General features: G+C 34.1%; 13 protein-coding genes and 1 pseudogene across 18 annotated transcripts; 2 read left to right on the top strand and 12 right to left on the bottom strand.

The window, feature by feature from the left end:
• Nucleotides 1–1,117: 1,117 nt before the first annotated feature.
• Nucleotides 1,118–7,157, bottom strand: LOC132604603 (large ribosomal subunit protein uL6c). The gene is made up of 3 exons (XM_060318177.1): nt 6,999–7,157; nt 4,359–4,667; nt 1,118–1,612 (listed from the first exon to the last, which is right to left on the bottom strand). Exons 1-3 carry the CDS (start codon nt 7,034–7,036, stop codon nt 1,276–1,278), a joined length of 684 nt encoding a protein of 227 aa, XP_060174160.1. The 5' UTR covers nt 7,037–7,157; the 3' UTR covers nt 1,118–1,275.
• Nucleotides 7,158–22,150: 14,993 nt separating this feature from the next.
• On the bottom strand, nt 22,151–23,310 carry LOC132604602 (LOB domain-containing protein 4-like). The gene is made up of 2 exons (XM_060318176.1): nt 22,810–23,310; nt 22,151–22,612 (listed from the first exon to the last, which is right to left on the bottom strand). The coding sequence occupies exons 1-2, from the start codon at nt 22,981–22,983 to the stop codon at nt 22,271–22,273; spliced, it is 516 nt and encodes a 171-aa protein (XP_060174159.1). The 5' UTR covers nt 22,984–23,310; the 3' UTR covers nt 22,151–22,270.
• Nucleotides 23,311–43,209: 19,899 nt separating this feature from the next.
• LOC132604601 (transcription factor bHLH80-like) lies at nt 43,210–47,698 on the bottom strand. Of its 3 annotated transcripts, none has more exons than XM_060318173.1 (7): nt 47,546–47,698; nt 45,879–46,640; nt 44,760–45,064; nt 44,254–44,418; nt 43,981–44,133; nt 43,802–43,870; nt 43,210–43,695 (listed from the first exon to the last, which is right to left on the bottom strand). In XM_060318173.1, the coding sequence occupies exons 2-7, from the start codon at nt 46,501–46,503 to the stop codon at nt 43,651–43,653; spliced, it is 1,362 nt and encodes a 453-aa protein (XP_060174156.1). In that variant the 5' UTR covers nt 46,504–46,640; nt 47,546–47,698; the 3' UTR covers nt 43,210–43,650. The 3 variants fall into 3 exon arrangements, with proteins under 3 accessions (XP_060174156.1, XP_060174155.1, XP_060174157.1); XM_060318172.1 differs by lacking the exon at nt 47,546–47,698 and adding an exon at nt 46,809–47,514; XM_060318174.1 differs by lacking the exon at nt 47,546–47,698 and adding an exon at nt 46,809–47,499 and having other exon boundaries at nt 44,068–44,133.
• Nucleotides 47,699–53,839: 6,141 nt separating this feature from the next.
• On the bottom strand, nt 53,840–58,066 carry LOC132604600 (probable anion transporter 5). Its single transcript, XM_060318171.1, has 2 exons — nt 57,882–58,066; nt 53,840–55,548 (listed from the first exon to the last, which is right to left on the bottom strand). The coding sequence occupies exon 2, from the start codon at nt 55,457–55,459 to the stop codon at nt 54,149–54,151; it is 1,311 nt and encodes a 436-aa protein (XP_060174154.1). The 5' UTR covers nt 55,460–55,548; nt 57,882–58,066; the 3' UTR covers nt 53,840–54,148.
• Nucleotides 58,067–60,915: 2,849 nt separating this feature from the next.
• On the bottom strand, nt 60,916–66,735 carry LOC132604599 (uncharacterized). The gene is made up of 12 exons (XM_060318170.1): nt 65,632–66,735; nt 64,596–64,798; nt 64,312–64,509; nt 63,882–63,953; nt 63,671–63,766; nt 63,513–63,592; nt 63,293–63,368; nt 62,556–62,766; nt 62,261–62,457; nt 62,068–62,176; nt 61,844–61,933; nt 60,916–61,741 (listed from the first exon to the last, which is right to left on the bottom strand). Exons 1-12 carry the CDS (start codon nt 66,149–66,151, stop codon nt 60,996–60,998), a joined length of 2,598 nt encoding a protein of 865 aa, XP_060174153.1. The 5' UTR covers nt 66,152–66,735; the 3' UTR covers nt 60,916–60,995.
• A 6,092-nt stretch (nt 66,736–72,827) lies between these two features.
• On the bottom strand, nt 72,828–74,192 carry LOC132602705 (protein PELPK1-like). The gene has a single exon (XM_060315490.1). It carries the CDS (start codon nt 74,190–74,192, stop codon nt 73,113–73,115), a length of 1,080 nt encoding a protein of 359 aa, XP_060171473.1. The 3' UTR covers nt 72,828–73,112.
• Nucleotides 74,193–81,700: 7,508 nt separating this feature from the next.
• Nucleotides 81,701–82,862, bottom strand: LOC132602704 (protein PELPK1-like). Its single transcript, XM_060315489.1, has 2 exons — nt 82,638–82,862; nt 81,701–82,604 (listed from the first exon to the last, which is right to left on the bottom strand). Exons 1-2 carry the CDS (start codon nt 82,860–82,862, stop codon nt 81,744–81,746), a joined length of 1,086 nt encoding a protein of 361 aa, XP_060171472.1. The 3' UTR covers nt 81,701–81,743.
• A 6,088-nt stretch (nt 82,863–88,950) lies between these two features.
• LOC132602002 (protein PELPK1-like) lies at nt 88,951–93,990 on the bottom strand. The gene is made up of 4 exons (XM_060315035.1): nt 93,977–93,990; nt 92,317–92,482; nt 91,861–92,088; nt 88,951–89,169 (listed from the first exon to the last, which is right to left on the bottom strand). Exons 1-4 carry the CDS (start codon nt 93,988–93,990, stop codon nt 88,951–88,953), a joined length of 627 nt encoding a protein of 208 aa, XP_060171018.1.
• Nucleotides 93,841–97,110, bottom strand: LOC132604598 (protein PELPK1-like). Its single transcript, XM_060318169.1, has one exon. It carries the CDS (start codon nt 95,227–95,229, stop codon nt 94,093–94,095), a length of 1,137 nt encoding a protein of 378 aa, XP_060174152.1. The 5' UTR covers nt 95,230–97,110; the 3' UTR covers nt 93,841–94,092.
• Nucleotides 97,111–111,495: 14,385 nt separating this feature from the next.
• LOC132602001 (extensin-2-like) lies at nt 111,496–111,888 on the bottom strand. Its single transcript, XM_060315034.1, has one exon. The coding sequence runs from the start codon at nt 111,886–111,888 to the stop codon at nt 111,496–111,498; it is 393 nt and encodes a 130-aa protein (XP_060171017.1).
• Nucleotides 111,889–123,691: 11,803 nt separating this feature from the next.
• LOC132601999 (protein PELPK1-like) lies at nt 123,692–124,916 on the bottom strand (annotated as a pseudogene).
• A 7,395-nt stretch (nt 124,917–132,311) lies between these two features.
• LOC132601998 (protein PELPK1-like) lies at nt 132,312–133,433 on the bottom strand. The gene has a single exon (XM_060315033.1). The coding sequence runs from the start codon at nt 133,419–133,421 to the stop codon at nt 132,312–132,314; it is 1,110 nt and encodes a 369-aa protein (XP_060171016.1). The 5' UTR covers nt 133,422–133,433.
• A 1,040-nt stretch (nt 133,434–134,473) lies between these two features.
• Nucleotides 134,474–137,872, top strand: LOC132604597 (uncharacterized). Of its 4 annotated transcripts, XM_060318165.1 has the most exons (4): nt 134,474–134,710; nt 135,915–136,022; nt 136,575–137,394; nt 137,524–137,872. In XM_060318165.1, exon 3 carries the CDS (start codon nt 136,587–136,589, stop codon nt 137,286–137,288), a length of 702 nt encoding a protein of 233 aa, XP_060174148.1. In that variant the 5' UTR covers nt 134,474–134,710; nt 135,915–136,022; nt 136,575–136,586; the 3' UTR covers nt 137,289–137,394; nt 137,524–137,872. The 4 variants fall into 4 exon arrangements, with proteins under 4 accessions (XP_060174148.1, XP_060174151.1, XP_060174147.1 ...); XM_060318168.1 differs by lacking the exon at nt 135,915–136,022 and having other exon boundaries at nt 134,475–134,710; nt 136,575–137,399; XM_060318164.1 differs by lacking the exon at nt 135,915–136,022 and having other exon boundaries at nt 134,476–134,710.
• Nucleotides 137,873–141,530: 3,658 nt separating this feature from the next.
• LOC132604596 (zinc finger A20 and AN1 domain-containing stress-associated protein 3-like) lies at nt 141,531–142,613 on the top strand. Its single transcript, XM_060318163.1, has one exon. The coding sequence runs from the start codon at nt 141,646–141,648 to the stop codon at nt 142,309–142,311; it is 666 nt and encodes a 221-aa protein (XP_060174146.1). The 5' UTR covers nt 141,531–141,645; the 3' UTR covers nt 142,312–142,613.
• Nucleotides 142,614–144,179: the final 1,566 nt, after the last annotated feature.

The following is a 144,179-nucleotide window of genomic DNA, read 5'->3' as shown; positions in this document are numbered from 1 at the left end:
CATATGAAATTTAGCCAATAGTTTCACAACAAACGTGCTAACATACATGACAGAACAAAATGGTTCCATAAGAACAAAATCTGATACTATAACAAGACTGCCTATTAGAATAAAAAAGTAGATAAATTTTCATCTAAACTTGTCCGAGAACGGGTTTCGTATTGACACGTTCACATTCATCAATCCACTCATGGTATATGTCGATAGGATCCGTCAAATATGTGACTTTTGTACTAAAATTTGCTTTGCAAATATAGCATATGGCGCTTCCAATCAAATTCTTCATATCAATGAGACATTCGACACCTCCGTCATGACAACAAAATGGACAAGTGAAAACTGTTTCAAGTTTGGGCATTTTCTTCTTTGGTGCTGGCCTTGCTCTTGACTTCCTCTTCCCCATTCCTTTTTTTTTTGGGTCAACAGAAAACTTTGGGATATAAAATTTTAGAGAAAAGAGTCCCTCTATTTATAATTGTTTTTTGTTTCATAAATTGAGTGGGATTCGGATATATACGAATAACCTTTTCTCTTTTTTATTGGGTTTGTTTTCCTTATTAGATTTGGTTTAGGAAAAGAGTTATTTATGGAAATAAATAGTTTGTGAAGCACTAAACACGTTTCCCAAATTGAGTTAAGTTAGGAGATCGACAGGTTCTTGATCTTTATTTGTTTTTCAGGAAACTCCTAGTGCTTTAATTTGTTGGGGTTATAGTAGTTTTCAAAATTCTATTTTTATTCCTTATATGTGACTAAGCAAATTTAAAAGTTTATAATTTTTAGATATATAACATTTCAATCTTTTGGGACGAACAAAAGGGGAACAATGCCAAACAAATTCTGATAAATAAGTAAAAGAAAGAGCAAACTGAATGTACAATGATATTAGCAATAAATGGGAAGAAAATTATTTTATACCTCCAACTTTGTCCTAAAAATTAAATTCCCTTTCTAACTTTAAACTATTGACATTTTGATCCTTTAGTGTATTAACCACACACGTAAAAGTTCTCTATATTTTCTACATATAAAACTTTATATGGAAAGCTCGTCGCCTTCTTTGCTAAAACTATGTTCAATTTTCATGAATTTGTCAATATTCTTGAATGCAACCACCTCCATGAAGATTACATACAATTTCAAACTGTGTGACTCATTTTCAAAGGGATACAAAATTAACAAATTGTCAAGTCACTTGCAAAATGAACCTAACTTCAAAATGCCTCTATAAAATACAATAAAAACAAGGGAAAAAATAACAAAATGTACCATTGATTACTTCTTCTTGCCTGCTTTACCTTCCTTTCTTCTAACAATCTCATCAGCATATTTCACTCCTTTACCTTTGTATGGCTCTGGAGGCCTCCATTTTCTAATTGAAGCAGCAAATTGACCGATGTCCGACTTATCGTAACCACTTACAGTGATTCTTGTATTTTCTTCAACCTTAACTTGTAGTCCATCTGGTATTGCCATTCTAACTGGATGAGAAAATCCGAGATTGAGAACGATGTCTTTTCCTTCAATCGTTGCACGATATCCAACACCTACCAGTTGAAGTTTCTTCTCGAACCCTTTGGAGACACCGACTACCATGTTATCGGTAAGGGTCCTGGCAAGTTCAATGCAGAAAACAGAACATTTTCAGAGGAAACACTAAAAATATGCATCAACACCTTGACTGCATTTACATTGTCACTAGAAATTGACCAACAAAAATGGCAATGATGAGAAGACTGTTAAAAAAATATATGAAATTGGGGAACAAGAAAAGACCGGCTTATAAGCTATTGAGGTATAAGTGGGTATTTTTAATACCTTGGAGTTTGATAAGTCATTTCTGTACCAAACATACTTAACCATTCTGAAAAGGCACTTCCAACAGTCGCTTTTAATTTAAACTTACTTCCTCTTTCATCTGCTACTATTTGTTGTTTCTTGTACTTCAATTATCATATTACTTTGTGGTAGGTACTGCTCCTTTTATACTTTATCATGCTTTTATAGTATTGACATAACTTGTATAGTATTACTTTTATATTGTTTTGGGTTACTTCTACCGGAAACAGCCTTTCTACCTCCCAAGGTAGGGGTAAGGTCTGCGCACACTCTACCCTCCCCAGACCCCACTTTGTGGGATTTCACTATGTGTGTTGTTGTTTGTAATTTACCCTAACAATGACTCTTATGAATATTTTCATACACAGCTGTTTTATGTCTTTGTAATGGCAAGAATGTTCAAGATGCATCAAGAAGTTGAAACTAGAGCTGATGGCGGAAGATGCAAATTAAGGCTTTCGAAGTTGATTGGAAATCATTTGGAGTGTAGAACCATACCTTTGTAATCAGAAAATTCTGTAAAACTGACAACGACCATCAGAGAGTCGTGTAAAATGAACATTCAAAGTGATAAGCTCAATGCATACAAGCGTCTAATTGTTGGGAGTCACAGAAATCTTCTAGCTTGAGGCATGTCTATGACACTGTCCTTAAGGATATTTACTCGTACAGGTGTATCCCAGAAAATTTAACAAGTTCTTCTAGCATAAAACCAGAAACCACATGCTTCATTGGCTAGTATAACCTAATTAATTATTTCATATTAAAGCTCCTTCAACTCTACAACGGCTAGTTTGACTATTTCAAGTTAAGGGAAATTAATAAATAATATGTACATAAAAACAAGGGTCACTTTTTTTTTGAGATACTAATTTCCAACAATCTCCCCACATATCTCAAAAGGAATATCTGTAAAATGAAGAAGCAAAATACATTGGTTTTGAGTATAATGGATTCAACTGGTGTCTTTTTGATTATGAACCAGAGTTAGACAAAATAAGATTTAACTCACATAATAATTGGCAAAGTTGATAACTTCCATGAACCAAAAATTCTAGTTGTAAGCCAAGTTTCTTATTCATCATATTATACCCCACAATTTCTGTTATTTATCTCGATTTTATGCTAATAGACCATACACATGTCTGGTTGTTCATGAGTGCTCTAGAAACTTTTGCCATAAATTTCAAACGAGTGGCCCCACCACAAACTTATATAGGTCCAATCATCAAGTATATTCTGTAGAGTAATACATCACCTATAAAGGATATGAATTGTATTAAGAGTGTAACTCAACCTGACTATGTGAGTATCTCAAAAGAAAGTGTCCCTTATTTTTATCTTATTATTTATTATTTTGCTCAAGTTAAACTAGTCGTTAACTAGCCGTTATAGAGTTTAGGAGCTTTAATATGAAAAAATTAGTTTAGCTGTACTAGCCATTGAAGCATGTGCCTATAACTCAAAAACATTGATTTTCTAATTCTCTTTCTATTTTCTCTTCCTTCTTTTAAAGTTCAGTTTTTCCTCTTAAAATCAATTGTTTATGTTCCCATAAACTGGAAGAGCTTGTTGAATCTTGGGTGGAATAACCTTAAGGACAGTGTTCCCGACATGCCTCGGGCTAATTCCTATTCTCCATATTTTTCTAATACTAATAAGATAGCTCAATCAGCTTATACAGTTTACACTCAGATGAACTTTGAAGTTTAAACCATACCCATTTTTCCATTTTTCCCCTCGACCAAAGTGCAGTATATGCACTTGTGGTGTTTGAAACTTGCAAATGGCCTATGAGCCTCCTGATATTATAGATCTTTCTAACCGCCTAGTTCTTGTTGCTACAGTTCAAGGGTCTTAACTTTTATGAAGTTGAGTGAAGACAAGTTCACTGGATGACAATCTTCAACCGTAATGATTAACAAAAATCATCCAGCTAGAATATGATATGTACTTAATAAAAATGATTTCCATTATTATAGTACAATTATATTCCCTCTTCAGCCGAATTTTAATCTCATGACCTTAGAATCATTACTGCTCAATTTATGAAGTAACCATTGACATAAGGCTATAGCATGTAAGATACATCAATAGCTAAGGGTGAATCAATAATGTTTAAAACCACAAAGTGGTTAATTATTTTGAAACTTATAAGTAATGAGGAATTTTAAAAAACTTCAAGGTGGCAAAATTAGATCAAAGAAAAGATTATCCTTTCCTCTTCGTTGCTAATTCGGATAAAATAGGATTTGGACTAGAAGACATCTCAAATTGAGTTTTAAATATGATATCATATAATTGGAAAAAATCCACTAGACCCTTTAAATCTCGATATATCTTGAGTTACTGGATTTTAAGAACTAAAGTCTCCCTAGTCCACATCAAAACCTGTCGTGAATTTCAAAGTAGTTACACCAGTAAGTAGATTATAGCTTCTTGATCAAAAATAACAATAGTGAGTTAACTTAGTGAAAGCGAAAAAAAATCAAGAAAACAGAGTGATTAAACTGCAAGACCTGAATAAACCATGCATTTGATTTGCCCGTCTGGTCTCCACGGCTTTTCTGACCCTTAGAATACCTCCATCTTCCTTCTCAAGCTTTACTTCTCGTGGATAAGTTATGGCCAACTCTCCTAGAGGTCCCTTAACTTTGAAATTTTGGCCTTCCATTGTGAGTGTCACATTGGAAGGTACTGCTATTGGTTGCTTACCAATTCTTGATTCTTTACATTCGATCGTCTTTCTCACGAAAGCAACACGACGAACAGCAACACTCGATACACGAAATTCATTCAAACTCCCGACAAAAGGAGACCTTAAAGTGCTGACATGGAATAAAACAAGATCAAATATATGTTTTTTACAAGAAAGCCAACACCAATAACAGCCACACTCAAGATACGAATCCCATTGAAACCCCCCAATAAGCGGAGACCTTAAACTGATAAAACAAGATCAACATTTTGTTTTTACATGAAAACTTGCTAACCTCCAACACCCCCATAAATAAAGTAGTTTAAAGCCAAAATTTTGAAAAGTGGGTGACAATAGATAGCATCACAATAAGTATGACAAACATCAACTTACAAATATTAGAATTAACCACTTTTTTATAAGTAAATATTTGGGATAAACAGCCTTAAAGTTCATCGCAAAGATTTATAATCAAATACAGAGAAAAAAAAAGAGAGAGAGAGAGAATGTAATCCACCTCAGTTTGTGAATAATGCTCCTCCTGAAGTTAAACTAACTAAACAGTGTAAACATGATGTCAATAATTCTTTTTTCAGTAGATAAGAAACCATTAGGTAGTTTTACAGCCAGAATTGTGAAAGAGGGGCACTGCAACAACATAGACAATAATTGACCAAGAAGATAGAAGTCTCTTGCCAATTTCAACATTTCAAGAAACTAAATGAAATGTTAAAAAAAAAAAAAAAAACCAGTTTAAACAGCTGAATCAAGAATCTAACTTGTCATAAACATTTGGGACTAGCTATCTATAAAGAAGCTGCCACAACTCGAGAAAATTATAATAAAAGCTGGGACAGAAAGGGAGCATAGTAATTAATTTTCTTTTTTTTTTTTGTTTTTCCTCAACACACAAAAGCTACAAGCTTTATTGTATTATAAGTAAAACCCAGAAGCTAAAAGACATAAAATTGCATAAATAGACACAAAATAGCATAAATAGACACAAATTTATGCACTATACCCAATTTTGATAATTCAAGAATCAACATGAAAATGTAAACATCAACAAGCTTTTTATAATTAGCACACAAAAGCTACAAGCTTTATTGTATTATAAAGAAAACACAGAAGCTAAAAGACACAAAATAACATAAAGTGAAACAAATTGACCAAGAAACCAGAAATGTGCTATGCCCAATTTCAACAATTCAAGAACCAACATGAAAATGCAAACATCAACAAGCTTTCTTTTATCAACACACAAAAGCTAATAAGTAAGTCCCTTTTTACTAAACACACAAAAGCTACAAGCTTTATTTATCAAAAGGATAACAGCAAAAGCTAAAAGACACAAAATTGCATAAATTGACCAAGAAACTAGAAATGTGCTACACTCAATTTAAACAATTCAAGAAACAACATGAAAATGTAAAAATCAACAAGCTTTCTATTATCAACACACAAAAGTCAAGAAACTAGAAATGCACTATACCTAATTTAAACAATTCAAGAATCAACATGAAAATGTAAAAATCAACAAACTTTCTATTATCAACACACAAAAGCCAAGAAACTAGAAATGCACTATACCTAATTTAAACAATTCAAGAAACAACATGAAAATGTAAAAATCAACAAGCTTTCTATTATCAACACACAAAAGTCAAGAAACTAGAAATGCACCATACCTAATTTAAACAATTCAAGAATCAACATGAAAATGTAAAAATCAACAAACTTTCTATTATCAACACACAAAAGCCAAGAAACTAGAAATGCACTATACCTAATTTAAACAATTCAAGAATCAACATGAAAATGTAAAAAGCAACAAGCTTTCTATTATCAACACACAAAAGCTAGTAATTAAGGTTTCTTTTTCTTCTCAGCACACAAAAGCTAGCAATTAAGGTTTCTTTTTTACCTCAAGACATAAAAGCTGCAAGCTTTATCTTGTTATAAGCAAAACACAGAAGCTAAAAGACACAAAACTGCATAAATCACACAAATTAACCAAGAAACTAGAAATTTACTCTACCCAATTTCAACAATTCAAGAATCAACATGACAATGTAAAATTCAACTAGCTTTCTATTTATCAACACACAAAAGCTAAGAATTAAGGTTTTCTTTTCTCAACACACAAAAGTTAAAAGATTTAATCTTTTATAAGGAACACCCACAAGCTAAATTACATAAATTGACCAAGAAACCAGAAATGTGATATACCCAATTTCAACAATTCAAGAATCAACATGACAATGTAAAAAAGCAACAAACTTTCTATTATCAACACACAAAAGCTACAAGCTTTACTATATGTTAAGGAAAACCCAAATTCACCAAGAAAATACAAATGTGCTACACCCAATTTAAACAATTCAAGAATCAACAAGAAAACTATAAACCAAAAAAAAAAAAAAACAAGCTTTATATAATCAACAACTGAATAAATATTTACCTTGTATGTAAAGAAGCTGTAAGTGAAGTGCTACCCATTATTTTATTTTTTTGAATTTGCCTGCAAGCTTTAAGATTTGAGCCTCCAAAGAGCTGAAGAATTATCTAGTTTAATGGCTATAGCTCTTTATCCTGCACACTAATGGCTATTGACAATTTTGCCCCTTATCCTATTTTAGCTAATTGACAAATTTCCCCCTCTTTGTTTTCTCTTTTGCTCTATTGATATTCGTTCTTTTTTCTTTTGGTCAAAATGGTACTGAAGTTTGTCGGATTCAAAATTTGAACATTACAAAGTTATGTTCTAGCATAACATATACTACTTCCTTTGTCCCAATTTATTGAAAGGGTTCGGAGTACTAGGGTCAAAGTAGTTAATCTTTGACTCAATTTAGACCATAGATTTTTAAGTATTTTATAATAAAACTTATATATTTGAAAACTATATAAAAAATACTATAAGTATGCATAATTAGTAGTAATTCACAATGTATGGAAAGAGTTGGAGAATTATATGCATGGTTTAATGGCTAGAGCTATTTATCCTGCACATAATGTCTATTGGCGATTTTACCCCTTATCCAACTTTAGCTAATTGACAAATTCCCCCCTCTTTGTTTTCTCTTTTGCTATATTGATCTTCATTCTTTTTCTTTTGGTCAAAATGGTATTGAAGTTTGTCGAATTCAGAATTTGACTATTACAAGTTATGTTCTGACATAACATATACTACTATTTTCTCCGTCCCAATTTGTTGAAAGGGTTCGGAGTACGAGGGTCAAAGCAGTTAGTCTTTGGCTCAATTTAAATCTTAGATTTTTTGAGTATTTTATAATAAAACTTATATATTTGAAAATTATATAAAAAGTAAGATAAGTTGGCATCATATAGTTAACTAGGGACGGAGTTTAAGAAAGAAGGAAGGACTTTTGACACTTGTGATCTAAAACAAGAAATAGATATTTATGTGACAGTAAATCATTTCAGTAAGTATAAAAGTGGGAGTTTTAAGTTAAAGTACCTTTAGATATAAAAATATATCATTTTTTTTTTTACAGATAAAATTAAAAAGTGTATGACATAAATTGGGACGGGGGAGTATAATTTATTGAATTTTAAATCTATAATATGAGTTATTTATTGAACTTTTTAATACATGTACAGGATTCTAGTCAAAATAGTAAATTTAAATGAAGCCATAAGATGCATGTTAGATCTGCATGTAGATTTTAGTCCATTCCATCTCATATTTAAGTTGAAGACGTTTTTGATTGTTTAGAGTTTAAAATGTATTGATCAGACTTATGTATTATATTAATGAAAAAAGAATATTTGAACGGTTGAAAAGTAGCATTACTGTGGTAAAAATAGCATATCGTAATCTTAAAAATTTAATGCTTTAAGAATTTGAATTCTTGGAAGTTAGTAAAACTTGTGCAGAGGCACGATTATGTATGTATTGTGGTTAGAGTTGGTAATTTGGATCAATGATGTAATCATTTTTCGTTACTTACAGATGAGATCTAATAATTTGTCATTTCAGTTTGGGTAAGTGAGGTTGTAATACATCTTATGTAACTTTTACAATACTAAATCATCTTTTCTTTAATAATTAAATGGTGTTCCGAGGCCTAGTTAAATGGTAATAGAACAATACGAACAGAGGCGGATTCAGGATTTAAACTCTATGGGTTCAATTTTAAGAGTTTGAATCTTATTGTAAATAAAATTTGACAGTGAAGTGAAGAATAATAAAAAGATATTTAAGTGAAGAAGAATATATAGCTAGCGGCGGTGCGGGATGTGTGAATACGTTGCATGTCACGAGATATATGCATTTTGAATCATATTTTGCAAAAAAAAATTTAAAAAAACATTGAATGTTACTATATACACTACAAGAACCATTAAAAAAATTATTGACAAGTAGCCAACTTAGCAACATAATTACATATTTGTTAGATTTTTGAGTTTTCCCTTCCTATGTGGAATTAGATTAATAAAACTCAATCCAATTTGGATCAGGCCACTTTTTCCCCAAAAAAATCTTCTATATATAGGATCAATTTAGGTCTTATTTTCAGAACACAAGAGTGAATTCATAGCAGCCATATAGAGAGAAAAACGTGAGAGAGAAAGCAGATTTTCGTCCAGAAATTTTCTGCTACAGCAGTCCGCTTTAAATTGTGTTTCCTGATTCGTTAACCGTTGGATCGTGCTGAAATTAGAACTGAGGGTTCTCAACATCTGGTTCTTCTATTTTAACGGTGAAGACCAGATTTTGTGGGCTATATCTTCAGTTTTGGTGTACGAACCGTAGCTCGATTTTGGGGGTGATTTCTCTCATTTTCTTCACTAGTTTTGGTGCTATCTTTTATGTATTGTTGGTCCGTGCTTGGCTTTGTTGTTGTAGCTATTTGGAGAATATTGTTGTAACTCTTGTTGATTTTCGTGGAGCTTTTGTGGGCCGGAGGTCCCGTGGATGTTTCCTCTTCACCTTGAAGGAGTTTTACCAAGTAAATTTGGTGTCTCTTGCATTCGACTTATTTTTGCTTGCTTTGCTATTTTATTGTTGGTATAGATGCTGCCCGGATTTCCATTTGTGCTAGTGTTTATTGTCTTCTCTTGGTTCAAATAGTGTGGAAAGTTTTGACTTGGGTATTTCTTCCGTCGTTATCTCGTCGTGCAATTTGGTTATTGTTTGTTTCTTCCCAACAAAGTGGTATAAGAGCTTGTGGTTGTATTTGGTTGTGTTGATTGTCTATTAGAATGATGAAGGCAAATATGAGTAAGATAGTTTGCTTAAATGACAATAATTACCATATTTGGAAAGCAAGATGAAAAATCTTCTATTTGTCAAGAAATTGTATTTACCTGTGTTCGCTTCTAAGAAACCCGAGTCTATTGAAGATGAGGATTGGGAATTTGAGCACTTACACGTTTGTGGCTATATTAGGCAATGGGTTGAAGATAATGTTTGAAATCATATTGTAAATGAGACAAATGCTAAAAGCTTATGGGAAAAGCTCGAGACACTTTATGCTTCGAAGACTGGCAATAATAAGTTGTTCCTACTGAAACAGTTGATGAATATTAGATACAAAGAGGGCAGTCCTATTTCTGATCATATAAATGATTTTCAGGGTGTCCTTGATCGGCTATCTGGAATGGGTGTCAAATTTGATGAAGAAATACAGGGACTTTGACTTCTTAATACTTTGCCAGACTCTTGGAAACCCTTAGAGTTTCTTTGACTAATTCTGCTCCCAGTGATGGTGCAACTATGGAATATGCTAAGAGTGGTATTTTGAATGAAGAGATGAGAAGAAGATCTCAAGCTTCATCTTCTTCAACTTCACACTCCGATGTTTTAGTTACTGAAAACAGGAGAGAAGTAACTTCAGAGGTCAGAATGACAGAGGCAAAAGTAGAAGCAAGTTAAGATCCTCCAGGTACAAGAATCTTACATGTGACTATTGTCACTTGAAAGGGCACATCAAGAAACATTGCTACAAGTTTAAGAGAGACCAGAAAAGGTAAATGAAAGAAAGCGATAATGAAAATCGTGTTGTTGTTGTTGCTGAAAATGATCTTCTTGTTGCATGTGCTAAAAATGATATCAATCTTGTTTGTGATGAGTCTACCTGGTTTGTGGATTCAGGTGCCACTTCTCATGTCAGTAATTTTTCTTCTACTATAGTTTAAGATATCGCCCCACAGAGATTGGAAAATCTATGCTACAGACTTGTAGTATTTTTGTTGCTATTTGAGAGAATCAGATTGATGAAAGGAGGGTAGTGACTTAAATTTGTAAATTACTTTAACAAAAGAAACAACTTTCAAAAGATTATTTTAAAAGAAAGAGTTGGGAGTAATTGAATCCATTTAGTATATATTGACAATAAAACCTTCTTTTAGTAAATTCCACTAAACAGTAGAAATAATTCCTAGACTTGATTTGTGTTATGAGGAATAAAGACCTCTTGCGATTAGTCCTTAAATCAATAAACTTATTTGAAATAATCCCTCCGCGAGAATTAGAATTGAAAGAAATAAGATAGAGATCCCTCAAATCAATAAACTTATTTGAGATTGTCCCTCCGTGAGAATTAGGACGGAAAGAAATAAAATAAAAATTTAAACCTAAGAACTAACTTGAAATAACCCCTCCGTGAGAATTAGGATTAAAAGAAGCAAGTTCAAAGATTTGGAATAATAGATGACTAAAAATTATTATTACATATATATTTTATGTGATTATTATAGTATATTAATTTCCTCCTTGTTAGAAGTACAAATTAATATAACTAAAATCATAACGCAAAATATACTGAGTAACGATAATGACTAGTAGAACATATCATTCCAACACAAAGTATGACACTTAAATAATATCAAGACGAGGAATAACTAAAATAAGATAATATAACATTACACCAAGTTTCTTCAATTATCCCAACAAAAAGAGATTACTCCATTATGGAGTTAGAAACGAGAAAATATGAATTTAAGAAGCTAGAAATATTGAAAGACTTGGAGAAATATTTTTACTACAAAGGAAAGAAAAGAGAATAGAACAAGATTAACACTTTTTCTGTCACACCCCAACCTTGGTAAGGCGCGATTGGCACCCGGCACCTTACGGGAACCGAGCGAACTAACTGATAACTCGCATCCTTCATGTCTCACATGGTAAAAATAAGACTAAGCGCTAAATACAAAGATAATATCATGCATAAATATATGTACAATGGGCCACGCTGCCAACACTGTCTGCAAAGCCTCTATAAACATGACTGAAGTATACAAGTCGGGACAGGGCCCCCGACGTACCCTTAACACAATTCATATACATATGTAGACTTAGACTTGGCCATACTCCAGAAAGAAGTGGAGCCCACCAATTGTAACTGGTACATGAAGGCAGTCTACGGTGAAAGATACTCGTCTCGTCTATTTACACCTGCGGCATGAACGCAGCGTCCACAAGAAAGGGCATCAGTACGAATAATGTACTGAGTATGTAAGGCATGAATAGTAACATAATACACGAATGAAGATAGCATAAGATAAAGCGAGTAGTCTATACTTCATATACTTTTTAAGACTTCATCATGTAAATCTAACCTTTCTCTAAAGGGAACTTTGCATACATATATATATATATATATATATATATATATATATATATATATATATATATATATACACGATACCATACTATACTATACTGCATTATACTATACCATACTATATTATACTATACTACACCATACTATATCGTAATATGTCGTGCTTGATCATTTAGGTTCGGTTCGATATCACCGTATTCGACCATGTAGGTTCGGTTCGATATCACCGTAGTTGACCATGTAGGTTCGATTCCACACGTGGCTATATATATATATATATATATAAGTGCATAAGTAAAAGCAACATTTTCATCATTATTATCCTTATTGAATACATTTATCCTTAGCATTGTAAGATTTTAGGAATCATAAACTTCTAGAATTTCTTTTGGAAGCAAGGATGTTATGGAAAACATGCATGTATGAGTTCATAGGAAGAGAATCATGCTTTTAGCAAGAAAGGGAATAGCCTTAACATACCTTTCGGTCGCCTTAATCGTTCAATGTTTATTCTTCCAAGCTCGCAACTCTTAAGAAGCAGCTAGGACTCATAATCCAACCATGGTTCAATTCACAACAATCCTTAATTGCATAACGACATCATAGACTTGTTGTTCTTTGGGGTTTCCAACACTTTGATGAATGATTGGATTGTTTCCCCTTTGATTTATCTTAGGAACTTTGGAGACAGGTTAGGAAAGGGTTTGGAGAGGTTTATAGAGAATTTAGGGAGAGAAGGTGCTAGAAAAAATGAGTGAAAAAAAATCAAATTTTTGTTTTTAAATTTTCTGATTTTTACTGTTCACACAAGAGTACTGTTCATCCGCGTACTGTTCACTGCCTTACTGTTCACCGTGTACTGTTCATCCGCGGAAATTATTTCGAGACCTCAAACTTTTATACACCGATCTGTTTATTTGCATACTTGGATATGACCAAAACTCCATACAGTCTGTATAACTTGTTCAACATCCCAAACTTGACAAAACTTATTTTATTTTTTTCCGATTCGTTTAACCTCCAACCTTCACGACACTTACTTATAACTTGTTGAACATAACATAAACACTTATAACTTCAAACATAATCCTGTCCTTTGAGCTTATGTGACTAACCTACGATGTAACTTAACGCACGAAAATACGGGACGTAACATTTTCTTCTAAATTATTGGATGATTTGTAAGCAAAGTGATGCTTCTATTTATAGGAAAATGTAGTGTTTCCCCCCTACGAATGCATTCCTTGAAATAGTGCTCACATCTTTGACCTTACTTGACGGGTGAGCGTATAACAATGGTAGTCGCACCCGTGAATTTTGGAACTTCTTTCTTGATGCCCATAGTTGACGGGTGTGAGTATGAAAGTGGCGGTGATACCCGAGGATTTCAACACTTGACTGGTGTGGGATTATGCAACTTCTTTCTTGATGCTCATAGTTGACGGGTGTGAGTATGAAAGTGGCGGTGACACCCGTGGATTTCAACACTTGACGGGTGTGAGATTATGCAACTTCTCCCAATGTTATCTTTTATGCAACTTCTCCCAATGTTATCTTTTGTAATTCTCATATGTATAACTCCATGGTTATGACTTAAGAATTCGTGGTTGCACCTATTGAATTCTTTGCTTACTTTTTTGACAATTTGTTTCTTCTCTATTCTTCTGCAGCACTCTTCTTCCTGTAGAATTTGCCAGAAAATATGCGAGAATAGGATATATTTATTCATGTTTTATTTATAAACTTATTTTTATATACAAAATATCATGAATAATTTATATCCATCAGCCAGGAAACAGAAAAGAGTTTCCTTTCAGAGTCATTCGCCTTTAAGAAAGCTTGATTTGCTGGAGTTGGTACATTCTGATTTGTGTGGTCCTTTTAAAGTAAGCTCTCGTGGTGGTGCACTTTACTTTGTGACTTTTATTTATGATCATTCTCGCAAACTCTAGGTATTTCCTTTGAAGTCCAAGAATCAGGTACTTGATGTTTTCAAGACTTTTCAGGCCTTGATTGAGAGACAGATTAGGGAAGAAACTAAAATGCATCCGCTCAAACAATGGTGGTGAATACATTGGTCCCTTTGATAATTATTGTAGACAGCAGGGTATTCAGCATCAGAAAACTCCTCCAAAGACTCCTCAGTTAAATGGTTTGGCAGAGAGGATGGACAAAACTCCAGTTGAGAGGGTTAGATGTTTGCTTTCAGATGCTAAGCTGCCAAATTCATTTTGGGCAGAAGCACTTAATACTGCTGCTTATGTTATTAATTTATCTCCTATTGTTGCTTTGGATGGTGATGTCTCTGACAGAGTTTGGTTTGGTAAGGATGTCTCTTATGCTCATCTGAGAGTCTTCGGGTGTAAGGCCTTTGTGCATGTTCCTAAGGATGAGAGGTCAAAGTTGGAAATTAAAACTAGGCAGTGTATCTTCATTGGTTATGGTCAAGACGAATTTGGCTATCGTTTCTACGATCCAGTTGAGAAGAAACTTGTTAGAAGCTGTGATGTTGTGTTCTTTGAATACCAGACAATTGAAGATTTTGACAAAGCTAAGAATGTTGATTCTCAGAGCAATGAGAGCTTAGTTGATGTTGATCCAGTTCCTGTGACTATTGCACCTGAAGAAAATCTTCAAAATAATGAAGATCAAGTTGATAATAAAGATAGTGATCATGTTCAGAATGACCAGCATGATGTTGTTGATGCTCCAGTGGAAGATGACGTGGTTGGCCAGCAACCAGTGGCTATTGATGCTCCAGAGAGTTCTCTCAGAAGATCTATTAGAGAGAACGTACCTACATCTCGTTATTCTGCCGCCCAATGAGTTTGTACTCTTGACTGATGGGGGAGAACCTGAAAGTTTTGATGAGGCCATGGATAGTGAAGAAAAAGAAAGGTGGTTTGATGCTATGCAAGATGAGGTTAAATCCTTGCATGATAATCATACATTTTATGTAACACCCCGTACCTTTAACGAAAGTTTTGACCACGATCCTAGACTTAGAACATCAGATAAAGAATGTGGGAATTGAAATTTTTCCGTTCAGTTGTGATATGGTGGTTTACGCCCATGAACAGTGGTCGTATTCCAATTTACGACCATGAACAGTGCCTGTAAACTGAAACCAAGAATTTCTGAACATTCTGGAATTTGACATTTTGAGGTCATATGGTTAAATACTGACCGTATTTTACTTTACGGCCCGTATTTCAAAACGTGTTTGGAACTTGGGAAAACTTCCTTGATGAAAGTTGTAGAGCATTGAAATACCTTTCCAACTGTATCTTACAGGGGTCAAACGGACATCTGTGCAAAGAGTTATGGTCATTTTACTGAAGAGACGCAGTGCAGTCCGTATTGCAAAATACGGCTCGTATTGCAGTTTACGACCCGTAAACTGAATTTACGACCAGCACTGTTCAGAACGTAAATTGCAATTTCACAGGACAGTATATATTCATCCATATCAGTTCAACTCATTATTTTTCATTCCTTCAAACCCTAGAACGACCTCCTACTCTCCTCCAACATCAAGAACACCAAGGTAAGTCCATTCTAATTATTCCAACTCAATTCTAACATATATCCTTGTAATCTAAACAAGAAATCATCAATCCTAATCTAGGGTTTTCAAGAAAACCCATCTCAAGATTCAAGAATCAAGATTTAGGAAATCTTCTCCAAAATCCAAGTCTTTAATTCAAGTTTTGGAGCAATTAAGGTATGTAGAACTTCCATCCATATGTGCGAATCTCTATGTTCTTCCCCATGCTTCGTTTCCTTGATATTCATGAAGTTCAAATCTTAGGGCATTAAACCCAACATATTGGTAGCCCGTATTTATGTATTTATGTACATAAATTTTGTATCTATATTCGTTGTTGTATTCCTAATCTTCTATTACGGTTATTAGGAATCCTAGCTTAATCCATGAATCATGAATTCTTCCTCATGTGTTCTCATTATGTTTATATGAAACTTTATGATTTCATCCAGCAAGTTACAAGCATGTTTTCAAGTCAAGTATATATATATGATTATGAACTATTGTTATTACTCATGCATCAAAAACATGTTTTGCAAGACTATGACAAGTTATCTTATGAAACTATATTTACAAGTTATGATTTATGAAAACCATGTACAAGCAAGTTATGATTTATGAAAATCATGTACAAGCAAGTTATGATTCATGAAAACCATGTACAAGCAAGTTATGATCATGAATACTATGTACAAGCAAGTTACGATTCATGATATACCATGGGCAGCAAGTGCCACTATTTTACATGTTCATGTTTTGGGAGTTGCATTAATTACCGAGGAGGGCTTCAAATAGCCTGAAACTACGTAGCCACCGTAGGATGAGGATCGCTCCACCCATGTCCCGGACGATCTCTCATAATGACTGGATCCTTTCATATTTTATTAAATCTCATGTTCCCTGGCAAGGACTGAGTGTTCTGCTGGCGGGACGCAAGCACCAGACCATTGATCGGTTATAAGTTATTGCTCTCCATACTTATGATATTTTTACCATGTTTTATATATATATATATATATATATATATGTATGCACTCATGTTTATGTCCAGGTTTTCAGTTTCAGTTCTTATCATGTTATTCCATATCCCATGTTATTTCTTTCAGTTGTTTTACATACCAGTACATTCAATGTGCTGACGTCCCCTTTTTATTGCCCGGGGGCCTGCATTTCACGATACAGGTACTGATATACAGGACGACACATCTGCTCAGTAAGACAGCATTCGTATCAGCTTATTGGTGAGCCCCATCTCATTCGGGGTTTAGTCAACTTTTGTTTTATGCTTAGTTATGCATCTAAAGGTATGCTGGGGGCCTTGTCCCAGTAAGTATGTTTTCCAGTCAGACTCATGATAGAGGTTTCATAGACTAGACAAGTCAGTTATGTCAGGCCAGACATTCGGAGTCGTATAGCCATTTTGGCTCATTCATGTTAATTCCGCACTCATGTTTAAACAAGTATTTATATTTAATATTATGACTTACTATGTTTTTATAAAGGCTCATCATGCACTTCACGTTATATTTCCGCTCATGTATGCCTCATGACAGTTCAACAAGCCATGTGGTTCGCTCGGTCACATGCAGTCAGGCACCGAGTGCCGTGTTACGTCCAGGCCATGGTTCGGGGCGTGACATTTTATCTGGTTAAACTTTCTAGAGATAGAAAAGCTTTGAAAAATAAGTGGGTTTTTAGGGTGAAACATGAAGATGGTAACCCAGTTCTACGGTACAAGGCTAGATTGGTTGTCAAGGGATTTAATCAGAAAAAGGGAGTTGATTTTGATGAAATCTTTTCTCCAGTTGTGAAGATATCATCCATTCGGGTTGTTCTGGGCTTGGCTGCAAGTATAGATTTAGAGTGTTGCTTGATCGCGGGGATGGCGGTTTCCTCTACATTGTCGAGAGGGGGAGAATTGTTAGGTTTTTGGGTTTTCCCTCCTATGTGGAATTGGATTAATAAAACCAAATCCAATTTGGACCAAATCACTTTTGCCCAAAAAAATTTCTCTATATATAGGACCAATTTAGGTCTTATTTTCAGAACACAAGAGTGAATTCATAGCAGCCATATAGAGAGAGAAACGTGAGAGAGAAAGCATATTTTTGTCCAGAAATTTTCTGCTACAGCAGTTCGCTTTAAATTGTGTTTCCCGATTCGTTAACCGTTGGATCGTGCTAAAATTTGAACAGGGGCTTCTCAACATCTGGTTCTTCTATTTCAATGGTGGAGATCGGATTTTATGGTCTGTATCTTTAGTATTTTAGTACAAACAGTAGCTCAGTTTTGGGGGTGATTTCTCTCCTTTTCTTCACTAGTTTTGGTGCTATCTTTTATGTATTGTTGCTCTGTGCTTGGCTTTGTTGTTGTAGCCATTTGGAGAACATTGTTGTAACTCTTGTTGATTTTAGTGGAACTTTTGTGGGCCGGAGGTCCTGTGGATGTTTTTTCTTCACCTTGAAGGGGTTTTGCCACGTAAATTTGGTGTCTCTTGCATTCGACTTATTTTTGTTTGCTTTGTTATTTTATTGTTGGTATAGCTGCTGTCCGGATTTCCATGTGCTAGTGTTTATTGTCTTCTCTTGATTCAAATAGTGTGAAAAGTTTTGATTTGGATATTTCTTCCGTTGTTACCTCATCGTGCAATTTGGTTATTACTTGTTTCTTCCCAACAATATTGTGATAGCTTATCATTATTACATGTTTGGACATTTACAACATGGTTAATATAATGGTCAACATCACCGCTATGATATGCTATAAATAAAGATATATAGAAAAGAAATAAGCAGACAATAAGTAAAGTCCATGATGACAAATATTGAAAAAGACTAGGCAGAGATATGGTATCTAAGTAGCTAAACCACACGCATCAATGATGCAAGGTGAATACATTTACTATTTTTTAACTCAGACTTATATATCAATATTAGTTTCTACGAACGTACATAGCACGTTATTTCCTGTAAATTTGAATTATCGCAGGAAAATATTAGGCAATATTACTTTTAAGTACATTATATTTGTTTTTTGAGGTTCAAAACTATTAGGATTAGTACAATATAAGAGGGTATATCCATATATTTATTATTTCAACATAAAAGATTAGGGCTTAAGTAACATTATATTTGTTATTGTCACTTACAAATATAAATGTGTTAAAAATTCGTTACTAAGCAAAAATAAATTAAAAGAATATCAGAAAGTTTTTAGGCATAAGAATATTTACTTTTGATAAAAATAAAAATAAAAATAAAAAGTTGATCAAAAAGTAGGATATAATATATTTTTAAAGTCATGGCCCCCTGGGCCCTGTCTCCGTTAATTTGTTTTTCTAACTTCATGATAGTTTTACACAGTGAAATTTCTATGTGCATTAAAAATATTCTCAATTGTTTTATTTTATTTCGATATAAAATTTTATATCCGTCAAAATGCAAACCATAATTAATTAACTTTATGATGACTATTTTTGTTCTTTCTCATGCCCTAATTATATCTCTTTTTGGTTTCATAAATGCCAATCTCCTACTTCTCCTACAATTATATATTTGTTGATCACTTAATATCAAAATAAAATGAATAACTCAATTTATTTAATCACTTAATACCAAACCAAGTGAATAACTCTTATAATTAATCACCCTGGTAAGGAATAATTTAGGTTTGAACTCACAATATATGATTATGCTAAGTTTCCCGTTTTTCTATTATTATAGATTGTGAAAAATAGCAGAACGTTCTATAATGAGCCAATCACATACTTTTTATCATTACTAGAGAACTTAACCGCGCTTCGCGCGGTGACTTTGAATTTTTTTCTTTAAATAGTAAAACTCTTGTTTTCCTATTTTTAAATAAAATAGAAATGAATAAAAAGTAAAGAAACTAAAAGTAGAATAGAAAACAAAAGAAATAAATGGCAACATAAGTTACAGTGATGTCCAATGGATTACGTTTCAGTTATGTACTTCTTTTCTTATTCTCTTACCTTGTACAGTATACTTTTTGAATTATATTATATTTTTTTATTTCATGTAGTAAAATTTTCATGTGCTGACTATAATGTTTCGAAATGCCAACACTCCCTTTTGGGGTACAGGGAGTAATAGGAACAGAATGGTCAATAGTTGTAAAGAAATTTGATTTCAAATAAAAAGATGTGGGGAGATATTTAAGGTTTTTGTTACCATTTTAACACTTCAAAAGGAAAAGGAAAAGGAAAGGAGGAAAATGACATTAGGCGTTCACAATTTCAACATTATCCGCGTCCGTTTCTATTTTTTGCTTCATCTCCTTCGAATGTTTAGTGAATCTTCATTCCCCTCTTAAATTTGACAAAATTCACAAGCAGGTAGAGCCATTCATATTAGATCAATAGAGTACTATCTTCAACATTTGAACGGACCTTCAAAAGAATATTACAGCAATTCCGATGTTAAAACGAAAATCAGATATGAAGCACATCAATGAATTACCAAAAAACCAAAAATAATGTTAATATTATCACATCCAAAGTAATTATATTGTAGGCCAAAAAAATAATTAAAATAATTATAAAGATTTTTTTTTTTTTTTAAAAAGGACCAACCTGACTTCAAATTAAAGGAATGACAAAGTCATGAGCAACATAAAGAGAGCTTCCCCCCCCCCCCCCCCCCCCCCAAAAAAAAAAAAGAATTGTCAACCACAAAATAAATGCTTACGATGTTAGAACCAATCTCTTTTGAAGAAGGTAGATTTAAACCATTCGTTAAGATTTGGCTTTTCAACAATATTACCCGTATACCACAGTAGCCTTCTCAGCCAGAGCTCGTCGTATCTAGCTTTCCTAGTGCGCCTTATATCTCCTGTATAGTTTGCGAGTTATTGCACAGGGAACGGGTTATTCAATGTAGCGGCATGTTGAGCTTCCAAAAATAAAGAAAAATTAGCCATAAACCCGTTAGTCCATAACCTCTTACTTATGAGTCAAAACATAAAAGAACAGAAGTAAATAATGTACTCATTACTAATAACAATATTTAAATTCAATACAATCACACATCATAATATAAGAAATAAAATGTCCTACCACAGGTCCTTGAAGAACCGTTTCTCACAATCGCTCACTTTCATTGCTACTGCTGCTATTAAGAAATAATTCGACGATGAAATTCAGTGCTTGCGGCGGCTCCGGCAAGGTATCTTACTCTCTTAGTTTTCAATAAGTGAAGATAGAATGCCTTGTGATTCTATAAAAGTGATTGAGATTTGCGAATCTGGACGTACAAATCACTTAAAGTAAATTATTACTTGTCAATATGTCATTGAATTAAACACAAGAATATTAAGAAGAAAATAGTACTCCCACAAGGGATTATTCATAACCATACAAACCCAAAGAGATGAAATAAAACAGAGTAGACAAATGACACCCCAAAACGACCAAAATAGATAAATGTGAACGTGTTATTGGCTACTGGATGAGCAAAAACTTTTTTGTTGTTGAACAAAACATGTATTATTTGAGATTTTCAATAGATTTAAACAAAAATCAAAGTTTACCTCTCAACCATGTTGCCACTCCCAAACGAAGCAAAAAGTGACAAACGCATTGGATGAGCCCAACAGGTTCTCTTCTTTCTTATTTTCTGGGCGGAGACTTTTGGCTTTCTAGTTGATAACAGAATTTATGAGTCTTTTCAGTTTATATCTAACAGTCCTCTATTTAATAATGACATTTAGGCATTTCCCATTAAATTAGATAGGAAAAAAATAGAAGAAAATGCCAAAAAAAACAAGAAAAAAAATAAATATGAATGGAGGCTATAGAGAGGTGCCACATAGGATTGACTATTCCTAGTTTTATTATATATATTTATTAAGTCCGTTGGTCACGTTAAATTCCTTCTTCAACTTCAATTCACGTTTCTTAGACAAATCCTTCATTAACTCTTCTTCATAATAATTTATATCTATATAATTATTAAGTATATCCCAAAAGAACATTCCTAACGTTTTCTTTTAGATTTTTAGGTTTAAGAAGTATGTTAAAAAAAAAGAAATAAAATTAGTGCTTATTAAGAGTATAAAAGTCGTAAAATATTTAAATAATATTTTAGTCAGCCAACATTTATATTCGTGCTTTTATAATAATAACAAATAAAAAAAGAGACTAAATACTTAAAAGGCTTACCAACAAATAAATTAAATTAGGTTTATCGTTAATTAAGTATCCCAATGTCAATTAGAAATCATGTACAGTACTAATTTTTATTTGATTATGTCATTTTACAGTTTGATATGGACTATATAACTAATGAAGTATTTTACATTTTTATACATTAGTATTATAAAAAAGAAATAGAATTAGAGTTTATTAAGTCTATAAAAGTCGTTCAATATTTGAAGAATATTTTGATCAACCAACATTTATATTCATGCATTTATAATAATATAGATATATAATTAGAACAATCTTAAAAGAGATCCTGCAAACACGTGATGCTTCATGCACCTAGTCGTCTTATATATATAATTGTACCAAGTAATAGTACATTGGCATATTAATCCATGTCGATAAACTAAAAATCTTAAATCCAGCTCTAACTAGCACGACCACAAGGGCGCCCCAATATTGGCTTGGTCCACCACCATGTCCATTGTAAAAAGAGAATTGGTTGTGGAAGATTGTGAGTATCGAGATGACGGCGGCGACACGTTTTCCGGCGAGTTTACGGCTGTGCCACCCCCGGACATGGATGAGAATTGTTGCATCTTCATGTGAACTAGCTCAGCCTGTGAAATTGCTAATTGTGTTTGGAGAAAGTCAACTTGTTGTTGCAAAGATGAAATAGTTCCAACACAACCATAAACTGGATCTTTTATTCTTGCATTTGCCTCGTACACCATTGAACTCACTGCATCACCTCGTTGATACTCTGGCAATTCCTGTGGAAATATCAAAATATCCACTTTAGCAAATATATGTATATAGAACTTTAGCATGTTTTCAGCACCAACTATAAATATAGTTGAATATAACGCTTTTTCTGGTCGAGTATGCAACACCCTTTTTTTTTCCGTCTGTCTCAACAAGAATGATATTTGATCTTTTATATTTAAATTTAGAAATAATTTCATTTTACCTGAAGCATCTTGCTGACATTGCTTGCTCCAAATACTTTATGAACACTGGCAAATTTCTGTGGTTCATCACCTGGAAAATAAGGTGCAAAAACACATTCTTGTGTACATCTTCTCCTTAACAACTTACAAGCTGCACATGGAGAAGTTGATCCTCTACCACCATTCTCCTTCATAACTACAAATCTCTAAAACAAACCACTTCAAATTTAGATAATTTATAAGTCAATCCTAAGACACCTTAACTTTTTTAGAAAAGAGTCACTCGATGTATCTATGCTAGTAGAAAGTAATAGATATATAATTAATAAAATAATCAAAATGTATGCGCGCAAGCTAGTTAAACACCACTGTGATCTAGAAAGGTTCTTTAAAAATTCTATATTCACGTACACAAAAGCTTCAATTAAAGACAACTTAATACACTAAACTCTCGCTATTCTAACTTTGACATGTAAAGCGAATTAAGAAGGAAAAAATGGTTGGAGGGAGTGAGGGAGATGAGAGGCTAGGGTGTTTATAGAGGAAAAAAGTAGGCACCAGAAAATCTTTTGTGGGACCTATTAAGGAGAAGCTTTTAGATTTTGGTTAACAAAAACATCTATTTCAAGTAGATCTTTTGTCCCATTACCACATTATTGGTGGGATTTGCTTACACTTGTATAATCTTTATACTTGTTCATTCTTCTAGTTAATTAGTTTTTTCTTATTTCTTTAATTTTTCTATTTAATTTGAGAAGGATAGCTCAGAATTAGAAGCTTAAATATCTTTAAAACATTGTGTGGAGAGAGTTCTACGAAGTCCAACATATCAAAGTAATTAAAGTAGTGGATTTGATAAAGATTTCTTAACCTTTTACTAAATTATGAATGTGTAAAGTTTTTCTTGTGTTTTGAGCGAAGAGTCTATCGGAAACAGCCTCTCTACCTTCCTAAGGTAATAATAAGATCTGTGTATACTCTACTCTTTTCAGATTCCATTCGTGGAATTTCACTGGTATATTGTTGTTGTTATTGTTCCTTGTGCAATTAAAGGAGACTTTGGCAATATAATTCGGAATGACGTTGACTGCTACCTTCACCAACAAATTAGTAGATTAATGATTCAAGTCGTGTGAAGGTTGAATGAAAATATATCATTGATCTTCCCGAAAATAAGAAAATAAAAAATGAAATACTTTTATGTGTGAGGTAATTGATTAGTATATTAAGTAAATCGTCACGTCTGGTAAGTAGCTTGTGAAATTGATTAAGAGGATGTTCATGAGGTAGAAAAACTTGAAGCACATTGATTAGTCAAGGAATGAACAATATTATCCAATGAATCTTCTCGTAATATTGAAATTAAAACAAAACGCTTGTCTATTTATCTATTTTCCTTGTTGCTTTCACTTACTAAATGAGAATTCTAGACGTTGAAAATATAAACATGTTGCAATTGGCAAATTAATTTGGTAGGTATGGAAATTAGATGATTTTAATTTTTTGGCTTACAAGTGTCTGTTTCATCATGGGGGCCATATTTTAGACATTCAAGCTCTACTAATTAATCTTCTAAGATTTCAAAAATCTTCCTTCGTATTCTAAATGCTGAGACAATTAAAATTTACAGAATTTTTTCGTAACCTACTTAAAATAAATCTCTTTGACAATAAATGAGATTTTACACTGTTCGAGTTAGGGGTGTACATGGACCGGGTTGGTTCGGGTTTTTAAAGACCAAACTAAACCAATTGCATCGGGTTTTTAAATTTATAAACCAAACCAAACCAACAAAAGTCGGGTTTTTCAACCTCGGGTTTTCTCGGTTTTTTCGGGTTGCTCGGGTTTTTCGGGTTTTTTCCGGTAAAGTCTTCATACAAAACATATAACTTATACTTCAAATATTTCTTTAGTCCTAGTAAGATACGACGATCTAATTAAGATATTTATTAAGAAAATAACACAAAACGTGATGAGAGATGACATTGTACTAAAATATTCAACGAAAAAAATTAATGAAATTGCATAAAATAAAATTATCATAATCTAAAAGTACTAAGTCATACTACAATAAATACAACTAATTTATAAGGCATGTAAAAAATGATCATAATCTAAAAGTACTAAGTCATGCTAAAATAAGTACGGCTACTAAGTATTAATTACATGACTAAATATTAAAGAAAAAAAATAAAATTAAGTTATTTATTTTCACTTTCTAAACTAATATAAAACTAAAGAATAGATATCAAAATTATTGTCATTCTAGTGTTAGATATGAATTTCTTTTGTTAGCATTAGTATTGATTTGATTTTTGTTGAGTTTTATTTGAGTTACTAATATCATTGGGCTATAAAACTTATTAAACCATTCAAAAGTCTAATTCCAAGCTTGAAATAATATGTTAAAAGACAAAAAACTATGAAAAAGTTAAAGAAACATTTATAAATTACATTATAAATAAATATTTCTATGTATAAAATGTGTTTGAATTTTATAAATGTAATGTCGGGTTGGTTTGATTCGGTTTGACTTTTTTTAGTTAAAACCAAACCAAACCAATAGTGTTCGGTTTTTCTTTTTAAAACTAAACCAAGTCAAACCAAACCACTAGTCGGGTTTTTTTCTCGATTTGGTTCGGATTATCGGTTTGGTGCGGTTTGTCGGTTTGCTTTGTACACCCCTAATTCGAGTAGTTTAATATGTTACTCCCACTAATCATCATATATTATACTAAAAGTGGGAAGTCCCTTAGTGTAAAGTTGGATTACTAAAATGCCCCTAAAAAATTAAATGACCATTTTGCCCTTACATTTCAATTACCAAAAATAATAAATTTTCATTTTAATTACAATAAATAGGATAATTGAAAAGACATCAGCTTAAACCTTACGTTAACTAATGAATATGATAAGTGAAAAGACAACTAGAAGTAACAAATAATGCGGGTGGCCACCACAAGACGTGGGGGCACAAAAAAAGTCACACTTTTTATCTTATTATTACTATCAGTGTTAAATTCATAGCATAGATTCACGGTATTTAGCCGTTCATCTATATCTAATTTCTTGTATTGTTTTTCAATTTCCACCACTGGAGTTATAAACCAAGATTAATAAATTACATGAATGGTATTTCCTTAGACTTTGGCTTTGTGGTTTGATTGGAGTACCTTACACCTGTTAACCGGTTTAAACCGGATCGGATCGGTAACCGGTTAATAAACTGGTCGGTTTTCGGTTAAAAAATCAGAACCGGCCACCGGTTCCGATTTACCAGTTAAAAACTCGAAACCGGAACCGGTCCGGTTCAAACACGTCCAAAACCTCTTTTTATTTTTATTTTTTGTATAGTATATATATATTATAGTATTTATTAGTATATTGTATGTATATTTACATATGTTATATAAGTTTGTAAAGTTTATATATTTACTGACTAACAGGCTAATAGCAAGTCAGCAATACAGCATATACGAGTATATATATATATATATATATATATATATATATATATAAAGTTATATGCTTAAGTTATAATATACTTAGGTTATATAACTTATATATATATATATATATATATATATATATATATGTTTAAGTTATATGTATACTATATATAGTTATAAGTTATATATATATATATATATGTTTAAGTATATTATATATAGCAGCCCAACGGCTACAATTAAAAAAAAAAAAAAATGACCGGTTTTACCGGTTTAACCTGTTCCAGTTCCAAAAAAATAGAAATCGGAACCGATAGTTAATATACGATTAATCGAAACTGATTAACCGGTTCAACCTGTTCCGATTCCAATTTTACCGGTCTGATTACCGGTTTGAACCGGTTAACCCGAACCGGTTGACGGGTTTAGAGTACCTCCTTCAAATGGTGTCCTACCACAGTTCCCTATGCATACAAAAAGCCTGGCTGTTCTCAAGAGACAGGTAATCAAAACTAGCATATAGATAAACATCCGAGTGAGTAATCACTCTGCAGTTTGTTTCAATGAATAAAGAGATATCATGTTCCATCTTTTAAAATCAATTCACCTAAGAAATGGTAAAGGCATGAAAGATAGCTGCCGTTTTGGTTAATCCTCTGTATTAAGAAGATTGAGAGACTTCTAGACAGTTGTGGATGCAATATGTTATCAGTTAGTAAAGAGCTTTTCATTCGGTTGATTATGTATTTATGCAATATTTGTAAATAACTGATTCCAAATGAGCATTTCATTTAACCGGTTATTCGGTTAATGTTCAATTCTTTCTCATTTCTATATGTTAAGTTATTTTTTTTGCTAGCGGAGTCAGAAATTTCATTAAGAGATTCAACGTATAGTATATATATATATATATCATAGTGTAATTTTTCAACAAGAAGGGGTAAACACTGCTTTAGGTAAGGTGGCTCATCTTTAATTTATGTGTGATTCTTTATTTTCAAGCATTCAGCTAATTATTGAAAGTGAAGACATTAGTTGGAGAAAATATTTTAGTCTTCTATTCTCTGTCTTAGATTTTTCATAGGCATCTCAAAGCCTCTCTTATTATTTCTGCAGTTTGATTTTATATGTATTTTTTCCCCTCAAATTTCATGTACTCATTACACACATTTTGTAATATTATTATGCTCATGTCTTTTTGTTTGTCAAGTTCCTTTTTGATTATTAAAAGTTAAATTTGAAAACTAAACTATATCATTTTTTTATGTTCTAATAGTGTTTTTTTTTTTGGTTAAAATGTTCTAATAGTGTTAAATTTAAGTACTAAAATATCAAACTATGGATAGCTAACACATGATCATGCTATATTTTATAGATACAGTCATATTTATACAATTCAATTATTTTTTATCAAATTCACAAATGAAACGACTCAAAATTTTGAATCAGGCAAAAGGTTAAAGTTATGTGCTATTGACATATAAAGAAGGAACAACTGTCAAGATTGAGCACTTAATATATTAAAAGAATTGCATAATTAAAGTCGTTCAAATATTACTTTTCAAATTCATCTGGTAGCAATTTTTTAATATTTTTGTGCTTGCAATAACCATAAATATCCAGCGAATGGGACCAAATTCATTAGTTTAAACTTGCATTTTCCCCATCCATTTTAGTGCACTTCATTGCACACATAATATAGTATTTTTAACATATATATACTATTTAGCATTGGATACATGTGTTCGAGAACTAGTTTACTTCATATGGAGTAACATATTAAACTACTTAGAATAGTGTAAAATCTCATTTATAAAAGGCTTAATGCATATGCGGCCCCCTAAATTTGTCCCTTTTTTTCATTTTAGCACCTCAACTAAGTGTTATTCCTATTAAGTCCCTGAACTTGGCCTTAAGTGTGTCTATGAAATACAATCCGACTTACATAACATATATGGTGAGTTTCATTTTTTTAGCCTTGCGTGTGAATGTCAATTCGCATCCTATGTGAAAAATTCAACCAATCAAAACACCCCACCCATTTTAATTATACACATCAGCGATTACGTTTTGGTTTTGGTTTTTTAGTTTTCAGTTTTGGTTTCTTATTTTTCAGTTTTTGATTTTTCAATTTTAGTTTCCGGTTTGAGCTTTTATTTTCCAGATTTAGTTTTTAGTTTTTAGTTTTTATTTTCAGTTTTAGTTTCCAATTTTGACTTCTTATTTTCTAGTTTTGTAATTTGATTGGTTAAAGTGGTGGCTGTCACTTGTATAACACTGTAGCATACTCTTCTTATCTAATGTGTATAATTAAAATGGGTGGAATATTTTAATTAGTTGAATTTTTCACATAGAATGCAGTTGACATTCACGAGTAAGGCGAAAAAAAATGAAACTCACCATATATATTTTGTAAATCAAATTGTATTTGATAGACACACTTGACGTCAAATTTAGAGATTCATTAGAAATAACACTGAAACGTCAAAATAGAAAAAGTGGCAAGTTTAGGAACCGCGTGTGCATTAAGCAGCGTAAAGCGTAACTAGTGATTTGATTGGCTACTGTCTCTTTATGTCAAATCATTGGCACTGTTTAAGTACGTGGTTAACAATATGATTATTGTAGTGATTTACATCAATAAGTCCATCTACAATCCTGCAAACATTTACATATAAGTACAAAATGTGTCATATTGATATTGACTTATTGTCCTTTTCTCTTAAAACACTTTCAACTGGTATATAATTGTTTTACTTTCAACAAAAATCAAAACAATGTAGCAGGGGTAGAGGGGCAAATGCTAGTAATTGCATTCCAAAGTTAGTTTATGTACATATTTAATGTTTTTTTTTAAACACATACTCCCTTCATTTTAATTTATATGAACTTATTTAACTGAACACGATATTTAAAAAAAAGGAAAATTTTTTAAAACTTGTGGTTTAAAATAAGTCTTGAAAATTTGTATGGCTGTAAATCATTCATAAAGTGAATTTATTTCTAAATTAGAAAAAATATCATTCATTTTGGTAGAGACTAAAAAAAAATATGTTCAAACAAATTGAAATAGAGGGAGTATATCACATGACTAGATACGGAAGGTCGTGCTCGCACGGCCCAACATTTGACTTTTGATATTCAGAAGTTAATTCATATAAAAAGTTTTAATGTTTTTCTTGTTCAACTTTAACTTTAAATATGAACGAAAAATAAAACTTTTTCTTGTTCAACTTTAACTTTAAATATGAACGAAAAATAATTTCATCTTTTTTATACCTACAAGTGACATCTTGCTATTTTTGGTATTATATAGTATTTGTTAAGGATTACATGTTTGGAAATGATTTTTTGTATAAATTTATTAACAAGTAAAATTAAAAAAGAGGAGTATAAAAATTACCGGAAGTAGTTCAAATCAGAGATTCATATTGATATTTCGTTAATATGAGAAGATTTGTCAACCTATCATGCAAAATTGCATCAAGATGATAGGTTTATTTGTGGTTGGAATTGCAATAAACACGTGTTTTCACTACATTTTTTTTCAGAGAAGGGCCAAAAATATATCTGGACTATTTTAAAAGTCTAAATATACCCTTCATCTATCTATTTTTCTAGAAATGCTCCTCCAATCACTCTTTTGGCTTACTTTTGTCCTTAAAACCAATATACCTCTTTTTTATTTATTTGTTGATCAATTTTTATTATTTTTTACCACTTTTTCTTTTTAAGGTGACAATTAAGGCTTAGATATGTCTTATGCTAAGGTATAAATTAATTTTTAGTTATCAATTATTACATGTTATATTCCTATTGTAGGAAACTAAAACATTTTCCCTTTAATTAACTCTACTCCGACTTACATACCTAATGAGACAATATAGTACCCTCAACAAAGAGACATTAGCAATTATTAGCATGTTATAAACGGTAATTTAATCTGATAATTTACAGATATACCTTTAAAAAAATCTGAGTTAAAAAGTATGCAATCTTCTTTAGTGTTTAAGTGAACGTAAATAAAGTTATGTACCTTTTAAGGAGATTAAAGATATATCTTAAATGTTACTTTTCATTGTAATGTTTAACAGAATTTATTGATTGTTAGAACAATTACCGTGAATGAAGGAAGTATTTATTATAAATATATTAGATTCTCACATCGGTTAAACTTATAAGTTGTATCCTCCTATAATAGGAACAAATCTAAGCGCTTCCCCTTAAATGAGTCTTACGTGACGTGAATCCGAATTAATCGGAGCTTCAATGTGAATACCTGACATCAAATGAGAAAGCAAAAAAGGAACAAATCTCATCATTTTAATTAAATTTTAAGTATTATATATCAAATAGTTAAATAAAAAAAGAATTAAATATTTTGAGGTTTAACAAATCTTACTTCTTAAATTAGATTTATGGAAATGTCAATTTGAAATTTCTTTTCAAAGTGTGTGGATAAATATAAAAACCTTATAAATATTAACACATGTTTTATTATTCTATTACAGTTTTGTACAACCCAATGTGCAAGTAAAAATTTAATTATAAATAAAAGTAAAATGTTTCCCTTAACATTTATGACAGTCATTTGCTTAAACAAATTTGATCCCATAAGAAAAGAATATAAATAAGTTTACACCGAGTGCAGTACTCCATTAACCCTGAACAAGATGCTTTTTGTAGCTCTTGAGAAGAAATGCAGATTGTTCTAGAGTTCCATTATGACCATTGGTGACACAATTACTGATTTGCTCTCCCATGAAGTCAGATTTACCAAAATGCCCTTGGTCGTCCATGGCAAGGCTCTTCTATATAGTAGACTAGACGGCCTAGGCGCACGGGCCCAATACTTTAAATTATAGTGCATCTATGTGTATGTAGTTGTCTTTGAATATATATATATATATATAGATTATATATTATGTTCAAAACACGATTAATATAACATTGTAGTTTGTGCTCCGTATCTAAAATTTTATTATATTAATGTTTGCTACGAATAAAAAATCGGCAAATTTATTAATATTTTTTAAAAGAGAAGACTTGTTTATAAGAAAACTATTTTCCTCTCTTTGAGATAAAACAATAGCAATATTTAAGCATCAGTTGATACTTTCAATTTTAATTCGATTAATTTAAAGGTGTAAAATACTTATTATTTTTTTATCAAATTTTGATTTGGATAATTCTAATTCAAATTATTAAATTAATTTTACATGTTTAAAACGAAACAAAGTAGAAATTGATTTTCTATTTAAACGATGAAATACTATTTTTTAATTTTTGGTAAATATTCTTGGTTTAGCTCATTTTGCTTGTCATGTTGTCTTTTGCATGATTTTTTAAGAAAACGTTGATTAGAATTATAATTTGACTAATTTACCTCATTCATTATTTGATCTCTATTTGATATATTTTTTTTTTACAACATTAATCTCTTTTCACATTATTCTATCTTATTTTAAAATATAAATCTTTTAAGTATATTTATTTTAGTGAACATAACAAATAGATGACATGGCAGAATAACAAATATAACAGTTTAATATCTAGATTAGATCTCAAGCTAATATAAAAAAAAAAAAAAAAAAAAAAACGGTATGGTTTGACTACTTAACTTTTTGAAGAAAAACAGTTTCATTTGCTCCCACTAATGGATTGATACGCACGTGGCAATGAATCTATCATTATTGACTTAATGAGATACTTTGGAAATTAGTGTTTACTACGAATACAAAGTTTTTTTTTTTTTTTTTGACATTATTTTTTTAATATGGGTTTCACTTTTTTTTTTTTTTTTTTTTTATATTGCTTGATTTTGTTAATCTGGGGTACATTTTTTATATTACTTGGTGTTGTTTAGTATGGGGCCCACCCTTTTGGACATTATTAGTTTGCACTATTTTATGCATATATATATATATATATATATATATTATGTTCAAAATACGATTAATATAACATTGTAGTTTGTGCTCCGTATCTAAAACTTTATTATATCAGTGTTTGCTACGAATACAAAGTCTGCACATTTTTTTTTTACATTGTTTATTTTTTTAATATGGGATTCACTTTTTTTTATATTGCTTGATTTTGTTAATCTAGGGTCCACTTTTTTTTTCCCCGTGAGTTTGGAGATAGTGGGTTCCACTTTTTTTACTTTTTTTTTTTAATGTTCAAAACACGATTAATATAACATTGTATTTGTGCTCCGTATCTAAAACCTTATTATATTAGTGTTTGCTACGAATACAAAGTCTGCACGTTTTTTTTTTGATATTATTTGTTTTTTTAATATGAGGTTCACTTTTTTTTTTATATTGCTTGATTTTGTTAATATGAGGTCCACTTTTTTTTTCCCGTGAGTTTGGAGATGGTGGGTTCCAGTTTTTTTACTTTTTTTTTTTTTTAATATTGGTTGGTTTGTGTTTAATATGGGAACCACACTTTTTTTTTAATATTGGTTGGTTTGTGTTTAATATGTGGGCCCACAATTAACATTGTAGTTTGTGCTCCGTATCTAAAACTTTATTATATTAGTGTTTGCTACGAATACAAAGTCTGCACGTTTTTTTTTTGACATTGTTTATTTTTTTAATATGAGATTTACTTTTTTTTATATTGCTTGATTTTGTTAATATGGGGCTCACTTTTTTTCCCCGTGAGTTTGGAGATGGCGGGTTCCACTTTTTTTACTTTTTTTTTAATATTCAAAACACGATTAATATAACATTGTAGTTTGTGCTCCGTATCTAAAACTTTATTATATTAGTGTTTGCTACGAATACAAAGTCTGCACGTTTTTTTTTTTTGACATTGTTTGTTTTTTTAATATGGGATTCACTTTTTTTTTATATTGCTTGATTTTGTTAATATGGGGTCCACTTTGTTTTCTCCGTGAATTTGGAGATGGTGAGTTTCACTTTTTTTACCTTTTTTTTTTTTAATATTGATTGGTTTGTATTTAATATGGTTAAATATTGATTGGTTTGTGTTTAATATGTGGGCCCATAAAAAACGGACGATGAAAGAAGGACGATCAAAGTGCCCAAACTCCCTCTTCTAAATAGTAGTAAAGTAAAGTGAAGTAAAATAAAATAGTAAATGTTCAAAACTTTCTTGTTTCGAACAAATTATTTTGGAGAAACTGAATGAGACAATAAAACTAAAATGATTTTCGTACAGAGGCATTTAAAAGTCGGTGGTTGGTGTAATTAATTAACCTTTATTATAATTTAATGGTTATCCCTCTGCCATTTGTTACTATCTAACAGGTAGAAGACACTTGCTGATGCCAGTTGGAGAATTTGTTGTCACTTTTCTGAGGAGACAGAAGTCCCAAAACGGACGACGAAAGAAGGACGACCAAAAGTGTCCCAAACTCCCTCTTCTAAATAGCAGTGAAATTTGGATTCTGTCAAATCTGTATCTATGGGTGAGAATCACTCTTTTTATTTAATTTTATTAAGCACCTTATCCTTTTTAGTTTGTCCGGCAAGGAATGGCATATTTCTAGATTTATAAACAAATTAACTTTTAAATTCACTTTATTTTTATTGAAACAATTTATATCCGGATAATGATACAAGGGTCATTCGCACAAATGCCCTTATTTGAGGGTGGTCTTTAATTTTTGTCCCTCAAATTGCTGATCTTTAATTTTTGTCTTTCGGCACTTTAAGTGGCCGAAAATACTCCTGAGATTCGGGTTTGAACCCTAGCAGAGGAAAAAAAAATCGCAAGATAGAATTTGTAGCAAATTAGGCTTATTCAGGCAAAATGTTATGCCTTAAGGCATGAGGCATAACTTTTGTAGAATCCCAGCAAAGTAAAAAAAAAAAAAATTTGTAAGGCAATGTTTCATAGCAAACTATGCCTATTCGGGAGTAAAGTTATGTCTTACGACATACTTCTGTAGAAATTAAGCTATCCTAAGAACTATCACTTACGACATAACTTAGAACTACAAGGCATAACTTTTACCTTAAGTCAGAACTCTCGTGAAATCTTGCCTTGCAGTTTTTTTTTGTTTAACTGAGTTGGGGTTTAAACCCAGAATCTCGGGGTATTTTCGGCCACTTTTTTAGGCGAAGATCAAAAATTAAAGACCAGCAATTTGAGGGACAAAAATTAAAGACCAGCTCGACGCAAAAAAATAATGATACAAATGTTTATGACTTATTTTGGATCACAAATTTAAGAAATATTTTTTTCTTTCTAAATTTTATATGCAGTCAAACAACGACACATAAATTGAAACCGAAGAAATATGCGGGAGATATGCGATCTATTCATGGTAAGGAAAAAAAGTTTAAAATGAAAATTTTGTTATAAAATAAAAACTATGAAGTAAATACACAGAAGAAATATGTAGAGAGAATATGTAGAGAGATATCAGATTATATTACTTCTGCTCTTTCAACATTGCATCTGTGCATCCTATTTATAGAAGCAACAGGACATGGGATATTTTGAGATATTTTGGGATATTTTGAGATATTTCTAACTTAATGGATATCCACTAATTTGGGATATTTATAACACTCCCCCTTGGATGTCCATTAATAGATGATGTACCTCGTTAAAACCTTATTAAAAAAAAACCCTGTGGGAAAAAGTCCTAATGAAGGAAAAAGAGTGCACATATCTAGAAATACGCTTTGAGAGCTGCCTCATTAAAAACCTTACCAAGAAAACCCAATGGGACAAAACTTGGTTAAGGAAAAAAGAGTACAACGCGTATTTCACTCCCCCTGACGAAAACCAAGATTCAGATGTCGGAGTCTTCGCATTCCAATCTTGAATATCATCTTCTCAAGAGTTGAAGTTGGCAAAGATTTAGTGAACAAATCTGCAGGATTGTCACTTGAACGGATTTGTTGCACATCAATATCACCATTCTTCTGGAGATCGTGTGTGAAAAATAACTTTGGTGAAATGTGCTTTGTTCTATCTCCTTTTATGAAACCTCCTTTTAATTGAGCTATGCATACAGCATTATCTTCATATAATATTGTGGGTATTTTTGTATCACACTTCAAGCCACATCTTTCTCTGATGAAATGTATCACTGATCTCAACCACACACATTCTCTACTTGCTTTATGAATAGCGATTATCTCAGCATGATTTGAAGAAGTAGCAACAATGGACTGCTTGGTCGATCGCCATGATATAGCAGTACCTCCGCATGTAAACAGATAACCTGTTTGAGATCGAGCTTTATGTGGATCAGGGTAAATAACCTACATCTGCATAACCAACAAGATCTGTACTACCTTTGTTAGTATAAAACAGACCCATATCGCTAGTTCCCTTCAGATATCGCAATATATGCTTAATCCCGTTCCAATGCCTCCGTGTAGGAGAAGAGCTATATCTTGCTAGCAAATTAACAGAAAATGCTATGTCAGGTCTTGTAGCATTAGCAAGATACATAAGTGCACCTATTGCACTAAGATATGGTACTTCAGGACCAAGTAGCTCTTCGTTTTCTTCCTGAGGTCGGAACGGATCTTTGCTCACTTCAAGTGAGCGAACAACCATAGGAGTACTTAAAGGATGCGAATTGTCCATGTAAAACCGATTTAAAACTTTCTCAGTATAGGCAGATTGATGGATAAAGATCCCTTTTGCGAAATGTTCAATTTGCAGACCAAGACAGAGTTTTGTCTTTCCGAGATCTTTCATCTCAAATTCTTTCTTCAAATATTCAATCGCCTTTTGGAGCTCTTCTGGAGTTCCAATGAGGTTTATGTCATCAACATAAACAACAAGTATTATGAACCCTGATTTTGTTTTCTTAATAAAAACACATGGACAAATGGCATCATTTATATATCCTTCATTTATCAAGTACTCACTTAGGCGATTATACCACATACGCCCTGATTGTTTTAAACCATATAATGATCTTTGTAATCTGATTGAATACATTTCCCGAGACTTTAAACCAAATGCTTCAGGCATTTTATATCCTTCAGGAATTTTCATATAAATTTCATCAAGTAAGCCACATAGGCCGTGACAGCATCCATCAGTATAAATAATGTGACATCTTCTGTTGTTTGGACTGCTGGCCCAATAAACATTACGTTTACCAAGATGCATCATTTTACTTGGTAATTATTCTACGTCAACATGCTTTAAGAGACGTAGAAATCAAATCCTCACGACCTTGTACAATATTGCGCGCTATATTGTATATTGTCGACAAGATATCATGTTGTATCGGTTCGAAATTCGACATAACTTACTGAGATCTCATCACTTCATTATTTTCAGGTACCTGAACCTCCCATAAGGTTTATGAAGTGTTATGTCGTAGCTCTTCAAGAGCACATTGCCTCCTTATTATGATCATTCGCTCCTCCCTTTTTCAAGGATTATTATATTTGGAACCGATTGGTCTACCATGCTCCATGCACGCTATAGACTTTGTCCTTCAGGGACATTAAGAGCATTTTGCAGATGAAATATGAAATAGTTGGGTCAGCAAATGCTTCCAGCATTTGATTTGAATTATCTGAGGATCATACTGATGATAATTCACAACATATTTCTTAGCTGCTTATTATCTCCCCCTAATTTTAGTGACACATGTCCCTATTTTCTTTGGGAAAATCCATCTGTGTGCATCATGATATATCCATTAATCATGTACCGCACATCAAATTCTAAAAGATGAAAATATCTAGTTCCTGACCCTGAACCAAATATGAGGGGAGAATTTATCAAAATTTAATGATCTGAAGCATACAAGTGCTGTTGTATGCAATATATCATATCTCAGACCAACATCTGAAACTCTGTTCTCATAAGCAATTGTTTAGCTGTATTATGGAGGCATCCAATGCCAAACCAACTTAGATATAAACCAGCATTATCAAGATGATTGTCTTGATTACATATTCTGAAAATTGTGCTTCCAACTCAATTATTTTGAGCAAGCAACTTTGTAAATGTCAAACTGCCAGTTGACAATAAACATACATGTGAATGTCTTAAATAGATGCATCTATTTAAGACATCACATTGCAGGTGAAGGGGCCCACATTCACCTTTTATATTTTTCAGAATTTTGGGGATTCAGTCCCAACATTAGCTGGTGTAATCAACTTATCATGAGAACAAGCAACACAAACAAATTCTTGAAGAATCTTCTAGTTCTTCAATATGTTTTTAATACTCAATTAGCACATCAGATTTAAATCAGGACGATCAAAATGGTCTTGTCAACTGATAAAATTATCTGTACCCGTAAACTTCAAGTTTACTATGACGAGTGCTATTTCTTTTAATAAACTTCTGGTTTACTATTGCATGAAATTTTATGTCAAAACTTCTGGTTTATTGTGACATGCGATCTCATCATGCTCGGGTAACGCTTTACACACGTGACCCTACCCGTAATAAGTTGGAGATATTCAATCTTCCAATCATCTGTAGTCTCAATATGATGACCATTTTTCTCGCTAGTAAACTTCAGGTTTACTATAATTTATTTTCCAATCGAAATAATTATGATCTCTGATAAATGGTGCTATTACATATAGCCTCTTCGAGAGACTTCAATTTATCTATCATAATCAGATATTATATGGACACTGCTAGTGTCATGATACTTGTAAATAAATAATTAGCTCTTCTGGAGCCTTTGATCATTAATTTCTATTACCAAATATTTCTTAAATACTTTTGGTACCATGAAAGCAAATTTCGACACTACTGGTGTCACGAAATAAACATTGAATTCTAAACTTCAATATTTCAAACATCTCCTTCAGGGAGATTCATCATTAACATCTGAGCATTTTGTATCAAAGAGGCAACCACACAGTTATTAATTCCTTCAGGGGAAAATACATTAATTGTTATTTCCTTCGAGGAAATCAATAACAACTAACCATAATGTATTAATGTGGTTATAGCAGAACCATTCTACTCTGCTCCCTTTTCCTTAGAATGATACTTTAATATGTTTCGACGTACGACAGGTACGTATAGCAATGTCTGAATTTCATACCACAAAAATATAACATCTACATTCCTTGTATTTTATCCCTCCAGGAGATAAGTTGTGGTATTTGTTCATTCACTTCGGGGAATGAAACCTGATTATTTAAATGTGCTTGAAATACGACGCTCATCAATAGCTCGTTATTTTGCTCAAACACAAGAAGACATTGCTTCAGAATATTTCTCAGATATTTTGGTAATTATTTCTGCTTCAGGAGTAAAGTTTCAGAGTTTTACTGCTTCGGGAGTAAAGTTTCAAGTTTTACCACTTCGGGAGTAAAGTTTAAAGGTTGACTAATTCAGGAGTAAATTTCTGAATTCTACTACTTCGGGAGTAGCTTTCAAAGTTGTACTATTTCAGGAGTAGAATTAAAAGCATTACTACTTCAGGAGTAAAATACATAGGCTTACTACTTCTGGAGTAGAATTCAAAGTTTGCTACTCGTGGAGCAAAATTATGAGTTTAGTACTTCGAGAGAAAAGCATATAATATTCAGAATATTTCTTCTCAATTATTCTAGCTCTTTTGGAGATGAATCATGATATTTTCACAATCAAATGCACGTTTATATTTATAGGTGTTACGACATACTATCACATTCATTTCAGAGAATGGATCTGTACTTGCAACATTTATCAAAAGTTTTAATTCTGCAGGAATAAAACATAATTATCTGAACGTGCTTTAAGCATATCAAATCGTGATAGCTTACAGCCTCTTTTAAGATATTGCTACTTCAGGAGCAAATCGAGGCATACATATAATGTGGAGAATTTTTCTCTAACACATCTTCAACCATAAACACAATAAGCCCGTAAAATATTACCACTTCTGGTGTTCACGGATATAAACTCATTTAATCAATTCATATTTGCGAACTAACCTTCCAGTAGAATATTGGCATAAGGCCTTCAGCAACTTCGAGGCTTTCAAAGTATTTGCTCAAGATGGTTGAGACTCGTGCTGATAACGTGTTATAAAATAAAAACTATGAAGTAAATACACAGAAGAAATATGTAGAGAGAATATGTAGAGAGATATCAGATTATATTACTTCTGCTCTTTCAACATTGCATCTGTGCATCCTATTTATAGAAGCAACAGGACATGGGATATTTTGAGATATTTTGGGATATTTTGAGATATTTCTAACTTAATGGATATCCACTAATTTGGGATATTTATAACAAATTTTGAGTTGTTTTAAAAGATGATGGTTCATCAATGTTTTTTGGATTGAAGTCGACAATCTGTGGTCCAATTGAAGTTAGAACCTAAGCCCAATATGGAGTAAGCCCATATTTTAAAATTTTGGCCCATATTCGCAAAGAGGCAGTAATAGAGAAAATAATTCCTTCTGACTTTTCTTATTTCTTCTTTTTCTTTCTTAAAGTCTTCCTTTTGGAAGTGAAACCCACTGCCTGAATGTTTTATTTTCTATAATCAAGGGATATGATAGAATGGTCGGAATTCCTTTATTCTTAATTGGAGGTTTTGGCTTGAGCCCTGAAAATAGAGAACTTTTTGGGAGAGAGCGCTCTACCCCCTTAATGGGCCAATTCGGTGTGCACAGATTAGGCCTGTGCACAAATCGGTTCAATCCGAATTTCCGAACCGATTCGAAACAATTCGAATAATTCAATTTGGATAATACAATTCGATTTCGATTTACAAATGCAATTGTAAAATATTACGGTTTAACCGTTTGGATACGGTTGGCTTTAATTATCAACCGAACCAATCCGAACAAACCAAATTTATATGCCACTAGTGACTAATATGGTATATGTAATGTGGTGTTGGCGGATTTGTATGCTTGCACAAGTTGTCAAACTCTTGTTTTGCTATTTATATGCTATTTTTTTTTCCCTCCCATTTTTAGGAGGATTTATAGTGTTTCCACACTTTCCCTCCAGTGTGACTCGAACCCAGGACCTACCGGTCGTGGGTGGAGGTGCTTAACCACTGAGCCATCCCTCACTTGTCTATTTATATGCTATTATGCTTGCAAGTTTATGGTTTTTTCTTGGTTAATGTCTTGGTTATAAGGCTGCAAGTTTAGGATCTCATTATTTTTTGTTATGTTTACTCTAAAACTGAAATGAAATAGTTACTTGTTTAAATTTCGAATAAACCGAACAAATCGATTTGTGTAACCGAACCGAAATAATAAAAAACGAATCAAATTGAACCTAGAATGGATCGAGTTTGGTTGAGAATTTTAGAAAGTCGAAATTCAAAATTTCAACTCGATGATGGCCAAAACCGATCCGAACCGATTTGTGAACCGTCCTAGCACAGACGGAGTCAGGATTAGAAGTTATTTGCCACTGAACCTATAGTTCGCTATAATACTGGGTCCGAAACGAAATATTTATAAATATTTAGTGGATTTCCAAAACCACTGAGTTTGCTGAACCTGTAACTAATAATGTACCTTCATCTTTAATGGTGCGAATTCGAATTAATCGGATCAGTAGGCTTCAAATAACAGTCGCTTAAACAGAAAAATGTTCTATTTTCGATTTTATGTCCTTTATTTATCATTGTGAAGAGATTTTCTAAAAATCTCAAAATTTTCATAATACATTTGGTAAGAAGTTTTCTATGGTTGAGAAAAGTAGCAGCATCAAGTTCTCTATATCTTTAAAGGAGTAGGACCAATATACTGAAAAGCTAAAGTAGGTCCCCAGATTAAATTTGGGCCCCCTACCCCTAGTCCTACCCCCCCCCCTCCCTCCTCCCCGCCCCACCAAGAAAATGTGTAAAGATAGTAATTCTGGTTATGATAACTAATAAAAAGACCTGAAATAGTAGAAACTATGAAAGTTTTGTCCAGTTCTTTTTAGGGTTAAAAAATAGTTGGGGGATGAGATCATCCATGACATGGTTCTCACTTCTAACTAATTTGGACCACTTTCCACTATATTGGATCCAAGAATGCCCTGTTGCATGCCATAATCCCAATTAATATGTGCATACATATTTTTTCAAGAATTTAAAAACAAAATCGGACATTATTTCAAATAAGTGTTTGCGTATCAAATTAGCTCGTTATTTCAACTTCAAATTTGAAATATGAAAAAACTAATTTTAGGAGTTTTCAAGTTTTCATTCTCAGCTTTTTTCTTTTTGCATAATCATGGTGTCCGAGTTAGCTTGCGAACACTTCGACTAATTTCATGAGTGTCTGCTACTTTTCACCAGCACGGGTACCGCTCATACTAGATAACTTTGCTCAACAAGGCTTGGACAAATGAGAAAAGATCACCTAATGTTTTGCCTCCACAGGAATTTGAAACTAAGGCGTCATAATTTTCAACTACTTCATTAACCACTAGGCTAACCCTTGGGTGATTTTCACTCACAAAATTCCAACTGTGTTTTCATGTCCAAATACAATTTCAATTTTCAAATATTATTATTTTTCAAATATCAACCAATTCATCTTCAAATGCCTATTAAATTTCTGCTTAACTTTTATATGTTCAAGAACTACATCCATTTTTCAAATTTAAAAGGATGATAAGTAACTTGTTAGAATTAATGGATCAATCAGACTACACTGATTGGCAAACTAAACACTTCTCCCTTCTGCAATATCAGATGAATTAATTTGAAAATGGATATTAGGAACATGTCACTTTCTTTGAAAATATAGGAGACATCCCAATTAATACCATATACATTAGCATGCCCCAGGCAATTAAGAACATTAGTTACAGGCAACAACCCCTTCTGATGACAGTCCTCTCATTCTCACAGAGAGTGTCACTCAACACTACTTATGAGTTATGAGCCTACTCATAAATATGACTAATTGAGTTGCCTACTCATAAATATGACTAATTGAGTTGTAGTCATTACAACATCAAAAAAGAGAAGAAATATACTTGCATTATATGTTTATGCCATACCATATTAATTTACCGTGACTCATAGAGTGTTTTGTCAAGCTTCTAAGAAGCCAATAATAATAATTATTATTATTCTCAATATAAAAAAAGTGTTTTTAAATGGTAGGAGAAGCTGAGAAACTGTAGCTTCTCCCATAAGCGCTTTTTAAAAGTTTGGCCAAGTATGAATTATTGATCTAATATTAGCAAAAGTATTTTTTTAAATCGATTAGTCAAATGCAGACGACTACTCTCCAAACCTACTTCTCAAAAGTACTCCTGACAAAAAACAATTTTCAAAATCAGCAAATTTTAAAAGCTTGACCAAACAAGCTATAAGTGATAAACTGGGATTAGGGGTGTTCATGGGTCGGTTTTGGGTTAAAACCAAAACCAAACCAATCTAGTCGGTTTAAAATTATTAAAACCAAACCAAACCAAATATAATACATATCCATAGGTTTGGTTGTAATCGGTTTGGGTCGTTTTTTGATTTTTAAGAAAATTGACGGTGTTTCTCTTTTTCATACTTTTTTCCTACAATTAGGAGAAAATTTTCTATCCTTTTTCAACTTATAATTTATTATTAACCTTTTATTGTGATGACTATAGTTTCTTGCATTATGGAGAAAATGTCTTAAAATTTATGATTTAAATTAAGTTGATAAATTTTATAAGAAATACAAAAAATAAATCTTGATAAATCTCACATAATTGTTTCTTTGAATAAATGAGTTTGAATTCATATTTTTTTTTTTTTAAAATCGACTTAAGGTATAAAGTTTATTAGCCTATAAGAGATAAAATAAACTTTTGCTTAAAAATTATATAAATTATTTAAAAGTATTTATAAAAATTAATATATTACATATATATAATTATAAAAATTATGTATAAAATTAGTCGGTTCAGTTTGATTTTTTCTTCAATTTGTTTTCAATAAAATCAAACCTAACCCAAGTAAATATCAATTTATTCAATCGGTTTGATTTTGATTTTCGATTTGGATCGATTTTTAACCAAACCGTGAACACGCCTAACTGGGATGATGTATTCTATTAACAGAAGGGGGAACTTGATCAATTCATAGTGGTTTACTAGGTTTAAAGATGATATGCTTCCTTTCATCTAAAAAGAGTTGATGAATGGCAACATACATTACACATCATAATAAAAGGACCTAACAACCTCTTACTAAGTAGTTCACAAAAGCAACTGATAAAGTCCTAACATTCTATTCCTTTCACATAATACAACAGGTCAAGAAAAACAGACAATGGAAATTTATGTACAGAGTTAGGTACTCCATTAATTTTTATATCAGATGCATCTATCTTTTTCACACACCAAAAAATGGCAACCCATTCTCATTCTTTTTCAAAGTGCCAAAGAGAATCCACTTATCTGCTAGCTATATTTCCATTGTCAAATCTTTTTCATCCCACTAGAACGTGCACACAATTGCTCGACCTTATCATTTTGAATGTGGCGTTTCTATTTAGGCGAGCACGTACACTTTGAACGTGTTTCCGATAGTGCCTGAAAAAAATTCAAAAGAATGTAGTCATTGTATATTAGTTGAAGCGAGAAATGTGAATGGAAAGAATCCCTTTGTGTTACTCATTGTTCCTTTTTTGGGATATACCTTGACTTGTGTCTCTAGTTCTTTAATGTAGTCAGCTGCAAAGTCCAACATATCAGCTGTGTTTGTTTGCTGCAAAGAAATTGGAAAAATAAGAAGCTAAATTTCAACAATATTCTATGTTGCTCCGACTCTCCAAAAATGTAGCCACAGCCGTGTTGGATCCTCCGAAAATGCACTACCTTTGGAGGATTGGACACGCACCCGTCGACCTTCTTGTAGAACCGAGAAACATTCATATTTTGGGGAAAATTGGTAGTTAAGATTACCTTGTCCATGTTGGGGACAAGCTCTTGCAGCTTCCTCATTCTTTCACTTATTCGCGTTCTTCTTACCTAAGATCAGTAACAATTAAATAAGTACTTGCTTAACCTATCTTTCATACGAGGCTAGGTTAAACATATTTTGAATTTAAGAGAACCAGATTTTTTTTTTCAGCTGTAAGATGTGTGTACCCTTTCGGCGATGCTACGAGGATGAGTGGCACAACCTCTCTTTGCTCTGACTTTACAAGGTACTGAATCTTGCAAGAGTTGCTCCATGGCAGATAACTCTGCGGAGGTTTGAGGTAAACTCATTTGAGACAATAGAGGGGGAGGACGAGCTCGACCTTCACTACTCTGATTACCAAAACCATGTATGCATGAGATTAATCAGGCGCAAAGATTACGTCAAAACAACAACAATTACTACTACAACTAATTAGGCTGACCGTATGAACATGCAATATTTAGGCCTGTTTTGTTTCAATACAGGTGGCAAAAGAACGACGAATGTGATTAAAAATAGTGCAGTCAGACCTCTCTATAACATCCATCCTCTATAAAAACAGTTCACTAGAACGGCCAACTGTTTTTCTGAAACTGACTTTTCATGTTATATGTTATATCATATGTTCTACAACAATATTCAACAAAAAAATATTAGAACAAACGACAATGTTATAGAGGTTTGACTGTACCTGATTATCAGGTGCATTTACATTGGAGAATTGCCCGGCCTCATCATCTTCTGGCACTTGTAGGAAATCATCAGTCAAAATTTGTGAATCATCCCAAGTAGGCATTGGGAAACCTGTCATGTAACTCTCATCGTTTTTATGGCCTTTACCAAAACTTTCATTGCCTTGTCTGCTCTCTTCTATGCTTTTAGCTCCAAATTCGGAGATTGGAGCTAATAGCCCCGAAGAATGAGGTTGTCCCGATGAGAGAGCCACTTGACTACTACCAGCTCCATAATTCCCCATGCCTCTCAATGCACCATATTCTGTCAATTGCTGAAAAAGTTTTAGAAACAAACTCAAAACTCTAATGTCAGATCAAGACAATTGAAATGACCACAAAACTTCTATTTGAGATTCATCACTTACTTTTGTCCCTCTTTGTGTAAAGAATTTTTTACATTTCCTAATTTTGTTCTTTGTTTAAAAGGGCAGCCCGGTGCACTAAGCTCCCGCTATGCGCGGGGTCTGGGGAAGGGCCGGACAACAAGGGTCTATTGTACGTAGCCTTACCTTACATTTCTGCAAGAGGCTGTTTTCACGGCTCGAACCCGTGACCTCCTGGTCACATGGCAGCAACTTTATCAGTTACGCCAAGGCTCCCCTTCAATTTTGTTCTTTGTTTACCAAAGTATAATTAGTTCAAAGAACATCTCAGCAAAATGATAATCTATGCTGTTCTCCTAGCTAATATCTGTAATGTCAACAAGGAAAGGCTTGCTGTCAATTAAATTTTAATATGTACCTAAGCCGGTAAACAGATTATATCGAGTATCTAGTGGCAAAAAAATGGTTGCAGCGCCTCTTTTCTCTTCTAAAACTAATTCAGTTATCTTCAATGAAGTGATTTGCATATGCAAGGATGCTTATTTTCTAGGCAGAGCTGAATTATAATAAAAATAAATTCTTGGCACAGTCCACAAAATGCAAGATTCAAAATGAACATTTAGACAAATAAATGAGCTTAAATAAATCTACACATAAATCTAAAAAAGCATTCCCATCATCTGCATTTAGCTCACTAGTCAAGATAATAAGAAAAAATCAGTAGCAACAATGTTTAACCAAGACAATGCATACCATGTTCAATATTAACTTGTGCAAAGAATCCAGCAGGCGAACTGTTATAACGAGCAAGATTCGAATTACTACTACCAGCACCAAATCCACCATCCATTTTCGTCTGGTTCAAACGATTAGAATCTACTGAACCCAAATATCTGGAAAAACTATCCATTGCTGAAGTAAAGTCTGCTGCATTTTGATTTTGTTGAGCTTGAGCTTGATTTTGATAATTCATCTGTGAAGCCAATGAATAATCACTATTCTGCTGAGTAATTTCTTGTTTCACAGGTGCAATAAACTGTGCATTCTGATTCATCTGTTGTTGCTGAGCTTCAAGTTCTTGTTTCATATTGCTCATTGGATTTTGCTGAGTATCGCCAATTAGGCCATTCGGATTCAAATCTTGAGGACCAATATTAGCTACAAATCTATCAAAAACTTGCTTTATACCAGTATTATTCGAAGCGCGAGGATTGAGCACCTGATCAAAATCATCTCTTGCATAACCACAATTCCCAGCAACAACACCACCTGGATTATCATTACTATTCAATAGGCTGGAAAAATAAGAACTTGGCGCGGATCGATATCGAGTTAAACCAGATGTCATTTGTTGCTGCTGATTACTTCTATGATCCATACTTTAAATACCCAAAAGAATTCTCTTTTATTATGCCTCAACAACTACTACTAATATGCCTCAATCGCAAACAAACTGGTGTCGGCTATCTGAATCCTCACTATCTATGTCGCTCCATTTGCGAATTATCCCTTTAACTACAACAAAATAATGCCTTTTTATTAGGAAAATTAAAGAAAAAGGAACAAAATGATACTGTATGCAGCTCAGATCCACAGGCTAGGATACCAAACATATACAAATAACTTAGAAAAATCTAAAGAACAAAACTGTTTAATAATGTGTATACATAAAGTGGTACCTACCAGCTTTAAATCTTGAATTTGCTTCTTTGTACAACAAACACCAATCCCATTCTCATAAAGAAAATAAAAAATAAAAAATGAAAACCTCAAAATTGAAATGCTCTTTTTCAAACAAAAAGTAGACTTTCCAAAAGGGTAACTCAATCCCCCTTCCAAAAAAAATCACAAGAATTTCATGAACAAAAACCCCAAAAGCTCAAATTTTTCATATGTAAAGTACAAAAGAAAAACTGTGGGGGCTAAATTTCAAGAATCAAGAACATATAGTAACAAAACTGTAGCTAAGAATTGAAAGTGAGCTAAAAGCAAGAGACACCCCAAAAAGCTCAAATTTTTCACATAGGAAAGTACCCCCTCCCCAAAAAAAAAAAAAAAACAAAACAAAAACTACGTGGGCTAAATATCAAGAATCAAGAACATATATATGCATATGCATACAAGTGATAAAACTATAGCTAAGAATTGAAAGTGAGCTTAGAAACCCCAAAAAGCTCAAATCTTTCACATAGGAAAGTATAAAAAAACTAAGTGGGCTAAATTTCAAGAATCAAGAACATATATGAAAGTGAGCTGAAAAAAAAAAAAGAGAAGCAAAAGTTAAGTTTATGAGGAGTAGATAAGATTGAAAATGAAATTAGCCACACTATATATAAACATATTCTTGAAACAAGTAAATACAAATAGCAAAAAAAACACAAGTACACTAAAAGCAATATGCTGATTATTATTTTTTGTACCTAAAAAATGGATATGGCGGTGGCAGTGAGAGGAAGAAGGAATATACCCGTGGTGGTTTTGTGGGGGTGGGGTGGGGGGTGGGTGGCAGTGGGGTTGGGGAGTAGGGGAAAAAGGTGCAGAGCCAATAAGAAGTGTGAAGCAACAGAGAGATCTGGGGTGTTCTATTTTGTTATTCTATTTTTAGAACTATAATATGATGAGTATTTATTATATTTGCTTTTGACATATTAATTGCTATAATCATTGGCGGAGTCAGGACATTCGTTAAAGAGGATCAAAATATAAAGGATTAAATTCACGAAGAAGTCAAAATGTGTCAATATATAATACGTATACATAAAAGGAAACTTTTTTACCTAGCTGCAGTGTAATTTTTTGATAAAGGGGTGTCGATTGACCCCGCTCAACTACTCCGCCACTGACTATAACCTAATGCAATTAATTCTGGGGGGCTTTGTTGCCGTCTTATGCAATTAATTTTGGGGGGCTTTGTTGCGTCTTGGAATGAATATGATTACTTCACGTTTTAATTTGAAGTTTTAGTAGAGCCCTGAAAATAAAAAAAATAAAAAAAACAACATTAGTACTTAACAAGTACCTTTTTAATGAGTCTTAGGTAAAGCGAATTCTAGGGCTTTAATGCAGGTATATGGGTGAAAAACCAAAAGAAAATTTGAGGAAGAGGGCCTTCTTTTGGTTTTCATCTTATGTCTGCTATTCACATTGGATCGACTAAATTCAAATTCATGTTGGAAAGTCCCACATTATGAGGTCAAAATGCTGCCAAACAAAAGGAACTTCATATCGAAGTTCAAATTCGAGACTTCTAGCTAAGGATGAAAGAGTACTTACTACTCTACCATAACTTTATTACAAAGAAAACCTTGTCCAAATATATTTTTTACTCCTTTTTTGCTAAAACTTTTTCGGAAAAATTGAAAAATATTATTCAACCAAAAGTTGCCAAATAAAAGTGTATCAAGAACGGTTGAAAGTTTTTCATGAAAGTTTATTTTATACGGTTTTTTTTTTTTGTTTTTTTTTGTTTTTAAACAAAGGCCAAGTTTCTCTTCCGTTATTGTATTCAAATTACAAGATTTAATCCTTCTAATCTTTTATGTGAACTAACATCTTATTTCGTACTTTCAAAAGTAAGCTTTACATAGTCAGAAGCTAAATATAAATTGTTATAACTTACTATTTTGTTTGACTAAAATGATTGTGATTGAAAAAGTTATTTGATTCTTCAAATAATGATAGTAATATTGAAAATGGGGTTGGGATGATAGCTAGTTTATCATTTTTTTATTTCAAAGTAAAATGGAAAATAATTCATGATTTAAACACTTTTGTCTAATGCAAAACTTTTGGACCACATTTGAGTTGACACCTAAGCCCTTAAATAGGTAAAGAAAGAAAGAAATCCATCCTTGTAATTTTTGGAAAGAGTTTTGACTGAATGAAAGTTGAAACAATTGACAAAATCAATGATATTTAAAAGAAAAGCTGTTGAAAATACAAATAAAATTAAGACAAATTCATTTCAGAAGGAAAATCTAAAGTATACGAAAAAAGAGTTTAATTTTGGTATATATCGGAGGTGTAAAACCTTTTATTATTAAATTTACAAAAAAAACCCGAAATATAGAAACAAAAAAAATTGCGAAATTAAGTAAATTATCCCAATGAAACTAAGTTATTTTTAAAATAAAATTTAGAGTTTTATTTCCAGAATAATTACAAATATTTGCAAGAATCAATGTTACATACAAAAGGCTATACTAGGGTGTAAGGTGATTAGAATAATTAGCGTGCTAAAATATAGAGATACCTTTACTTTTTTTAGAAAAAGTGATAAACTTTTATAATTAAAAAAGTGATTTGTCTAGGCCACCATGTACACAGGTGTACGCCTTGTGATAGGCTTAATTAAAATATTCCTTTTTACTTAATATTTAATCAATTTGCGTTGAATAAATTAAACACTTCTTAGACCATTACTTACAAGGTAGATTTGGTAATCTATTAAAGTATGTGAAGTATGACAAGGACAACTATAATAAGAATTAAACTCCTTTAATATCGGAGATTAGAGTTGGAAGCAAGCAACTTTTCTAAATTAATTCCTTCTGGTTTTGTCTTTATTTGGCATGTTAATTAGAACTAGTTAAATTTACGAGGCGCACAAAAAAGTATTCTGTGAAATTGAACAGTTTATTGGATTATGTTTGAATCGAAAGGGTAATTAGTTGGCTGATAAGATATCATATTATTAAATAATTTAAAGGTTTTTTTTTTTTAAAGAACAGATGGTCTTTTGGAAACAAGCTGTCTATCTTCACAGGGGTAGGACTAAGATCTATGTACACGGTTATGCATTATTCTCTCTAAACCCCACTTGTGAGATTACATTATATACATTATTGTTGTTGTTGTTTTAAAAGAAAGATCTGTAGTATTTTCACTCTGTTCTGCAAACCACTCAAAACTCTAACCAATGAGTTAAAAGTGAATATATTTTATCATCAAAGGGAAAGGAATTAGGACATTTTACGTTCTGGTAAAGTTGTTCCATGATTTTTGCTCAACTACTCTTTTCATAGGTAGTTGTTGTCCTTCATAAATCATAACACACAAGACATAAGACATTTACACCCTGTAGAGAACTTGACTTTTGCTTTAAAAGAAAAAAGAAAAAACAAATAATGGAAAGTTTGACTATTTCGGTCCAACATCTTGGAGGATAGGAATTAAATGCCAAACAAATAACATGAGAATTGAGATTGGAATTAGCCAATCAACTAAAATGACCAATAATAAAATCTTTTTTAACCCTTAATCATGCATCATACGTCTCGTCTGTTAGCAATGACGGTGACAAGATTTTCATCAATGACGGTGACAAGATTTTCATCAAGAAATTTCTGTCCCTCTAGCTCCGCACCTATATATTAGTTGCAGATTCAATATCATACAACTCATTCATTTGACCCCTTATAAAATTTTGTATCAAATCTCGTGAACCTATATACATGATTGAAGCTAAACAAAGAGAAATAAGAGTGCACTATTCATGCGTTATGATAATCATATATATGTAGGGTATACGGTTTTTTTTTTTTTGGGGGGGTAAAAATGTAGGGTATACATTGAAATTTTAATTCATATGCTGGTCAAACTAATAGCTGTGCCTTTTGTTTTGTTAGGAATGTCATTAAATTAAGGAAATTAAAAAAAAACATAAAAATGTGAATTAGGAATGATTGGTCGTAGTATGAACCGAAGACTTTAATTCCTCCTACTATAATTTGTTGAATAAATTTTGTTTAAATAAGTGTGTTTGATTTGATATGATGAAAAATAGTTTCTGAAAATATTTTATTTGAGCACCCATGTGGAAAGTTTGTTATAAAAAGACGTCTCATGAAATAAGAGTGAGATGGAAGTTTAAAATACATCATGACTACCTAATTCCCAAAATTAAATAGAAGTGTTCCAAATTATTAATGTTATTTCAAATCTAATGGGTAGGAAAAAATGTTGACATAATTAGTAAAAACTTACTTCATTGGATTTTACACCGAACAAATGAATGTAAGACATATGTCTTACATATACACTTTTAGCACTTAACCGTGATTAAGTGATATGTACTTTTACTTTGATTTATTGATTTATTGATTCTTAAAGTTAAATAATTAGTTAAGACTTTTAATCACTCGATGTACATAAATATTTACCTTAGTTAGCTTCTCTTTTTAAGACTTTCTTTATTAATTTTTTACGATAACACTAGATCCAGTTAAATAGCCACACTTCACTTAGAATCGATTACCACGTCAACTTCGTTTATTAAAAAAAGATAGATAAGTCTTTCAGCCACCAAATTCTAGAAATGACTACTACGAGATATGATGGAACCGTAATAGTTCACTCATCCTTAATTTGAGGTTTCGAAATCAAACTTTGAAAATGAATACTCCTTTGAAAGCCTGGCGGCCCATTGTATACTCCTACTACACAAATTCGTATTAAATGAGTAACTATATTAATCGAGTCAATAAATTCTGAAAATCGATTATTATAAAATAAATAAAAACAAGAAGAAAAAGACTAATAATAACGCCTAGTTAACGCCTTTTAAATAGCTAGGAGACATTTTAGTACGTTATGTGAGGTCCTTATCAATATTACAATCCCCAAACGACGTGATGGAACATCACAAATTTCTGTGTTGGATTAGGAGTGCTAGTATTTTTGTGAAGAAGATCTTAAGGTTCACATATTTTTGACTTTTCAAAAAAGCTAAAAGTAACTGTTTTTTTTTAACAGTAAAGTTAACTTTTAAAATAAAATATCTTCTAAAGAATGAATTACAACCCACAACATGTTTCACCTGAACCCAAAGGAAAAAGATAAGCACCACAATTTTTCTTTCATAGATTTCATAATATCATTTTCATCCCAAAAAAAAATCTTTTACTTCCTTTATCTCAATTTGTTGGCAGTGCTTAATAGTAAATCGAGTTTAGGAATGAAAAGAAGGTGTTTGACACATAAGATAAATATGAGTGAAATATCAAAGAAACTCTTGTATTCAAGTAATAACAAATGCCAATGGCAAAATAAATACTCCCTCCGTCTCAATTTATGTGACACTTTTCGCATTTCGAGAGTCAATTTAACTAAACTTTGCTAAATTAGATTAGATTAACTCAATATTTTAACATTAAAATTTATATATATTTGAAAACTACATGAAAAGTACTATAAGTTGCAACTTTTCTCATATCATTTTGATGAAGAAATACATTTTAAAAAGTTGGTCAAAGTTTATGCAGTTTGAATTTCGATAAGCGAAAAGTGCCACATAAATTGAGACAGAGAGAGCAATGTAAAAGTTAGCTAGTTTTCAAATATAGAGAAGTGCTGATTTAAGGTTCAAATTAAAGCGGAGGTAAAAATAGTTGGTGATTTCTTTTCATCTGTTTAAAGTCTTGATGGACACATTATCCGGTATCTGTGCTGGTGAGAGATAGCAAGTATTGAGTGAAATTATCGAGCCGTGCGCAAACTAGCCGAACACTAGCGTAATAAAAAGAAAAGAAAAAGCATTTGATCTATTTGGATTACAGAAAAGAAAAGGAAAAGAGATTGTCAAACAATTTGGGACAAAGAGAGTAACTTTTTAATTTTCTGAAAGAACTTCAACGCTTTTTTATGTTTGAAATTTGCTTTTAAAATTCCTTTAATTTTATTAATCCTCTTGTCCTTCCAAATTATAATAAAATTTGTGATTGACTTCTTTCTTTGTTCTAATTTTTGAGATTGTTATGGGACAAAGCATTGCTAGTATATTGCATATTGCTTGAGTCAAAATTCTAATGTAATGGCCAGCAATTAAAGAGAGAAATCTCTTCCCATAGTTGTGCCAAAATCAATAATGCAAAGATCTTTCCACTTTTGGAATTTATCCCCACCAAATCAATTGCTTTCTAATTATATCAAAAGATAACAGGCAGAAAGGGAGCCGACACTGTAGCCACAGAGGATGGGCTTATTATCTAATAATAATGGGCTGCCCAAGCTTTAGCTCTACAAATTGGGCTTGTTCCACAAAACCAAAAGTTACTAAGGAGTGAGGAGTGAAGTGTACAAATACTCAATTTTGGGATCACCGTTTAAAATCATACTTGCAACTCTATCCACTTCGGAACAAATTCAGACATACGGTGTTTAAAGTTAGGGTTGACATTTTGTCTGAAGTTTTATCTGATTGAAGTTCTATCATTTCCGTGAACTTCAACCATATGTGGCTAAATTCAGTCATTTTTGCACAAATTTCACTCACATATGATGAAGTTCAGCCATTTTTGCCTAACTTTACGCAGAAATACTTGAACTTCAGCCATGTGTAACTTCAGTCAGCTTTGTCTGAATTTAGGCTTTACCAAGACTAACTTCAGACACCGGATATCTGAAGTTGTTCCAAAGTAGATAAACGTGCAAGTTTTAAAGAAAATGGAGTACAAAGTAGATAGCGATGTCCAAATAGGGTATCCATAAAAATTTTACCTTACTAAGCAAGTATGTTTGGGCCATTGTCATTGAGTTGTTCCCTTAAGCACAATCATAGAGATATTAAAATTAGCCCCCAAAAAAAGAGGCACAAATGACAGAAGTTCAAGAAGGAAACTTACTCTTGTGCAAAGTACAGAACCCAATTTTGTGTCAAAAAGGAGCTAAATTCATCAACTACTGATACAAATTTATAATATTACAGTTCACCAAAATAAAAAATGAAAGTATCTGAGCATTTATTTTGACTATGATACATGAAATATTTTCTGATATTACCTGACAAGAAATAGGATGAAAATTACATTTTTATTAATCACCAAGAATCACAGCTCGAAAATATTGAAGAATCAGTCAATAAAGTACAAATGTATGAACTCAATCAGCAGGCTTCAAAGAACTCGGGTTAAAAATGTAAGAATGACCTCAATAGCTACTTACTATTTCCGACAACCTTCGAATTTGAACTCCAAATCCTAGAAACTATGTATACTTCCTCGAACTGAATATACCTGCACAAATCCTTAGTCGAAAATTCTCTCCCCGGTTGATAGTACTAGAAAAACGAAAGAACTGAAAACGCAGAGCAACCCCGGAATGGAAAAAACTGATGTCCAGCTTTCCGGACTTGTAAGATCCAACTGTGCGTCTTTAGCAGCTTCGAGTAGTCGACCAGTGAGATCAACACCAACGATACCAGCTAATGTACCAGCTGTATTCGAAACTCCCATAATAATTCCAGCATACCTTGGAGCAATATCCATGTGATTAACTGCAAAACCCGCTCTTCCTAACGCCAAGAAACCAAGAGCCACGGAGGAACAGAACAGGGCACCGCCAGGTGTTCTAAAGTAAGGTAGAGCCATCAGTGCAAGAGAAGCTACGATGAAACCCACTGTGTTTAAAACTTTTCTGGTTTTGGTTATAGACAAGATTCTCCTCGTGACGAAATGATCCGCGATCACTCCTCCAATATTTGAGAATATAAACATGTTTAAGTAGGGCATCATTTTTGAAGAACCCATTTCTTGAAGGCTGATTCCGAGGCCCAACTCGAAGTATGTGGGAAGCCAGTTCATGAGCACGTAAAGAGCATAATGAAAGGTGAAATTATTCACAACAATTGCCCAAACCGGTAAGCTCATGACAATTCGTTTCCAAGGGATTGTTTGAGTTTTCTCTGATTTCAACTTTGAACTCCCTTTGAGGGGCAGTAAGGTTTCCCCGAATCCCGAGGCAGTTGCTTTCGGATGCTCGGAACGAGGTGGATCGGCTGCATAACTGAACCAGAGTAGGGACCACATTGCACCTAAAGCCGCTTCACAAAGAAATACAGATTGCGGGCCTCGATACTTCACCAGACTAGGAAGCATAAGCATTCCCATAGCTGCACCTAAGTACATTCCGGAAGTCGTAAAGGAAACGGATCTTGATCTTTCATGCGGCGGGACCCACTGTGCAAGGACGGTGTGGATGGACGGAAAGATGAAACCTTGGGCCACGCCGACGAGCAAGCGGGCTATTACCAGGACCATTGTTCGGTTCGGGTCGAGTGGTACAAAAGCACATGTCAAAGACCATAATAGAAAAGAAAGGAGTAGCACCCGCCGTCCACCGATTTTTTGAGCTGCCCAACCACCCGGTACTTGTGAGCACGCATATCCATAGTAAAAAGTTGACAGAATTACCCCTTTGCTACTCTGATTTACTCCTACAGCATCAGCAGCAGCAGTATACGCAATAGAGAAACCCACCCGCTCTATGTAGCAGACGGAAGTGCAGATGAAGGTCAAAAATACAATCAAATAGCGCTTTGGAATTCGACTGCTCCCCATTATTTGCTAGTTTGTAAATGCAAGCCATGCACTAGATGGCTTGAATTTCTGTTGAAATAATCCACTAAACAGTAATGCTGTTTATGAGGCTTGAAAATAATAAACAGAAAGAAATAGTCAGATAAATAAAATGCAGCTCATTTTTGTAAATTTAACAATATAGAAGTCAAATATTTATGGTAAATCAAATACAGGAGAATACTAGAAACAAGGGATAAAAGCACGGAAGGCAGGGAAAATGCAACTGAAAACAAATGGTACTACTCATTTGCATTTCAACTCAACAATATCACTTCCAGGAAAATAAAACTTCCACTGCAAATTTTAGACTTTCAAATCCAAGTATCTAATAGCCTGTTTGGCGAACTTCTAGGAAGCCAAAGTGCTTACATTTTTCAAAACATACTTATTTTAGAAAGTTGAGGTGTTTGGCCAAGCTTTTATTGTTAAATAAGTGCTTTTGAGTAGTTGAAGAAGCTGTTTTTTAGAAGCCAAAAAAGCAGCTTTTCCCCAGAAGCACTTTGAAACATTGACCAAGCACAATGTACTGTTCTAATATTGGCAAAAGTGTTTTTCAAACTGATTAGCCAAACATAAACTATTATTTTCCAAAAGTACTTTTCTGAAAAGCTATTTTAGAAGCTTAGCCAAACAGGCTATAAGACGACATTACTCAGATATTATTAACAGTTGAGAGGTTCAGAGTTTTACAAAATTTCCCGTATAACTAATGGATATAAGCAGATTTGATCACTTTATAGTAGAACATCATAGAGTATTGGCTGTCACAACTCACAAGAAGATAACTAGTACAAAAAGTCACACTTGCTAATCTAAAATTCATTTAACCATATCATTGGCATTGTTACAGATCGCTTCGACATATCGCCAAATGAGTCCCTTAAGTTTCCCCAAATTTGAATTTTCCTACTCTAAACTTCAAACCCTACTTTTTTTTTTTTTTCTTAAAATCAAGTGAAGACTTTATTCTTATGGTTCCAGCACCAAGACAGTGCTGAATACTACAACTGTCAAAATAATACAATGAAGCTCAATTTTGCAGTGAGTCTATAAAAGCTACCAATTTTCCTTCATCATACATCTCAACAAAATTACACCAAGTAACCAAGTTACTTAAACATTCAAACTTCAAAATCCGGATGGTACTAGCTTTGCCCTCGAAATACTCGAATTCCTCCCCCCAGATATAGTCCAACACACAGAGCCAGGATGTCCTCCAGACCTCCACAAAAGTTTGAGCTTCTTGTTTCCTTTGAAGAACATTCAGCTGTTAAGGACTTCTTTTATGGTTGCTCGGATGACCCAATTTGATTCCAAAAATGTTCAATAAAGAGATGCCGCAGGTTCAAAACTTCAAACCCTTCTTAAGTTTCCCAATTAAAACACATAATCTTTCCAGTTACCAGTTTCAAAAAAAAAAAAAAACACATAATCTTTACACCCAACCAGCACAAAATTGTTATACAACTGGACCTTGGTCTAACACAGTCCCAAAATCTAGGGTATCAGGTAACGATTGTCCAAGATCATATAGTGGGACAATATCTTATTCCTTCAGCTAATGTGAGACAATCTAACATCCCTCACATGCCCTAGACTTGATATAGCAGCCCTACATTGTGAAACACAACAACATAGATGGGTTCACTCTAGACCTTGTGTTTAACTCAACTCCAAAATTAGCTCATGCAGTAAAGATTGCCAAGACCATATTCATTTAACTAACGTGGGACACTCTTAAGTATATCTTCCACTTAAAACGTATAAACTCAAAGGCGAGAAGCTCAAAAAGTGGATGTGATCGACCTCAGAGGAGAGGGGAGGCAACTAGGGGTTCTAGGCAAAATGCTTTTCTTGTATATGCTTCATATAGGATAGTATTTTCATTCCTCTCACCGGAGAGCCATGTTATGGGTGACCTCATTGCACGGTTCAGACAGCACTTGTGTATGTGATGCAAGTGAACGTCTACGCAAAAGTAATCTATCCAGAACCCAATAAGCGGCATTTCAAACCCCTAAACTCAAAATTCTGGATCTACCTCTTCCCCGTTCCCAATTCCAGCATTATGTGAGAAGCAAGTGATAAATTTTTTGTTGTCAAATCTCATCAATATCAAATCAATTCAGCTATATGAATCCTATGAAGCTCCTATTAATTCCAGTACTAAACAATTTATAACACTAAAAAAAAAAGGTTAGTAACAAAAAAGAAAGCGAAACAATGATAAAGATTGCATCTTTACAACAAATCTCCCAAAAGGTCAACCAAAGTCCCCTAACCCAATCTTACATTTCTTAAAATCTATGAAAAATGAACCCCATTAATCAAATTAACAATACCCACAAGCTTAAAATTACTTCAAAACTGTATAGCACTGTCAAGTTTAAAGATTACTTACCACAAATCAGAAGAAAGTTGATAGATTACAAACACTTCACTAGAGATCAAGAAATGACTCTCACTTCCATGCCCAAAATCTTTATTGTTAATTCAAGAACCATTTTAAAGATGGTGGGGTGGGTTGGTATAGGGGTGGCGTTATAAGGTGGGTTGGTATAGGCGGGGGCAGGGGGGGGGGTTAAGTCGTAGGTTCCAGCGTTGACAATCTTAGTAGGGAGATTTAAGTTTTTTTTTTTTTTTGTAATTGGAAAAAGCAACATATAAATCGAGATTTGAAGTGCGAAATGGGCAATTATGAGTGATCTTATACTACTAAGGACCCGTTTGGCCATGAAAAAATTTTCACTTTTCATTTTATTTGAAAATGGTGTTTGGCCTATGAAAATTTCAAATACAATTTGAAGTTGTATTTCGAATATGAAAACACTTAAAACTCTGTTTTCATTTTTTCTTTTCACTTTCACTAAGTAGGCATTTGGCCATGAAAATAAAACATTTTTACTTTATTTGGAATTTTGAAGTTGGAGTTATGTTTGGTTATAGTTTTTGTAGTATTTAGTTGTTTGAATATACTGAAAGTGAAAAAAGTGGGGGGAAAAAAATGAAAACAACGTTTTTGGTGTTTTTTAAATTCCAAATACAACTTCAAGTTTATTTAGAATTTTCATGCCCAAACGCTGATTTTCAAATAAAGTGAACAAGTTTTTCGGAAAAAAGTGAAAAGTTCTTATGGCCAAACAGGAAATCCAAATCTTACTACTCCCTCGTCCCAATTTGTATGAGGTTTGACCTATTTAGGGAGTCAAACAGCTCTATTTGTTACTACGATCTTCTCTAACTCTTTTCATATATTGTAAATTATTAATTATGCAATATTATTTTTTATATAGTTTTCAAATATGTAAATTTTATTATAAAATATTCGAATAATCTATGTTCGAAATTGTAGTCAAAGAAAGAGTTGTTTGGCTCTCCAAATAGGTCAACCTTTGTATACATTGAGATGGAAAGAGTATATAATTGTGGATGGGATAATTTCAGAGACATCCCTCACGTTTGGCTTCGTAACACTAACCTCTCTTATGGTTTACTGTGTTACGCTTACCTCCCTTATTTTAATTTTGGTGTAACAATTCTTATAACCTATTTATTTTTAATATAAGAAACTATGAATTGACTAATTTGCCCTTTCTAATTTACTTCTTTGTTTAATTAATATTGTAAACACTCTAGGCACTAGGCAGTATTAGAGAATTAACTCCTGTGGTTTTTTCATATTCTTTTTTCTAGTTAAAATACAAGTTCAAAAATGAGACTCCAATTTGTTCTGAAATTTGAAGGCTTGATGAAGCTGACTACACAGAACGTAGATGAATCCTTCTTAAGCAAAATCAGTGACCTATGTTAGTTGGAAATACTCGACCAATTCTCTTATAACGTTCATTCGAAAATTGAGTCATTTTCCCCACTACATTTTTTTCCAATCATTCCCAACATAAGTACATAATTTCACAGCAAAGTTTTAAATCATTATAAAGTCTATATGTATAATTGGTGAAAATAAAATTGTATCTTATTCCGTAATTCTTATGCCAATCTAATGTAGCATCCCTACGCAGCGGCCGGCGAAGCAATCAGAAGTGGTGCAATTTTATTTGACCTTCTTCATGGTTTTCCATTTGTAATTTGTTCTTAATTATTTCGTGTAGTTTATTTCCTATGCTAAGATATTTACAAAATTAAATTAAGCATAAAAAGGGTAAATTAGTCGATTCACAATTTTTTATATAAAAAATAAATAGGTCATAAGAATTGTTACAAAAAAATTAAAATAAGGGATGTAAGCGTAATATTGAACCACAAGGGAGGTTAGTGTTACGAAGTCAAACGTGAGGGGAGGACTCTGAAATTATCCCTTGTGGACTTATAATAAGCCAATGTTTCGTATCATTTGAGCATTAATGGGTCTAAGTATGAACATAAAAAATTGGATAATCTAACTTAGAGTATGATTATTACCGAGTGGAAGTGGGAATTGATCATTAATAATTTTATGATTAGCTTATGCACCTTGAGGACGTCTGATGTTGTTTGGATCATTGTTGATAGCTCAACTTCGAGAATAGAAGTGGTTTGGTTTGTTTCTATACGCGATACAAGATTTTATTTGCGTTCATGTTTGTGATTTCTGACGTAAATTTGACAGGTCATCCTCTCCCGTGGTTTCCTCTGCCGACCCAGAAACACACCAACCACGCCCCTTCTCTTTCTTCGATCATAAAGTCCCCTAATTCCTTTATTTGTCTTTCATCCCCTAAGTAGTAACACTTGACTCTTTCTAATTCAAAAAAAAAAAAAAAAAAAAAAAGAAGGGGGTGAATTGTTCGTTTAAAGTAGTAAAGGCATATGCTATAGTAAAAAAAAACACAAATTGCCCTTCAAATTTGGCCTTAGTTGGCAAGTATGCCATCCAACTTTGAGTGTGCACAAGTAGGCACCTCAGCTTGTCTCCACTTTATCAGTTGAACACTCTAACTTACAAAATGATCATGTAGACACCTCCAAAATTTATGTGCCATGTCAATATTTGTATTTACGTGTTCAACTTCATACAAGTTGAGGTGTCTGCTTGTGCATACCCAAAGTTGGAGGTCATATTCATGTTTTTGTGTATGTTGAGATTCTTTCACCGTAATTGTGTTTGTGTAATTAATTAGTGTGTGTGTGTTTATATACTTGAGAGAAAAAAAATTCCCAACAAAACACGAGTCCTCATGTGATCCTATGTATCACAAGGTCAGTAGCTAAGTTCTTGGTCTTAACAATAAGGCCAATAACTGATACCTAAATGCCTATGAACATGTTTTCATCACGAATTAATCAATCAATCAACTACGCTTCAATTTCAAACCAGTTTGATTCAACTTTGTGAATATCATTCAAATACTCTATAATATTTTGTTAGGATAAATTAAGGATGCTGTAATACTCGAGATTCTCCAAACCTCATATTTTCTAAATCAAGACTGAAGTAAATACTAGACAAACACTTTTCACATATCTGATTTTATTGTCATCTGGAACAACACTAACCCCCTTCCTGGCTACCATTCTATGATTGAATGTTGAAATACACAGTATAAGATTCATCTCTAAAGCTAAGTAATGGTGACAAAATAAAGTTTCTCTTTGCCCCTTTCGCCACGAAACTGATAGGATGATACTCACTAATGCCATTTCCCAATATAAAACTTGCTGCCTGTTTGAAACCATCATCCAATGACTTCGAATTGCAGCTAAGCTTGACACTTGAACTTGATTTGTAGTCCACACCACTATAGATGAAACAGCCTTTCTGTGCTTCAGACTCGAGAGAAACTGTATCGTCTTTCCCGTCCAATCCAGCTGTCAAACGGAATAAAGAACCGCCATCATCCGAGGATCCTGCGACCCCGAGACTTTGTTCTTGGCCTTGCTGAGATATGAACATTCCAGGGAGATCAAAGAGCTCTAACAGGACCTGTTTACCAATGAGATCTTTATGTTCTGAAGGTTTGACGGATGATTTGTCGAGTGAAACGAGTCTGAATGTAGCGCTAACAGCAACATCTGTTCCGGTTTCAGGGAACTTCTCCATTTGAATTGACTGATTGGAGCTGGTAAGAACAAATGTTGCATCACCAGATTGTTGCGTAAGAGATATTAAATCAGAATTATAGTCGGCTGGAACGGGAGTTATCAAGTCTGAAAGAGAAGTGGTTGATTTTGTTTCGATGTCCCAATCACCACTTGAATGGCCAGCAAGAAGGTATGGACCATAAAGAATTGCTTGAAGGGATGCATACTCAGGTCGGTCATCTGAAGAAGCACACAAGAGATTGTTAGCCGTAACACAATCGAGAGATCCTTTCTTCCACTCGGAAAACTGATAAGAGTACTAGAAACACAGAAAAGAAGTACCTTTTATGGCCTCGGTTCTAAGAACCATGAGTAACTCGAGAGTGATTTTGTCGCCTTGGCCCCAATTTTTGGTGATAGTTAGGAAGTTACCTGCATCAACGAGTAGAAATGAAACACATCAACACTTTTCCCTAAAATATGTCAATTATAGAAATACCATAACTAGGTAAAGAAAATCATTTCGTAGTAACAAAAAGGCATCGGATGAAAGAAAATTGTCACACCTGGTGTTGGTAGAGACAAATCCTTTCCGTTTATGGTTGCCTTTGCGCCACTTGAATGTGTCCAGCTCGGTATTCTCAAGTTCAACGTAGAAGATACACCACTTGAGTGCTGAAAGAAATATTTGCACAGAATATAATATACTGATCATAAATGCAAAATTTGAAGATATAACATGACAGAATGAACGCGTACCCCGTTTGAAGATATTGTAATTGTTACATGGAGGCTATTATCCCACGAAACAACAGGCTCGATTTTCTGACTTACTGAGACCTGCCCAGACTTCCAATTAAAAGAGCTAGGTATATACTGGATAATATAAAGGCCTGGAGAGTTCCCTTTCTGTTCGAAATATATTGAATCTCCCAACTTGGCGAACGATTCAATTCCTGTAAAGGACACAATGGGAAACCAAAAATTAAAATCATTACAGGTTTTCGTAGGTTACGAATCTTTAAGGTAAATCCGGAAGGTCAGAATTAATCACCTGTCCCGTAGCAGCACCAAAAGTCAGTGAACTGTTTTCCCCATCCGTGGCCGCTACGAGCCTTGGAACCGCCACGAGCAAGAGGAAGCATATATATCATAACTCCAGGATCTGTTCCCCTCTGGATGCTGAGTACACCGTTTGTTAACGCGCGTTCATAGTAATCAGCATATGCCATTTCTTTGGTCCATCTGAACAGGTGTCGAGAAACCTACAAAGATATCAGAAAAACACTTAGGGATTGTTTGGTTGCTGGTTAGAGTTATGCAGGTATTAGTAATCTAGGGATTAGTTATGCAGGTTTTGTTATTCATGTACTAATTATTTTCATCTTCTACCCTGCACAAAATAATACATATTATATTGACTCATAACTTATACATATTTAAGTTATGCGGGATTGTAAACTACTTGGTGTGCTGAATTAATTTTCACATAGAAACTAAATGCTACCAAACATGATACTAGTTATGCTTGTTTTGATACATAAATAATTCACTTCCTAATCAGCAACCAAACGATCCCTTAGAGCACTGACTCTTTGCCTATGAACAAATATAAATTGCATATACTACTTAAGCTCCTTTCTATCTTTCTCAATTCTCAACGGAAAGAATCAACAAAAGTTTTCATTTCTAAGGACACATAACCCTCCGTAAATTGATTAAGCTCGTATCCTCTCTTCCCCTAGATGGAGCAAAAGAGAAAAAACAAATGCACAAAATCTTATAACACACCTTCAGCATGTTATAGGTCGTACAGGATTCCTCATTCTCGGTCTGTAGTGTGCTTGCCAATCGCTTTGGATCGGACCTGCTCAGCAATTTACCGGGAAAGAAAGATATCAGGGAAAATGTTAAAAATAAGCTAATTTCTGTATATAAGAAGTATGTTTAATAAAACCTGAAACAGAACTGATTCATCAATTAAGTTGAAATTTCTCAGATTGGCCCTTACCAAAACTCGCCAACTGATGTCCCACCAGTTGCATAGCTGTGGGAAGAATTCACGATATCCATAAAGTACGTCCCAATTTCCTGTTAAAACAAAGTTCAATAACTTTAAAAGATCGAACTAACTTCCTGCTGAACAACTTGAAAAGCAAATCAATTTACCTTGTATAGGGGATCCCCAGTAACTTCATACCGCAGTTGAGTCCCAACGACAATAGGTATGTGTGTATTGGCATGAAAACCTGATATATCGTCAGCCTGTTGTAATAAAAGATACTAAGAAATGGTTGGAAATAAAAGGATCGTCTCCTCAACATGAAACAATTAAGTACTCTTTCTTAGATGATGTTATAATTTAATAAGTGATTTACACCTTCAAAGCTAAGGGCCCTAGGAAGCACGGTTTGTCGAAAAGATGAGCCAGCATTAAATGCTTTGCATCGCCCTGCAAATCATTAAAAAAAGTGTTAAATCGGGATTATTGGATAAATTGAGGAGAGAAGGCATGTAAAAAAGAAAAATATGTATATATGTGTCTATAAGGTCATCGGATGTCAAAGAAAATATGCAATTTGAGACACAAGTGCTGAATCATAGAAGTAAGAATGCCTGAAAAATTGCTGATTCTTGCCCGAAATTCTCTTGAGTTTGTATTTCTTTCAAATTCAGTTGAGGATTCAAATAAACAAAAAGTTCTGTTGAGCTTATATCTGACATCAATGTCGTCTGGAACAGAAATTATGCAACCGAATCTTGAAGGACAGCAAAAGGTAAGACAAGTCGTTTGGACATATTATACGCACCGTTACAGTGTATAACCTATAAAGAACATCATTCATGCCACCAGTTTCTTCATTTAACGATCGCCAGTGTCTTTCAATAGTATACTTAGTTATCACATTTTGCACTCGATTGTAGAAGTATTCGGCCATCCATGTAGTCATTTTCAAAGCTTGATCATTACCAGCTATCATATACTGGTCCAAAAGCCCTGCCATTATCTGTCAAGTCGAACGAAATATGCCCACTTATTCAACAACAAAAACATATATAGATACAAGTTTTTTAACTAGTTAGTTTAGTTTACCTTGTGAATTGTGTAGTATGGTGCCCATACTGGTTTTATAGCTTCGAATCGGTCGAAAAGCTCGGACGGGAAAGCGGATAGATAGCCTGAGCCCATTTTTTCTTGACAGATAGAAAGTGCAGAAACAACAGCAGACATTTTCTGTTTGAGGCTTTCATTATGTGTGCTAGCCCACATCTGTGCCGAAGCACTAAGGTAATGACCTTTTCAAGTTAAAAGTAACGTTAGTAAGTAAACAAATCAAACACAAGCACATATAATTGAATGAAGTACAAATGCCAAAAACTTATCTGAAATGTCAGAAAGTAAACATACTGAGAAACAAGTACAAGGAAACAACCTAAGCATGAAACTGTATTCTGGTCATTAGTTCAGTACTAAATATAGCCAGAGTTTTCATAATTGTTTTACTAACCATCTTCAAAATCTCAGAAAGTGTGATTCTTAACATGTTAAAAAGATTCTAGTAAGTCATTCTATATAAGGACACTTTTTTTAATAACCGAGAAATCTCCTAGAGCTTACTGGTGCATGGTTCGAAACTCGATGGATAATGGGCTCACCACTCTACACTTCTCCACTTAAATATCAGGCTTTTGTCTATGACAAAGTTCGAACTTGAAATGTAATAGATCGTATATTTTGGCAAACCATTGGTAACTATTAGAAGTAATATATATATATAAAAGAGCAGCCCGGTGCACTAAGCTCCCGCTATGCGCGGGGTCCGGGGAAGGGCTATATATATATATATATATATATATATATATATATATATATATATATATATATATATATATATATATATATATATATATATAAGCCATATTTCAATTTGATGTTCAAATACAAATTGCTCATTAGAAGTTTAGTATTGTCTTGCAAAACAAAAGCTATACATGACAATGCATTAGATTACTGTCAAAAAGAATAACAAATGGAGTAATGAACACATTATCAATGACCATAGGAGAAATTAACCCCGAATAAATATTACTCGAAAAAGCATAAAGATGTAAAAAAGAACAGGACTAACCAACAAAATGACCGCGAAGCTCGCCATTTGGAGCCTCCCAACCTCCATATGGATCACCAGGAGTATCCAAACCAGCAGTTTTCCTAAAACTCCATACCAACTTATCAACATCCAACATCATCAAGTACTCTAAATTAGTCTTTTGTGCTCTTCCATGCATTGAATTTGGTTCAATTCTCACATCATGAAGTGAAACTTCACTCAATATACCATCAATCCCTTTAACACCATCAGAATTCTTTATATTTCTATACATCATAGCCCAATCAAATTTTTCTTCCTCCTTAAGCATTTTTCTTGGATGCAATTTAGACCAAGCCGAATCATCGGTAGGAGTCAAATGGTAATGTGAAAACATTTCTTCTTTCCAAGATTCATTTTTTGAAGATAATAACTCATATCTTAGAGTATGTGATGATAATTGAGTAGGAATATTAGTACACTCCTTACTCACAACAACCCCACATAACATAGAACAAATAACCAATCCCCAAATATTCAAGAACACTAAAGACTTCATTTTAATCAAAATAGTGAACTACTATGAACTAAAAAAGGATGGAAACTTTCAAGAAAAACTCAACTCTAAGCTCAAAATTCAATAAAATTTGTACCTTTAAAGAACAAAAGACTTCATACTGAGCTCAATACTGAAGAAAAAAAAACAATCTTTTTTTTTTTTTAGAATAATAAGAGAAAGCAAAACGAACCACGCCAATATATAGCAATCAATGAATAAAAAATGTTGACTATTAAGTCAATACAAATTACCAGTGTCCCGTGAAAGGTAAGAATTGTTTTTCTTTTCTTGTATAACAAAAATTATCCACAACCTTATAGATATTTTTGTTTACAAGTGAAAGCAATAGCAACCAAAAAAAGAGAGCAGAAAAAACCAAGAAAATCAAAATTCAAAACCCCATTTTAGAAATGAGAAAAAGAAAGCAGTGAGCATTAAAATAAAAATTATTAGACTCCAAATTAAAACTGAATTACCAATAATAAAATGCTGACCTCAAAGTTTGGAGCTTAAACAAGAAGACAAAAAAAAAAAAGAATGGAGTTTAAGCTAAGAATGAGTGGTTTGTTTTTCACTACAAATCAAAGTCTCATTTTCATAACTAAGACATAAAAGATGAGATATTTCTAGGTAAAATAAACAATATAGATATATAAAAATGTGGGGTTATTAACATATATTTAAAAAAAAATTAGAAAAACATAGGAGATATTGACAGAAGCGAATCACGGATGAGTTGTTTGGAGAAGTTAGAAAGTGTTGACAAAATATTCTAACAAATATGAAGATGCACAGTGAGATAAAATAGAAAAGATTATGTTCCGCATGAATTATATACTGGTTTTTGGACACATGCCAAAGAATACTACTAATAACTAAAAGTTCTTAATTGTATATGTTTACCTCAAGTTTAATTCATTGTTCACAAATTGTTACAAAAATAGCTAATACAGTGTACATGGAGTTAAGTTTCGTGCATCCATGTATATTTCATAGGGCATAGATTCATCAAACTATTATGTTAAGACGAAAATCGGTAATTTTTCATAACAAGCCTAATATGATAACTCGAGAAATAGAATATATGCTGTAACTAGTAAATTTCACTGAAAGTATAAATTCTTTACATTATTAGCGGGACGGGAGCATAAACTCAAGATTCAACTAAACCCAATATATTTTACGGTAACTCAAACTCAATATATTTTACAGTAACTCAAAAGATATAGGTAACCATCCTTATATTTTGAAATTTGTAATCTTAAAAATAAGACAGATTAACGGCCTAAAAAATTATTTACGTTGACAGTGCCCATTATATATATACATATATAAGTACAACAGTGAGAATATAAATTTTGAGCAAGTCAATAGACAATTCAGTATATACAACTTAATTCCCTATCTTATAGTATCTGCCTTTATATCGTTTATTTTTTTAGTGGAGTAATAATAGGACATGTTTTTTTCTTCTTTTGTGGCTGTGGTGGGTGAGAATTTTTGGCATTATTTCCATTCTTCTATGTAATCTTGTGATCTGTGAATAGGACTCAAGTGAATCACCCGTGAGTTCATATTCCAATTTCGAGGAACCTGCTGCACCCCCCCCCCCCCCCCACCCCCACACACACAAAAGGAAACAAAGATTTCTTAAAAGTGAGGTAACTTTCAATAAAGTTCTAAAATTAAAACATACGGTAACAAATCGAGATGGCCGACTAAGAAGGGCCTCTCATAAATAGGTTTTTTCTTGGTAAGCTAATTTTATAAGTTAAGCAAAGCCGGAAAGAATAGATGAAAGGATCATCAAGTAATGTCTGACTAATAGTTGAGGAGATTCGAGGATACTACAACTTGCGTGGAAGGCGCTTGGGTGGTTATAGAAAGCGCAAAGACATAAGACGTTATAAAGAATCATTGTCCATCATTTTTTCTTTCTTTAGAGGTCTTTCATTTTTTTAATTAATTACTTACAGTCGAAAGAGTTGATTCTCAGTTCAAATTTCATAAGGGATTGAAGAAATGTCTTTCAGTTCACTCAAAAATACTAGAGACGAACCATTTTTGATTCAATAGTTATGCATTAAAAATAATAATTAACGAGATAGATAATTTTATCATTAATAACTGTTTATTTTCATAACCCTCTTTTTCCTTTTGCTTCGTTGTTGATCCTAATTCCTAACTCTGTTTTCACAAGAAAAAAAAAAAGGAGATTTATGAAGCCATAAGTATTCTACTATTGTTGACTTGATACTTGGTGGAATGATCACTAATATTTTTGCAGTTTAGATAGTTTGTTGAACTAAATATCCCTCCCTTAATTTAATTGTCATCAACATCTTCTTTTTCTTTCTTCTATTTTTTTTTTTTTTTGCTTTCTTTTGCAGCTTTTAGGAAATTATTATATTAGTCAGACCACATTACTTTTTTTTTTGTGTGTGGAGATATTGTGGTTCGTTGAACTAAAATTCCCTCCACCATCATATTTTTATTTTTATTTTTATGTTTCATGTATAAGTGCATAATTAAAACAGTTCAAAGAATATGGGAGTGTACATATTAATATTATCATTATTTCTTTGAAAAGCAAAATTAGAAGAAAAAAAAAAGAAAGAAACGCTTATTATTAATAATATTTTTCACGCAAACATTAGCTCTGATTAATGGTTGGAATACACTTTGTGCTGATGGCAAAATGTAAGTAAGAGACTAACTTTTGAGAATAAGCAAATGTGATTAATGTTTAAGTTGCATAGTCAGATAAATACACAACTAGATTGACCGAAGTTAACGTGAAAGTTGTTTGAACATACATACCTAATGTCCTTAATAAGAGCATCACTAAATATAAAAGATAAGATTGTAGAAAGTAGAAAGACTAAATACAAAATATTATGTAATTTCACTATTAGAAAATCGTAATTTTGCGATGAGCGTCTCATCTGAATTTGGCTTGTCGATAAGGAGGTCTCATAGAAAAAATTACTGATGAGCCAAATTTCAACATGCCGCCATTTCTTTTAATTGTATACACTATAGAAAATTGAAAGACTAGATAGAAAAAATTAGATTATAAAAAGTAGAAATCAAAGACCAAATTAAAAAGATTAAATTCTACAAAGTGGAAGACTAAATATAAATGATTAGATTTCAGAAACTAGAAAGAATATAAAAGATTAGATTGTAGAAAGTAGAAAGACTAGATATAAATTAAAAGATTAAACTGTAGAAAGTAGAAAGTCTAAATATAAAAGGTTAGATCGTAGAAAATAGAAAGACTAAATATAAATTAAGTTACACTTTTGAAAAGTAAAGGACGGATTAAATATGTTTTGCCCTTATTAAACTTCAGTGTAATTTCCTTTTGTACCTTTTTCTCTCTTAAAATAATAAAAGTTAGACACTAAATTAATTTTTTTGTTTTCCACCTGATTTTCAGTATTGCATTGGGTAAAGCGCTCCCTCGCAAAGGCAACTCGATGCACAAGAAAACTCGAACCCGAAACCTCTAATTAGAGTGGAGAAGTACTTGACACTCCACCACAACTCTGGTCGGTGACACCAAATTAATTTGTTACAAAAGATGCCTTCTAAACCTATGAATAGGATGATCCTTGATTATACATCATTTGAGTTTAACTTCTATACACGTACACTATTATCATAACTAATTTTTACGCTATTAAATCACCTAAAAGATAACTACAAATAATCGTTCTGAGAATTGAGATTTGTAAACTTGGACAATATGAACAAGTTAAATTAAGTACATTGATAATGTAAGAAATATTTGTACAACCAACATATATAATTTAAAACAATAATTATAAAGCAGCCTTCACCTTCATCTTCGAGGTCTTGAGTTCGAGGCTTCGAGCCCTGATTATATAAAAAAAAAATCCAGTAGAAATTATTTTCCTTTTTAATGATCCTTACACAACGCAAATTCGGATTAGTCGAACCCATATACGGATCTGAACACTGAATGAAAAATAAGAAAATAAAGAAAACTCTCAATAATAGAGGTAGTTCAGCTATAGTTGTCATCAACTCTATTCATTCATTGCTTCCATGAACATTTTGCCTCCCATATCCCTTTTCTTACTCTCTCTTTTTTCTCACTACAAATTAACCTAGGCATTAGGTATACATTATAGTAAAATGAAGAGTTAAATTCTTACATGAATTTTAGGTTACGTTGTTACTTGTTAGAAATTTTTTAAAATCTTTTTACCTAACCTAAGATTCTTTTCTTTTTGAATTTAAACACTGAAATTTCTGACGAAGCACCGAAATTGATAGTCACAAAGTGAACTAAAAATATTTGTTAGTGGAATTATTGTACGTTTTATAACCGATCAGTGCATATGTGAACTCAAAATGTGTAACTAAATATCTTAAAAAATGTACCTGAATAAGAATAATTATTCAATACCCCGACCATCAGGTATTTATATTTTGATTCTTTAATGACGTTGTCATTATTATTTTACATCCTTGAATTGCCCCTTTTGAGTATAATCGAATGCTGTCAAAATTAAATCAAACACTGATATTCCTTATTTTTCAACAAATGAATTATTCTTGAGGTTGGTTAAGATATTGTTGAAATTGCGCTTTAAATGTTGAAATATTGATAAATTCTTATCTTGTTCTTTATGATATCTAGTTAAGCATATTAAATGCGCACCTTGACTCCTATGTTTGTGAATTTTCACAAATAATAATGAATTATTAACTGTTACACTATTTACTTATACGTATTATATTAAATTTATATTATTACTTTATATTTAAAAACGATATCGTTCTAAAATAATTTGTTGGAATTAATTATTGATTCATGTCAGGATCAGTTGAGTAGGAAGGTTGGGTCCATTGCATATACTTGCGGCTACAGAATCTTGAGCAGGTCCTTATAATTCACATCACGAGAACATGAATGATATATACATTCTAACCATATTAATTTCAAATAATTAGCAATGAAATTGAAGTTGAATTTAGGATTTAAATTCGATGAGTTCAACTTTTATCTTCCCACTACTGAATAAAATGTGCTTTTCAAATTATAGATTTGGATTTTACTCTTTGTCGAAATTTTAATAAAAACACTAGATATGATTTCTTCTCATCTTCTTGAGCTTTGATGTGCAAAGTTATTCAGTAGTTATGTTAGTGGCGGGTAATAGCTAGGTATCTATGGAATAGTCAAAAATAGTGGCAAAGTCAGAATTTTCACTAAGGTGATTCAAAATATAAAGAAGTAAACACACGAAGAAGCAAAATGAATGTACGATGTAATTTCTTGGCGACCTTGACGGCACCCTATGGTTGAGTTGCATGCAAGGGCGGAGCAAAGAGCGAGCTAGTTTAAGGTTAAAATTATGTTTTATTCAAAATTAAAATTACTTATGTTTTGTGTGTGTGTGTAGATTCTTTATGTGTTTTATTTCTTCATATTTTGAATCCCCGGAGAAAATTTTGGTTCCGTCACTAATTGCATTTATAAGCTGAATCGAACACTATTATTATAAAAGAAAAATAAATTATAAAAAAAATACCGAATTTAATTGATCCCTATATTATGAATTACTTATATGTGTCTATGAATGAAATCCATTATTGATATCATAATCTTTTGAGTTGGAAAGTTGGGTATGATCCCATTACATGTACTTGTTGCTTTAGGTACGGGTCCATTACATGTACTTGTTGCTTTAGGTACCTTAAGCATATATTGGCTTATAATTCATCACATCACGGGACCATACATATATGTTTTTTTTTTTTTTTTTTTTAATCTTAAGAATGAAAACATATATATGTGGGGTTGCTTCATTTTTGGTTTAAATAACAAACAAATCGGAAGGTATCTTTAACTTTCTTTCTATTTTTAAGATGAATTATTTTGTGGGCTTTTCCTTCTCTATTGGACATAGTTTTGGAATTGGAATTTAATGCACTCAAGTGTTAGTTATATGACATTTTAATTCTAGCATCATATATATCTAAATTTAGATATATGATTTTATATAATATGGCTTGTGAGTGTTTAGACGTTATAGCATTAAATTCACAGTTAATCTGATAAGAAAAGCAATAGTGCAGATCTTATCTTTTTGACTATGATATGATGCTAGTCGTTTTGATATTATCTTGTTTTTATGTTAGTTATTGTTTCTGATTTAAAAGTGATATTTTTCTTTTCTTGGGTATCTCTCAAGAATATATATAGATTGGTTTGGATCTTAGTTGCCCATGACGATCTTTTTATTGATTTTGACGATTAAATCTTGTTATGACTAAAAAAGGAATGATTCGGATCGGGAGTAACCACCAGTGATAGTAACCTACGCTATGATGGGAATTGAATCAAAGGCCTTTAGCCTCAACATCTCTACCTTGACTTATCAGTAACTTCATCTTCCAAAATTTTCAACAAACTAAGCTATAATATCCAATAAAAAGATAAAACAGAATATACTTGAATTTATGAGAATAGAAAAAGGCGATCCCTAACTAAGAGATTGATCAGTGGAGAATATATATAAGCTTTAGATGTTGGGGGCACGTTGATTTGATGAGGAAAAAAAATGGTTGGGAATTGCTATAATAACAAATTAGTCATTTCATCACTTATATATCAAAGCCAGTATAAGATTGATAAATGATGTAATTAGTACATAAACGACTCTCAATAAAGAATCAATTGAAGTAATTATCTGGAAACATTCAAAGTACAACTTAAATGACAAAACAATTGCAACTCCAAAAACGGATTAAACAAAGCAACAAATGAAGAATAACAAATTTTGATATCATGCCCCCATCTCACGAGAGAGATCCTGGATGCTGTGCTAGTGAAAGAAGGGCTAACTTGGGAAACATGTTGAATATGCAAGATGAAAATTTAATAATGTGGAGAAGGTGGTAAGGGAGAAGGAGTTGAAGATGATTAATAATGGTAAGGAGGTGGTGGTGATGGTGAAGGAGGAGGAGGTGAATTATAGTAGTAGGGTGGTGGAGAGGAAGATAATGGTTTTTTGTAGTTGTCATTCTTGGGTAAAGATGGTACCTTGTATTCTGGTTTAGGCACTGAGGGTACCTTGTATGAGTTATCTTTTGGAACTGATGGCACCTTCTCGTAGTTATTTTCTGGAACTGATGGCTTCTTGTAGTAGTCATTCTTCGACAAAGATGGCGCCTTGTATTCCAGTTTAGGCATTGAGGGTACTTTGTATGAGTTATATTTTGGAACAGATGGCACTTTCTTGTAGTTATCTTCCGGAACTGATGGTTTCTTGTAGTGGTCATTCTTCGGCAAATATGGCATCTTGTATTCCGGTTTTGGCACTGAGGGTACCTTGTAGGAGCTATCTTTTGGAACAGATGGCACCTTCTTGTAGTTATCTTCTGGAACTGATGGCTTCTTGTAGTAGTCATTCTTCGACAAAGATGGCACCTTGTATTCCGGTTTAGGCACTGAGGGTACTTTGTATGAGTTATCTTTTGGAACAGATGGGACTTTCTTGTAGTTATCTTCTGGAACTGATGGTTTCTTGTAGTAGTCATTCTTCGGCAAATATGGCGTCTTGTATTCCGGTTTAGGCACTGAGGGTACCTTGTAGGAGCTATCTTTTGGAACAGATGGCGCCTTCTTGTAGTTATCTTCTGGAACTGATGACTTCTTGTAGTAGTCATTCTTTGGCAAAGATGGAGCCTTGTATTCCTGTTTAGGCATTGAGGGTACCTTATAGTCGTTATCTTTTAGAATAGATGGCACCTTCTTGTTGTTATATTCTGGAATTGATGGCTTCTTGTAATAGTCATTTTTTGACAAAGAAGGCGCCTTGTATTCCTGTTTAGACACTGAAGGTACTTCATAGTCATGTTTGGACAATTGTGGTGCTTTATTGTACGTTGAAGTTGGTGATTCATAAGGATTAGGTGCATATGCCATAGTGCATGTCGCAATCAAGAAAAATGCCAAAGCACAAGCAAGTTGAGACAATTGCTTCTTCATTTGGCTTCCCATTGAGAAGATTTGGATTCTAAGGCTGATTGGATCTTTTTTTTCTTTTTGTGTATTTGAGAATAGAATAACTAGGAGTTTTTATAGCCTAAACTAAGAAGGTGACTTGATGATTTGAATGCTTAAAATAATCCAAACATATCAGAGATTTTCCTATCTTTGGTTACTGCTGTTCCACTAAGTTCTTGAGAGTTGAGATCATGGAAAACCATGAACAAATGACAACTTTCTTGACTAAATTATATTAAAAAACAAAAAGTCCAGACTTTTATTGACTTTCAAGAAAATGGTTTCATGTCTACATACATGTCTAAAGTAGTGGCAAAAAAGGATAATTTAGAGAAAGTTTGCAAAAAAAATTCTCGTTTTTAAGCTTATTCATTTCACTTCATTCTACTTAAGCCTTTAATTTGTACCTTACGCCGTGTTAATTTCGGGTAAAATTTTATGCAAATATTTGTTTAATTCTTACTAATTCGAAACGGGAAGGCAAATAAGCAGTAACAAAAAAAAGGTACGTAGTAAAAAGAAAATTTATCAGTTTGTGAGGAGAGTAAGTGCACTACTATAATACTTGCATCATCTAACAGGTGCAACATGGTAGTATAAGATTTTAGCTGAATTCAACAAAATTAACAGTCCAAAGGCCGTTAAATGCACGTAAAGTAAGAGTTTTTGACCAGAGACGATGTAAGAGTTTTTGGGCAAAGACGTTGACGTAGTTGCCAATTTTGTCCCGACCAACAAGTACGACCTCGGAAGAATTTGAGAAGCTATGGGTGTTGGACAAATTATAGGGTAGAAGATTAATAAAGATCACGAGTCTGAAATGTTTTCAAGATTATGGCCGAACCCTGGTTTCGAGTTACCTACATATCTCGAGAATCGAGACATATGTAGTTCAAGAAGGACTAAGGCACATATGAATTTAGGAAAACAAGGTTGATGTGAATTCAAAAAAATATTGTCCCAGTGTCGAGCTATGATGACACTGGGCGTTCGAGTTCGAGAGTAGATCCTTGATGTGCTTTTGAGTTTGATATTTCTCTCAACAAATTTTCCCTGGTTCACTGCCAAAGAGTATGTTCCGCGTTGTGTCATGCTTCATAGCTCCTTGGTTTGTCATGTTTCCTGCTAAAACTTCTGTAAAATCTAGAGTGCATTCGTTAGTAATAGGATTGACATAAAGGCATTAAGATAAAATTAGTGGGGCAAAAAAATGAGCGCAATATCGTTTGAGATCAGGTTAGTGCAAAGTCATTTGAAATAAAATTATTGTAGATTCCAAATCATTTGGGATCAAATCATTGTTAGTGCAAAATCATTTGAGGAAAAATTAGTGCTAGGTAAAATCATATGGGATAAATTAGTGCCGGTGCAAAATTAGGTTGAAATCATTTGAGATAAAGTTAGTGCCGGTGCACTATTAGTGCAAAATCCTTTTAGATAAAGTTAGCGCTCGTAATTAGTGCAAAAGCTTTTGAGATAAAGTTAGCGCCGGTGCACAATTAGTGCAAAATCTTTTGAGGCAAAGTTAGCGCTGGTGCCAATCTAATGCTAAATTTTTAAATAAAGTTAGCGCCAATGCAAATTATTGCTAAATCTTTTGAGATAAAATGAACGCCGGTGCAAACATTAGTGCTAAATCATAGTTAGCGCCGGTGAGAGATTAGTGCTAAATCGTGGTTAGTGCCGGTGCAAAAGTAGTGCTAAATCATTTAAGATGAAATTAGTGCAACTGGTTTAAGAAACTTCAAACCGTCTCGTGAATACCACCACTTCATTGCTCTGTATGTTTGAAACTTCCTCGTTAACACTTGGTGAATGAGTAACAGATTCACTCCTTTGCCTGTTTGAACTTTCCTACATTCAAAGAAAATTTGTGAATTGGGGGAGGGGAGGCTATTCACGCTGACTTGAGATTTCCAACCTTGCTCCTTTCTTGCTCGCCTGCTTGCTTGGACTTTGTAGTCCCGTTCAAGGTAGACTTAGTAAATAAATAAAAATCATTTGAAAATTATATAGCCTAAATATCATACACATATTTTAAATACATCTAGTTTCTAAAATTTCCTGTCGGATCTCAAATTATGACATGCGTTCGAACGTCCTTTGTCCCAACATGCTAGCCCAACTAAATCATATATTTATGATGTCCAATATCCTCTGACGATGCCTTCCAAAATTTTGCTGCAGTTGAGCTTTGGAGAAAATACTAAAATCTTAATGTGTGCATCTAAACCCTTTGTGGGTTGCCTACCTATCCTGTTAGGCGAATCATCAGGTTGAATATAGCTCGTTGACACGTATTTTAGAAATTTTAAACTAAGGGGTCGAAACCTCCACGGGTTGCCTACGTATTCTGTCGAGATATGTTGTGACAAAAATCAGGCCAGACGGGGTTTGTTACATACAAAGCAAAGGGAAATTGAGATTTTTCTTATAAAATGACCGAAGCCGATGTAGGCCACCTACGTATCCCGCCAAGGGAATCAGGTCAGAACGTAGTTCGCATTACAAGCAAAAGGAAATTGGAAATTTCTACTATAATGTGACCTAACCTAATGTAGATTACCTACATATTCCGCCAAGGTCGATTATATTACAATATCACATAAAGAAAAACACAACTAGTTTCAACTTCTAGGCGTGGTGTCTCTAGACTGCATCTGAATTTTATGGGATTCAACCATACTTCCGCCTTGTTTGCTAGCATCATTGCTCCTTACTTAAGCACTCCTTGCCAATTCGGTGCGAACTTAACCTTAGCTTCTTCTTGATTTTTAAACTCGAATCCTGTCTTGAATAGGATTACGCGAATACATTCTTGTATCCCCTTAGTAATTCAACCAATGCTTCTTTTTCAAATGGTGCCAAATGGAAACTGACTCTGGTCTCTTTTATCAATTCCGAGTTACCTAAGTTTACCACTTCAGTTCCATCCAGATTAGACCTTGCCTTATTCTCAAACTGCTTAAAGTCCTTGATTAACTTATCGGGTTGCATGGCATCCTCGTCTTCCTCAAGTTCTTGTTGGGCTTTCATGTTTTGTTCATTTGTTCCATTACATGTCATAATCATAGAACCGACAAGTTTATTATTTTTTATGCTGAAAGAGAGAAAATAAGAGTAATTAAATAGAGATAAAGAGTTAAAGAAAACGAGAAACATTCATAGATTTTGCATTTGAGCTTCCAAAAGGAGAGGCAAAACAACATGGAGTTCTTATACACGATTCAAGCCTCAATTTTAAATCGTGTCATTTTCAAATACTAATAAAATTTTAATCTACCAAGACTCCCGGCGAACCAGGGACTGAGCAAAAGTCCAATTCTTCAAGGCATCTCCTGATTCAGCATCCCAAATGGTCGGTATCTCAGGGTTATCCTCAATAGGGTGACATTTCCAATATCCAAAAAGTCCGCCATAGGTGGATCAATCACATTGTTTCGCGGCCTTTGTGCTTCCCATTGAGGAACATCATTTGTATTCGTATTCTCATTTTCAGTCATCTCAAGTGTCGGCGTGAATAAGCCTTTTTGGGAATAAAATAAAAAGAAAACATTTTTTTTTACAAGAAACGGCGTTAGATGAGGTGAGAAAACATAAGTAGTCATAGCATACAACAGATAGGTCATGTAGCAAACAAATCACGAAAATAGTTAAGTCAATAGCAAATATAGCAAACAAGTTGTAAAAACGAGTAAAACAATAACGCGTCCTAATATGCATGGGACCTCTCTCATGCCGGAGGTAATCCTAGCGTATATTTGAAAGATGAATATGCCATTATATATCATCTCATTGCTCTTTAATCATTTAAACAACTCTATTCCCAAAAGGAGTACAAAAATATCTTTAAGCTCATGTCAAATGAAAGAAAAAAAAAATCCTAATAAGCTAAGTTCATATCTTCGTCACATCCAAGCTTCTTTGTCAATCGATAATGTGAGCCAAGGCGATTTTTTTTTTTTTTTGGTATTTGTTTCTTTACCAAAGTTTTAGATCTTCATGACTTCCTGCATTACAAAAGGGTTAGTCATATTATCCTCCTAAAGTTCAATTAATTTAGAGAAAATGATCCACATTTTGGCACAATCATTTTCCAAATAATGCACACGTAACATGATGAGGTCATTCGGGGTTGAGAACCCACTTGACATTTGGTTAAGGCTAACTACTGGACTTAATATACCAAGGATATTAAGTCTCCTAAGTTTAAATGATGCATGCCCCTAGAAAGTGGTGTTGGTTTAGCTCTATCCTAGGTAGACTAAGATTTGGTTCGCTAGACTAAAGGTTCCCAAGCGGACTACTCGAGTGAGAAGGCTGTGCGGTCACACGGAAAATCCGGACACCCCGCGCATATGCCAATTCTTCTAAAATTTGGGATTTTGAAAAAAAAAAAATGCGAGTGCGCAAAACACACCTCGCGTGTACGTGTGATAGTGTGAATTTCCAGTAGTGGAGAAAATATGAACGAAGTGACAGTTAAGGAAAGCGGTAACATATTATTACATTAAATAAAAAAATTCACATAAAGAAACATATTGAAGCATTAATTATTACATTAAAAAAAAAAACATAAGAGAAAACATTTAAGCACAACCAAACATTCAACGACTTAATAATTCACCTAAGTTTGTTATAGTTAGAACCTAAAGTCCCCAGCGGAGTCACCAAGCTGTTATACCCCATTTTAATCGGGTCATAATAATGTACAACATGTTGGTGATTCCTAATTAATTATGCAAAGAGTTGCTACCTAATTATTTTTAAGGTGAATTAGGGCACCTAATATAATGCTAAATTAACTCTGGTTCAAAGGTCTACTTGACTTATATGATTCTTGGTAAGGGTTCTAATTATCCTAAAGGGAAAGTGTTAAGCATCCTTTAAGGTCCGTTAAATACGGTTAACCGGCCAAACTTAGGTGAATTAACTTGGCTTTGAAAATGTAATTAAAACACAAGTGCTAATGCATTTTGTTGAACTTAAGTATTAAAATTGCACGGCGTTTGGAAAGCTCATCTTTTAAAATTTAAAGACTAGACTCTCAAATTGGATACTTTAAAACAAAATGAGAAAAAGTTTGAAAACGTCATTTTCCTAAGCAAGAAAAAGTTGAATCTGTTATTAGACTAGATAAAGACACTTACTTACAGAAAAAGGTTTGGACTTAAAGTTGGTAAAAATGGGTTTAGAACTAAATAACAATTTTCAATAGTTGACTTACTCTATTAAATATAAAAATCTGACTTTAATGCCTTTGACATTAAGGAAAACTGAGAACATGGAAAACGTTAAGATATCAAAATTTTTAACATAGGCAGAAGCTCAAACTCAAATTTAAAGGAATCATTTGGACTCTTTGAAAATCTGGTTGTTATGAAATCATTTGGATACATTAAAATATACCATAGAATGAGCTAGATTAGAGTTTTTGAAAGAAAGCATTACTTTTCGATACTCGTTGAAATAATATACCGATTTCCCCTCTAAACCAGGTGTTCTAATGTCGATAAACTTAAACGAATCAAATAAAAAATCACAAATAAGAAAACAAAACAGTTAACTAATCTAAAGAATGAAACAGTCCGCTCTTTCTTTTCCAGAGAGGGAAAGGAGTGAACGAAGGAGAGGATGCGGGTTCTAGATTTCCCCACGCTTCATTTTCTTTCTACTTTGATGCATCTCAAGGGAGCGAGGGAGTTGGCCGAAAAGATGACGCGGATTCCATGTCTAGCGACAACAAGAAACTATGCAACAGTGAGTCTTTTAGAAAGACTCCATTTTGCTCCGGAAGTGTACACGTAAATGAAGGGGAAATGATATTGAATAAAACAGATATAGCCAATTAAGTCATACAACAAATATACTATTCAAGACACGAGTTATGCAAACGCGAAACGAGATTTGTATCTTGCAATTGACGATTTTCGAACCAACACAAAAGAGCTAAAATACACGTCTATTAAACATAAAATAATAGATTTAAAGTACAACAAAATTATTTCTGTAAGGCATGAAGAATGAAATATAAAGCAAGGCATTAGATGATATTCCTTAAAAGAAAGCTCAATACACATAACTTGCATTAACAGAACATGTATGAAGATTAAGAGCCTATATATTTGTGCATAAATATATGGAGAAAAGCTACAGGCAGTGTACTCTAGAATCATGGGTTCACATTTTATGAGAGGAAATACATAGACATAGTCTGCATAACATTTCTAACTAAACAAAAAGCAATCATCATCTTTAATCATTTTGCTACAGAGAAACATACAAAAAACATTAAAATTTCCACCGTATAAAGACACTAAATGAATTAATAACCTGTAGCGGAAACTGACTTCATGTAAATATCTAATCCTAAAATGAAATCATGCTTTAAGTTTAAGGTGTCTAAACGTGAAGAAGACATGACTTTGGATTTCTACGGGTCTCAAACTAAACCGAAATATAATTTTTATTATAGCTAAACTAAACAAAATCAGTCTTTGACACATAATTTCTTAAGATAGGCATAGCGTTTTATCACAAAGGCAAAACACAAAATTCTGCCATGGCTGATGAAGGTTGAATCTCTAGCCAAATATGAGTAGAAGACAAAAAGATTCTGCCTTAAAAATAAAAAATAAAAAAAAAAAGGGGAAAAAAGGCGTTGATAGACACGGCTCAGGTGGCAAGAAGGTAATTTTGTTAGTATAGGTTTTATTTGGACTGGATCTGCTGGGTTTTAGTTTTGGGCTCAAATTAGCTGATTTGAGCTGCTTTAGAATGCTCCTTTCTTCCTTTAATTTTTTTGGCTTCTAAATTTACCATAATTCTTATTTTAATACTAATATGTAATTATAGAAAACATACACTGATGACAATGACAATTGTAACAATAAATATTAACCAAAATAATTAATATTAATAATTATTAATAAAAAATAGTTGTAGTAGTAATAGTAATAAAATGGTACTTGATATTTTACTAACTTAGAAGCTCAAGAAAACAAGTTGGAAGAAAGGGGTCAAAATTGGGTGTCAACATGCATAATTCGGGATGCGTTTGCCTAGCAGCCCGACACTTTTATTGCTCTCTCATAATCCCGTTTTCATAATTTAGGCTGCTCCAATTTTACTCACTGCTACTTACGAAAGTCGCTTTTGCTTTCTTTTCTTCGCATGGAATGCCCACCCTACTCTTGGAATCACCCAATCCTTATTATACCTATTTTGAAGTTTCTGATGCTTATTATGTTCCAGAGTTTTGCTATTAAATTCATGTGAAGAAATTGGCAATTGCTCGAAGAATAGATGAAATATACATAAAAACTCGATAAAAAGAACTTGTATTGAATTGAAATGATCCTCTGGAAACATTCAAAATACAATTTAAATGACAAAACAATTGCAACCCGAAGAAGGATAAGAAAAAAACAAGTAAAGAATTACAAATTTAACGCCTCCAACTCACAATACGATAACATTTTGGTAATATATGTTGAGCTGGAGAAGGACTTCCTGGAAACATGTTGAACATGAAAGATGAAAAATTTAATAATATGGAGGAGGTGGTGATGGAGAAGGAGGAGGGGGTGAATTGTAGTAGTAAGGTGGTGGAGGAGAAGTTGATGGTTTTTTGTAGTTGTCATTCTTTGGCAAAGAGGGCACCTTGTATTCCGGTTTAGGCACTGAGCTAGGAACCTTGTATTTCGATTCAGGGACTGAGGGTACCTTTGGAACAGATGGCACCTTATTGTAGTTATCTTCTGGAACTGATGGCTTCTTGTAGTAGTCATTTTTTGGCAAAGATGGAGTCCTGTATTCCGGTTTAGGCACTGAGGGTACCTTTGGAACAGATGGGACCTTCTTATAGTTATCTTCTGGAACTGATGGCTTCTTGTAGTAATCATTTTTTGGCAAAGATGGAGCCTTATATTCCGATTTAGGCACTGAGGGTACCTTGGGATCATACGACACCTTCTTGTAATTATTTTCTGGAACTGACGGCTTCTTGTAGTAGTCATTCTTTGGCAAAGAGGGCACCTTGTATTCTGGTTTAGGCACTGAGGGTACCTTTGGAACATATAGCACCTTCTTGTAGTTATCTTCGGGAACTGATGGCTTCTTGTAGTAGTCATTCTTTGACAAAGAGGGAGCCTTGTATTCCGGTTTAGGTACCGAAGGCACCTTTGGAACAGATGGAACCTTGTAGTTATCTTCTGGAATTGATGGCTTCTTGTAGTAATCACTTTTTGACAAAGATGGAGCCTTATATTCCGGTATAGGCGCTAAGGGTACCTTTGGTGCATATGGAACCTTCTTGTAGTTATCTTCTGGAACTAATGGCTTCTTGTAGTAGTCATTTTTTGGCAAAGATGGAGCCTTATATTCTGATTTAGGCACTGAGGGCACCTTGTAGTCGTTATGTTTTGGAAGTGATGGTACCTTCTTGTAGTTGTCTTCTGGAACTGATGGTTTCTTGTAGTAGTCATTCTTTTGCAAAGAAGGGGTCTTGTATTCTTGTTTAGGCACTGAAGGCACGTTGTAGTCATTTTTAGACAATTGTGGTGCTTTATAAGAGGGTGAATATGCCATAGTGCATGTGGCAATCAAGAAAAATACTAAAGCACAAGCAAATTGAGGCCATTGCTTCTTCATTTGGCTTCCCATTGAGAATATTTGGATTCTAAGGCTAGATGATATCTCTTTTTCTATTTCTTGTGTTTTTGAGAAATGAGTTACTAGGAGTTTATATAGCCTAAACTAAGAAGGTGAATTGATCATATAGATTATTAAAATAATCCAAACATATCAGAGATTTTCCCATTTTTTGGTTACTGCTGTTCCACTAAGGTCTTGAGATAATGGGAGGCCATGAACAATTCATACATACACCTTTGCTTGGCCTAGCTCACTTATTTATAAAAATTAAAAATCCAAACTTTTATTGACTTCCAAGAATTATGTTCTTGTTTAATTTTAGTACACTGAAAATTTGACTAAATAATTTTTTTAAAGTTTGAGATATGTGTCGGTCTAACAAATATTGTTCATTATTTGCTGTCAAGATAATCAGTTGAGTTGGAAGGCCGGTTCCATAATATGTACTTGATGCTTTGAGCACGACTTATAATTCATATCATGAGACATTACCAATAATGACAATATTTTGAGTTTGATTCAGTTTTGATATAAGCAACAAAAATTGGAAGCTATTATTTCCAATGTCATATAGTATTTAATTTTTCTATTTGGTTTAACTATTAGTATTGGGATAAACTGCCGTTAAATTCACTTTAATCGCCAGTAAATGTATATAAATCACCATTAAATTCACATAAACCACAGGCTAAGTTCACCTAAACCACTTCTAATTCACCTAAATGTCACTAAATTCACATACCACCAAATTTTAAAATCAACACTAAATTCACCTAAGTTGCCGCTAAACGCACCCAAAATTAACCTCCGCGAAATTCTTTAATATCTAAAGAGGTAGTTTAAACCGTTGCTAAATGAACGGAAACCGCCGCTAATGTCTTTAATATCTGAAGGGGTAGTCCATGTTGGAAATCTTACAGAAAATATTTCATCACGAACACGTGTTGAGACTTTTCTTCATCACGAACACTTGTAGGAACTTCTTTTACACTTGAGGAAAATGCTTGATCACGAACAATTATAGAGAATTCTTCGTAGCTTGAGGCATGCCAATGGCACTGTCCTTAAGGATATTTCACCCGGTATGAGTGTATCCCCCAGGATTCAACAAGCTCTTCTAGTACAAAACTAGGAGCCAGAATCTAACAAAAATTTTATAAAAGTAGAAAACCCAGCACTATAATAGAATGAGGAAAGAAATAATTTTAATTCAAGTCTCCATCTTCAACGTGAAACAATAAAATTATATAGGGAATGATCTGAACCAAGACTAAGAGCTCAAACGGTCCAGAAGTATTATAAAAGCCATTCATTGCTGAATTATATTCATTAGCCATTAAAGCTCTATTAATAATATTATTAATAGAATAAATATGAGTAAAGAGCCAACAATTAATTTGATAACTAATGGTGGCTGGAAAAGAATAGTCCCCTTCAAGATAACGTCTAATAAAATGTAGTTAGAAATGTTTTCAACAATAAGTATTTGACTGACATTAAAACAAAATAAATATTAAGAAAATAAAGATTGTGTTATTTTTGCGATATTAAATAGAAAATATTATTTTTCTAACAATCCCCCACATATCTCAAAAATAATAAAAGAAATAAAATAAGAAGTTTTGAAATAGAATAAAATGAGAAGTTTTGTTGGGTTCTCACAAAAGAGCATAATGCGTCGAATCTGGTGTCGCGTGGACTATGAACCAGACCTAGATAAAATAAGTATAAACTTACAGAATAATTGGTGAAGTTTAGAACTTCTATGAACCAAGAATTCTTTTGTAAGTCAGGGTCTTATTCTATCACATTATACTCGCACAATCTTTGTCGTTATCGCGGTTTTGCGCTAAGAGGCCATGCGCGTGTCCTGGTATTCATGAGTGCTCTAGAAATCCGTCACAATTTCATAGAAGCGGCACCACTTCACACTCATATAGGTCCACCCATCAAGTGTACTCTGCAGAGCAATACACCACCTATAAAGGATATGGTAATGGATTAAGAGTTTACAACTCAGCCTCACTTTGCCTTGCAAATTTGCACTATATTTACACACCATAGGAAGGGACATAATTTTTATAGTGCACACTTGATCAACTAATGACTTGTTATTACCCATATGAACCTAATTCATGGGATCTCCAATCACATAGGTTGGGTTACCATCATTGTTGATCTTCTCAAATTAACTAAAAAATTTCATTCCCCTCGATGTTTCTTATTGTCTGTGAATTGATCAGATTCACCTCCGACTTCACATAATTTACATAAACAATTTTATCTCATAGCAGCTGCTTTGACACATTAGGTCTCAAATAAATATGTGTATTTTTGCCAATAAAGTGTTTATTTTCACTACAGTTATTGCTGCTTGGCAACCACAATGTATAGACACAAAAGATGTTGGTTTGGTTTTATTCCAATTGGAATACTTGTTAAAAGATCTCTTAACCATTCAACCTCATTACCAACCAACTCCAAAATAGTAAATTCAGTTTAGTTGATTTCCATGTTATGGAACCCCCACAAAAAATAAACTCATAACCACTCGTAAATTTTGATATTCACTCAGCATCATTGTACCCTCTAGTACAATAAAATTAAATCCACTACATTTGTACCATAATTATGGCACCTCACAAATGTTTATTTTTTCTTCCAAAAAATGAGTAGCATAACGTTAAGAAGACACCCCCACACTTTCATATATTTCAGTATAAAGAATATGCTTTCTATAATTCACAAGAAATATTTTCCCTCCAATTTGTTTCTTTTCCCAGTATCACCATAATAATTAAGTCATACTATCTCTTACTTATATATAAATAAAATAATATAAAACGTACAGAGAGAACACCCAACAAACATTTCTAATTTTCTCACTCTCTTAGTTTTAAACACAATCAGTTACAATTGAATTCAAATGGTCTGTCATGGTTTTCAAAAGCAACGTCTGAATTTTAATGGAACAATTATACTATTATGACACATTAATATAATATTAAATTGTAAATCCACACATAAAATTTGAGATATAATTTTTTTTTCTTCATAAGAAAAATATAAACTTTCATTTTCTTAATATAAGAAAAAACTAACATATCCAAGTGTAACATGTCATAAATCATATGAATCAATCAAGTAAACAAAGTATTAACATTTTCATCTTGAAGATTATTGGGCACTGATAAACCATGGTTGCAATACTCATCGTTAATTTTTTTTTTTAACACCTTATTCAAATTCAAACAAAAACTTCACACAACTTTTTCTAATAATCTCATAGTAATCAAATTCGTAACAATATTAGGAACATGTACCACCTTAGTTAATGCTAACGTTTTTCAAATGTGAGTTTTAAGAAGTTTTTTTTTTTTCATTCTAAGAACTTGAGTAGTTCTAGAATCACCAACATAAATAAATTATTCTTCTTCTTCAACTTGGGCATAGAACACAAAATTATTTTGTTAGCACAAAGATGCTTAGTAGCACCAAAATCGTCTAACACTCGATGTCTCACATTAGCCGCAAGATTTGCTTGAGAAATGACCACAATAATTATATCTTCCGCTTAGCCAAACTTATTTTTGCTTAACGGGATTATCATTTCTCTGAATCTTCTTCTACATTGAGGGTATGACGGCTTAGTTCGCCACACACAATAATTATTAAAATTTGATCTCAAATAAATAGCTCATAATTATATGAAGAAAAATCAATCACAATTCAACATTCACGCAAATGACCAAGAGATATGCAAAGATTACTTTTAGATCATAAGGTACTTCCACAAAAATAAAATATACCATGGTCTTCAAATATAATTTGTTACCACAAAAATCTCAAATTTGTAAGGTCTAAAATATGATAAACACTTCGTCACTTTTTTAACTGCCTCAACAATAAAGGTAACTATTATCAAATATATTTAGCTAGCACACATTTCTTCAAATAAATAGATAAAGAGACCTCAAAACTATTTTTAAAATCACAAACTTCATTCATCACATACACAGTGCCTAGGCAACAACTAACGCTTCTTTGTTCGTAAAACTTAACCCCTTTGCATGCTAATTCCATTTACTAAAACAAAGAAATTATAGTATCGTTACATACCTCAATAACATAGCTGAAAATTTGTTACCTCATCAACCTTTGTATTCCCATTTCCAGCCATGCCTTCTACACTGTTGCTCATCTCACCCTTTTATTCACATTGTAAACTGTATTCTCCGTAAAATTATAGTGTAAATATCCTTAAGATTGTTGGAAATCTTACAGAAAATATTTCATCACGAACACGTGTTGAGACTTTTCTTCATCACGAACACTTGTAGGAACTTCTTTTACACTTGAGGAAAATGCTTGATCACGAACAATTATAGAGAATTCTTCGTAGCTTGAGGCATGCCAATGACACTGTCCTTAAGGATATTTCACCCGGTATGGGTGTATCCCCCAGGATTCAACAAGCTCTTCTAGTACAAAACTAGGAGCCAGAATCTAACAAAGATTTTATAAAAGTAGAAAACCCAGCACTATAATAGAATGAGGAAAGAAATAATTTTAATTCAAGTCTCCATCTTCAACGTGAAACAATAAAATTATATAGGGAATGATCTGAACCAAGACTAAGAGCTCAAACGGTCCAGAAGTATTATAAAAGCCATTCATTGCTGAATTATATTCATTAGCCATTAAAGCTCTATTAATAATATTATTAATAGAATAAATATGAGTAAAAGCAATTCATTGCTGAATTATATTCATTAGCCATTAAAGCTCTATTAATAATATTATTAATAGAATAAATATGAGTAAAGAGCCAACAATTAATTTGATAACTAATGGTGGCTGGAAAAGAATAGTCCCCTTCAAGATAACGTCTAATAAAATGTAGTTAGAAATGTTTTCAACAATAAGTATTTGACTGACATTAAAACAAAATAAATATTAAGAAAATAAAGATTGTGTTATTTTTGCGATATTAAATAGAAAATATTATTTTTCTAACAGTCCAAACCTCCCTAAATGAACCTAAGCCACAATTTTATAATATTTGAAAGGGTAGTTCAAAGCGCTGCTAAATGCACCTAAATTGCTGCTAAAACTTTTAATATGTGAAGGGGTTATGGAAAATCCGTTGTTGGAATATATATACTATTAATCATGCATTTAAAAATGGTATTATAGATCAATTATTTATTCAATTTTAATAAATTTGATATATGATATATTTGTCTGTGTCATTTACTTATATAGCATAGATGATTTAGTTTATAGAACTATAACTTATTGTATAGAAGATTAAAACGTCGATTCTTATATTCCATCATCCGTAACATTTTATGGTAAGTGGTGAGACATTTTAAGTAACATTTATCTCTCAGCTTCTCTTTATCTGATCAAAATGATCCACGGGTGTCAACGATGTAACTTATAGACAAAATGGCACTTATAAAAACTATTGTTTGTATCGTTCCTCCAACTTTATTACTTTCTCTCTTTTGTTTGCTGTTTTGGTAACATGGAATCATCCAATCGTAAGTGTACGTACGTATTTTGAATAAGTGAAATGGGAATCGCTGGATGAATAGATGAAATACACAAACTCTCAATGAAAATGATCACTTAACTTGTATTCAATTGAAACAATTCTTTGGAAACATCAAAGTACAATTTGAATGACAAAACAATTGCAAATCGAAGAAGGAAACGGAAAAACAACAAATAAAGAATTACAAATTATGATATCATGCCTTCGAACTCATAATGTGGGATCCTACGGTTTATATATGTTGAGCTGGAGAAGGACTTCCTTGAAACATTGAAAATTTAATAATTAATATGGAGGAGGTGGTGATGGAGAATGAGTTGAAGATGATTAATAATGGTAAGGAGGTGGTGGTGATGGTGAAGGAGGAGGGGTGAATTATAGTAGTAGGGCGGTGGTGGAGAAGCTGATGGTTTTTTGTAGTAGTCATTTTTTGGCAAAGAGGGCACCTTGTATTCCGGTTTAGGCACTGAGGGTAACTTTGGAACAGATGGAACCTTCTTATGGCTATCTTCTGGAACTGATGGCTTCTTGTAATAGTCATTCTTTGGCAAAGATGGAGTCTTTGTATTTTGGTTTAGGCACTGAGGGTACCTTTGGAACAAATGGCACCTTCTTATAGTTATCTTCTGGAACTAATGGCTTCTTGTAGTAGTCATTCTTTGGCAAAGATGGCGCCTTGTATTCCTCTTTAGGTACCGAGGGTACCTTTGAAACAGTTGGCACCTTTTTATTGCTATCTTCTGGAAGTGATGGTTTCTTGTAAAAGTCATTTTTTGACAAAGATGGAGTCTTGTTGTCACGCCCCGAACCATGGCCTAGACGTAACACGACACTCGGTGCCTGACTGCATGTGACCGAGCGAACCACATGGCTTGCTGAATCAGCATAATACATAACATAAGCGGAATATAACGTGAATGCATGATGAGCCTTTATAAAACATGGTAAGTCACAATACTAAATAAAATACTTGATTAAACATGAGTGAACCAAAATGGTTATACGACTCCAAATGTTTGACATGACATAACTGACTTGTCTAGTCTATGAAACCTCTATCATGAGTCTGTCTGGAAAACATACTTACTGGGACAAGGCCCCCAGCATACCTCAGATGCATAACTAATCATAAACAAAAATTAACTAAACCCCGAATGAGATGGGGCTCACCAATAAGCTGATACGTGCAGATCCTAATGAGCAGAGGCGTCGTCCTGTAAGTTCGTACCTGCATCGTGAAATGCAGGCCCCCGGGCAATAAAAAGGGGACGTCAGCACATTGAATGTACTGGTATGTATAGCAACTGAAAGAAATAACATGGGACATGGAATAACATGATGAGAACTGAAACTGCAAACCTGGACATGAACATGAGTGCATACATATACATATAAAAACACGGTAAAAATATCATAAGTAGGGAGAGCAATAACTTATAACCGATCCATGGTCTGGTGCTTGCGTCCCGCCAGCAGAACACTCAGTCCTTGCCAGGGAACATGAGATTTAATAAAATATGAAAGGATCCAGTCATTATGAGAGATCGTCCGGGACATGGGTGGAGCGATCCTCATCCTACGGTGGCTACGTAGTTTCAGGCTATCTGAAGCCCTCCTCGGTAATTAATGCAACTCCCAAAACATGAACATGAAAATAGTGGCACTTGCTGCCCATGGTATATCATGAATCATAACTTGCTTGTACATGGTTTCATAAAATAACTTGTCATAATCTTGCAAAAACATGTTTTTCGTTCATGAGTAATAACAATAGTTCGAAATCATATATATATATATATACTTGTCTTGAAAACATGCTTGTAACTTGCTAGATGAAATCATAAAGTTTCATATAAACATAATGAGAACGCATGAGGAAGAATTCATGATTCACGGATTTAGCTAGGATTCCTAATAACCGTAATGGAAGATTAGGAATACAATAACGAATAAGGATACAAACTTCATGTACATAAATACATAATTACGGGCTACCAATATTTAGGTTTAATGCCCTAGGATTTGAACTTCATGGATTTTACAAAACGGATCATGGGGAAGAATGTAGAGATTCCCACATGTGGATGGAAGTTCTACTTACCTTAACCTCCGCCTTTGAGCGTATCACAATGTACTTCAACCCCTTCAACTTCAATCTATAGCAATACAAGTCATAGGGATTCTATATTAGCAATCATATCCATATTTTGTTCATCTAAGCATTTTATCAAACACTTGGTGGGCATGAAGCTCCACAACCTTCATTAATGGTGATTTCTTCACCCAATTCTCATTCTATTACTTCTAGGTGATTCTACAATCTTAATTAGATGTAACTAACATCATCCTTCATCACCCATATGAATACAACAATCCCAAGTCAACAATCCAAAACTCTAGCATTGTTCATATAATCCTCTTTATCAAACCCATTTACTATTCTCCCAAGAACTCATCAATTCACAACTATAAATGTTCAGAGAGTAGAAACATTACCTTTTCGAAGTCCAATCCTCTTGAGTTCGGGTTCTAGGGTTTTCACCTCCAACTATAATGTTCCAATCATAACTCTATAGATTAAAAGGGTTTACTCAAGTTAGAACGGGATTAGGGACTTGGATTCAATCTAGAATCATGATAGAAACTTACCTTGGAAGATCTTGAGATTTGGGACTTGTTCTCTATGAGTTTAGAGAGTATTTTCGTGAATGGGGAGGCTGGGGAAATAACCCCAAGTCCTAAATATAGTTTAAAACGCGTAAACCCGACTTTTGACCCGAAAACGTACTTAACGGACCAAACGACGGTTCAAACGACGAACCGTCGATCAGATCGACAGAGCGTCGATCTGCTCCGTCGAATTGGTCAAATTTCCAGTGAACAATGCACAATCGACAGTTCAAAGGACGAACCGTCGATCAGATCGACGGAGCGTCGATCTGCTCCGTCGAATTGGTCAAATTTCCAGTGAACAATGCACAATCGACGGTTCAAAGGATGAACCGTCGATCAGATCGTCGAACCGTCGATCAGATCGACGGAACGTCGATCTTCCCGTCGAAGTCACCCATTTTCCAGCGAAGATAGGCTTCAGTAAAATGGGCATAACTCTTTGCAAAGATGTCCGTTTGACCTCCATAATATACCGTTGGAAAGCTATTTCAAAGGGCTACAACTTTAATCAAGGATGTTTTCCCAAATTCCAAATTAATAATGGGGTTATAATCGTTGGAAGTATGACCTTCTATAAACTCTCTTGCAAACATGCTCCGTAGAGTGGTTTTCAACTTTGCTTTGCCCAAAGACATTTCTTATGACTTAATTGGTTTTCAAAACACTTCCTATAACCCTCATATTGGTTCCATTATATTATCATCTTATGAGTCAAACTTTCGTCCGAAGTTACGAGGTGTTACACTTGTATTCTGGTTTAGGCATTGAAGGTACCTCTAGGATGGATGGAACCTTCTTGTAGTTATCTTCTAGAATTGATGACTTCTTGTAGTAGTCATTCTTTGGTAAAGATAGAGCCTTGTATTCCGGTTTAGGCATTGAGGGTACCTTTGGAATAGCCAGCACCTTCTTGTAGTTGGCTTCTGGAACTGATGGCGTCTTGTAGTAGTCATTCTTTGACAAAGATGGCGCCTTGTATTCCTCTTTAGGTACCGAGGGTACCTTTAAAACAATTGGCACCTTTTTGTAGCTATCTTCTGGAAGTTATGGTTTCTTGTAATTGTCATTCTTTGACAAAGATGGAGCCTTGTATTCTGGCTTAGGCATTGAAGGTACCTCTAGGACGGATGCAACTTTCTTGTAGTTATCTTCTAGAATTTATGGTTTCTTGTAGTAGTCATTCTTTGGTAAAGATGAAGCCTTGTATTCCGGTTTAGGCACTGAGGGTACCTTTGGAACAGCCGGTACCTTCTTGTAGTTAGCTTCTGGAACTAATGGCGTCTTGTAGTAGTCATTCTTTGGCAAAGATGGCGCATTGTATTCCTCTTTAGGTACCGAGGGTACCTTTGAAACAATTGGCACCTTTTTGTAGCTATCTTCTAGAAGTGATGGTTTACTGTAATAGTCATTCTTTGATAAAAATGGCGTCTGTAGATGCGTGATTTTTGACCCTCCCGGGATGTTTTCACTGTCTTATTGACTATTTTCCTGTTTAGTCTAATCTTTGACATTTTTTAACTTCTATTTCTTTTTTAATATGTTTTTATTAGGGAGTTTAAAAACCGCAAAAAAAAACAGTCTCATTTTTAGATTATAAGGTTTGTTTTAATTTACAACAAAAGAACGAAAATTTTCCAAAAAATATATTTTTTATCTATTTTAGTTAACTTCCAAGTTGTAATAAATAAATAATGAGTAATTAGTGTCTTATCTTGATAGTTTTGATTTAATAGGAATAATATTTTGTTTGATTATTTTAAGTATCTTTTTTTAAAAAGGCAAAAAGAAGCAAAAAGATAGCACACATTCATCGTCCTTATCTCTCGTAAACTCACACACTCACTAATACACTACACGACACAAATAGGAACTTTCCTTGGCATTTCCCTATCCACAATTTCTTGCCAGCAATGCACTCACCAAGCACACACCTCCCTCACCTCACAATGAGCACCTCTGAGAGGAGAGGATAGCAGAGGTCATTAAATTATTATATGTGGTGATGTGTAAACAATAAAGATGGAATGTGCATGTGTATTTGTTATTCTGTTTGTCCGATATTTTGAAAAAATGCCTTCTGTCAGTAGAATTAGTATTATATTTTAGCAAGTAGTGTATTTTGACTTCAGCTAAAAAAATAATGTACTCTTGCCAATTTGATTTAGAATTGAATCTGTATCATATTTTTGGGATTGATGTTTTCTCATTAAATGATGCATACCTTTTATGATTTGTTAATTGTTTTGAATGTTAGAGTTAAATAACTTTGTGGACTACTGACCATTTGAGTTTAATTTTAATTGCTTTATACCCTTAATTATTTAGTTATATCTTCAAATTCCGAACCTATGGTTTTTAGGCCTAAATCACTTCTAAGACCCGAATAATTAATTATTAATATGAGATGAGCGAGACGGAATGCGAATTATTTCAAATCTCGTTGCTATTGAAAAGAAAAGAGCGGAAAAATCAAGTTGTCAGGGAGTGAGACGAGTTGCGAATTCAATTCAAAGCCCGTTATCGAAAGAGTGAAAATTAATAATAACCAAATAGCTTTAGTCCTGAATTTTAGAAACAAATAATTTTTAGTCTCGGACATTCCAGCGCAAAGTTATGACCATCTAAAATTTAACGATTTTGCAACTAGTTTTTCTCCTTATATTTTTTAGAATTAAATTTATATTCAAAATCTTAAAACTTAAACTTAAAGTTTTCAAACATGATGATTTGATGCTTAAAATAATCCAATCACGTTCGAGATTTTCCCATTTTTTGGTTAATGCTGTTCCACTGACATCTTGAGATAATGGGAGGCCATGAACATACGCTACAGAAAAATCCGAACTCTTATCTCTAGTCTCTTCAAATCCCAGTCTTACAATATACTTACCCCTTTTTCTCCATTTCTCTCTCTGAAAAAAAAAACACAACCCAACACGCCCATATTTCCATTATCAATTTTTCTCTTTCGAGAAATCAACCATGGCGGCGCAGTTCCAGAATCCATTAACCCTTCACCGGTGGAACGGATGGAACTCTCTTGTAGTTATCTTTTGAAGTTGGTGGCTTTTTGCAATATTCATTTTTTGGCAAAGATGAAGCTTTGTATTCCGGTTTAGGCACTGAGTGTATCTTTGGAACAGATGGCATCTTCTTGTAGTTATCTTCTGAAACTGATGGTTTCTTGTAGTATTCATTCTTTGGCAAAGATGGAGCTTTGTATTCTGATTTACGCGTTGAAGGTTCCGGTGGAGCCTTGTATTCTGGTGTAGGCATTGAAGGTTCCGGTGGGAAGGATGGAACCTTCTTTTCTGGAATTGATGGCTTCTTATAGTAGTCATTCTTTGATAAAGATGAAATCTTGTATTTCGATTTAGACATTGAGGGTACCTTTGGAACAGCTAGCATCTTCTTGTAGTTAGCTTCTGGAATTAATGGCTTCTTGTAATAGTCATTCTTCGGTAAAAATGGAGCTTTGTAGTCTGATTTACGCGTTGAAGGTTCCGGTGGAGCCTTGTATTCTGGTGTAGGCATTGAAGGTTCCGGTGGGAAGGAAGGAACCTTCTTTTCTGGAATTGATGGCTTCTTATAGTAGTCATTCTTTGATAAAGATGAAATCTTGTATTCCGATTTAGACACTGAGGGTACCTTTGGAACAGCTAGCATCTTCTCGTAGTTAGCTTCTGGAATTACTGGCTTCTTGTAATAGTCATTCTTTGGCAAATATGGCGCCTTGAATTCCTCTTTAGGTATCGAGGGTACCTTTGAAGCAGTTGGCACCTTTTTGTAGGTATCTAGTGGAGGTGATGATTTCTTGTAATAGTCACTTTTAGCTACTGTGATTGGTACTTCATTGTATGTTGAAGTTTGTGATTCATAAGAATGAGGTGTATATGCCTTAGTGCAAGTTGCAATCAAGAAAAATGCCAAAGCACAAGCAAGTTGAGACAATTGCTTCTTCATTTGACTACCCATTGAAAAGATTTGGATTCTGAAAGGTGTGTCGTCAAGGGAGTTTATATAAAGCCTAAAGTGAGTTGATGATTTAATGATTAAAATAATCCAGCACATTGGAGATATGCTGCAGGTATTACTTTTATAGACGTCCCAGATGTTGTTCTTGTTTAGTTTTATTTGGCACATTGAAAATTTATTTGAATAAATAAAATTCTTAATATATTAAATATATTTGATGCTCTGAGGACGACTTATAATTCGCATCATGTGACCGTATTCACCGTACATACTCTTCATCACCAAGAATGAACAAATATTATATTTTGCGTTTGATTCAGTCTTGATACAAGCAAGAAAACTTGGAAGCTATATACTAATTTTTTTGTTTGGTTTAACTATGTGATATTCGAATTTTAGTAGCCTGATTAATTCAGGACCATTTAAGGGGAAAATGCTTCCTAAAGATAAAATCCCTTCAAAAAATAATTGAGTCAATCAAATCTTTAAAAAAAATTCTTTTTAAAAACAATGCTTATAATATTGGTTATGGATTTTAAATATTTCATAGTATAGTTAAAAAAATTCTGATTTTAGATTATTTTCTAATGTTCAAAACTAATTTGGACTTTTTGAAGCTCAAACTTCTGCAAAATAGATAAAAAGAAAATGTCTGAGAGATACTATTCCATAAAATGCACCAACAAATAAACGAAAGTATTTAAACTGCCGCTAAATGCACTTAAACTGCTGCTAAATTCACAAATTGTCGCTAAGCGCTTAAATCTATATCTATATATAATATAAAGCTAGGCATAGACAATCCTATGTGACACCTCTCTATGACCTTCATTGACATTTATTTTTTTTCTCAATTTTTGGACCTTTTCCTCTTCATTTCTCTATTTAATTAAATAAAATTACAATTAAAGGTTTTATCCCTCCAATCATAATAATGACTCACTCACCATTTAATAGCTTTATATTTGTCATAACTTGCCACTAATAATTACACCTATTCAAAATATTAAAATCATATAAAACGGTCAATTAAATAAAAAATCGTTATAGAAACCCAAAAGTCACACCACTTCAATATAATTTAAGGGTTGTCCTGAAAGCATGCAGTTGTTTGTCTCCCATTTCTATTCCAATCTTCTGTAACTCTTCTTTGATTAGTTCTTATGTGAAGACAACTTCTTTGTTTTTAGGTAAATTTCAACATTCTAAAATCAAAAGTGATGAAACTATTATATGAATATGTGAATAGGCCAAATTCCTAGCGATGAAAGATCTGTAAAGATAGAGTTTTAAAATTTTGACCAAACCAAGTGAATTGAGCACTTCCAACTACTCCACACTCACGGTGAGAAGATTTTGCTTTATTTGCATTTTGAGTCGGTGAATACAAATTGTAGAACTAGGGGCCAGAGTTATCCTCTGTCACAAGTCTGGCAGATAAAGTCTCATTTCTTGGATAACTCCACCAGACTATTTATTTTAGTGATAAATCATGAAATGCAGTGCTTTGCTATTAATTCTCCTCCCTCACTCAGCACATGGGAATGTGAAAGTATGGTCACTGATGGTGAAGGGTCTGAAATGCTGCTTCTACTAATTCCATTTGATCCTGGACGGATTAAGTTCCTCACCCTTGAGGACAAGGGTGTTGTTTACTGGGGGGTACTGATACGAGTTAGAAATAATGCGACTGGGGAAAGTAGTACTCTATGTTTCCGGAAGTGTACATGGGAGTTGAGTTGGTTATTTGCCTATCAGTTACTAGTTTTCCATTTGAGTCCAATAAATAGTTAATTTATTTGCCCTAAGTTTCTTTTATTATACTTTGACCCCTAGGTCTTATTTCTCCTATGTGTATCAAGTTTGCCAATTTCAGAGGCGATGAATGTCAAAACCTTTACCTTATTTTCCCTAGTTTCTTCTCTTCTTAGCTTTAGCTTAGTCTTAGTTAGCTTCTTCTTTCGCTGAAATTCACTATTTGTATCAGCTTGTGGACAATTTTTTCTCCGGTGAAAAAAAAAAAAATATTAACAAAATATTAACCTCTCATCAATCTGGTAGTTTAAGTTACTTTTGCTTTTTATTTGGTTTTCTGTTTTGGATAATTTCTATTTGTTTTTATTTTGTCAGTAGATCAGACATAGAACAAGTATTTAAAGGTAATGTTCTTTGTTGCTTTTCCCTTTTTTTTTTTAAAAAAAAAAAAAAAAGATAAACTTAGTACTGAATACAGACAACAGTAGGTAACATGCTAAAAGAGTTACTATATGATGTTAATTTATAACTTTGAATTGTATGATTTGGACAGCGACAATTATGGATTAGCAATAATACTTCTAACATGATATTTCTTTTCCTTTTTTCACTTCTAACAGACTTTTTTTTTTTCACTCCTTAATCTTTTGCTTTGTATTGTATTTTTGGACTTACTGGCAGTTCCGTCTAACTGATCTCTATGGATCTGAAAATGTACAATAGATTATTTATAACTCTAAGCTCTCCTTGATAGTACTCCATATTCACACAGTTACAATTCAAAAAAAAAAAATATTAATGATGATGTTTTAGAAATGTAATCTTGCGACTAATCTCACCTTTTTTTTCCTACAAACTAATTTAAATAATGCTAAAAGATTAGTGGGCTCCATCTGTTATTGATCTATTCCATTAATATGGCGTATTCTTCTATTCTCCTTCCATGTGCAGATTGTAAGGAAACTCATGAGTTTTGAAGAAAAAAATCACCACTACAGGCTGGGTTGTCAACAGGGTTGCCAACTCTGTGCAACATATTTCTTCTTGGTTTTGGTTGAGATGTGATGGATATTATTTTCTGTTCACTTCTTTGATTCATTTTCAGGAGAGATTTTATAGTAATATAACATTCCAATTTCCCTGGCACAAAAATAGAAGTACCTTACTCTGCTTTTCATATTTACCTGAATGGATTTTCCTTCTCTGTTTTAGATTTCTAATTTCTTCTTAACATTAATTAGACTTTTATCCTCCCCGGATTGATGTCGATAATACCTTACTTAATGGATTCCTTTAGTTTTCTAATTAGGCAATTACTATAGCAGTTATTGAGAATTACTATAAGAGTTATTCTTGGGTGACCTAATGTAATTTTCCTAAAAATTTTGGGGTCAAAAGAATTGTAATGGTATCAGAACTTGAAGGGAATGACCTGTTACTACCGTTTGTTCAGTTTGAATTTTTAAGGTCTTATAGATTTTATTTCCAAGTAAGATTGAAGTTGAAAATTTGTTTAGTTTCATTTTCTTCTTGTATCTCCATTGTGAAATTTAAATTTGTTGTGACAAGTGGAAAGATATTTTCCTTTTATGATTGCATTTTTGTATTTTTTTTTAGTCGATAAAGCGGTTATGCATTATGCAGGCTTAACTAAGGTGTAGAAATCGATGTAAAAGTATAAATAAAATATAAAACAAATAGTACTGAAAGAAATTTAGATTATTTTTAAATATAGATTCCTTAGGATGATAGAAGAAACTGATAAGAATATTTAGTTAGTGTATCTCTATATTTAAAAGTGAGAGACATACATTAGCAATTCAAGTGTGTGGATTAAGAAAATTAAGCAAGTAATTGTTTTCTTTCTCATTTTCAATAAGATATATGAAAAGTATTATCTATTTTATAATGATTATAAAAAAAAATGTCATTTTAGTGATGTCTTTTAACAACCGCACGAAACGCGGTAAAATTTCCTAGTATATTATAAAGTTAGGCACAGACAAGGTGATGTGACATCTTTCTATGCCCTAGAAAATCATTTATCTTTTTTCTCTTTTTTTTTTTTTTGCCTTTTTCTTCAAATTTTTTCATTAATCTTATATTGAAAAATTTATATCCGTAACTCACACCTCTTTGTATCCATATAACCTATATTTATATTGCTCTCAGTAACTCTGATGCCTTTCATTTCTGTAACTCCAAGTATTTAATGTATAAGTTTATGACAATTTATTGTGTTCCTTCATGTTTATCTATGTAAGTATATGTAAGGCAAGACAATCTTAATAGTCCATATTGTTATCCTCACAAGCTCATTGTCATTTGGCCCCGACCAGTGGCGGACCTAGAGTTTTACGTCAGTGGGTTCAGTAAAATGACTTTAAATGGCAAGTGAACTTTGTCCAATATTCTCTTTTTTTGGGCAGCCGAGGTTTGTGGGGGGGGGGGGGGGGGGGCGGTGGGGGGTCCTAATGCTACCACAAAATGAATAATGCGTTCCTTTTTTCTCTAGAAACATTTGGGAAGGAAATTTAAAACGTTTAACAAAGATCTATTACTTTAACTAAAATAAAATTATTCAAAATAATAGCGTTGTTTCAACAAATTGAATCATTTATCCAAATTAGAAATCTTTTAAATTCTAAGAAATTCGATAAAATCTAAAATCTTTTTCTTATTAAAAAGAATAAAGTTGTTTATTTACAAACAAAAGAACAAAATTAAGGAAATATAGTCATATAACTTAAATTAACCAATACTACAAGTTATAAGAGAAGAGAGCTTATAAAGTAAACTAACAAATTCAATAAAATATGAATACACAATTTAGAGTTAACAATTATTATATGTTTTCATGATTGCACTTGCATATTTTAGATAAAATAGTACTCCCGCCATTTCAATTTATGTGAACCTATTTGTTTGGGCAGAGAAGATTTTTGAACTTGTGGTGTAAAATGAGGCACATGTATTTTGTCTGGCTATAAATTATTACATAAAGGTTAACTGTTTCGAAATATGGAAAAAAGTCATTCTTTTTGACACAGACTGAAAAGGAAATAGGTTCACATAAATTGAAATACAGGAACTATACGATTTCTCTTTGTAGAATTTTTTTATATTTTGAAGTGATATTGACAGTAGAATAATCCTATGAAATTTGAGTAAAGAGATCAAATGTAAAATAAAATAAAAAGATCATTATCATTGGGAAAAAAGAAAAAGAAAAACAAGAAGGAAGAAGAGGAATAAACTAGCAGGTGAAAGAACCAAAAAAAAGAAAAAAAACAAGAAGGAAGAAGAAGAATAAACGAAACTCCACCAACAATTGAACCCACTGACCATCCATCCACGAGATTATTTTGTTCTTTAGTGGATTCAAATCCTTCATATATTAGAATTTATAGAATTTAACCTATAGAAAACACAGGAATTTGTCGGCGAAGTGGGTTCATTTGATCCCACTTGACCCTACGTGGGTCCGCCCCTGGCCCCGACCCTCGGTCTAAGAAAATATACAACTCCTGATCAAGAAAACAATTGCTGAAATCATATCATATTCAATTGTGTCAGGAGACCATTTTCAAAACACAAGCCACCATGTGTAAGGGAGTAGTAGTTGATGCAAAGAAATGCTTAAAATCGGTTAGTTGAATGAAAATATTGTATGTTTTATAACTTTTCTAATGTACTAACCTTTCTATTTGGGCAAACTGATCTATTTATTTACATAGGTTTGGCTTTGATTTGGAAATAGTCCCAAATTCATGCCAGCAACTAATTTTCCAAGCAGAACTAGATACACATTAAGTACTATTTATTTCTTTTCCAAGAAACCTTCCCTTTGCCTTCGTTGTTGTCTTCGGTTTTCCTTTTTAATCTTTGCTATACTTTGACCATCCCTTCTTTCTTATTTACTGAATTTTTGTTTTCTTCCTTGTGAAGGAATGACTAAACATGTGTTTCCAATTAATGTAGGAGGTAGAAATGTTCATGTAATCAAATATATATTAAAGTTAGACATAATTAAGGTAATGTGACACTTTTTATGGCTTATAAAACAAAAAATCAATTTTCTCCTCTCTTTTTTTTTTTAGATTTTATCCTCATTTCAACACTCATTTACAACCACTGAATGCACAAGTTAATGGCCTGTGGTCAAAATATTCGGCAACAACCATTGAATGTACCCTATGATGGCCTGTGGTTAGATTCTCTTTTCCTATTTAACATCCTTACATGAATTTTCAGTTTTAAGAACTTTGAAGTCTCTGCAATTCTGATTATATTCCCCTTCCCTGTAATTAATGATATTAATTGGTCCACTGCTTTAGATTCGTACAAAATAATCACTCAGACTTTGAACGCAACACTATTTCAATGCTTGATTGATTATAGCTTCATTATATTATTTGCACTTTCTCCTACCATTTAAGATCTAGCAACTTCATTATATGCAATCAAAGAGTGTTTATTAGATGACCTCCCTCTTGTCGTTCTCTCTGTCTCTAATTAACTGATATTTTATCAATTCGAGTTATAGATTTTGATTTTTAATTTGTGATTTTAGAGACAAAATCGGGGCATTTAGGTTGTTGGAATTGAAGTTGAAGAAAAAAATGATAGAAAGATAATAAAGCAAGAAATAAATAAAAGGAAGAGAATATATAGTCAAAAGAAAAGTACTAGAAACTAGAGTGTTTGATCCTATCACAGATGGAATATGTTTAATTGTTCCTTAATTTTTAAAATTTTATTTGACGGACATTGAAAAGTCTTAACCTCATTGAACATAAGAGCCAACAATTCTTGCTGAGAAACAAAAGTAAGAAAACTAAGAGCACGAGGAAACAAGTTACTTTACCTAAAATTTAACATTATCATCATTTTGGTCTTGTATTATTTCGTTCATATTTAATTTGAGTTTGTTGTCAAGTATTATTTACAGAATGTAAAATGAATAAACAAAAAATGATAGAATCATGACGAGATTTTTTTCTCTTATAAAATTTTTGATATTGATAATCAATTGTATTTTAATTTTTATATGGACCGCGCGAAGCGCGGACATGTACACTAGTTCTTTAATATATGAACGGGCAGTCCAAACTGCTGCTAAGCTTATCTAAACCACCACTAAATTCTTTAATATCTAAAGGGGTAGTCCAAACTGTATATGATAAAAATTGGATTAATGCATGACCGGTGAGACCGGGGACCAAGAAAAGGAAGAAAACAAGCACGAGCGCTTAGACCGGGGGTATTGCATCAGTAGTGGTTGATCAGAAGAAGTCGGAGGAAAATCGTAAGGCCCGATTTATCCGGGGCAAACTACTTATCACAGCCAGCTCAATTACTTCATGGTCGAATTGATCGTGGTCGTTAGTCCGGTTTCTCCATGGCCGGGTTGATCGTGACCGTTAGTCCGGTCGATTAATTATTCAATTGCCACGTATCAAGACCGTTCTGCCAATCGTACGGGTGTCAGACCGTACTACCCAACCTTATCCATTTTAGGGTTTTCTTCATTTCAAAAGGGCTTTAGGATGTATAAAAGGCCCATAGGGCAAAACTATAAATAGGAGGCACTTCCCTACTTTTAAAGGTTAGCTTTTCAGATCTAAAACATTGTAATAGAATTTATATTAAAGCTCTCTTTTTCTTTCTCCTTCTTTCTAATTTTGGTCCGGATTACGGTGTTGTTTGACTTTGATTCAGTCACACACGATATAGCATATAAATATACACACACACACACATATATATATATATATATATCTCAAATCCATAATATTAACATATTCATCCAAGTCATTAACACATAAATATTTATATACAAATCATTATATACAAACCCGCGTATACATTCCTCATTAACCGAAATAGATTAAATTATCCACATATCCTATACCTCACTTACAAATTCAACTTATTACCTAATTTCGGGGTAAACAGTTTGGCGACCACAGTGGGCTAGGATAATAGTGGTCTTTGATCTTGGTTTCTGTCACTCGCCCATTAAGATTTTTCAATATTTCGTTCGTCTCTGTGAAAACGGACCAAATGGCGAGCAGTGGACAATCTAGTCACGTCAACAACAACGAGATTGTGGCAAAAAACGACAATAGTGGGCTACGGGGATTACCAACGGAACCCCTCGACCCAAACACCGTCGATTCGAGGGAGGGCCTCAACCGGCAAAGCACCGTGAACCAAGAGAATACTGCCCAGCCGGCCACCGATCCTTTAAATACTCTCAATTCAATTACATTGTCCCGGGCACAATAGCCCAATTGCAATGCAAAAATGATGAAACGGCCCCGGAGAAGACGAAGGGTGTTGCCGAACCCAGAAGGGATAAAGCAATGGGTCCGGAGCTGGTTCGTCTACCGAAGTGCTGAGAATGCTCGAAACATTGGCAAAACGGGTAGACTCAACCGAGAAGAGGGTGGAAACATATAACTCTCGGGTGGACCGGATCCCGGGGGCTCCGCCCATTCTGAAAGGACCAGATTCGAAAAGGTATATTCAGAGGCCTTTTCCTCCGAGTGCGGCTCCGAAGTTGATCCCGAAGAGGTTCAAAATGCCGGATATCCAGAAATATGATGGTACATCGGATCCTCAGGAACACGTGACTTCGTACACCTATGCCATAAAAGGCAACGATGTCGAAGAGGATGAAATCGAATCTGTATTGTTGAAAAAGTTCAGGGAAACTCTGTCAAAAGGAGCATTGACTTGGTATGACCATCTGCCCGAACATTCAATTACTTCCTTCGAAATGCTCGCGAATGCATTCATAAAAGCTCATGCCGGTGCCAAAAAGGTGCAGGCCCGCAAGACGGATATTTTCCGGATAGCCCAAAGGGATGATGAGTTATTACGTGAATTTGTCAACCGTTTTCAAAAGGAACGGATGGAACTCCCTCCGGTTCTGGAGGAATGGGCTGCACAGGCTTTTACCAAAGGACTCAATCCTCGGAGTTCGACGGCCTCGTTCAAACTAAAGGAAAATTTGCTGGAATACGAGGCTGTGACCTGGGCGGATGTCCACAACAGATACGAATCAAAGATTCGGGTAGAGGATGACCAGCTCGAACTTCCCCCGGGTCCCGTAAACATGAACAAAAACTCTGAGAGATCGAGGAAGAATTACGATCCGGAGCCAAGGCCATCGGAGGAAAGATATCAGCCATACTCTCATTCAGAAAAGCCAAGCTTCTGGCCGGAAAAATCGAAGATTGGTCTCAGTCAATTCTCCAGCCGGGGAGATAGACGAACTGAGCGACCATCAAATAACTGAGGGTTGTCATTTAGGAGTGATGCCGGAAGATCGGCTACCAACAGAGACTCGCCAAGGATATCAGAATACAACTTTAGTGTCAATACCTCGGATCTCGTCTCGGCCATAGGTTGCATCGCAAAAGCAAAGTGGCCGAGACCATTGAGGTCAGATCCGGTCAGCGGGACCCGAACATGATATGTGAATACCATGGAACCCATGGTCACAGAACTAAAGACTGTCGCCAATTAAGAGAAGAGGTGGCCCGTTTACTGAAAAATGGTCACCTCCGTGAATTCCTGAGCGAGCGTGCTAAAAGCCACTACAAGGAAAGGGAGTCAAACAAACGAGTTGAGCCGGTAGAACCTCAGCATATAATCAACATGATAATTAGGGGTACAGATGCTTCTAGAGGGTCGGTGATGAAACGAACAAAGGTTTCCATTGTTCGTGAAAAGCGCAGCGGGATTACGTACCCGAGGGTTCCATCACCTTCAGCAACAAGGATGTGGAAGGCATCATTCAACCGCACAATGATGCGTTGGTAATTTCTATTCTTGTTTTTAAATCACAAATTAAACGTATTTTAATTGACCCAGGTAGCTCGGCCAACATAATCCGGTGGAGAGTGGTTGAACAGCTAAGGCTACTCGACCAGATCGTACCGGTAGCTCGGATGCTCAGCGGGTTCAATATGGCGAGTGAAACCACGAAGGGTGAGATTGCTTTGCCGGTCAACAATCTTTTTTTTTAGAATAATAAGAGAAAACAAAACGAACCACGCCAATATATATAGCAATCAATGAATAAAAAATGTTGACTATTAAGCCAATACAAATTACTAGTGTCCCGTGAAAGGTAAGAATTGTTTTCTTTTATTGTATAACAAAAATTATCCACAACCTTATAGATATTTTTGTTTACAAGTGAAAGCAAAAGCAACCAAAAAAAGAGAGCAGAAAAAAACCAAGAAAATCAAAATTCAAAACCCCATTTTTGAAATGAGAAAAAGAAAGCAGTGAGCATTAAAATCAAAATTATTCCAAATTAAAACTGAACTATCAATAATAAAATGCTGAACTCAAAGTTTGGAGCTTAAACAAGAAGACAAAAAAAAAAAAAAGAATGGAGTTTAAGCTAAGAATGAGTGGTTTGTTTTTCACTACAAATCAAAGTCTCATTTTCATAACTAAGACATAAAAGATGAGATATTTATAGGTAAAATAAACAATATAGATAGATCAAAATGTGGGGTTATTAAAATATATTTTAAAAAAAAATATAAAAACGTAAGAGATATTGACAGAAGCGAATCACGGACGGGTTGTTTGGAGTTAAGTTAGCAAGTGTTGACAAAAATTTCTAACAAATATGAAAATGCACAGTGAGATAAAATAGAAAAGATTATGTTCCACATGAATTATATACTTAGTTTTTGGACACATGCAAGAATGCTACTTATAACTAATAGTTCTTAATTTTATATGTTTACATCAAGTTTAATTCATTGTTCACAAATTGTTACAAAAATAGCTAATACAGTGTACATGGAGTTAAGTTCTGTGCATCCATATATATTTCATAGTGCATAGATTCATCAAACTATTATGTTAAGACGAAAATCAGTAATTTTTCATAACAAGCCTAATATGATAACTCGAGAAATAGAATATCTGCTATAACTAGTAAATTCCACTGAAAGTATAAATTCTTTACATTATTAGCAGGACGGGTGCGTAAACTCAGGATTCAACTAAACCCAATATATTTTACAGTAACTCAAAAGATAGTTATAAGTAACCATCATTATATTTTAAAATTTGTAATTTTGAAAATAAGAAACATTAATGGCCTAAAAAATTATTTACGTTGACAGTGCCCATTATATATATATATAATTACAACAGTGAGAGTATAAATCTTGAGCAAGTCAATAGACAATTCAGTATATACAACTTAATTCCCTATCTTATAGTATCTGCCTTTATATCGTTTATTTTTTTAGTGGAGTAATAATAGGACATGTTTTTTTCTTCTTTTGTGGCTGTGGTGGGTGAGAATTTTTGGCATTATTTCCATTCTTCTATGTAATCTTGTGATATGTGAATAGGACTCAAGTGAATCACCCGTGATTTTCATATTCCAATTTCGAGGCACCTGCTCCCCCCCCCCCCCCCCCACCCCCACACACACACAAAAGAAAACAAAGATTTCTTAAAAGTGAGGTAACTTTCAACAAAGTTCTAAAATTAAAAAATACGGTAACAAATCGAGATGGCCGACTAAGTAGGGCCTCTCATAAATAGGTTTTTTCTTGGTGAGCTAATTTTATAAGTTAAGCAAAGCCGGAAAGAATAGATGAAAGGATCATCAAGTAATGTCGACTAATATTTGAGCAGATTCGAGGATACTACAACTTGCGTGGAAGGCGCTTGGGTGGTTATAAAAAGCGCAAAGACATAAGACGTTATAAAGAATCATTTTCCATCATTTTTCCTGTCTTTAGAGGTCTTTCATTCTTTTAATTACCGTCGAAAGAGTTAGTTCTCAGTTCAAATTTCAAATTTCATTAGAAAATGAAGAAATGCCTTTCAGTTCACTCAAAAATACTAGAGACAACCATTTTTGATTCAATAGTTATGCATTAAAAATAATAATTAACGAGATAGATAATTTTATCATTAATAACTGTTTATTTTCATAACCCTCTTTTTCCTTTTGCTTCGTTGTTGATCCTAATTCCTAACTCTGTTTTCACAAGAAGAAAAAGGAGATTTATGAAGCTATAAGTATTCTACTATTGTTGACTTGATACTTGGTGGAATGATCACTAATATTTTTGCAGTTTAGATAGTTTGTTGAACTAAATATCCCTCCCTTAATTTAATTGTCATCAACATCTTCTTTTTCTTTCTTCTATTTTTTTTTTTTTTTTTTGCTTTCTTTTGCAGCTTTTAGGAAATTATTATATTAGTGAGACCACATTACTTTTTTTTTGTGTGTGGAGATATTGTGGTTCGTTGAACTAAAATTCCCTCCACCATCATATTTTTATTTTTATTTTTACGTTTCATGAGTATAAGTGCATAATTAAAACAGTTCAAAGAATATGGAAGTGTACATATTATCATTATTTCTTTGAAAAGCAAAATTAGAAGGAAAAAAAAAAAGAAAGAAACGCTTATTATTAATAATATTTTTCACGCAAACATTAGCTCTGATTAATGGTTGGAACACACTTTGTGCTGATGGCAAAATGTAAACAAGAGACTAACTTTTGAGAATAAGCAAATGTGATTAATGTTTAAGTTGCATAGTCAGATAAATACACAACTAGATTGACCGAAGTTACCGTGAAAGTTCTTTGAACATACATACCTAATGTCCTCAATAAGAGCATCACTAAATATAAAAGATTAGATTGTAGAAAGTAGAAAGACTAAATACAAAATGTTATGTAATTTCACTATTAGAAAATCGTAATTTTGCGATGGGCATCTCATCTGAATTTGGCTCGTCGATAAGGAGGTCTCGTAGAAAAAATTACCGATGAGCCAAATTTCGACACACCCGAAAATTTCCATTTCTTTTAATAGTATACACTATAGAAAATTGAAAGACTAGATAGAAAAAATTAGATTATAGAAAGTAGAAATCAAAGACCAAATTAAAAAGATTAAATTCTACAAAGTGGAAGACTAAATATAAATGATTAGATTGCAGAAACTAGAAAGAATATAAAAGATTAGATTGTAGAAAGTAGAAAGACTAGATATAAATTAAAAGATTAAACTGTAGAAAGTAGAAAGTCTAAATATAAAAGGTTAGATAGTAGAAAATAGAAAGACTAAATATAAATTAAGTTACACTTTTGAAAAGTAAAGGACGGATTAAATATGTTTTGCCCTTATTAAACTTCAGTGTAATTTCCTTTTGTATCATTTTCTCTCTTAAAATAATAAAAGTTAGACACTAAATTAATTTTTTTGTTTTCCACCTGATTTTCAGTATTGCATTGGGGCAAAGCGCTCCCTCGCAAAGGCAACTCGATGCACAAGAAAACTCGAACCCGAAACCTCTAATTAGAGTGGAGAAGTACTTGTCACTCCACCACAACTCTTGTTGGTGAGACCAAATTAATTTGTTACAAAAGATGCCTTCTAAACCTATGAATAGGATGATCCTTGATTATACATTATTTGAGTTTAACTTCTATACACGTACACTATTATCATAAATAATTTTTACGCTATTAAATCACCTAAAAAATAACTACAAATAATCGTTCTGAGAATTGAGATTTGTAAACTTGGACAATATGAACAAGTTAAATTAAGTACATTGATAATGTAAGAAATATTTGTACAACCAACGTATATAATTTAAAACAATAATTATAAAGCAGCCTTCACCTCACCTTGATTGGAGGTTTTGAGTTCGAGGCTTCGAGCCCTGATTATATATATAAAAAAAAATCTAGTAGAAATTATTTTCCTTTTTAATGATCCTTACACAACGCAAATTCGGATTAGTCGAATCCAAATACGGATCCGAACACCGAGTGAAAAATAAGAAAATAAAGAAAACTCTCAATAATAGAGGTAGTTCAGCTATAGTTGTCATCAACTCTATTCATTCATTGCTTCCATGAACATTTTGCCTCCCATATCCTTTTTCTTACTCTCTCTTTTTTCTCACTACAAATTAACCTAGGCATTAGGTATACATTATAGTAAAATGAAGAGTTAAATTCTTACATGACTTTTAGGTTACGTTGTTACTTGTTAGAAATTTTTTAAAATCTTTTTACCTAACCTAAGATTCTTTTCTTTTTGAATTTAAACACTGAAATTTCTCACGAAGCACCGAAATTGATAGTCACAAAGTGGACTAAAAAACTTTGTTAGTGGAATTATTGTACGTTTTATAACCGATCAGTGCATATTTGAACTCAAAATGTGTAACTAAATATCTTAAAAAATGTACCTGAATAAGAATAATTATTCAATACCCCGACCATCAGGTATTTATATTTTGATTCTTTAATGACGTTGTCATTATTATTTTACATCCTTGAATTGCCCCTTTCGAGAATAATCTAATGCTGTCAAAATTAAATCAAACACTGATATTCCATATTTTTCAACAAATGAATTATTCTTGAGGTTGGTTAAGATATTGTTGAAATTGCGCTTTAAATGTTGAAATATTGATAAATTCTGATCTTGTTCTTTATGACATCTAGTTAAGCATATTAAATGCGCACCTTGACTCCTATGTTTGTGAATTTTCACAAATAATAATGAATTATTAACTGTTACACTATTTACTTATACGTGTTATATTAAATTTATATTATTACTTTATATTTAAAAACGATATCGTTCTAAAAATAATTTGTTGGAATTAATTATTGATTCATGTCAGGATCAGTTGAGTAGGAAGGTTGGGTCCATTGCATATACTTGCGGATACAGAATCTTGAGCAGGTCCTTATAATTCACATCACGAGAACATGAATGATTTATACATTCTAACCATATTAATTTCAAATAATTAGCAATGAAATCGAAGTTGAATTTAGGATTTAAATTCGATGAGTTCAACTTTTATCTTCTCACTAATGAATAAAATGTGCTTTTCAAATTATAGATTTGGATTTTACTATTTGTCGAAATTTTAATAAAAACACTAGATATGATTTCTTCTCATCTTCTTGAGCTTTGATGTGCAAAGTTATTCAGTAGTTATGTTAGTGGCAGGTAATAGCTAGGTATCTATGGAATAGTCAAAATTAGTGGCAAAGTCAGAATTTTCACTAAGGTGATTCAAAATATAAAGAAGTAAACACACGAAGAAGCAAAATGAATGTACGATGTAATTTCTTGGCGACCTTGACAGCACCCTATGGTTGAGTTGCATGCAGGGGCGGAGCAAAGCGCGAGCTAGTTGAAGGTTAAAATTATGTTTTATTCAAGATTAAAATTAATTATGTTTTTTTTTTGTGTGTGTGTGTATAGATTCTTTATGTGTTTTATTTCTTCATATTTTGAACCCCGGGAGAAAATTTTGGTTTCGTCACTTATTGCATGTATAAGCTGAATAGAACACTATTATTATAAAAGAAAAATAAATTATAAAAAAATACTGAATTTAATTGATCCCCATATTATGAATTACTTATATGTGTCTTTGAATGAAATCCATTATTGATATCATAATCTTTTGAGTTGGAAAGTTGGGTATGATCCCATTACATGTACTTGTTGCTTTAGGTATGGGTCCATTACATGTACTTGTTGCTTTAGGTACCTTAAGCATATAAGCTTATAATTCATCACATCACGGGACCATACATATATGTTTTTTTTTAAATATTAAGAATGACAACATATATATGTGGGGTTGCTTCATTTTTGGTTTAAATAACAAACAAATCGGAAGGTATCTTTAACTTTCTTTCTATTTTTAAGATGAATTATTTTGTGGGCTTTTCCTTCTCTATTGGAATTTAATGCAATCTAGTGCTAGTTATATGACATTTTAATTCCAGCATCATATATTTCTAAATTTAGATATATGATTTTATATAATATGGCTTGTGAGTGTTTAGACGTTATAGCATTAACTTCACAGTTAGTCTGACAAGAAAAGCAATAGTGCAGATCTTATCTTTGACTATGATATGATGCTAGTCATTTTGATATAAGATTTTTATCTTGTTTTTATGTTAGTTATTATTTCTGATTTAAAAGTGATATTTTTCTTTTCTTGGGTACCTCTCAACAATATATATAGATTGGTTTGGATCTTAGTTGCCCATGATGATCTTTTTATTAATTTTGACAATTAAATCTTGTTATGATTAAAAAAGGAATGATTCAGATCCGGAGTAACCACCAGTGATAGTAACCTACGCTGTGATGGGAATTGAATCAAAGGCCTTTAGCCTCAGCATCTCTACCTTGACTTATGAGTAACTTCATCTTCCAAAATTTTCAACAAACTAAGCTATAATATCCAATAAAAAGATATAACAGAATATACTTGAATTTATGCGATTAGAAAAAGGAGATCCCTAACTAAGAGATTGATCAGTGGAGAATATATATAAGCTTTAGATGTTGGGGGCACGTTGATTTGACGAGGAAAAAAAATGGTTGGGAATTACTATAATAACAAATTAGTCATTTCATCACTTATATATCAAAGCCAGTATAAGATTGATAAATGATGTAATTAGTACATAAACGACTCTCAATAAAGAATCAATTGAAGTAATTATCTGGAAACATTCAAAGTACAACTTAAATGACAAAACAATTGCAATTCCAAAAACGGATTAAACAAAACAACAAATGAAGAATAACAAATTTTGATATCATGCCCCCATCTCACGAGAGAGATCCTGGATGCTGTGCTAGTGAAAGAAGGGCTAACTTGGGAAGCATGTTGAATATGCAAGATGAAAATTTAATAATGTGGAGAAGGTGGTAAGGGAGAAGGAGTTGAAGATGATTAATAATGGTAAGGAGGTGGTGGAGATGTGAAGGAGGAGGGGGTGAATTATAGTAGTAGGGTGGTGGAGGGGAAGATAATGGTTTTTTGTAGTAGTCATTCTTAGGTAAAGATGGTACCTTGTATTCTGGTTTAGGCACTGAGGGTACCTTGTATGAGTTATCTTTTGGAACAGATGGCACCTTCTCGTAGTTATCTTCTGGAACTGATGGCTTCTTGTAGTAGTCATTCTTCGACAAAGATGGAGCCTTGTATTCCGGTTTAGGCATTGAGGGTACTTTGTATGAGTTATATTTTGGAACAGATGGCACTTTCTTATAGTTATCTTCTGGAACTGATGGTTTCTTGTAGTAGTCATTCTTCGGCAAATATTTGAAAATAGGCTCTATTCGGGAGGTAAAATACCCGGATTGGCTGGCTAACGTAGTGGTGGTGCCAAAAAAAAGGTAATAAATTTCGAATGTGCGTTGATTATAAGGACTTAAACAAAGCTTGCTCGAAGGATTCATTTCTGATGCCTCACATCGATAGAATGATCGATGCGACGGTTGGGCATGAAATGTTAAGTTTTCTCGATGCTTACTCCGGGTATAACCAAATCCGGATGCATCCGGAGGATCAAGAGAAAACCCGATATGGGACTTACTGCTACAATGTCATGCCCTTCGGATTAAAAAATGCCGCTGCAACTTACCAATGCCTAGTTAATGGAATGTTGGAAGAACAGATAGGGAAAACAATGGAAGTTTATATTGATGACATGGTTGTCAAGTCCCTAGAAATAGAGGACCATTTAAAACATTTGCAGGAAACCTTCGACGTGCTCCGAAAATATAACATGAAGCTTAACCCGGAGAAATGTGCTTTTAGTGTCCGGTCGGGCAAGTTCCTGGGTTTCATGGTGTCCAATCGGGGAATTTAGATTAACCCGGACAAGATCAAAGCCATCAAGGATATCGAGGTAGTAAATAACGTCAAAGGAGTGCATAGGCTTACCGGAAGGATAGCGGCACTGAGTCGGTTCATATCGAGATCTTCGGACAAGAGTCACCGTTTCTTCTCCTTATTAAGGAAAAAGAATGACTTCACTTGGACACCGGAATGCCAAAAAGCCTTACAAGAATTAAAAGAGTACTTATCCAGCCCACCTCTATTGCACACACCGAAAACGGACGAGCAGCTTCTTCTCTACCTTGCTGTGTCCGAGGTAGCGATAAGTGGTGTTTTGGTCCGAGAAGAGTCAGGTACGCAATTCCCCGTATATTATGTGAGTAGAACTTTGGGGGATGCGGAGACCCGTTATCCCCATCTTGAAAAGTTGGTGTTGGCACTGGTAAGTGCTTCTAGAAAGCTCAAGCCTTACTTTCAATGCCACCCGATATGTGCAGTGACTACTTATCCTCTAAAGAACATCATGCACAAATCGAAATTATCGGGTAGACTAACTAAATGGGCGGTAGAAATTAGCGGATATGATATCGAATACAAGCCTCGGACGGCCATCAAGTCCCAGATCTTAGCCGACTTTGTGGCCGACTTCACCCCGGCCATGGTCCCCGAGGTTGAGAAAGAACTTCTGCTAACCTCGGGGAAAGCCTCGGGTATTTGGTCGCTACACACGGACGGGGCCTCGAACCTTAAGGGTTTCGGGCTAGGAATCATTCTTAGAACCCCCGCCGGAGATGCGGTTCGACAATTCGTTAGAACTGTTAAATTGACTAACTATGAAGCTATGATTGCAGGTTTGGAATTAGCTCGGAGTATGGGGGCCGAAATAATTGAAGCAAACTGCGACTCTCTCTTGGTCGTTAACCAGGTGAATGGCGTTTTCGAGGTCAAAGACGAACGGATGCAAAGGTATCTAGAAAAAATCCAAGTGATACTTCACCGGTTTAAAGAATGGACCATTCAACACGTACCGAGGGAGCAAAACAGCGAAGACGATGCGTTGGCTAATTTGGGATCTTCAGTCGAAGGGGAAGAAATCAATCCCGGGACTGTGGTGAACTTGATGAATTCGGCAATAGAAAACGGGCATGCTGAAATAAATACAATGGGTTTAACTTGGGATTGGCGCAACAAATACATCCACTACTTGCAAGATGGAAAACTCCCGAGTGACCCAAAGGAATCACGGTCACTGAGGACAAAAGCAGCGCGGTTCTGCTTGGTAGATGACTAATTATATCGACGATCTTTCTTCGGTCCTTGGCCAAGTGTTTAGGTCCCGGAGAAACCGAGTACGTGATGAGAGAGGTACACGAGGGGACTTACGGCAATCACTCCGGTGCTAAAGCCTTAGTCCGGAAAATCATCAGAGCCGGTTATTACTGGAACCGGATGGATGAAGATTCGAAGAATTTTGTCCGGAAGTGCGACGGGTGTCAAAGACATGCCCCGATGATTCATCGGCCTGGGAAGTTGCTGCACTCGGTGATATCACCCTGGCCCTTCATGAAGTGGGGGATGAACATTGTTGGTTTGTTGCCATGGGCACCAGGTAAGACCCGTTTTATTTTGTTTATGACTGACTATTTCTCCAAATGGGTTGAAGCGCAGGACTTCGAAAATATTAGAGAAAAGGAAGTTATTGACTTCATATGGGACCACATTATTTGTCGGTTCGGCGTTCCGGCCGAGATAACTTGTGACAACGGTCCTCAGTTCATTGGTGGTAAAGTCAATGATTTCCTCGAAGGGTTGAAGATCAAGAAAATTGTATCGACTCCGTATCACCCGTGTGCCAACGGACAGGCGGAATCTACGAACAAAACAATAATTCAGAATCTGAGGAAAAGACTTGAAACATCAAAGCATCACTGGAGGGAAATACTACCGGAGGTACTGTGGTCCTACAGAACCACATCGAAATCGAGCACTGGAGAAACACCCTTCTCGTTGGTCTACGGGGCCGAAGCCCTCATTCCCGTAGAAGTCGGTGAACCGAGTCTCCGATTCAGTTACACCATCGACGGATCAAACGAGGAGGCCATGGTCGTAAGACTCAATCTCACGGATGAACTTCGCGAAAACGCGTTGGTCCGTATTGCAGCCCGGAAATAGAGGATGGAAAGGTAGTATAATCGGAGGGCCAATTTTCGAAATTTCCAAATTGGGGACTTGGTACTTCGAAAAGTTACCTTGAACACCAAGAATCCTAACGAAGGCTAAATGGGGCCCGAACTGGGAAGGGCCGTACAAGATAACCGAGATAACGGGCAAAGGGTTCATACCAGCTGGAATCCATGGACGGGCAACGGTTGCGCAATAACTGGAATGTGTTTCATTTGAAGAGATACTACTGCTATGGTATGGACACTTTTTGTTTATTTACTATCCTTTTCTTTTTTGCAGAAAGCCGAGTACCGGATATAGTTAGGTGCTAGGTCTGAAAACACGTGTTGCACTCTTTTCCTTAGTACGATTTTGTAACGCCTCGTAACTTCGGACGAAAGTTTGACTCATAAGATGATAATATAATGGAACCAATATGAGGGTTATAGGAAGTGTTTTGAAAACCAATTAAGTCATAAGAAATGTCTTTGGGCAAAGAAAAGTTGGAAGCCACTCTACGGGGCATGGTTGCAAGTGAGTTTATGGAAGGTCTTACTTCCAACGACCATAACCCCTCTATTAATTTGTAATTTGGGAAAACTTCCTTGATGAAAGTTGTATCCCCTTGAAATATATTTCCAAAGGTATATTATGGGCCTCAAACGGACATCTGTGCAAAGAGTTATGCCCATTATACGACAGACTGTCCGAGCAGAAAAATTTCGACGGACCATTTGACGGTCCGTAGAACATTTTGACGGTCCGTAAAACAATTATACGGTCCGTCAAATGGTCACAGAAAACCATATTTTGCTGGGCAGTTTTACGGTTCATTTTGACGGTCCGTAAAACAATTATACAGTCCGTCAAATTGACTCAAGCCAGCGTAAAATGGTCACAGAAACTCAATTTTTGCTGGGTAGTTTTACAGACCATTTTGACAGTCCGTCAAACAGTTTGACGGTCCGTAAAAATAGGCGTAGAATTGCCCGACGGGTCAGATTTTAAGATGTTAATAAGAGACCCAAGCTCATTTTTTTCATTCCCATTTCGCCTCCACGACTCAAGGGTTCTCTAGAGCCATCCAAACACTTCATATGCAAGAATCCAAGTGAAACTAAAGATCCACTTCATCAATCCACAAAACTAAGTGTGAGAAACACATCAAAATCCATTCAAGTCAAGAAATTCCATGGAAGGTGGAACTAGGGTTTTGTTCAAGTGAAGCATTTCAACTCAAGGCTTATTCCTACAATAACTAAGGTAAGTTTTATGATGTTTCATGATGATTAAAGTGTTGATAAGTTCTTGGGAGAATAGTAAATGGGTTTGATAAAGAGAATTATATGAACTATGCTAGGGTTTTTGGATTGTAGACTTGGGATTGTTGTATCCATATGGTTGATGAAGAATGATGTTAATTACATCTAATTAAGATTGTAGAATCACCTAGAAGTAATAGAATTGGAATTGGGTGAATAAATCACCATTTATAGAAACTGTGGAGCTTCATGCCCACCAAGTGTTTGATAAAATGCTTAGATGACTAAAGCATGAATATTATTGCTAATATAGAATCCCTTTGACTTGTATTGATATAGATCAAAGTTGAAAGGGTTGACGAACATTGTATTACGCTCAAAGGCTGGAATTAAGGTATGTGAGGCTAATTAGATATATGTTAGGGAATGTTCATGATTCTCCCTACGCCTCATTCTTCATACTTGTCAGTAATATGACTCAGAATACATCGTAGCCCTAATTTCGTGATATGTTGTAGAACTGTTCTCTTCTAGGGTTGCAGTTACAGAATTCGTTCATGGTTGTCACTTTGAATATCATGGACTCAGTACGTAATCTTTATAGACTTATGTATTGTTACCACATGAGTCTCGGTCTAGAAATTCAGTATGCTCAGAAACAGTCAGTGTTTTCAATTCAGTCCAGCATGTCTATTTCAGTTCAGCATCGTTCATTATTGTTATGGTCTCAGTCCTTATTAATTAACCATAATTATACATATGTGATCTTACCTGAGGGCACAACACAGTCTTGTGTATACGTATACATGGCCGAGGCCATTGACTGACGCACTACTAGGCCGAGGCCATAGCGTGCATTTATTATTGGGCTGAGGCCCCACATATATAAACACAGATAATACAGATGATTCAGATATAGTGCAGGGAGTATTCATATCTCTACTTCCTTGCTATTACAGTTACAGTTATCAGTTTCAGTATTTTATTGCTTCAGTTGCTTTACATACCAGTACAATTCAAATGTGCTGATGTCCCTTTTTATTGCTTGGGGGACTGCATCTCGCGATGTAGGTAACAATACACAGGTTGACGACTCAGCTAATTAGGAGTGCACGTATCAGCTACTGGTGAGCCCCACATTCCTTCGGGGCGTTGTCAGCTATCTAGTTATTTCAGTTTATTGACAACCCTATCATTCAGTACTCTTAGAGGCTTCATAGACACAGTTCAGACAGTCAGATATTTATTATGTTAGCCTTGTTGGCAGTTGTTCAATCGTCTTGGTTTAGCCATGTTGGCTACTGTCAGATATATTTCAGATTGTCTAAGTAATTCCGCATTATGATTTCAGTCAGATTTTTAGTATATCATCATGTGTTTAGTTGTTTCCACATTCAGTTACGTTTTGATATCTCATGTTGATTCAGTCAACCAGTTGGTTCGCTCGGTCACATGCAGTTAGGCACCGGGTGCCGTGTTACGTCCAGGCCCAGGTTCGGGGCGTGACAGATTTTGTCCCAAAATGGGTTTTCCGACAAGGTTTTTAACGAGGCAACAAGTACAACGTGTTACTAGAATGAGACGATGACGAACGCCCAGAAACTCGGGGCCACACCCTACGAATGGGGACTTGATAGTGCTTACCCGACTTTACAGCTCGAATAAGCACTAGGGGGCTACTATACCCACATCGAGGTTTACCCCAGTTAGTTGGAAACGGAGGAGCTCAACAAAGAACACCATTGGGTTCTCGTAAACCAGACCTTCGGTATTAAGTTTCGATGTAAGGACCAAACGATCAAGAACAAATCGTGTCCACTTAATATTTGCTACGGCAAAACCAAAGCCGGACTTTCTATAGTAGGTTTTGATGTAAGGACCAAACGATCAGAACGAATCGTGTCCACTTAGAATTTGCTACGGCAAAAATAGAAGGAAACGGATAAAGCCCTCGTATCATGTACAAATACTTAAAGATTATTGAAAAATTGAATTATTACATTTCGGATATGTCTTCTTGTTAAAGGACACTACCCTGAAAATCGGGCGTCATTTTATCCGTACACCCTACTCCGGGCACTACAGTTGAAATTCGACAAAGGTAATAAGGTCATATTGAACCGAGCCAAAATCTTAATACCCCCGAATGGGAACTGCTACATCAGAAATTGACAAGGCAGAGATTCAGGTGTCCGAACCTAATCTAAGATAAGCGAATAGCCAAAGAATATCGGCCCTAAAAATGCCTAACGTGATTCGGAGACGTCTGAATTCACAAAGTATAAATAAGTCCCGCGGGCAAACCACTTGATCCAATTCTTGGACAAAACGTACCAGATGAAGTAAAAAGCCAATGTATAAGGCACGGTCCAAAAAGGTGACTCCGAAGTCTGCTTGTCCTCATAATGGACCGACAGTTCGAACAAAAGTCGTAACAAACATCTAAGTAAAAGAATAGTCAATAAGAAAGATGCACTTTTCATATATGTTAATTCTTTACACTTGAAATCCTACAAAGTTGAAAAAACAAAAGGCAAAAAAGCAAAACGAAGGCTAAATACAGGCCCTGGCCTATCCGGTGTGGCTGGAACCAGAGTGTTCGGACACTGTCCGCTCAGAGTCTTCGGAGTCTGTATCAAGGCCTCTTCTGGCTTCTTCCTCGGTCCTTCTAGCCTCGATTATAAGGGCAGAGAGATTAGTAAAGCCACGCTTGGCTTCCTCGATGGTGATCCTTCGAGACTTCCACCGTTCATGCTCTACCGCAATCGTGGAGTAAGCCTCGGCAGCTTCCGCACTCCTCAGGGCTTCTGCCAAATCGGCCTCAGCACGGGCCAGCTTCGCCACTAAATCACCCCTCTCTTCATCGAGGATTCTATGGAACTGGGTGGCCGACTCAAGGTCCGCTTTAAGAAGATCGTTAGCCTTGGTCGTCTCCTGAAGGGTGGTTTTCAGCTCGTCACATATTCGGGCCCTGTCCTCGGCTTTTTGCCAGAATACTCTCATTCTATCCTTATACTCGGCGCTCTCGAATTCAAGTCGTCGATGCCTCTCGGCCATGTTCACGGCATCAGACTTAACTGAGTCAAGCTCCCTTCGGAGTTGAGAGATAATGGTTTCGAGCTCGCTAAGCTTGGAAGAAAAACGAGTGTTCTCTTGGCTGAGATCGACTTTCTCCGCTTCCAAAAGCCAGTTCCTCTCGACCATCCCGGCTAGTTCATCCTTTAATCGAAGGTTTTCAGCCTTCGTTGCATCAAGCTTGGGCTGAAGGTTGGTGAGGGAACTGCTCGGCTTAGTTCATCCTCCTTTACCTGCAAAAGGTGCTGGAACTTCTCCGTTTCCCGACCCTGGGCGTCCAGCTGGCCTCTAAGGTCGTCTACCTCTTGCTGAGCACGGATGAAAGCTTCATTAACAAGCACCACACTCTATAAAAGAAATGGAGAAGTTAAACAAGAAACTAAAATTCACATCGAATTACGCAAGGTTAGGCTATTAAGCTTACCCGATTGCCCGCGTGCATGCCTTCGTTAATTAGGCCCTGCAAGGGGACTCCGGCCATCTTCCTCTTGTCCGAGTCCGAGTCCGAGACGAGGGGTCTCAAATAGCTTGCTATTCCCACCGGGCGAGACAGAAAGCTGCAGTCCTCGGGAACGGTAACCACAACCGATCTGTTCCTTCTAGGTTCCACACTTGGAGCCGGAAAGGTGCGTACTAGGCTCTCCCTTACACCAGTTTCAGTGGACCGACTAGTTGCCCTCGTGGCTCGAGGGATGGGAAGATGTCCAAAACCCGCAGCTTCCCCGGTTGCAGGAGGTGTATCCAAAAACATATCATCGAGGTTCTCCAACCTCAGAGCAATAAGAGAGGCCGGAACAGCACTGGAAGCCTCGGTAAGAGCAAGTGCTTCGGATGTGGTAGCTGGGTTCCCGGCGGACAGTGAACCAGTATCCGTTGGAGCCTCAGTATCGGGTGTCGACTCAGCTCTGGGTCCGGCCTCAACCGTCGGGTCAGGCCCGAATCTCCTCGACCTTTGCAGGGGAATCTCCTCAGAAAAGGCATCACCTGAAATATCAATGAATTCAATGGACCTTAGAGGTGCCGGATAAAAGATTTCTTCCCCACCTGTTAGCAGAGCCGGAGTGGAAGGTCCCTCCTCGGCTGAAGGAGGCGGAACGGTAGTTTCTTCCTCCGGAACAGACTCGATGGATGGGACCACGCCGACCCGTCGGATAATCAAATCGGGTTCTTCTTCATCTCTGAGAGTCCGGACAACGCTCCTAGCCCTTTTCCTCGTTTTCTGCCCTTTGTCCGAGGGCTTCCTTCGACTTTTGTTGGCAACAGCGATGATGCGGGATGACCCGGCTGAATCAAACTTTGATGTCGGCACAGCTTGCTCGGCTGCTACCCCCGGTTTGGGATCCACCGAGCCCTTGGGTAGACCTAAATAACGAAGAGGTTATGGAAAGGAGAAGAAAGAGCAGAAGATACGTTATATTCAAATGTAGTGTTACCATTAATTTGGGCAACCCATCTGCCACGCGACAGGATTCCCCATGTCATCTCTTCATGGATGTGTTGGCCAAGAAGCGCTTCAACCCACTCGTTCATATGTGGAATGGCCGGAGGTATCCATGCCACGGCTGATAAAAAAAAAAGGGGGAGTGTAAATACAAAGGGTTAGATGAAAAAATCCAAGAATAAATTAATGAAGGGAGAACCGAGAAACTTACGGTTATCGTTCCATTTTTTCGGGAAGGGCATATATTCAACCGGAATAATGTACGCGGTCCTCACTCGGACGAAGCGCTCTAGCCAGCCCCGGTCTCTGTCTTCATCCATCTTTGAAAAGATCGAATTCTGGCCTCGCTTGGCGAGCTTTATTACACCACCCCGGAATCGCCTCGGGGAATATAAGCGGATTAAATGGGTCATCGTGAATTCCTTTTTGGCGTTGTTGGCCAAGAGCCAAAGGCAGGCTACGGTCCTCTAGATTATCGGACCAATTTGGGCAAGGGTTACATTATAAGTCCGGCACATCTCTAATATAATCGGATCAATTGGGGGATCGAGCTTGAGCGTGAAGGGATAGGTGTAAACGTACAAGAAGCCTTCCCTATGGTCGGGGATTGATTCATCAGGGCCGGGGGCGAACACCTGCACCGGACGGTTATCCCATCCACAGTCTGCCCGGACCTGATCGAGTTTGTCCTCGGTAACGGACGAGGGATATCGCCTTACATCGTACCCTCGGTCCGCAACCAAGGAAGGCTTCTCAGCTTCGAATTCTTTGTTGTAGTTGGGCTTGGACGGTACTATGTCTAAGGCCGTAGGCTCGGCTACGGTGTTTCCCTTCGGTTGAGATACCGACTCTGCTCCTTGAGAAGAAACCGAGGGAACGTCCTGGGAAGTGGTTTCGGTGTTGGCAGACATTCGTAATAGATGGAAAAGAATATTGAAAATTTGATAAGAAGTTCCAAGTTAAGAAAAGGGAAGCAACAATTGAAAGGAGAATAGCAAGTTACAAAGTGAAGGAACGAAGCAGCGCCTTCAATCAAAGAGCAGCAGTTTAGGAGTTAACAAGGTTCTTGCAAACAAACGTAAGCAACGAATTTGGGTAGTATAACGGTGGAATCAACGATGAACTGTGAAATACAGGCGATTTGTAAGTAAAGATGAAGATTTGGAAGTGAAGAGAGGAGTAAAATGAAGTGCGAAATGGAGAAACAAAGGCATTGAAGGCCTTATATAGGCATGGGATCTGCGACGGTTACAGATCCCAACCAACCGGGGGATACCACGTGTCCCATAATTAATGAGACGTGATTCAAAAAGATGTGCGTAACGGCGGTTGAAGAAATTGACCGTTCGGGGTGTGACACGTGGCTGATGGCAGAAGGACATGATGTAACTGTTCCCGCCAAAATGAAAAGATAAGAACGAGCCTATGGAACCACCGGTTTTGTGACTCATCCACTTCCCGTTACTCCGGCAAAGCTTCGGTCCGGAAAGTATGGGGACTATCTGTATACGGTAAAAATCAAATTAATGCATGACTGGTGAGACCGGGGACCAAGAAAAGGAAGAAAACAAGCACGAGTGCTCAGACCGGGGGTATTGCATCAGTAGTGGTTGATCAGAAGAAGTCGGAGGAAAACCGTAAAGCCCGATTTATCCGGGGCAAACTACTTATCACGACCAGCTCAATTACTTCATGGCCGAATTGATCGCGGCCGTTAGTCCGGTTTCTCCATGGCCGAGTTGATCGTGGTCGTTAGTCCGGTTTCTCCATGGCCGAGTTGATCGTGGCCATTAGTCCGGTTTCTCCATGGCTGAGTTGATCGTGGCCGTTAGTCCGGTCGATTAGTTATTCAATTGCCACGTATCAAGACCGTTCAGCCACATAATGCTGCCAATCGTACGGGTGTGAGACCGTACGACCCAACCTTATTCATTTTAGGGTTTTCTTCATTTCAAAAGGGCTTTAGGATGTATGAAAGGCCTATATGGCAAAACTATAAATAGGAGGCACTTCCCTACTTTTAAGGGTTAACTTTTCAGATCTAAAACATTGTAATAGAATTTATATTGAAGCTCTCTTTTTCTTTCTCCTTCTTTCTAATTTTGGTCCGGATTATGATGTTGTTTGACTTTGATTCAGTCACACACGATATAGCATATAAATTTACATATATATATTTAGCTCAAATCCATAATATTAACATATTCATCCAAGTCATTAACACATAAATATTTATATACAAACCCGCGTACACATTCCTCATTAACCGAAATAGATTAAAGTATCCACATATCCTATACCTCACTTACAAATTCAACTTATTACCTAATTTCAGGGTAAACACAAACTGCAATCAAATGAACGTAAATTGGAGGTAAATAGTAGACCAACCCGCTGCTAAATGCGTCTAAACGGCCGCTAATTCATGACCTCGTGCTAAGTACATCTAAACTGCTAGGTTCTTTAATATCTAAAGGAATATTCCAAACATGCACTAAATAAAACCTAAACCTGCACTAAAAGCACATAAATCGCAAATAAATGAATCTAATTAATTGGTGTCAAATTTTTTAATATCTAAAAGGATAGTCCAAATCGCTGCTAAATTCGTTAATATGTGAAGGGGTTACGGAAATTCCATCATATTTTATCTTAAGTAGTGAAGTTTACTCCCCCGGCTTCTTTTTATATGAGAAAAATTATTTGCGTCTGCCAATAATGTAACTCAAAGACAGTATGAGCAAAAATAAAAAATGATGGGCAATTTTACAGGAAACTCAATAGTTATATCTTTTTTTTTTCAATGGTTATATCGTTTTTATATTTCGTCCAACTTTATTATTTTCTCACTTTTGTTTGTTGTAAGTATTTTGAAGTTTCTGATGGTTGTTGTGTTCCAGTATTTTTGCTATTAAATTTATGTGATTGGCCAATTTCTTGGAAGAATAGATGGAAGTAAATAAGTTCTCAATAAAAGGAACTTGTATTAATTGGATTAATTCTCTGGGAAAATTCAAAATACAATTTAAATGACATAATAATTGCAAAACGAAGAAGGAAAAGGAAGAAAAAACATATATATATTTTTTTTATGATATCATCATGCCTTCAAACTCATAATATGAGAACCTTTCGGTTTATGTATGTTGCGCTGTAGGACTTCCTTGAAACATGTTCAACATGAAACCTGAAAATTTAACAATATGGAGGAGGAGGTGATGGAGAAGGAGTTGAAGATGATTAATAGTAAGAAGGAGGTGGTGGTAATGGCGAAGGGGGAGGGGGTGAATTGTAGTAGTAAGGTGGTGGAGGAGAAGCTGATGGTTTTTTGTAGTTGTCATTCTTTGGCAAAGAGGGAACCTTGTATTCCTGTTTAGGCACTGAGGGTGCCTTTGGAACAGATGGCACCTTATGGTAGATATTTTCTGGAACTGATGGCTTCTTGTAGTAGTCATTCTTTGGCAAAGATGGAGCATTGTATTCCGGTTTAGGTACTAAGGGTACCTTTGGAACATATGGCACCTTCTTGTAGTTATCTTCTGGAACTAATGGCTTCTTTTAGTAGTCATTCTTTGACAAAGATGGAGCCTTGTATTCCGGTCTAGACACTGATGGTACCTTTGGAACATATGGCACCTTCTTGTAGTTATCTTTTGGAACTGATGGTTTTTTGTAGTTGTCATTCTTTGGCAAAAAGGGAACCTTGTATTCCTGTTTAGGCACTGAGGGTACCTTTGGAATAGATGGCACCTTATGGTAGTTATTTTCTGGAACTGATGGCTTCTTGTAGTAGTCATTCTTTGGCAAAGATGGAGCATTGTATTCCGGTTTAGGTACTGAGGGTACCGTTGGAACAGAGGGCACCTTCTTGTAGTTATCTTCTGGAACTGATGGCTTCTTGTAGTAGTCATTCTTTGAAAAAGTTGGAGCCTTGTATTCCGGCTTAGGCATCGAGGGTACCTTTGGAACATATGACACCTTCTTGTAGTTATCTTTTGGAACTGATGGCTTCTTGTAGTAGTCATTCTTTGACAAAGATGGAGCCTTGTATTCCAGTTTAGGCACTGAGGGTACCTTTGGAACATATGACACCTTCTTGTAGTTATCTTCTGAAACTGATGGTTTCTTGTAGTAGTCATTTTTTTGGCAAAGATGGGGCCCCGTATTCCTCTTTAGGCACCGAGGGTACCTTTGGAATAGTTGGCATCTTCTTGTAGCTATTTTCTGGAACTGATGGTTTTTTGTAGTAGTCATTCTTTGGTAAAGATGACACCTTGTATTCCTTTTCAGGCACTGAGGGTACCTTGTCGTCATCACTTTTAGCTACTGTGGTTGGTGCTTTATTGTATGTTGAAGTTGATGATTCATAAAAATTAGGTGTATATGCCATACTTCAAGTTGCAATCAAGAAAAATGCCAAAGCGCAAGCAAATTGAGGCCATTGCTTCTTCATTTGGCTACCCATTGAGAAGACTTGGATTCTAAGGCTAGATGATTTGTTTTTCTTTTTCTTGTGTATTTGAGAATAGAGTAACAAGGAGTTATCTTTTGTATGATTAAAATAATCCTGTTGTAAATAATATTTAATAGTGAATGTCCATGTATCATTCAAGTACTTTAGTGATCACCAAAGTAAGTTATCTTTTAGTTAGTGATCACCAAAGTAAAGTTATCTTTTAGTTAGTGATCACCAAATGTATTACTAAATTAGTTTTTCTATAAATAGGACCACTCATGTCCTATGGAAGATATACACAGAAGTGAAAGAAGTCATATCAGTCTTCAAGTCTCTTTCATATATATGTTCTCTTGCATTTTAATTTTTATTATTTTATAACACGTTATCAGCATGAGACTCTGCCATTTTTGTCAAATATTTTGAAAAGATCTTGAGATCTAGAGAGAGGAAAACTCTAATTATCCTCATTCTAAACCATTGGTCTTCACGGTAAGCAGTATCAATTTGTTGTGTTCATGAAGTTTATAGGTATCTTTTATTATATACAGTAGCCATAAGAGTGGTATGCCTTTGGTATTACTGTTCCCTTTCAATATTAGCAAATTAAGTAAGAACGACATGAGTTCTATGATTTGGCTGGATCTAAGCAAAGTGTTCCAAAATCCTCAAAGATTTTGCACTTTCATTATTTTGATAGACTCTAATTATTTGGTAAAATTGAGCTAATGAAAGTCTATAGTGACAAATGAGTTTGAATTGGCACCGTGGGTTTTACATAAAAGGTTGGTATCTCCCTTTTACCGTAAGTTTTTTTTAATTGTCCCTTTGCTTACTAATGGTAAGATTTTGTTGGTCGTGTGATTCGAGAAATCTAAATGGTTCGTTTGATCCGGGAACGTGATTGGTTCTGGACTATTTATGCCTCAAAGTTGTTCCTGAAGAACAATATTATTGCGAGGGATCATGATGTTAATTTCATATCTCTTAATGGCTAAATGAAAGTTTGCAAGAAATAGATGATCACCAGAAGTGACAATATTTTCTATGCATTATTGTGACTACAGTTGAAGAATGTGTTAGAGAAAAGTTTCTACATTATATATATGCCTCAATTTGCTCCTGAAGTAGCAATATCTTGAAGGATTGTTTTAAGCTATCATGATGATTGTTCTAAGCTATCACAATTTGATATGCTTAAGGCTTGCACGTTCAGATGTTTGTATTCCATTTCTGAAGAATGAGAACTTTTGATATAAGCTATAAATATAGATCCATTCCCTGAAGTGAATGTGATAATATGTAGTAAAACCTAAAAATATAAATGTGCATTTGATTGTGAAAATATCATGATTCATCTCCAGAAGAGGTAGAGTAATTAAGAAGAAATATTCTGAATATTACATGCTTTACTCCTGAAGTACTAAGCTCATAAATTTGCTCCTCGAGTAGCAAACTTTGAACTTTACTCCCGAAGTAGTAGAACTTTGAGCTCTACTCACAAAATAATAAGACTCTGAATTCTACTCCAGAAGTAGTAAGACTATGAATTTTACTCCTGAAGTAGTAGGGCTTTGAATTAGACTCCCGAAGTAGTACAACTCTGAAATCTACTCCCGAACTAGTAGAATTCTGAAATTTACTCCTAAATTAGTAAAAAAAAATTTAAATTCACTCCTGAAGCAGTAAGACATTGAAATTTACTCTTGAAGTAGTAAAACTTTAAACTTTACTCCCGAAGAGGTAAAACTTGAAACTTTACTCTTGAAGTAGTAAAACTCTGAAATATTACTCCTGAAGCAGAAAGAATTAGTAAAATATCTGAGAAATATTCTGAGGCAATGTCTTCTTGTGTTTGAGAAAATTAACGAGCTATTGATGAACGTCGTATTGCAAGCACATTTGAATAATCAGGTTTCATTTCCCGAAGTGAATGAAGAAATACCACAACCTGTTTCCTGGAGAGATAAAATACAAGGAATGTACATGTTATTTTTTGTGGTATGAAATTCAGACATTGCTACATGTACCTATCGTACGTCGAAACATATTAAAGGATCATTCTAAGGCAAAAGGAAGCAGAGTAGAATGCTTTCTCCTATAACCACATTAATACATTATGGTTGGTTGTTATTGATTTCCTTGAAGGAAATAAACATTAATGTATCCCTTTATGAAGGATGTGATTATTATGTGGTTGACGCTTAGATACAAAATATTCAGTTAATGATGAATCTCCCTGAAGGAGATGTTTGAATTATTGAAGTTTAGAATTCAATGTTTATTTCGTGACACCAGTAGTGTCGAAATTTGCTTTCATGGTACCAGAATTATTTAAGAAATATTTGGTAATAGAAATTAATGATCAAAGGCTCCAGAAGAGCTAATTATTTATTTACAAGTATCATGACACTAGCAATGTCCAAATAACATCTGATTATGATAAATAAATTGAAGTCTCTTGAAGATGTTATATATGATAATACCATTCATCATTGATCGTAATTGGTACGATCGGAACACTGTAGTAGACCTGAAGTTTACTAACAATAAAAATGGTTATCATATTGAGACTACAAATGATCGGAATATTAAATATCTTCAAGTTACTATGGGTAAGAAATACATATGTAAAATGTTACCCGAGCATGATGAGATCACATACCATGATAAACCAGAAGTTTATTGATATACAATCTCATGCAATAGTAAACCAGAAGTTTATTTAAATAAATAGCACTCGTCATGGTAAACTTGTAGTTTACGGGTACATATAATTTTACCAGTTGACTAGACTATTTTGATCGTCCTGATTTAAATCTGATGTGCTAATTGAACATTAAAAACATATTGAAGAATTAGAAGATTCTTCAATTTTTTTTTTGTGTTGCTTGTTCTCATGATAAGTTGATTACACCGGCTAATATTGGGACTGAATCCCCGAATTCTGGAAAATATAAAAGGTGAATGTGGGCCCCTTCACCTGCAATGTGATGTCTTAAATAGATGCATCTATGAGACAGTCACATATACGTTTATTGTCAACTAGAAGTTTGACATTTACGAAGTTGCTTGCTCAAAATTGAGTTGGAAGCACAATTTTCAGAATATGTAATCAAGACAATTCATCTTGATAGTGTTGGTTTATATCTAAGCTGGTTTGGCATTGGATGCCTCCATAATATAGCCAAACCATTGCTTATGAGAACAGAGCTTCAGATGTTGGTCTGAGATATGATATATTGCACACAACAGCACTTGTATGCTTCAGATCAATAAATTTTGATAAATTTTCCCCTCATATTTGGTTCAGGGTCAGGAACTAGATATTTCCATCTTATAGCGTTTGATGTGCTGTATATGATTAATAGATATACCATGATGCACACAGATGGATTTTTCCAAAGAAAATGGGGACATATGTCACTAAAATAAGGGGGAGAGAATAAGCAGCTAAGAAATATGTTGTGAATTATCATCAGTATGATCCTCAGATAATTCAAGTCAAATGCTGGAAGCATTTGCTGACCCAACTATTTCATATTTCATCTACAAAATGCTTCTAATGTCCCTGAAGGACAGATTCTACAGCATGCATGGAGCATGGTAGATCAATCGGTTCCAAATATAATAATCCTTGAAAGGGGGAGGAGCAAATGATCATAATAAGGAGGCAATGTGCTCTTGAAGAGCTACGACATAACACTTCATAAACCTTATGAGAGGTTCAGGTACCTGAAAATATTGAAGTGATTAGATCTCAGTAAGTTATGTCGAATTGCGAACCGATACGAGATGATATCTCATCGACGATATCTTTAATTCGGTATGGCGCGCAATATTGTATAAGATTGTGAGGATATGAGTTCTACGTCTCTTAAAGCATGCTGACGTAGAAATAATTACCAATTGATATGATGCATCTTGGTAAGCGATTTGGACCTGTAGTCCAAACATTAGAAGATGTCACAATTTATACCGATGGAAGTTGTCACAGCCTCTATGGATTACTTGACAAAATTTATATGAAATTTTTTGAAGGATTCAAAATTCCTGAAGCATATACAGATTCTTGGGAAACTTGTTTATAATCCTTAAATGGATTAAATGAATAAAGGTTGATGTACTGAAATCACCTTAATGTATATTCATTGACGAATGGAACAAATATACTATGTTTACCCTTGTCTCTTTATGATAGTCAGAACCTTTCATATGAATATTATTGGAGCTCTTGAAGAGCTTACAAATCAGTACATTATCTACTGAAATAAGTTAAAATAAGAAAATTGAATTGGTCCTGAAGTACCATATCTTTATGTGATGCACTTATATATCTTGCTATAACTACGAGCATGATATAATTTAGCATGATATAATTTACTCCTATATAGAGATATTGAAATAAGATTAATTGCATACTACTAATGAAAGTATGGCATGAAAGTGTTAATCCTAACAAATATTGTCAAGTGTTTTGGATATACAGGGCATTCATCTGATCGACATAAGAGTTCGATCCAAATATCTTATCTCTTTTCATGAAGGATTACTATCAAACCATGTTATTATACATGACAGTCAAACCATAGAATGATAACATCAAATAATTTATAAAAGTAAGTCAAGAATGTACTTAGTGTGACTACAACAATACTATATGGCGATGATGCAACTCTATCTAAGGAATGAAGATGCAGATCATCAACCAGTTCGTCAAATGATCATTTGACAGATCTGATCACAAAGACACTACCAACATCGACATATGATACGTTTGTATACAAGATTGAAGTACATGATTTCCAGAAGAATGGTGATATTGATAATCCTGCAGATTAGTTCACCAAATCTTTGCCAACTTCAACTTTTGAGAAGATGTTATTCAAGTTTAGAATGTGAAGACCCCGACATCTTAATTTTGGTCTTTGTCAGGGGGAGTAAAATACGCGCTGCACTCTTTTTCCCTTAACCAAGGTTTTTGTCCCAATTGGGTTTTCCTGGTAAGGTTTTTAATGAGGCAGCTATCAAAGCGTATTACTAGATATGTGTACTCTTTTTCTTTCACTAGGACTTTTTCCCACAGGGTTTTTCCTAGTAAGGTTTTAACGAGGCACATTATCTATTAATGGACATTCAAGGGGGAGTGTTGTAAATAATATTTAATAGTGAATGTCCATGTATCATTCAAATACTTTAGTGATCACCAAAGTAAGTTATCTTTTAGTTAGTGATCACCAAAGTTAAGTTATCTTTTAGTTAGTGATCACCAAAGTAAAGTTATCTTTTAGTTAGTGATCACCAAATGTATTACTAAATTAGTTTTCCTATAAATAGGATCACTCATGTCCTATGGAAGATATACACAGAAATGAAAGAAATCATATCAGTCTTCAAGTCTCTTTCATATATATGTTCTCTTGCATTTTAATTTTTATTATTTTATAACAAATTCAAACTTATCAAAGATTTTCCATTTTGTTGTCTAATGCTATTCCACTAAGGTCTTGAAATAATGGGAAGCCATAAACAAATCACAACTTTCTTGACTAACTTATATTAAAAAAAATTAAAAGTGTGTTGATCCAGAAAATATTTTCATGTCTACATACATGTCTAAAATTACTCATTATATTCTCTTTCATTTTCTTTCACGTATTCGTGTCTAATAGGTCATAGGTGTAACATGGATATAATTATTTTATGTGATTTCAACAAATTATACACTAAATTGTTTTAATAACTACGCATGTCGTCCTAACAAATATCGTCCATTATTTAATTTCATGATAATCAGCTGAGTTGGAAGGTTTGGGCCATTATATGTAATTGATGCTTTGAGCACGACTTATTATAATTTAGATCATGGGACCATACTTTTTTATCACCAAGAATGACAATATTTTAGGTTTGATCGAGTTTTGATACATACAAGCAAGAAAAAATGGAATCTATTATTTTCAATGTCATATATTTAATTTTCTTGTTTATTTTGGGTTAACTATATATCTAGTACTAAGATGAACGTTGCAATCGTTAAATTCACCTAAACTGCCGCTAAATACATCTAAACACCACAAAATTCTCATAAACCGCTGCTAAATTCAACTAATCACCGTTAGATCCGCCTAAATACTGCTATATTCACATAAATCGCAACCAAATTTTAAAACCGATCAATTCACTGAAACAGCCATACTGCATCTAAACCGCCGCTAAATTCTTTAATATCTAAAGAGGGTAGTTCAAACAGCCAATAAATGCATCTACACCACCGTTAAACGTTTCTTAACCACGCACCGCTAATTTCTTTGATATTTGAAGGGGTAGTGCAAACCGCCTTAAATGAACCTAAACCGCCGCTAAATCTTTAATATCTTAAGGGGTAGTTCAGACCACTGCTAATTTTTAATATGTGGAGGGGTTACGGAAAATTCGTTGTGGGGATATAATATACTATTAACCATGCGTTTAGATATAGTATTTGTTACAATTGGAATAATAGTATGTTTAGTTTTAATAAGATTTTAAATAGATCATATATTTTCTTGTGTCATTTACTTATATAATAAATGATTTAGTCTATAAATTTTAACTTATACAAACCAAACCAAAACAAAAAGGCAGCCCGGTGTACAAAGAATTCAACGTTAGCAAGGTCGGGGAAGGGTTGCACCTGAAAAATGTGATGTAGACAGCCTAAGTATACAAAAAATTAAATCGGTTCTTATATTCCATCATTTTATCGTGACTAGTGAAACATTTTAAGTAACATTTATCTCCCGGCAGCTCTTTATCTGATCAAAATTATCCATGGCTGTCAATGATGTAACTTAAAAACAAAATGAGCCCAAAGAAAAAAGGAGGGTATTAATTTTACTGGACAAAAGTAACTCAATGGCACTTATAAAAGTTATGATTTGTAACGTCTCCAACTTTATTGTTTTCTCTCTTTTGTTTGCTGTTTTAGTAACATGGAATGCCCACCCTACTCTTGGGATCACCCAATCCTTACTATACATAGTTTGAAATTCTGATGGTTGTTATATTCCAGTGTCTTACATGCTATTAAATTTATATGAAGAAATTGTCAACTGCTGGAACAATAGATGAAAATACATATATTCTCAATAAAAGGAACTTCTATTCAATTGAAATAATTCTCTGGAAACATTCAAATACAATATAAGATAATTAAGTGACAAAACAATTGCCAGCCGAGGAAGGAAAAGAAAAGAACAACAAATGAAGAATTACAAATTTTGATATCATGCCTTGGAACTCATATATGAGAACCCTACGGTTTATATATGTTGACCTGGAGGAGAACTTCCTTGAAACAAGTTGAACATGAAGGATGAAACTTTAATAATATGGAGGAGGTGGTGATGGAGTCGAGGATGATTAATAATGGTAAGGAGGTGGTGGTGATGGAGAAGGAGGAGGGGGTGAATTGTAGTAGTAAGGTGGTGGAGGAGAAGCTGATGGCTTCTTGTAGTAGTCATTCTTTGGCAAAGATGGAGCTTTGTATTCCGGTTTAGGCACTGAGGGTACCTTTGGAACATATGGCACCTTCTTGTAGTTATCTTCTGGAACTGATGGTTTTTTGTAGTTGTCATTCTTTGGCAAAGAGGGAACCTTGTATTCCGGTTTAGGCACTGAGGGTACCTTTGGAACAGATGGCACCTTATGGTAGTTATTTTCTGGAACTGATGGCTTCTTGTAGTAGTCATTCTTTGGCAAAGATGGAGCCTTGTATTCCGGTTTAGGCACTGAGAGTACCTTTGGAACATATGACACCTTCTTGTAGTTATCTTTTGGAACTGATGGCTTCTTGTAGTAGTCATTATTTGGCAAAGATGGAGCCTTGTATTCCGGTTTAGGCACTGAGGGTACCTTTGGAACATATGACACCTTTTTGTAGTTATCTTCTGGAACTGATGGCTTCTTGTAGTAGTCATTCTTTGGCAAAGATGGAGCCTTGTATTCCGGTTTAGGCACTGAGGGTACCTCTGGAATAGATGGCACCTTCTTGTAGTTATCTTCTGGAACTGATGGCTTCTTGTAGTAGTCATTCTTTGGCAAAGATAGAGTCCTGTATTCCAGTTTAGGCACTGAGGGTACCTCTGGAACTGATGGCACCTTCTTGTAGTTATCTTCTGGAACTGATGGCTTCTTGTAGTAGTCATTTTTTGTCAAAGATGGCGCCTTGTATTCCTCTTTAGGCATCGAGGGTACCTTTGGAACAGTTGGCACCTTCTTGTAGCTATCTTCTGGAACTGATAGTTTCTTGTAGTAATCATTCTTTGGTAAAGATGGTGCCTTGTATTCCTTTTCAGGCACTGAGGGTACCTTGTAGTCGTCACTTTTGGCTACTGTGGTTGGTACTTTATTGTATGTTGAAGTTGGTGATTCATAAGAATTTGGTGTATATGCCGTAGTGCAAGTTGCAATCAAGAAAAATGCCAAAGCACAAGCAAATTGAGGCCATTGCTTCTTCATTTGGCTACCCATTGAGAAGATTTGGATTCTTAGGCTAGATGATTTGTTTTTCTTTTTCTTGTGTATTTCAGAATGGACTAACTAGGAATTTATATAGCCTAAACTAAGAAAGTGACTTGATGATTTGATGCTTAAAATAATCCAAACACACCTGAGATTTCCCCATTTTTTTGGTTAATGCTGTTCCACTAACATCTTGAGTTAATGGGAGGCCATGAACATAACATCTTTGCTTGGCTCACTTATTTTATTAAAAAATTAAATCATAACTTTGATTGACTTTCAAGAAAATGGTTTGTGGATTTGCTGGAAACTCTTTGATGTGTGTTTCAACTTCTTCTTCTTTTTTTTTTTTTTTTTTTTTCATTTAACCAAGAAACTAAACAACAACAATAATAAAATTATCGGAAAATGGTTAGATTTGCTCCTGTACTCTAAAAAATAAGTTATATTTGTTGTTCTTTATATTTTTTTTAACACATTTGTCCTTGCCATCCTACTTTGAGGCTATATTTACCCATCATCCGTCAAATCTCATGTCCTCACCTAAATTTTCCTACGTGAACATTTTTTTCACAATTAAATCTAGTCACCAATTTAAAAGAATTTAACCCGACCCACTAACCAAAATAAATCTGTTAATTCAATATTCTTCTTTTTCTTCTCTGCTACTTCTGCCATTAACCAAATCTAAATCCAAACTTTTGTTTCCTTCTTTTTTTTTTTTTTTGAAGAAGTTGTAAGGTCCCATAAAAAAAAAAGGAAAAATTTCAGAAATATAAAAATTGGCCACTTCCATTGCAAAAAAAAAAAAAAAAAAAAAAAAAAAAAGCCAAAACTTATATTATAAAAAATATCCCAAAATATACAAATATATCCAGATACTTATACCAACATATAAGAAGGCACAGAGAGAGAGAGAGAAAAAAAAAAGTTTGGGTCATTTTTTGTAAGAATTAAAAAAAATGGGTCAATTTTGATAGCATTATTGACCCAATTAACATAGATGTAATTTTCTCTTAAAAAGAAATTCCAATTCAGGGGGTTAAGTGACCCTTTTCCAAACTTCAGGATGTACATATGATAATAACCTATTTTTCAAGAAGAGTCATATTTTCCCCTTTCCTCTTCTTCAATCGCCGTTCTTTCTTCAGTTCAAAGAACCAATTTTTATTTTTTTTTCTTCAAAGTTTTTCACAATTTTTTTGTTACTGGTAACTTCCATAGATTTATTTTTGCATAGTTAATTTCATCAAATACTGAAAGTTTCAGTTCTTAGCTGAATCCAATACTAATTACAGGTATCCAATTTTATTGAGTACCAAGTTTACATTTTTATTCAAATTGAATGCATACCCCATATATCAAGACTGTATCAAATTCTTGTTTTAGGTATCAAATTGCAGTAACATTAAATCATTTAGCTTGTATTGAACCATAAATTAAGGCTGAAATCAAATATCTAGTTGTTTGTATCAATTTTTATGTTTGTTGAGTAGAAAGTTTACTTTTTTATGCAAATTGAATGCACACTCATATATCAAGAATGAATCAAATTCTTGTTTTAGGTATCAAATTGCATGTACATTGAATACCAAGTTTGCATTTTTATTCAACTTGTATAGGCCCATTAATCAAGATTGATCAAATTCTAATTGTTTGTATCAAATTTATGTTTGTGGAGTACCAAGATTACCTTTTTATTCAAATTTAATGCATACCCATATATCAAGACTGAATAAAGTTCTAGTTTTAGGTACTCCCTCAGGATAAGGATAAAAAGAGTGTCCACTTAGCCATTTGCACACATTTTAAGAAAATACTAACTCCTAGATAAAAATAGGTAATTTGACTAAATTGCCCCTGGTTAAATATGTGTTGAGATTTGATCACATAACACTTAATAGGGGCAAATTTGGAAAGATAAGGTTAATTCTTTCTTGATTTGCTAAGTGGACACTCTTTTTTATCCGGAGGGAGTATCAAATTGCTAGTACATTGAATACCGAGTTCACTTTTTCTCATTCAGCTTGTATTGACTCATAAATTAAGATTTAATGAAATTCTAATTGTGTGTATCAAATTTATGTTTGAGTAGTACCAAGTTTACTTTTTTATTCAAGTTGAACACACACCATATATCAGGACTGTATCAAATTCTTGTTTTAGGTATCAAGTTCACTTTTTTCATTCACCTTGAATTGAACAAGTTTACCTTTTTATTCAAATTGAATCTACACCCATATATCAAGACTGAATCAGATTCCAGTTTTAGCTATCAAATAGCATGTACATTGGATACCAAGTTTGCATTTTTGTTCTACTTGTATTGACCCATAATTCAAGATTGAATGAAATACTAACTGTTGGTATCAAATTGTATGTTTATTGGATTCCAAGTTTTACTTTTTTATTCATCTTGAATTCAAACCTATGAATTTTGTGATTCTGAAGTTGTCGTCTTGACTGTTTGAACCTCAATTGGCTGATCATTTTGCTGCTTAGTTTGAAAACAACAATTTGATAGGGCTTGAAGTTTCTTTGTGTTTTCTAAGTTAAGCTGAGCTCTCGCATCGTCTTCAAAACTGTCCCGGGTGTAGAATTTCTAAGCCAGTGAGTGTAAAATACACTAAATCTACTACTACTTTGATGTAATGAGTACATCCTTATAGCCTGTTTGGCGAAGCTTCTATAATCAACTTATTTTGAAAAGTGATTTTCAAAAAAGTACTTTTGGTGAAAAAACAGTTTGTGTTTGGCCAATTAACTTAAAAAACACTTTTGTGTAGCAATTAGTCTTTGGCCAAGCTTTTAAAAAGTGTTTCTAAGTGTATTTTTCTCAAAAGTGCTTTTGGGCAAAAACTATTTTTTTAGCTTCTGAAAAACTGCTTTTGCTATTCCTTAGAAGCACTTATTTTCTATCAAAAGCTTGGCCAAACACCTCACTTTTTTACAATAGCACTTTTGGGGAAAAATAAGCTTGGCCAAACAGGCATAAACTAATGTAGCCGTGTTTTGGTGTTTGTGTATGCCTAAAACTAGTATGATAAACTAATGTAGACGTGTTCTTGTGTTTGTGTATGCCTAAAACTTATTCAAGTTTAGTCTATACATATTCTCCAATTTGAAGGATAAAGGCCTTATGAGCTCGTTTTGATTTGGCAGGAGTTATCTAAGATGCTTTCAAGAACTGCCAAAATCCCGCTTGTGAGTTCACATCCTGAGGTTTACGAACCATGTGATGATTCATTTGCATTAGTCGATGCATTATTAGCCGATCGAACTAACTTATTACAACACCATCCTTCAATTTGTATGGAAATTGGTTGTGGCAGTGGATACGTTATTACTTCACTTGCAGTTATGCTTGGAGACGAAGAATTTGTTCCATACTATATAGCAACGGACATTAACCCTCATGCTATAAAGGTGACTCGCGAGACCATGGATGCTCACGGGGTTTATGCAGAGTTGGTAAACACGGATATTACATCCGGACTTGAGAAGAGATTGGCGGGGTCCGTTGATGTGCTGGTTGTGAACCCTCCTTATGTTCCTACGCCTGAAGACGAAGTTGGTTGTGAAGGCATTATGTCTGCGTGGGCTGGAGGGGAGAATGGTCGAAGTGTTATTGATAAAATACTGCCTGCTGCTGACAATCTTTTGTCAGATAGGGGCTGGTTATATATGGTCACGCTTACTGCTAATAACCCCTCGGAAATATGTCTTGAGATGAGAAAGAAGGGTTATGCGTCTCGAATTATCCTTCAGAGATCAACTGAAGAAGAGAGCCTTCATATTATCAAATTTTGGCGAGATTCTGATAGCCAGTTGGAGCTAAAGAATTTAAATTATTGGACAAAAATGGTTAGGAATTAGCAAAAAGGGTCTCATTTTGCAATTTCATTGATTGTCCGTTAAGGAACATGTCTCTGGCTGTTAAATAGCATTGCAGATAGTGGAGGAAGTTCATCCGCTGGATGTGGTAAGGTTATCTTCTATTCTTTCACTTTGTTTCGATGAAGTCCACTTGTTGTCACATGGTTAGTTTGAAGCAATACATAGAAATGTGAAAAATTGAATTGCTTTCCGTTTTTGTGATAATGTTTTTCAGGTGGTATGGGGGTTTGTTGTCTTTATTCAATGGATCATCAGAAAAGCTGATTCATACTCAACTTTATCAAGTACCGGATTTGATGCTTACAACTGTAGCTCGCTTCTATACACTATTATTGAATAATTTGCTTCCATAATCTGCTCTGTTTGCAACAAGCTAGTGCACATTAATATCTGGCAATACTAAAGAATCAGTTCATGAATATGTTTGGGTGGATATTATCTGGATGACTGGCTGGTTTGCGTCTTATTAATTCACTAATTTTCTTACTGCATTTTGATCCCGTTGTGCTGAATTTGGATAGCCTTATATCCATGTAGATGAAAATTTCTAACCTGTTGCTTCATTTGTTTTGTATCTTGGTATTTTGCCGTCTTATTTTTCTTGCAATCCTGTGTTGATATCATTTCTTTGAGCCGAGGGTCTATTGGAAACAGCCTCTCTACCTCACAAAGGTAGGGGTAAGGTCTACATACATCCTATTTCTCTTCGGATCCCACTTGTGGGATTACATTGGTATGTTGTTGTTATGAAAATTTCTAGCCCTTTCAAAAGCCTCTATCTACTAAAGAAGTATTTCAGGCCGAACAACTAAAAAAAGAGTAGATCCAGCTGGAGAAAATAGTGGAATAGTCTAAAATGCTTTGTAAGTTTGTAACCTTATCTTTTGTTAGAGAAAGACTGAAAATTATTTTGTTCTGAATTGGATGATCTAGCAAGGTTTTCTTCCCTAGAGCTTTTCTGCAGTTCAGGACTTTTGGCATCCGTATCAAGCCATCGGGAATGTCTAGCATCCGAGTCCTCACTCTTCAAGAAAGAGCCAGACTCGCTTTACAGATTGTATTTACCATAAGATTTAGTGATTTGAGTGGTGAAAGGTAAAAGAGAAACCATTAATATCAGAGAGCAAAGATAGATGTATTTGTCTGAAATAGCAAAAAGAGCCTCTAGTTCTGAGGGAGTTTGTTCTCTTTTTCATTTCTCAGATGATAAGACTCCTAAATATTAATTATGAATGGTTACTGTGCTAGTTTATAGTGTTTAAAGTTTATAGAGAATATCATGATGAGGAGTGAATACTAACCAGGGTAATACTTAATTATTTTCTGCAAATAAAATGCTTGTTTGTTTGGTATAATTGCCAAAGCAATGTGTTGACAGTTTGCAGTCTGATGTTTAATCTGATCAACTTCCAAATACGCTCTTTTTTCAACTTCTAAATACTCTTTGCAGTTTGCTGCCGGTATTTTCCTTTCTATCATGCTTTGATTACACTTTTTTTCCTCTACCATGCAAAGGTAGCGGGAAGGTCTGCGTACATCCTGTCCTCTCCAAACTCTACTTGTAGGATTACACTGAGTATGTTGTTATTGACCAAATATTGGCCAAATGCCTGCTAAGTTTCAGTCTGGCATGTTCCAGCTGCTTTCACCGTGTTAGAAACATAGAATTACCAGATTTTGCTCTTCTTGTAAGCTTTCTGGAGAACAAGTCGAAACAAATAGAGAATCACATTTGCTCTGCTGACTCATAAGTCATAAGAAACATTTCTTCTTTGTACTCAGAGTAGAAAAAAAGGTCAACATCTGGAATTGTAGCTTGGAAAAATAAGAGGCTAAACGCAACAAAGAAGAACAACAAAGAAGAAAAAACACAGCCAAAAGGTTTCTAAATATAGAGGTCACACGAACCTCACTCGTACTTGTACTGAATTATATTCATGACTGATGATTTCACGGGTTTTTATCCAGACCCCTGAACATGTTCAAGATTAGTGTTTTACGACCCTCTGACCGTTTTATCATAAAATTCTTGTACTGAATGAAAAACTTACACCAGATACATGCATCAGGTTCAATTTCAATTTGCTTGTTTGAGATTGAGGACGTAGTAATTATTGTATTCAAAGCAAGTAAAAAGACATATTGAAACTTTCCTTTTTCATTTTTAGCATGTGCAAAAAAATTGTAGATTAACCATGATTAAGGTGATTAGTAAGAGTCCATATAAGATACTCTGTGTTAGGGGTGTACAAAGCAAATCGACAAACCGCATCAAACCGATAATCCGAACCAAACAACCCCCGATTAATGGTTTGGTTTGATTTGGTTTGGTTTTAAAAAGAAAAAATCCGAACACTATTGGTTTGGTTTGGTTTGGTTTTAACTAAAAAAAAGTCAAATCGAATCAAACCAACCCGATATTACATTTATAAAATTTCAAACATATTTTATACATAAAAATATTTATTTATAATGTAATTTATAAATGTTTCTTTAACTTTTTCATAGTTTTTTGTCTTTTAACATATCATTTCAAGCTTGAAATTAGAATTTTGAATGATCCAATAAGTTTTATAGCTCAATGATATTAGTAACTCAAATAAAATTCAACAAAAATCAAATCAATACTGATGCTAACAAAAGTAATTCATATCTAACACTGGAATGACAATAATGTTTATCTATTCTTTAGTTTTATATTAGTTTAGAAAGTGTAAATACATTACTTAATTTTATTTTTTTCTTTAATATCCAGCCATGTAACTAATAATTATTAGTCGTACTTATTTTAGCATGACTTAGGATTTTTAGATTATGATCATTTTCTACGTGCCTAATAAATTAGCCGTATTTATTGTAACATGACTTAGTATTTTAGATTATGATCATTTTATTTTATGCAATTTCATTAACCTTTTTCGTTGAATATTTTAGCACAATGCCATCTCTCATTTCACGTTTTATGTTATTTTCTTAATAAATATCTTAATTAGATAGTCGTATATTACTAGGATTAAAGAAATATTTGAAGTAAAAGTTATATGCTTTTAAAGACTTTACCGGAAAACTCAAAAAACCCGAGCAACCCAAAAAACTGAGAAAACCCGAGGTTGAAAAACCCGACTTTTGTTGGTTTGATTTATAGATTTAAAAACCATATGCAATTAATTTGGTTTGGTCTTTAAAAAAATCGAATCAATCTGATTCATGTACACCCTGTAATTAATAACAGCATCTATTGGTCTGATGGCACATCGTCAAATCGAATAACTTTTTTCCTGAAAAGACCATAAAATTTCTTTATTTCAAATGATTCGCGCGAATGGCGTAATCTAATTTTACAATTAAATTGTAACAGTTGAAAATAAATTTATTCACACGTGAAAATTTTAATTAAATTTCACGATTAGATAGAAAAAATAATACGTTACAATCACAAAAGAAGCACACATTACTACATTAAACATACTACTCAAATAGCTTATAATTTCGTAAAAAGAAAAGTATTTCTACTTGAATCTTAATATAATGTTAATCTTTCCTACCCAAAAAAAAAAAAAAAAAAAAACAAAGAGACTAGGCTAAAGGTAAATGATACACCAACAATAACATACTCATTGTATTTCTATAAATGAGGTCGAGAGAATAAAGTGTATGCAAACCTTACCCTTACTTCATGGAGATAAGAAGATTGTTTCCGAAAAACCCTCGGTTCAAGTAGTATAAAACAAGACAGTTTGAAATAACTCATGTAGATAGTCTCAGATTGTTTCCGCAAAACCTTCGATTCAAGTAACACATAACAAGATAGTTTGAAAAAAAGATAATATAGATAATTTTTAAAAAATACAAAATACATACTCCCTCTGTCTCAATTTATATGATATAATTTGACTGGAGACGAAGTTTAAAAATAAAAGAAATTTTTTAAATCTTGTGATCTAAAATAAGTTAAAGATATTTGTGCGTTATAGATCATCTCGTTATGCGTAAAAAATAAAATTTTAAATTAAATTGTTATCAAATAAAAAATATATCATCTCTTTCTAGACAGATTAAAAAATAATGTTCATATAAATTGAAACAAAGAAACTGTATTTCAATTTGAGTACTATTATTAATGCATATAACAATTTAGATTTTTGGAAAGAAGTAATGAATAAGATAAAAGTATATGGCCGACCTTTTACCGACTTTATCTCTTATCTCTAATCCCACCTTTATATTATACTTCTCCCCTTTTTCTCCATTTCTCTCTCTAAAAATCCCCTCATCCAAACACAACCCAACGCCCCCAAATTTCCATTATCAATTTTTCTCTTTCTAGAAATCAACCATGGCGGCGCAGCAAAGAGAGAAAGAAGAAACCGAGCTCAAAGTTCCTGATTCCATTAATCCTTTATGCTCTCAAACCCTACCTGTACCTGCGCCGCCGCCACCTCCGCCGCCGCCACACGCCTCCGTTACAACTAGGTCAGAAAATATCTCAGATCTCAACCTTTCCGGTTCAAACGAATCTAGATCTACCGATCTACCTGAGAGGATAGATCTGACGCTTTTCAGTTCAACTGAATCGAAATCTAGCTCCGATATTATAGATCTGAAGTTTTCTAGCACATACGAATCGAAATCTAAGATTTCCTGTAACTCGTCTGAGAGGATAGATCTGAAGCTTTTCAGTACAAGCGAATCGAAACCTAGCTCTGATATATTAGATCTGAAGTTTTCTAGTACATACGAATCGAGATCCACGTCAGCAAAGGCACAGGAGAATACAGTGATTGGTAGGAAAAGGGAGAGAGAAGTGAATAGGTGTTGTGGAATAGGTTGCCGGAGGAAAGTTGGATTGATTCCATTCAGGTGCAGATGTGGTGAAGTGTTCTGCTCGGAGCATAGGTATTCAGATCGACATGATTGTAGTTATGATTACAAAGCAGCAGGTCGTGAAGCTATTGCTAGAGAAAATCCAGTTGTTAAAGCTGCTAAGATTCTCAAGGTCTAAAAAAATTGGTGGGGGTGTTGTGGTGGAAATGAAGAGTTGGGGGTGTTGTGTTGTAAATTTGATGAAACATGAGGGGTATGGTTGTTATTTTAAAGTTGTTTAAATAAGATAGTGGGGTAATTTGCTTTTTTTTTTTTTTTTGCCTTAGTGCTGCCTTGTATTTGTGCCATTTCGACACAGAAAATTATTTTTAAAGACTTTTTTGTTTAATTGCAAAGATTAGTTGACTATTAAATCAAGTAGTTACTTCATTGTAATTTATATGAAGGTATTATGTCAATTTATGTGAAGTAGTTGGATTATACACGGAGGTTTTTAGAAATTTTTGGTTTAGAATACGTCATAGATATAATATTATTAAGGCTAAAATGGAAAGTTTAAAATTAGTACACATGATTATATAATTATAAAGCTGCTAAAATTCTCAAGGTCTAACAATGGACAATCAGTTAGTGGAGTATTTTAAAGTTTAATAAGTTAGTGGAAGTTATAATTGATTGAATTTTTCAATTGATATTTATGCGCGCAAGGTTAAAATAAATTGAAATTCATCTTATATATTATGTAAGTCGGATTATGTTTGATAGATATACTTAAATTTTGGATTCAACAGAAACTTAGTTGAGATGATAAAATTATTAAAAATAAAGATAAATTTAGGGTGGATATGCATTAAGCCATTTTAAAGTGTCTATTTTAATACAATCGTACATGTATATGATACATTTTAGATCACAAATTTCAACATGAAGCTATTGGTGGGAAGATCCCCGTTGTTACAGCTGCTAAAATTCTCAAGGTCTAGAAATCAATATTTTAGAAGCTGTGGGGGTGTTGTGTAAATTTGTTGAAAGATGAGGGGTATTGTTGTTATTTTAAAGTTGTTTAAATAAGTTAGTAGACTATTTTTTATTTTTATTTTTTATATAGTGCTTGCTGCGTTGTACTTATGCCATTTCGACACGAAAATTATTTAAAGAGACTCTTTTTTAATTTGCAAAGATAAGTGGAGTATCAAATGAAGTAACAAACACTTTGTTTGGATGGTTGTTACCTATTGTTTCTATATTCATAACATAACATATTCGCATTGTATTGTATGTGTTGTATATTGGTATTGTATTATTTCGATGAATCAACGTTTTTGAATAGATTGTGTGTTGTTATTTGTCAGACATTAATTGTAAAGATTAGTTGAGTATTAAATCAATTAACTAAGTAATTTCGTCACGAATTTAATAGTACTACTCATGTATTATCATTGTCATAATAAAAACAAATATTGATCCTCAATCGATGGATAAATGGTTCTTCATATGAATGCTTATCCACTTGGTCTATGTTGGATCCGTTCTATTCTAATATTTTTCCTTAACACTTTGACACTTTCTACATTACTTGTTTTTGTTGATAATACAATTCACTAGGCATAACAAATAAAATAACAATATGGATTACTCTTATACAATTTTGATACTTCTCTGTTTTTTTGGAAGCAAACTTGTGACTCCACAAGCTGTATAATCTTTTCAGGCAATAGGTATTGGATTAATTCCACCATTAAATCGTATAATCTTAGTGGTATCACTGATAGTTTCAACGCAATAGGTATTGAATTACTTCAGTTGAATCCTCGCCCTTACCATTTCCTAATCCCTCAAAGTAACAAAATGAATTTCTAGTTGACCATAAAAATATTTTATTATTTTAACTTGATTAAACTTTAGGTTAACATACAACAATAACATATTCAGTATAATCTTACAAGTGGAGTGTGAGGAGATCTAGCAAAAGGGCAATAATCAGGTCAAAGCTTTAGTGGAGATATCATACATAAGAAATATTGTACTCCCTCCGACGCATTTTAT

This window comes from Lycium barbarum, chromosome 7 (genome assembly GCF_019175385.1).
Source record: "Lycium barbarum isolate Lr01 chromosome 7, ASM1917538v2, whole genome shotgun sequence".
Lineage (NCBI taxonomy): Eukaryota > Viridiplantae > Streptophyta > Magnoliopsida > Solanales > Solanaceae > Lycium > Lycium barbarum.
The sequence above is the reverse complement of the archived record's forward strand: the minus strand, read 5'-3'. Positions and strand labels throughout refer to the sequence as shown.

What these genes read in the sequence shown, in the direction of transcription:
- LOC132604603 (XM_060318177.1), bottom strand. Translation starts at nt 7,036, where the DNA reads ATGGGTAGCACTTCACTTACAGCTTCTTTACATACAAG. An exon ending in ACAGCTTCTTTACATACAAG is followed by an intron (nt 4,668 to 6,998) that starts GTAAATATTTAT and finishes ATTCCATGTCAG; the next exon opens with CACTTTAAGGTCTCCTTTTG. An exon ending in CAAATGCATGGTTTATTCAG is followed by an intron (nt 1,613 to 4,358) that starts GTCTTGCAGTTT and finishes TGAACTTGCCAG; the next exon opens with GACCCTTACCGATAACATGG.
- LOC132604602 (XM_060318176.1), bottom strand. Translation starts at nt 22,983, where the DNA reads ATGAAGGAGAATGGTGGTAGAGGATCAACTTCTCCATGTGCAGCTTGT. An exon ending in ATGTCAGCAAGATGCTTCAG is followed by an intron (nt 22,613 to 22,809) that starts GTAAAATGAAAT and finishes ATATTTCCACAG; the next exon opens with GAATTGCCAGAGTATCAACG.
- LOC132604601 (XM_060318173.1), bottom strand. Translation starts at nt 46,503, where the DNA reads ATGGATCATAGAAGTAATCAGCAGCAACAAATGACATCTGGTTTAACT. An exon ending in CTCGTAGCATCGCCGAAAGG is followed by an intron (nt 44,134 to 44,253) that starts GTACACACATCT and finishes TACTGATCTTAG; the next exon opens with GTAAGAAGAACGCGAATAAG. An exon ending in AACTAGAGACACAAGTCAAG is followed by an intron (nt 43,696 to 43,801) that starts GTATATCCCAAA and finishes AATTTTTTTCAG; the next exon opens with GCACTATCGGAAACACGTTC.
- LOC132604600 (XM_060318171.1), bottom strand. Translation starts at nt 55,459, where the DNA reads ATGGGGAGCAGTCGAATTCCAAAGCGCTATTTGATTGTATTTTTGACC.
- LOC132604599 (XM_060318170.1), bottom strand. Translation starts at nt 66,151, where the DNA reads ATGAAGTCTTTAGTGTTCTTGAATATTTGGGGATTGGTTATTTGTTCT. An exon ending in TTTGTCTCTACCAACACCAG is followed by an intron (nt 61,934 to 62,067) that starts GTGTGACAATTT and finishes TCGTTGATGCAG; the next exon opens with GTAACTTCCTAACTATCACC. An exon ending in TAGAACCGAGGCCATAAAAG is followed by an intron (nt 61,742 to 61,843) that starts GTACTTCTTTTC and finishes GTGCTTCTTCAG; the next exon opens with ATGACCGACCTGAGTATGCA.
- LOC132602705 (XM_060315490.1), bottom strand. Translation starts at nt 74,192, where the DNA reads ATGGGAAGCCAAATGAAGAAGCAATTGTCTCAACTTGCTTGTGCTTTG.
- LOC132602704 (XM_060315489.1), bottom strand. Translation starts at nt 82,862, where the DNA reads ATGGGAAGCCAAATGAAGAAGCAATGGCCTCAATTTGCTTGTGCTTTA. An exon ending in CAGAAGACAACTACAAGAAG is followed by an intron (nt 82,605 to 82,637) that starts GTACCATCACTT and finishes AACGACTACAAG; the next exon opens with GTGCCCTCAGTGCCTAAATC.
- LOC132602002 (XM_060315035.1), bottom strand. An exon ending in AGGTACCGGCTGTTCCAAAG is followed by an intron (nt 92,089 to 92,316) that starts GTACCCTCAGTG and finishes ATTGTTTTAAAG; the next exon opens with GTACCCTCGGTACCTAAAGA. An exon ending in AGGTTCCATCCATCCTAGAG is followed by an intron (nt 89,170 to 91,860) that starts GTACCTTCAATG and finishes GACTTTTACAAG; the next exon opens with AAACCATCACTTCCAGAAGA.
- LOC132604598 (XM_060318169.1), bottom strand. Translation starts at nt 95,229, where the DNA reads ATGTGCCAAATAAAACTAAACAAGAACAACATCTGGGACGTCTATAAA.
- LOC132602001 (XM_060315034.1), bottom strand. Translation starts at nt 111,888, where the DNA reads ATGCCTAAACCGGAATACAAGGCTCCATCTTTGTCGAAGAATGACTAC.
- LOC132601998 (XM_060315033.1), bottom strand. Translation starts at nt 133,421, where the DNA reads ATGGGTAGCCAAATGAAGAAGCAATGGCCTCAATTTGCTTGTGCTTTG.
- LOC132604597 (XM_060318165.1), top strand. Translation starts at nt 136,587, where the DNA reads ATGCTTTCAAGAACTGCCAAAATCCCGCTTGTGAGTTCACATCCTGAG.
- LOC132604596 (XM_060318163.1), top strand. Translation starts at nt 141,646, where the DNA reads ATGGCGGCGCAGCAAAGAGAGAAAGAAGAAACCGAGCTCAAAGTTCCT.